At 41.7% G+C, this 126,492-nt stretch overlaps 5 protein-coding genes across 7 annotated transcripts; 3 read left to right on the forward strand and 2 right to left on the reverse strand.

Annotated features, from left to right (window-relative positions):
* Positions 1–919: 919 nt before the first annotated feature.
* Positions 920–51,194, forward strand: GRM2 (glutamate metabotropic receptor 2). Its single transcript, XM_088134782.1, has 5 exons — positions 920–1,390; positions 35,936–36,773; positions 38,302–39,368; positions 48,296–48,470; positions 51,121–51,194. The coding sequence occupies exons 1-5, from the start codon at positions 920–922 to the stop codon at positions 51,192–51,194; spliced, it is 2,625 nt and encodes an 874-aa protein (XP_087990908.1).
* Positions 12,210–12,557, reverse strand: IQCF6 (IQ motif containing F6). Its single transcript, XM_025165224.2, has one exon. The coding sequence runs from the start codon at positions 12,534–12,536 to the stop codon at positions 12,210–12,212; it is 327 nt and encodes a 108-aa protein (XP_025020992.2). The 5' UTR covers positions 12,537–12,557.
* A 4,511-nt stretch (positions 51,195–55,705) lies between the features above and the next one.
* Positions 55,706–77,585, reverse strand: RRP9 (ribosomal RNA processing 9, U3 small nucleolar RNA binding protein). Of its 2 annotated transcripts, XM_007425886.4 has the most exons (15): positions 77,201–77,585; positions 76,379–76,461; positions 75,883–75,983; positions 74,263–74,330; positions 73,230–73,271; positions 71,073–71,199; positions 67,949–68,073; positions 67,200–67,292; positions 66,259–66,359; positions 65,505–65,639; positions 64,029–64,091; positions 63,796–63,941; positions 62,533–62,612; positions 61,532–61,605; positions 55,706–60,793 (listed from the first exon to the last, which is right to left on the reverse strand). In XM_007425886.4, the coding sequence occupies exons 1-15, from the start codon at positions 77,285–77,287 to the stop codon at positions 60,688–60,690; spliced, it is 1,431 nt and encodes a 476-aa protein (XP_007425948.1). In that variant the 5' UTR covers positions 77,288–77,585; the 3' UTR covers positions 55,706–60,687. The 2 variants fall into 2 exon arrangements, 1 of the variants encoding a protein (XP_007425948.1); XR_015794845.1 differs by lacking the exon at positions 55,706–60,793 and having other exon boundaries at positions 61,548–61,605; positions 63,796–63,936.
* A 135-nt stretch (positions 77,586–77,720) lies between these two features.
* PARP3 (poly(ADP-ribose) polymerase family member 3) lies at positions 77,721–101,611 on the forward strand. 2 transcript variants are annotated; one of them, XM_007425887.4, is made up of 11 exons: positions 77,721–78,325; positions 80,596–80,823; positions 81,655–81,780; positions 90,427–90,618; positions 91,095–91,230; positions 91,632–91,858; positions 93,339–93,506; positions 93,724–93,810; positions 97,001–97,178; positions 100,680–100,826; positions 100,923–101,611. In XM_007425887.4, the coding sequence occupies exons 2-11, from the start codon at positions 80,623–80,625 to the stop codon at positions 101,090–101,092; spliced, it is 1,632 nt and encodes a 543-aa protein (XP_007425949.1). In that variant the 5' UTR covers positions 77,721–78,325; positions 80,596–80,622; the 3' UTR covers positions 101,093–101,611. The 2 variants fall into 2 exon arrangements, with proteins under 2 accessions (XP_007425949.1, XP_007425950.1); XM_007425888.4 differs by having other exon boundaries at positions 77,721–78,296; positions 100,923–101,506.
* Positions 101,612–121,439: 19,828 nt separating this feature from the next.
* Positions 121,440–122,971, forward strand: GPR62 (G protein-coupled receptor 62). The gene has a single exon (XM_007425898.2). The coding sequence runs from the start codon at positions 121,516–121,518 to the stop codon at positions 122,734–122,736; it is 1,221 nt and encodes a 406-aa protein (XP_007425960.2). The 5' UTR covers positions 121,440–121,515; the 3' UTR covers positions 122,737–122,971.
* The last annotated feature ends 3,521 nt before the right edge of the window (positions 122,972–126,492 follow it).

The raw sequence follows: 126,492 nt of genomic DNA on the forward strand, positions 1-126,492 counted from the left end.
CAAACAGGGAGGCTGTAGGAACAGCCCGGGTCGGAAATTATGGACTCCAGCAGTTTTCTGCAGCTGGGCACTTCCCAGATGGACTGGACTGCACCAGTTCTGGATAGCATTATTTTTGGGTTGATGGTAATGACAGTCCAGTGCATCTGAAGGGCACTACAAGATGACCCTAGATCCTCATTGTGGTCTGAGGAACATATTCCCCATGACTTTGCTCTGAATGCTGAAAAAGGAGATTCCGGTTCATCCTAAGTGAATACAATTTTCTTTGCCAGAGAGTCTTTAAGAAATTGCTGTGGAGGCAGCAGGAGGCCATGCTGATGTCCAAATGACGGCACGTATGTCACGACACCATTGTGCAACTGATCCTATTATGATGTAATGATGTAACATCTGACACAACTATGGAAATCAGGTCATTTGCCTCCCCATTGCCTCTTCTGTTTATTCCCATGTATGGAGTGACTGGTTTAGAGATTCCCCAGTGGAAGTAGTAATATTGGTAGCCACATGGCTTCTCCTAAAACCCCCGATCCAGAACAGAAAGCACTTGTCCTAATGTAACTGATGATCCACTACCACCTTCTTCTTCTCTTTCTCTCTCTCTCTCTCTCTCTCTCCTCCTGCAGGCATTGGGCATTTCATTCTCAAAAGCCCCCAACCAAGAAGCAGCAGCCGGAGCAACAACCAAGGATGTTTCCATTAAAGCTCCTCTGAGGCTGCCATCTCCTGGGGAGAGGGGTACAATTGACCCCTACAATTGAATCAAAGGTGGTCTCTTTCCTCAATGCCTGCTCGCACTCTTGCACTCTGTGGGCTCAGCTGCCCAGAGCAAATGAAAGACCATCTAATACCTTTGTATTGACTGGATTATCCTAGTGGTTCAGAGAGGTATTTGCTGCCTTCCTGGAGCAACACAATGGTATTCTTGGCTACCTTATGGATTTTGCTGGTTTATCCTGTTACGTGCTATGCCAGTAGTCAGAATCCAAGCTATAATGTGGCAACCAAGAAGGAGATCAGCTTGGAAGGAGACTTAGTTATTGGAGGCCTGTTCCCAGTTCATGAGAAAGGTGGCCCTGCGGAGGATTGTGGCAAAATCAATGAACATCGTGGCATCCAGCGTCTCGAGGCTATGCTGTTTGCCCTAGATGAGATCAACAAGAACCACCATATTCTACCAGGCATTACCCTCGGGGCACACATCCTGGACACCTGCTCCAAAGACACCTATGCCCTGGAGCAATCACTGGATTTTGTCCGTGCCTCCCTCACCAGAGTGGATGGCTCTGAGCACATCTGCCCTGATGGGTCCTATGCCATCCATGACGATGTACCTACGGCCATCACAGGTGTCATTGGGGGTTCCTACAGTGATGTCTCAATCCAGGTACAAGGGACAAAAAAAGAGAGAGACAGCTGGTGGGGATGTTGGTGCCTAGAACCAAGAGACATTATGTTTGGGACCTTGTAATAAGGTGCTGAGGAATAAAAAGCTAAATGCAAAAGAAGGGAATTGGGCTTGAGGGGTTGAGCACTGGGTAAAGGGCTTAGAAGATTGATGTTGACTTTATGGACATAGGAAAATAGGAAAAAAGACATTAAATGGGACTGGCATGGTATGAGGAGGATAACTTTACTCTGAATCTAGTCTTGACCTGTACCCCATATAGGTACACCAGGGCTAGAGAATCTATAGTTCCCAAATGTTACTCTACTACAAACTTTTAGCAGTTCCATCCCAGCCAGTTTGGTCAATACTGAGGGATGTTGGAAGTTTAGTACAGCAACATCTGAAGAGCTGCACGTTGCCCATGTCTAATTTATGGGTTGTTATAAGGATTGCAGAATCATAATAGGTGAAGTGCTGTGAAAGTTGCAGTTCTTAAGGTATATCATTTCATTTCTTGATTTTAATTCATAATCAATACTCAGGAAATAAAACTATTACATATAATGGAACTCAGAAAGATGCCATTCACTCACCCCTCTTAATTAGAGACTGGACAAGTTTTAATCTCTTTTTCCTTAAAGACTAAGAATGCATTACTGTATATTTACTTCAGACCAAGTAATATGGGACTCAGTGGGATCTACGTCTGAATAAATATGTATGGGTTTATACTGTATATATTCTATGCACATCCCTTTTTAATGAGAGGAACTTATTCTCTCATTCTTTGATTAAACATAAGACTGAGTAGAATTCTTTCACAAGTCATAATGAGGGTAAAATAAGTACAGTAATAGCCATGATTTTAAGGTTGATGTCTGATGTTGAAAGATTATTGCTTTGCCTTATACATCCATAAAATAAACTCAGTTCCTTCCTTCCAGGTCAAAAAAGTATCTATAGATGAAAATTTGATCTATAGATCTAAATTATTAGCCCCAGGGCTTCTCATCCCTCACATTTATAATGGGAATTGGCCGCCTAAGGATTCTAAACCTTTTCCGTACTATCAAAAAAGAGAAACTTGAGGAAAGGAGAAAAAGGAGAAATGAAATAGACTTCTACCTGAAATGGAATTTTAACATCATGTGTTTGTAACAGATAAATGAATACCTTAGACATGGTAAGAACACAGAGGTTACCTTGAGGGAGAAGAGAAGTTGGTCATTAGGAACAATGGTATAAAACTTTGGAGATTTCAGCTGAGGCTTCCTAGCAGTTTTTGAATATCCTGGCAGTATTCCCTGTAGTGGAGGGAATGTAATAATCACGTTGATTTAAATATCTGTTCAGGAACATGAAGACTATCTTGAAAGCCAGCCTGATTTCCACCTCTTTTTTAGGGCTCATCCCTTTCCACAAAAGCGCTCTCTGATTTTAAGCTTGTTGATGTAAAGACCATATCCCATAGCATTCATATGACAGAGTAATTAGCTGCTGCTCTTGAAAAGCCCTAAGGATGTATTAATGCTATAATTAATGTAAATTAATATATCATTATCATGTACAGAGCCCATTGCCAAAAGAGAAAGAGAATACTGAGTGTCACTAACTAACTCATTTACCAAGGGAGGAAGTGCCTGTCGCCAGGGCTTTGCTCTTAGATTTCTGACCCACTTCCCCCAAAGCAGGACATGGATGGATGGATGGAAGGAAGGAAGGAAGGAAGGAAGGAAGGAAGGAAGGAAGGAAGGAAGGAAGGGCAGGTTTCTTCAAACCAAGCCTGCAGTATTCCAAGGTGGACTCTTATTCAGCACAACTTCTGGCTGAGGAGAGCTTGTTGTAGCTACACTGGCACTAAAGAGTTCTCTCCTGCCCAGATCCTTCTATTGAGCTCCATGGCCTTACACTATGTTTGCCTCAGTCTCCAGTTTGGCCTCAATTCCAGGGACCCAAAAGTCACAGGATTCCTCCAAAGACACTTGAAGCCACTGCCACTTGTCACTTAATTTCAGCAAATCTATTCTGCAGACATGCCAGGACAAACCTTCTCCTTCATTGCCTAGTCTAATGATACCAGGGCTCTAGAGAATTAGCCTTTGGTGCCTGGAACTTAACAAACAAGAGGAAATTGTGGCAGGAGGGTTATATTTAGGAGAAGCAGCAGGCAAGCCCAAAACAAATTCTCACACTGTTTTTTAAATAGATGTTTACACACTGGCTTTCCTTCATAGACATATATTATGTGCCACAGCAGGAGATCCTGCTGGCAAAACAACGCAACCACAGCTAGGGTTGGCCACTGAGTTGTGATTCTGAGTTGGGTTGGACTCTTGGAAACAAAATTTGGCAATGCCTTCTCGGGTCACACCTGTCCCAGCCCTGTTTTCATTTAGAAAGAATCACATGACTGGTCAACCATTTCCTGGTCCTTCAAACTGAGAAAAGCAGAAGATGCTACCCCAACCCTAGGTGTGCCTCCTCTCTTGAGACTCCATTCTCAATCCAGCCATTTGCCACCCTCTGGCCTTATCATGTAAGTTGTTGAAGATTAGAATGAATTTCCAAGACAGAGAAAATAATCCTCTTTTTAAAGGGTTCTGGATAGGGTGGTTTACGTTTAGAGCAAGTAAAAAAAGAAAGCCACGTGATGGGAAAATGGGGAAATTTAGAGGCTCCTCTCAATCCTAGGTTTCTTCCCTTGACCCCCCTCTTCATTTTCCAGGACCAGACACCCCTACGAGCTAGCAGCATAATTAGCCTACTCTATTCTATGACTAGGGAATGAATGCAGAAGAAACAAGTTCATGCAGAGTGAAATATTAACAGAAGACCGCCCTACTTTTTTTAAGGCCCCCTACTTTACACTACCCCTCCCGTGAGGAACTTCCTCTCTCCCTTAAGACCTCCCAGGGAACTGGAAGAGGCTCCCCACCTATCCTCTCACAAGATGGGTACTCTCCCAGAGAACAGATGGCAGTCAATACTCTTCCAACATCCAAAACAGGATGGGCCATCTCCTTCCTTTGAGGCCCCCAAAGAATGTGCCCCCAGAAGTTGAAGAGGTGCAACTCAAAGAATTCTGCTTGCCTGGCCCAGCTCTGCTGTTCTCAGCATCTGCTTAACTTGCCACCTCTGGGGAGTTTGGAAACTGCAGCCCTTTACAAAAAGGGGCATTCCTGTTCCTCTCCTTGCTAAATGTCCCAGCGGCTCTGCTTCTCCTCTGCCCCAAAGAGCAAATAGAGCTGACAGACACCAGCTTGTTCTGGATAAAGAGGCCATGGAAGAAATAAAGCCAATTGTCTCCCCCATGCCTCCTTGCATCTCACTTTAACCCAGCTGCTGTCAGTAGACAAAGAATGCAAGACGCAATCCAGAACGATAAAAAGCAAAATATGATAGATGGCCATTTTCATCAAGGAATCTTCTGCTAAACTGACAAACCAAAAGTTGGGCAAACACAACGAAGGGGAAGCAGTTACATAAAGTGAAAGAGCTATAGATGGCAAGGTAATTAGGAAGCTTATTAAAAGAGTAAGCAGATCAATTAGCGAAGATGGCTGTGCCTCTCTGCGGAGCTGTGGTGGCAACACAAAAGACATTTATTAATAACTCTGGGTGCTTCTCACTAGCTGCTTTCCCCTGTGCTTTGTGCCCCCTCCAGGCTGGAAGGAGCCAGAGGGCTTTCTGTCTCCAGTTCTCTCCTGTCAGTCCCCCAGGGTTGGCAGAGAAAGCAACAGATTTGATCCCACTGAGGCACTTTTTGTCCAAAGCAGGCAGTGAATTAGCACCTTCCCCACCTCTCTATTCTTCTTTGCTCTCCCAAGATGTTTCTGCAAAGGCCCTTTGAAAAGAAAAAGGATCATCCTACAACTAGCATGTTTTTGTGAAGTTGCATGTACACCCATGCCTACGGGTACGCCTCTCTGGTATCTTCTTTTGTCTGCTTTATGCCAGGCTGCAGCTAATTTAATGAAGCAGCTGGACCCCACACAAGCCTTCAAGCAAGCAGCCAATCTTGTTTCATTCTTCTGAGAATAAATAAATGAAAGGATCTTCATTTGCAGTCAAAAGAGAAAAAAATGATCAGCTTCATAGTAATTGTGCAAGAGACCCTTAGAGAGAAGTGGGGAGCTGACTAGCAAGTAACAGAAAACAAACACTGAATTCCACAAAAGAGGAAGAGAAACTGCTGAAGTTTATTTCCTCCAGCTCCTTGAGCATTCAGGGACAAGTTGAAAACAAAAGTAGACCCTTGGAGCCTCTGCAGCCCAAACCAAGAGCTCAGCATAACATTAAAAAAAAAAAAAAGTATAACCAAGGAGGTCAACAGATCTGGCAGCCACCACTATTTGAGGCTTGTTCTCCTGCTTTCAACACCGAGAGCCTCAGTAAGCCTTCTAGCATGTGGGTAGTCTCTGGCCCCTTCCTTCCCTTTAAAGAAGGCTTTCCAGCATGAGGAACCCCATCTCTTCTTTGCCTGAGCAGTGAGCTGAGTCCCAGCCAGGCAGCCTAGCAGGGTGGGGGAGTTTGTTTATATATGCCTGGTAAGGATCACCCAGCAAGGGGATTCTCTGTAAGCTTCCCTTTATCACCCCCCTCAACCTTGTTCTCCACCCACCCCTTCTTCAGAGCGGCCTTTATGTTCAGCAGGCACTAAATCTGCAGAGACTCATACTCTGCTGCTGTGCCTTACTCACAAGGAGGCTGGTGTTTCCTGTTCACCGCTGTAATATTTTTTGTCAACGGCTCTGCTTCAATTGTGATCTCTAGAGAGAGACCCTAGGCTGTCCTAATTCAGTGGAAGAGCACATGGGCAGAATCTCCTAAGTTTGATCTAGGTATCTCTGGTCGCCACTTGATCTTTTCCTTTGATGTGAAAGACTATCTGGCTGGGATTCCAGTCAAATCACCTAATTTCATATACAGTGGAACAATCCCGACTTTCTTAGAAGCGTAGAGTTTCTTTTGTTTAGACATCAGAGGGATGCCCCATTTCCACTTCTTAACATCACCCCCCAAGAGAAATATTCTGAGAGCTGTCCAGTGGTAAAGCGTTGTTTTAGATCTGAGTCCATCTATGTGAGAAACTGTCTTGGGTTTGTAGGCTAGTTGCCTCTTGATTATTGAAAAAAATGTCCTCCAAGTCTGGTTAAAAAGAACCTAGGTGACTTATGAAATTTAAGTCAATATTTAAAAATGGCATGGCAGAAAAATTAAAACAGAAGTAAACGGTTCAAAACATAAAGAATAATCAATAAGGACTTCTGGTTGAGAGCCATGGCAAGCTGGACGTCCCTTTTGCAGCAGAACAGCATTACGACAAGATCAGCAGCTGGAATCAGGATCCGGGTGACTGAAATTCTCTCTGGAGTAAGGAGAGATCTTTGAGATGGCCCACTTGTACTCCGCACAACCACTCCTTGTGAGTAGACCACAAGAACCAATGTTTTCAGCTGGCTTATAAGTTGAGTGGCTGGGAGTTGAGGGAGGAATCATTTATGCTCGCAGTCATGAACGCAGCTTTTTTAAGGACATAAAGCTCGACTGAGCCTCATCTCTTAATCACTTTGGATTTTTTTTTATTGCTTTGGAAATATTAAGACCCTTCAGAACAGCAAGTATTATTTGCAGCCACTGGGTGAGTTGCCTTCTCCTTGGAGAAAGAATTTTTAAATACAATTTTAAAGATTTGGAAAAAAAATACTTTTTAGATTAAACAGCAAAAGGGTGCTTAGAATATGGATTTTGGAAAGTTAACAATGGATTAAGGGCCCAGACAGAATTGCAATTATAATTTTAAATTAATTAGAAGAATTCCTTCCATGGGAAACTGTGATTGTTTGGGTTTCTTTAAATGAAAACAAGATAGGATGGGACTTTGAAGGTTAGACACTAGAGGAGATAGAGATAACAAGTTGAACAAATAATGGAGCAAAATATTCTAACAGTTTTTTGATGGATATTTTTGAAAAATGTTCTTTGAAATTATCTGATATGATGGAGCATCAAGGAAGTTGCAGAAGAAGAATAAGCTATTCTGGATAAGTTTGAAATTAATTTGAATGTGGATATAAATGTGACAAGCAACAAGAAGGATATGGAAAAAGATGTGTTGGACATACAAACAAAATTGGTTGATGTTTCATTGCCTAAAGGAGATATACAATTACAAAACTAGAATGGAGTTATAGATAAGGATGTATTAAGAGATCTATTCAAATTCTGAAGGATGTTTTGAGAAGTGACCAAAAAAAAAGGATAAACTTTTCTTACAGGATGTACAAAAGAGATCTGTTAAAGTTTTGAAAGATTATTTGAGAAAGGCCAAAAATGGTGACAAGAAACCAAGCTCTGGGACTTTATTTGAAGGGGTTAAAAATCAAGATTGTTAAAAGTAGGGGGAAGGAATACAGGGTTGGCTTATTTGATCAAGATTAAGATAAACAATTAGTTATATCTGGTAACCCTTACTGGACTTTTGCTGATAAGGAACAAATGGCAAAGCTTTTGGATTTTGTTTTTAGTTAAGAGACGAGATATGGGGTGAAAAGAGTATATGTCGTACCTTAAGAGATGGTGATACATTACTAAAATTGTTTGTACTTGCTGTGATGAAGGGGAAGTTACTTCTTTTTTCTTTTCTTTTTTTTTATTATTATATTTTTGTAGTTTGCTTTAGTTTTTATTCTTTCTATTTGTAATCTTTAATAAAATTATTTGGAAAAAAAAGAATAATCAACAAGACAGCACTGAGCAAAAATTAACACCCCAGGCAGATAAACTTCCAGCTAGTGCCCAAAATTCATCAGGTTTGTGCCAGATGAGTCATCCTGGGGAAAGATTCAAAAGCATGTGGTAAAAATAAGGCTACCATATCTGGGCTGCAAAATACAACTATTAGACAGTGGCAAAGAGAAATGGAAAATCTGAACATCCAGGGATCATCCAGATTTGTGCAGTCCAGATGTGATAGCACTGATAATTACAGTGTTTTTAGGAAACTTGAAAAGAAAGCTGGTGGTTCCTTTTATTTTAGGCTACAGATGAATCCCCAGAGGAAGGCAGATTGATGTCAATTATTGTGGCTTAATAACTTTTGTGACATTGATTACAAGATGTGGGCTGAGAATATGTACTTTTGACTTTTTTCTCCTTTAGTGATATGGGGACATGATCTCTGTTACTTGTGCCTCACATCTAAAGTCTAGAAGACTGGGACATGGTGTGTGTGTGTGTGTTACATTAGTTCTGAGCAAGCTAACAAAGAGTAGTGTGTTTGTACATTATGCTAAGTCATAATCTTAGAATGATGTGCTTATCCCCCAACACTTAGTGTTATGTGCAAATCAGGCTACTATATTTATTCAAGAAACTGTATTAATAAAAACTTGGCTTAATGCAAACTAATTGGGCCATTTGAATTTATTAAACAAGCCATGGTTAAAAAGCCTTGCAACTGTATGTGTCAACCAGGCCAAAATTTACAATTGTCTTCACAGTCTGTAGAAGGTGATTAGCAAGCTTGTTATGGAACTATTGCAGTTGAGATACAGTTCCTATTTTTTTCCTTTTCCCCCCTTTAAACTGTGTCTGGAAATGGGCCTACTGAAAAAAATGAGGCCCTGATTGATCTGGCACACCCACTATAGAAAAATACCAAGTTGCTTCTGATCTGCTTCTCAGTGTTTCCACAATGACTATATATAAATTAGCCTTTCCGATGTTCAAGGTTCAGTGAAGTCAGTGCTAACTTAGTTGCTCAGATATGGAAACTACAGTAGCACAGGTACTAATTTGTCTTTTACCTGCTGATTTCACTAACCAGGCTGAGCCGTGCCCATGACTTTGCTTGTTAATTAAAGGCACTGTGAGAAAAATGAATCTTTGGGTGAAAAAGACAAGTTTTTAAAGACCTCAGATGAATGGGATCGCCTTAATAAGATTGAAACATAAAGGCATGTGAAAGCATTCTTGAAGCTGATGTGAACCAGGCCGGTTGTAAACTCCTTATCACAAACATTCCCATAACAACCTAGGCATCTGCCCTGAGGGAGGGTGCCTTCTTCCTGGCATTTGGCACCTTGAACTAATTTGTGTCTTCTTCTCTGTGACACTATTGTTTTACTAGCAGTTAACAGATAACAGAGGGGCAGAGAGTAACTTGAGAACTATTGCCTATTTAGGTATGCCTGCATCATCATATGAATATGTATGAGTATACGTTCTTTTTCCCTTCCCCTTCTTGTAGAACTGTATAAATATCAGAACATCCATTTTGCCTGTAGGGGAGTGCCTCCCACTAACTTCTGGTGGGGTCCCCTTCCAGTACGTACTGCTCAATAAGCACTGCAGTGAAGCCTTGATTATTCTGCATTTGTGTCCTGAATTTTGATCCCACAGAAACTGGTGTCAGAAGTTTGATCCCACAGCACCATTAGAGGAAAGTATGTTGAAATTGACTCCCCACTTCTCCAAGCAGTAAGGAGATCAAGGGTGACTTCTGGGCTTCTGGTATAGGAGAGATAATAGGGGCAGGATGGCAATCTTAAAATATACAAATGTCCAAATAAATGGAAACAACTGCATATATGTTGCTAAACATTCACTACTTAACTTCAGATTTCAAGGGAGAAATACCCTGGAACCAAGAGACTTCTATCTTTCAGCTCACAACTTTCTATGTTTCTGTGTCTTCCCATCTCTCTCTTTTTTTAATATAATAATTCTTATTGAAGATTTTAATTATCATAGTAAAAGGAAATGCAAACTAAACTCAGAAAAAAAAAGAAATAAAGAATAAAGAGTGCAAGGAAAAAAAGAAAAAGAAGAAAGTAAGATAAAGAAAAAGAAAAAAATATTGAAAAACTTCCAGCCTTCATCACAAGTATAAACAAATTGAGTAATTCTTCACACCCTATAAGGTTACAAACAAATATCTCTTCTTCTCATATCCCAGCCCTCTTTTTTTTATTCATTCAATCATGTTCAATTCTCGGAGACTGCCTGGACAAGTCCCTGCAGTTTTCTTGGCAAGGTTTTTCAGAAGTGGTTTGCCATTGTCTCCTTCCTAGGGCTAAGAGAAAGTGACTGGCCCAAAGTCACCCAGCTGGCTTTGTGCCTAGGCAGGACTAGAACAGATATCTCTTCTTCCAATAACCTAGCCATTATCTATATGCAAATTCATAAATCATGAACTTTTCAATCCTGGTGTCAGCAAAAAGTCTGTAAAGTTTTGCCACAGCTTTATGTCTTATTTTAACCTTGGTCAGACATACCAACTTTATATTCCTTCCTTTGAGTTCTAACCATCTTGATTCTTAGTTCATTCAGATGTTGTCGTAAGGTTTGATCTCTGTTCAGTGTTTCTTTTTTCCGTTCCAAAGTCTTCTTTGAGACTTTAATAAACCTCTTTTGTAAATCCCATGAAAAGTCATTATCCAGGTCATTCTCTTGGTTTGTCATTTGTATTTCCACTTTAGTTTTTAAAGCTTTAACCAACTTTTTTTGTGTATCCAGTAAAAAGTCCTTATCCAGGTCATTCTCATGGCTTGTCATTTGTATTTCCACCTCAGCTGCCTTCTCTACCTTGTAATTCACACTTTTTATTATCCAGTATTTCTGATCCTAGTATTTCTACATCAAGCAGAATTTGTTTTTCATCTGTCATTCCTTTGTTAACACCTTTTGGACATAATGTATCCATAGAAGTATCATTGTTGATATAGTGGCTACTACTCGCCAACCCCATTCTTCAAAAACCTTCTAAAGTATTTCAAATGTCAAAACATTTTGTGTCATTTTGAAAATCCCAATACTGATCAAGAACAAAAGGCAAATCTACACTTTTTTTTCCTTTGCCTGGAATCTTTGGTCCCCTCTAGTATCCAATTTCTGAAATCATAAAGTCTCAAATCTCTCTTATGACTTAAGATAGACAAAGCAATTTAGTTCCCACAAAAGATATAATTATTTCCAAAACCTTATAGTAAAAGTCTTAATATTCTAAACTTGCCTGGACCCTTAATTCATTTGTAACTTTCTTGGATCAAAGTCTTATTTAGCTTTTTGCCATTTATTTCCAATTCTTTCAATTCTTAAGCTTACAGTTAATTTTTCTTTTGTTCAAGAAAGTTATCAGGTGGCTTTTCAAACTTGTCTTTCTGAAGACTTCTAATAGCTTTAAGATAGTTAAATAGGCAATTTCTGAAAGTGATTAGAAAGTGAGGCTAGTGAACTCAGTGTCCTTTAAAAGGCTCCGCCATGGTTGTGAGCATGGTGGCAGATCCCTTCATCTCCTGGTGCTCAAACCTGCAGGAGACCACTGTCCTGCACTCTCCTCAAAAAGAGCCGCTGTTCGGAGCACATGTAGATGACCTCCTGTCCTTTCCTTACATAGAGAGGTTCTGTAGAACTGATCTACTCGCCAGTTCTTTGGTCTTTGCCATGGTTGTCATCTCCGCTGTTTTGGAGATGAGTTAGCTCACCATGCCTCCCGCAGAAGTCCTCACATTCAAAATCTGTGTGTCTCCCCATCTCAAGCTGCTTTCACAAGCATACAGTACATACAAACTCTGGCTTTCCATTCAAAACATTCCAAAGAAATTTTGGTACTAAAAAACATGTTCTAACAATCAGTTCCTATAAACAGACATCAGACAAGACTTTTTTTTTTTTTGGTTTGTTTCATTCCAGAGACTGAGACTGGTCTTTGCTTCCTAGTTACCTTGCTCAGAACATAAATGTGTTTATTTATTTATTTATTTACTGAAGCTGCATTCTACAGACACTTTTCTCCCTTCCTCCTGAGTTCTCTTTACTCAACAACAATGTCAACATTCAAATCTATGCCATCGTAAGCCAAGCTGCTGAGCGAATAGGAGCTGAACTCCCGCTGATAAATGAAATGCCGCCAGTTATTCTGAATGACTTGGGCTGCCTTTTGACATTTCTTGTACTGGGTTTTCATAAGCCACATCCTAAACTTTGACTGCAAGAGGACGGTCGACTTCTCAGGCCAAACGTACATCAGCAGGGCCCTTACCCTCCTCTCCTCTTTCAGCTGATAGGCCCGTTGGCGCCACCACCTCTGGATTCCCAATGCGCAGAGGGTGGCAAAGAGCAGAGTACGGCGGACCAGCATGCCCCGCCACCATGTTTGGATGAAGAGGGTCATCTGAGAAGAGGAAACAGTTAACAGGGTGTCACTAGTACATAGTCAAAAGCAGAAGAAAAGCACCTTCTTCAGAGAGTAGTACCAAGTAGCCAAGGGTTCCGTTTGATTGTTTGTATCAGCTATGCAAGATTCAAGACACAAAAGACTGAAACTGGAAATTAAAAATATGGTTGTTCCAGGTAGTTACACACATGGACAGCCCCTCGTGTGAATTGTTGATCTCATGTGATTTCAGCCATTTTAACATTTTAATTTAATTGGGGAATTCACAGGGGCTACCAATCCTTGTTCTGGCCTCTCTTTACCCCAGATTGAAGGCTAAGCCAATTCTCACTCAAAACAAGGCTTCTAATTGTTTGTTATCCTTCCTGGATTCATTCTGGAACAAGCCTTTCAACAAAATCTCCCTGGTGCCATTCTAAAGATTTTCTCTTTTGCCAACATTATAGAGGGATAACAGATGTAATGTGCCTGGAATTTATGTGCAATACACACACACCTTCGTGGTTGTTATATTAACTTTTTTGAACATACTCTGGGGACATCTCTATGTCGGGCTATGATGGGGATTCTGTTTTCAGTCATTAAGTTTGGAGATATTAAGTTAATCACACTTTTTAAATGGTTTGCTTGTCCCTGGCTTTGATTCATTCTAGTGTTTATTGGTGCATTGCTTTTTAATTTGATGAGCTAGCTCGAAAGAGTTTTGTAAGTTTGGATTGTGGCAGAAATATTCTATGAAAACACTGATCGGCTTGCACTAATTTCAAATTAGTGATCACTGCAAAAGGTACTGGAAAAAAAATAGTAAGATCTTCACCGAAATCTATTCCACAGCTATATTGGGAAAGCTTTGTGCAGGATTCTAGAAATCATACTTAATATCTGGAAAAGGAAATAAGAAATAAGAATGTATTTATGAATTTATACACTGTTTCAGTCAACTAATTCTAAGCAATATGTAAGAGTATCAGCTGAAGCCAATGCAGCGATAAAAGACACAGTATATGTACAATAAAAACCAATATGATATGTCATTACAGTTAAAAGTTACAATTAATAACCACAATATTCCTGGCATCAGGAACTGCACAACACTCAAATCCCAAAAACTGCTTGGATCAGCAAAGTTTTTACAAGCTTCCAGAAAGCTCTAAGAGTGGAAGCTCCACTTGCCTTGTGGGACAAGCTGATCCAGAGAAGGACAGTTCCCCAAAAGAATGCCTGTTTTCAGGTCCCCTCCATCACACCTCTGAAAAGATGGGACCTTCAGCAGGTATTCTATTATCATTATGGTTGGTCACACAGTCAGCCAGATGTTTAGACCAGATTTGGCATTTTTATCCACCTATCAAGTCCTTCCCAAGGCCCTGGGATAGGCAGATCTTGTTTGATGGTGTTAAAGGTATTGTCCCCTATTGTGGGGGAGATGGGTGGCGGCGAAGTCCAATAAAATAAATAAATAGATAGATAGATAGATAGATAGATAGATAGATAGATAGATAGATAGATAGATAGATAGTTGCAGGATATAAATTGTTCCAAGTAAAGCTGTCTTTTGCAATTGACTGATGGTGATTTTGTCAAATGCTGATGGTGTTCAAGTGGTGTTCCAGATGTTTTGGGATTGCACCCAAGGCACCTATTACTATTGGTACTATCTTTGCTTTCTTTTGCCACAGTTGTTCTACTTCTATTTGCAGGTCTTCGTATTTCGTAATTTTCTCCAGTTCTTTTTCTTCTATTCTGCTGTCTCCAGGTATTGCAGTGTCCACTATCCAGATTTTTTTCACCTTTCTGATCAACAATTCTTAAGTCTGGGGTGTTGTGTGGCAGGTGCTTGTCTGTTTGAATTCTAAAGTCCCAGAGCACTTTAGCTTCTCCATTTTCTATTACTTTATCTGTTTTGTGGTCCCACCAGTTCTTGCTTGCAGGCAAATGGTCTTTCTTGCAGATATTCCAATGCACTATTCTTGCTACTTTGTTGTGCCGTTGTTGTAGTCAGTCTGTGCGATCTTCTTGCAAATTATTGTTGTCATTATTATGCTTAGTCTTGAAGAGATCCTGGCTGTCAGCAGCACAGGGTGATAACCGGCAACTTGAATTCACTTGAAAGCATATGAACCACCAATGCAGCTGGCTCCTGCAACAACCAACTGAAGTTTCTGAGTCATCTTCAAGGGGACCCCCATGTAAAGCATGTGCATGGTTAAACTACAAGCTAGAGCAATGGCCAGCAGTTTAAACAAATGCATGGAAGATAAAACTACAGGCAGGACAATTAGGACTGGCAGCTCTGTCATTAAGCGAGGTAGTTGCTAAGTGGGAAATCACATGACTGTGCTTTCCTTTTCCCCACTCCCCCACCCTTTGGAATGCTCATCCCAGCATGGTATAATTAGCAAGAAGGAATTAATATTTGTATTTGCTTTCATTGGAGAGGAAGGGATTACAAGAGAGTAGACAGGCACACAATGGGGAATACACATCGAAAGGAACATGATGGCGCCAGCAGCCCTGAGAACGCTACACAAATAGCTGGTGTATTCCCCACTGTGTGCCTGCTTACTCTCTTGTAATCCCTTCCTCTCCAATTTCTCTGCTCTGCAAAGGAGGTGGGGGAGAAAAACAACAGATCAGGTATAGAACAATGTATACTGACTGTAATGGCGATCATGTGACTGAGGGATGCTGCAAAGGTTGTAAATGCCAGCAATGGTCATAAAGTTATTTTTTCAGCCCGTTGTAACTTCAAACAGTCTCTGAATGAGGCAGTTAGTAAATGAGGTCTACCTGTATTAAAGGCTTGTAGTCACAATGGCAACACACTGCCTTCAGAGTCAGAAAAATACCTCTTCCAGTACCAATTGCTAGGGATCCTGATGGAAGAGTGCTTTTGCCCTCTAATCTTGTTAGGGGCACCTGCATAAATTTAGGGTTGACCACAGTAAGAAGAGAATGCTGACTTCCTTAGGCTTTTGGTGTAACATATCAGGGTGGTTAAATTCTTTTTGTGATGCTAAGTCAGTTCTGTCTTTCACTCTCTGCCAATCTTAATGACATCTAAAATCTGTCTCTTGCCATGTTTCAGGCAGTGTCAGGAGCAGATCCTCAGCGGTGTATCAAGGATTGTTTCTCTTGCAGCTTTTCAGATGATTCAAGTAAAACCAAGCCTAGATATTGGTAGCCTAAGATTATTGTCTGCAGAGACATGAAATTTGAAACCAATAAACTGGGGGGGCTCTTTGGGGCTGTTAGACCACAAGTTCCAAGATCTATTAGGATCATTTCTCCAATGCATGGGGCACAGATTCACACACACAATTCAGAAACTGACTGGTGTTTTGTGATCAGATCTGCTCTTGATTAAATGCCCACTTTATGAGATTGAAGAGGATGCACTTGAAATACTCTTTAGCATCCAGATAAATTTGTTTACGCACATGAAAATATAACATTCTTCTCTGACACAGACGCTACAGTTTTTCTTAATGGATAGTCAAATAGCAAAGTTGATCTTCTCAAAATTGGCAACATCTAATGCCTGACCTGTACCTCCAATGTCTTTTTTGAGGAATCCTCTGCAGGGCGTCGTGGGGGTGGCGGGGGTGGCGGGGGTGGCGGGGGTTCTTCTTTTAAGCAGGGGCATGCCTTCTGCAAAGAGAAGAGACAGTGAAGTATCAATTAATCTACAAAAGATTCAGAAGGGTCAGAAAGAGTACACTGAGAAACATTGAGTCCCATGCTACAAAAAACACGTAATGACTTATCAATAGGTATCAAATTGTATTTTTTGGATACCTCAAAAGGTTGATGCTTGACTGATGAATAAAAGGGTGGTAACGAAGCAACTGGCCAGTCCAGCCTTTCCCAGCCTAGATGGACTTCAATTCCCATAATTTCCAATGCTGCCTGGAAATCTCAAGAATTGCGCATCAACACATCTGGAGACATCTAGTTAGGAAGTGCTGGATGGGGATGGACAGGTTCCATTCTAGATTCAGGTCTGTGCATTTCAGATCTATGTGGCTGTGACTGCTAAGCAGTGAATGAAACACACAATTGCAATTGCACCAGTGTCCTCTCTTTGTGTGCTTCAGCACTGAATACTGGCAATCAAAACTTAGTCTGGGCCTAGACTCTCTAATTCAAATTAAGTAGTAGGTGTAGCCAAATGTGATCGCTTAGACTCAATTCTACTTTCAGAGAAAAGTGATTTTCAACTCCCCAAAGAGCATGCTTACTCACATACTGGTTTTAGATATAGATTAGAATGTCCTTCATTTGGGCAAATGGAGGCTAACAATTGATTCTACTAGCAGGGAACAAAAGCTAAACTGGGCATTTCAAGGCTGTTTACATAAAGATGCCATATATCAACCTCTTTCCATTAAAAAGAGAACAGATATCAAATATCACTATTTCAGAAAAGTTTCCAGAGGGATGGCCATGCTAGTCTGTAGCTGCAAAAGTATATATGTTTTCTTACACGTTAAAAACAAACCATTTTATTACTGTATAGCCTTAGCTTTCATGGGCTGCAGCCCATTTCATCAGACTGTAATCCAGAACAGCTAATAGAATTATAAAATTGTTAGCTTTCAAGGTGCCAAAATGTCTCGTTTTTACTTTCAAAACTAATATGGAATGGCACAATTCCCAAGAGTCAGGTGACTTGGAAAAATCTAATGTGTATGCCATTCAGAACCCATCTGCTCTATAACATGAAAATATTTTACTCCATTTCTTTTGGAAGAACTATTGATCGTAGTTCCTAACACCACACCTGGAAATCTAAAGTTTATTTATTACCAGCTCACCTGAAAATGTAAGAAACTCAGTGGTAATCATTAGATTTGCCTTTTCTCCTTCCTTGCTGTCATTCTACAGGCAGCACTAGAAGATTTGGCTGATGCTTCTTCTGGGAGAAGAGAGCTCCATCCGCAGTTCCAGACCTGTCTTGTTCCAGAGAACATGGAGGCTCATGGACTCCATCAAAGACTCCCTAATCTCAGCAGATCTCTAACTTAACCTTTTCTCCTCTCTTCTCCCATCTGTTCTTTCCCACAAGTCTTATGTGAATTCACTGTCTGGAGATACCTTGGAGGACATCTGCATTGGCTGGAGTTGAGCCAATGGGCTGGCTTCCAGCAGCATGCCAATATATCCTCTTGTCTCACCACTGCTCTTCCCCAAGGAGATGTTGTCCAACACTCACAGCTGCCAGAGATGTAATTGCTCCTCCAAGGAGCCAAACAGCCCAGGCTTTGGAGGGGATAGAAACTGGAAATGCCATGGCCCAGTCTTTCCGCTCTTCTTCACTCCACCACAAGATTTCCCTTTCCAAAGCCCCCCCAGACTTTCACTTCCTAGAAATCCCCAGGAAAGATTCTGATATCCTAGTTCAGGCCCATAAGAGTGACTGACCACCCAGGGAGGTAAAGAACATGGCAAAACCCATTCTGGGACTCCCCAACTAGATCAAACTGTAGAAGAGGCCAATAAATGATGCCATTTTTCATCACCTCTCCTGTTCTTCAGAGGTGTCTTCTCTGAACCTCCACCACAGAGGACCTGGCAGCAGTCACAGGGAGAAAAGATGGACATCCAAGCAACTTAAGGATCACATAGTCTCCATCACTTATTGCACACAATTCAGGCATCTTTTTTCAAGAGCAGTCAAATGAGGAGCTGTCCCTGGTCAATGAAGACCAACAGCCAGTCCCTAAATCCACTGAGATCTTCACAACTTCCCACAACTTCTCAGGAAAATTTGCAAAACCCTAGGCCAAAGAACCCTAATGGATCTGCAGTCAGAAGAGGTGTTCCCAATGGCTAACAATCCAGCCTCATATCTCCCCTTCCCTCAGACATTCAGCAAAGTCCTTGAGAATGGGTAACCTCTTGGTAGGTGAGGGGTGGGTCCTCCCTGACCACTAACCTCTATACCTTTCCTCAAGTTGTCTTAAGTTTTCTCAACCTCTCCAGTGGATGGCCCATCGCAGCACTGGTTTTGGGGCCACAGTTACTGAAGATGGGGAAGATACCTCCAACACTCAGAGGCTATGAAAATGGAGACCCTGCAATTAGAGCCCTAGCCACAGGGGCATCCCTCACTACCTAAGCCTTTGCCAGGGTTTCTGTCCTCGGGGCCAAAGTGCTAGCTTAGTTCATCCCTTGGAACAGAGAAAACTCGGGCACAGAATGGACAAACTAGCCAAGGCACTTTCAAAGCAAATGCTAGTCTGGACTGTGCCAAGAAGCAGGGTGGTCAGCACAGCCACTAGGAGACAACTGGCATCAATCACTTTTTCAACTTGCAAGGGATCGAGCAATCAAACCAAGATGAGAGATCCTCAGGTTCATATTCCATATTGCTCATAACCTGAAGTGTTGATTGTTCATGAGGATTGCTAATTTAGTGTGCGTGTGTGTGTGTGGGGGGGTTATGTTTGTTTTGCAGTGGACCTGCAACCACTGTGGTTATGATAGTTAGCCCTCTGTCACTGAGGATGGCAGGGTTGGGTGGCTGGTAAGGCACTCACTAATGCCCTGGTCTACCATGAAGCCCTGGGAGCATCTGGAGTCTTGGCTGCTGCAGACAAGGCTGGAGGACACATGGGAAGCAGGGCCATCTCTGGAGCTAAGAATTGCCTTGGAGCCCTGGGAGTCAGCAGCCCTGGATTCTGAATGGGGCTTGTGCCTGGAGCTGTGGTTGAGGCCAGAGGCATCCCACTGTGTGCTGGGGTTGACAGGACCAGCACTAGCAATGTGGCTGGAGCTGTGAGTCTGGTAGAGCCTGTAGAGCCACCAGAGCTGCCAGAATTAATGGAGCCGGCAACGCCTTCGAAGCTGGCAGTGAGAAGAAGGTGCTGTGGACTGTTGGGTATTTAGGACCTGCTGTGAAATGGCAGACATGGTGGGCATCTGTTCCTTGCTACATCCCCAGATGTTTAACATGTGAGGGCATGATTGGCCTGAGATCCATGGACTGGAAGGGTCCCAGGTGGCTGATGGTTGTTGTGTGGTGCCTGGCAACACCAGGGGAGGTGCTGTTTTATTCTAGGGCCTCTTGCTAACTTGGAGGCCATTGGTAGCCCTGACTCCTGGCCCTCCTTTTTGGGCTCCAGAGTTGCCTGGTTGGGACCCTTCTCTGAGTTCTAGAGGGTGGTGTCACCTCAGCTCTTCTGATCATTCAGAACTCTGATGTTCCTCACTTATGGGTGTGTGGGTTCCTGGTGGGGCTTTGAGGTGATTGAGTGCTTGTTCAGTTGTAACAGGGGAGGGGGATTGGGGGCATTGGTTTGTGAATGTATGATGTGAGTGGGAGAGGTTGGTGAATATGTGCCTTGGCCTAGGAGGAGGGAATAAGGAGGGGAGCAGGGTGGGGGAAGCTGAGAGGGCAAGCAGGAACATCAGGATGGTGATGGGCAGAGCTAAGTCTGGTAGGAACCCACAGTGCGCCACACTGCTTGAAAATGGTCCCACTGTCTGGCACTCAGTTTCCACCCTCAGTGCCTGGTTATTAGATCCTCAGTGGCCCTGAGCTCCAGCCATGCTTTTGACAAGGTTGGTTTGTAATAAGGCTGCCCTCATTCATGACCTTATCATGGATGAGGGCACCAACCTGGCATGTCTAACTAAGACCTGGCTGGGCTCAGACATTTTCAGGTTTTACATAAACTGAGACTACATGGGAAGATTGGATGAGGTGGCTGTTGTCATCTGTGAGTCTTTGAAGGCTCTTAGAGGCTCTGCTCTGCAGGTAATTGGATGTGAGGCACTTTGATTAAAGTTGGGTTCTAGGGAACAGTTGGGATTGCTATGGGTGTACTGCCATCCCTGCTGCCCATTATCATTCCTACCTGAACTGCTGGATTCCACCACTGGGCTGGGAATAGAGTCCCTGAGGCTGTTGGTGGTTGGGAAATTCAATTTGCTTTCGGGTGGCTTTAAGTCCAGGGCAGCTCAGGAATTTGTGGCTTCTATGGCAACCACAGACCTGCCTCAAGTCAGTGGTAGGCTGATCTATATTGGTGGCTGCTCATTAGATCTGTGGTTTTTGTCTCAGGGCAGTGATATGATCAGGTAGTGGAGGACATTAACATCAGTCCATTGCTCTCGACAAATCACTCCTGATTGCTTTCTGGCTCACTGGTGTTACCCTCCCCAGGTGACTGTTCTACCCAATGAGCTTCCAGAGGGAGCTGGGGATTTCCCTGAGGGTCTGATGGACAGTTTGGCCAAGAGTCACTGTCTGAATGAATGGGTGGCTGAGCCTTGGATCATATTGCCGTTATGAGGCCTCTCCCTGTGCACTGATCCCAGAGTGATCCTTGGTTCACTGAGGAGGTCTGGGAGATGAAACACAATAAGAAATGCCTGGAGTGCCATTAAAAGAAGACTCAGAGTGAGACTAATCAAACATGCATAGGAACCCATATTAACATCAATATTTCTCCAACTTATTGCATCTGCCAATAGCTATCCAACAGCCCTATTTAGAGTGACCCAGTTCCTGCTGGGCAGGGATGGGCCACAGAACCATCTACAGAGACACTGTGAGGAATATTTTGGCTATCTGGCAGATAAAGTTGCTCAAATCCACTGGGGTTAGACTGCAACTGGGCAGGTCCAGCCAGGGTGGCTGGGACCTATTCTTGTGGTGTGATCTGGGATGAGTTTGAGTCAGTGACTTGAGGAAATGGACAGGATTGTCTGCACTGTTAGCTTGACCACCAGTTTGTTGAACCCAGGTCCCGCCTGGGTTGTTAAGGCAGCCAGGGAGATATCCTATAGATGGATCCATGCTGTGGTGTCAGCCTCTTTGAGGGAAGGGGTGGTGCACCCCCTCCTCAAGAGGTCATCCTTGGACCCAACAATCTTCAAAAACTATCACCTGTCTCCATCATTCTGTTTTTATGGTGGTTGGACTGTGGTTGCAGAGAACCCTGGAGGAAGCAGATTATCTAGACCTATTTCAGTTTCAGTTCAGTGCTGGCTTCAGTACGGAAACAGCCTTGGTTATGTTTGTTGATGACCCATGGCAGAGCCAGGATGAAGAGGGTGCATCCATCCTTGTGCTTCTTGATCTCTCACCAGTTTTCAATACTGTTGACCACAGTGGCCCTCTGGACCAGCTGTTGGGGTTGTGAATTGAGGGAGTACCCTCTTATGGTGATTCTCTTCTTTCCTTGTGGCTGTTTCTAGCTGGTGATGGCAGGAGGAAAGAGGTTGCTCCCTAGGCCCCTCCTTTGTGAGATGCCACAGGGCTTGACGTTCTCTCCTTCCTGTTTTAACATATATATGAAATCACTAGGTGAGGTCATCTGGTGGTTTGGGGTTATCAGTAAGCTGATACCCATTTCTTTTTCTTGACCACAGGCTGGCCAAGTGAGGCTGTCAAAATTCTGTCCCAGTGCCTGGAGGTTATGCGGACCTGGATGGGGAGAAGCTAACTCCAACTCAATCCTACCAAGACCAAATGGCTGTTATGGGCTGTAAGAGTAACTTTAAGGAACAGGAAGAAGAACTGCGACCAAGACAGTGGTTGGGGATATTAGGGCCACCTAGATCCAGGGTTGTTCCATCTCTTATCTTGGATAGGGTAGCGTTTCCCCATTCAAAAGTAGTACACAATCTGGGTGGTCTTCTTGGACTCAGCTCCTGCTCAAAGAGTCTGTGGCAGCTGTGGCAAAGAAGCCTTTGTACAGCTCCAACTAGTGTGCCAGTTGCACCCCTTCCTGAGCCTGGAGTCCCTTCAGACAGTTACTCACCCTAGCCCTCATGTATTAGACAGCTGCAATGCACTCTACCTGGGGCTTCCCTTGAAGGCCACTTGGAAGCTTCACTGGTCCATAATGCAGTGAGCAGACATAGCCAAAGACAATTCTGCTTCAGAAGCTGCACTGGTTGCCAATATGCTTCTGAGTGTGATTCAAGGTACTGGTTATCACCTGTAAAGCCATGCATGGTACAGGACTAGGTTATTTGAGAGACCACCTATCTCCCATGGTTTCTGCCTAGCCAGCACATGCCCTCAGAGTTGGTAGGCTCCAGGTCCCTTTGATTAAACAGTGTCATAAATCAGGACCCAGGAAGCACACCTTATCTGTTGCAGTGCCTGCCCTCTGTTATGATGTCCCCCAAGTGGCTCCACCCTGATGACATTCTGGATAGCCTTAAAAACCTGGCTGTTCTCTCAGGCCTTGGGTTAGAGTGGATGGAGCCCCTTGTTGGATGTGTCTTGGACATATTTTTGTGTCAAATGGACAGATTCCCATCATGTTTACCTATTTCGTATTGTGTTTTTATCTTGTTTTGTTATGTTGCAAGCTGCCCAAAGTTGGTCTGTAATCGGGTGGTGCCCAAATCTAAATAAATAAATAAATAAATACTGAACAGGAATGACATTCTACTGGAGCTAGGAAACTGCCATATCAAATATTATAGCCCACCTCAGATCCCAGGGAAAACATACTGTATATGTCCCCTTCTAGATGACCTGCTGATCCAATCCTGATCCACCATACAAGGAAAGAAGGACATCCAAACCATGATGTAGACCCTCAAGGACCTGGGTTTCTTAATAAAAGCAAGAGCATTCTTCAACCATATGGGCATTGATTTGTGGCCTTCTCACCAGATCAGGTTCATCATAATTGCAACCTCAGGTTATAGAAGATGTACTGCCTAGGACAAATAGCCCAGGAAGTCTGGATGGGGAAGGCCAAAGGAGCATAAACCCCCTGGGACTACAGCATAACAAGCTTTGAACAAGTTCCAAAAACATGTCCTCCTTTTAACAGACAATGTGATCATCAACACCCATATCAGGAAAAAGGGAGGCAGCAGATCAAGGCAGCCAAGGTGGCAAAAAAATTCTGTTAGCTGGGCTGAGGAAAATGTGCCATCTCGTACAGGAAAACAGGAATCCACAATATGGTAGTGGATTGGCTGAGCCACAAAGACCTCGGTCCTAGTGAAGGGATTCTCAAATTTAAACAAATTCAGGATGCCAGTGATGGACCACTTAGCAAACTCACCAACCAACTTGCATGATTTTTTTTTTAGAATCACCCAGCATGGCTGACTGGGAAAGGATAATTTGACTGACAAGTGCTCCCAGTGGGGTTAAAACTGCCTCTCTCCTGCATCAGTACTAATTGGTTTAACGGATTCACACAATAAGTTGTCCCCACTTTTGACCCAGGTATTTTGATGAATCTAGCCAAAATTTAGTTGCCTAAAAAGGATATATGCTGTGATAAAAGTTGAGATGGATAAGTGTTTTGGTCAACTCCAGAAGGGATCTCTCCTACTAGAAATACAGATTCAAAGAACAATCTGCTAGCAATCTATTCCATCATAGATAAGATTCGCACTGCATTAAACCAAAACATTACTTGGCTTTGGCTTAATGAGTCATGTAAGCCATTTTTACACCTACACTAAATCATTATAGTTTGTAAACCAGGTTTTGGATTAACACATTGCAACTATCCATCCAATTATGGTTAGATCAACAATAATTAAAACAAAGGTAGATAATCTTTGAAGAATAAGGGGTCATAATTAAACCTCCTAACCTTCATGAGGGTTCAAAGAGGTCTTCTGGTGATGTTGCAGTATCTCTAGAAGAAGCAGAACTAATTTGAGAGCTCAGCAAGAATGGTATCTAAATGTCCATATTTCACTTACTTTAATTTGTTTCCACACACTTGCCATTTTTTTCAGAAAAAAGTGCAGGTTTCGATTAGAAAGGATTTAGTCTGAACTGTTGAAGTTATCTTAAAATAGCAGCACCAAGTTGCCTTGTAACCTATGATGTCATAATGCACACAGTGAGCTCTCCACTCCAACTGTTACTAGGCTAGTTAAGAATGAATCTCGGTGAACTAGAATTGCTTCTAGAGCTAATTCTTTGTTGGGATTGCAGTTCCCAGAGTCTACAGTCAATGTGACCTTGGGTAACTGGTTGGGGAGAACTGGATTTGAAGGTTATTGTTGCAGCAAGCAGAAGTGTCCATGGAGGGGTGTAAGGATGACAGTGGTGAAGTGCATGACAAGGTAATCATGAAACTGCTGTGACATGTATTTGCATTGGATGTCATGACATAGGTATGCAATCATGGCATTTTCATGATTACCTCATCAGGGTTTGCTGTGGAAGCCTCTAGCAACTAGAACAATCATCAAACAAATTGCAGGTTATGGAAAGGAATGAAATCTCTGTGTGGCTCTGGGCACACATGACTCTGGTTTTTTTTTTTTTTCCTGTCACATCCACGGTCAGCTCCTCTTGTGTCTTGCATGACACGAGCGTCCTTCTCTTGCTGATCTTCAGTCATGAGTCCCAAGGCAGCTGTAGCCACAGCAGCATCTCTCTCTCCACATCCGATGGGGGAGTCATGTGTTGGCTCATAGCAATCCTGGGAGTTGCAGAAATAACAAAATAACCTATTTAAGGAAGGGCAACACAACCTGAATTAAGATGCTAAATGGCCAAGAAATAATGACCAATGTAGCAGTGGAGTGGAGAGCATTAAAAAAAGAGAAAGATGAAAGGGAGGTAGCATTACAAAGGAGGACGTGACTGGAACCATGAACTGGACCACTCCACGCAGCAGCAGTTTGTTGCAGGCCGTGGTAGTCCATTCCAACAGCAAACTCTCTCTTCTGTGCAGCAAATCTTCTGAAGCCAGAAGAGCACTTTCTGCATACAAGAGGGAAAGATAGCATGGAAAACCCAAAATATGCAGAAAAAAAAGCCAATATTAAAAATAAAGCCCCCAATAATAACAAAATAGGCCAAGAAGGGCCTGTTCAGTTATTCCAGAACATTGGGGCAGGGAGGGTTATGTGAAATGCTACAGCCAAATACAGTGTTCGCAATCCCAACATATCTAGAGAGCAGCAGGTTGGAGTAGTCAGCTCTGCCTTCCTTTTTTCACTTACAATGAAGAAATTTACTCCAGAAGAAAAAATACCTCCACCAGTTTTCATGGCACATGCATGCTCCAGAGTCACCTTAACCCACTAGCTCAGTGTTGTCCAGACTTGGCCACTTTAAGATGAGTGGACTTCAACTCCCAGAATTCCCCACCCAGCATGGCTGGCTGGGGAATTCTGGGAGTTGAAGTCCACTCATCTTAAAGTGGCCAAGTCTGGACAACACTGCACTAGCTAAAGAATTAGCTCTAAAAGCAATTCTAGATTTATTCTTACTAGCCTAGTGACAGTGGGAGCGGGGAGCTGGTTCCAGACTTCATTTCATATCATTGTTTCCATATGCCTTGGAAGACATAAGAAACCAATGCTGAAATGAAGGAGATTTTCATTTTTTGTAACATGTAGCATAGGTAGTATAATGAAATTTTAAAAAAGAATCAAAATCTGGATCATGGGAGGATGGAGGGGAAAAACAGTCTGGATTAAGGAGCTGAAGCCCAGATCAATTTGGTGGATTGAGCAAGAGAATCCAGTCTGAGCCTACAGATAGCAATCGTTACATTAAAGGGCATATGACAGCCAAAATGGTGTAGTGGTGCTGGACTAGGAGTGGGGAATCCCAGATTCCAGTCCTTCCTTAGGCCAAGAAGGCAGCTAGGTGATCTTGGCCTAATCACTCCCTCTCAGCGTCAAGCCAGCTGAAAAGCAAAACCCTTGGTCACATCATGCATTGAGGAACTTTGTTACAATACAAAACAAGAGGAGGAGAAGGAGGAGGAGGAGGAGGAGGAGAAAACAGAAATAATGTCAAAATATAGCAATTCAGTCTAATGATTAAGGTGTTGGACTGGAAAAACTCAGGGTCGAGTTTCCATGTGACTATGTAGTTCCCTGCATTGCTATTTCTCAGCCCAGCCCAATCCACAGGTTTGTTGCTGTGGAGGTAAAATGAGGGATATTCCCATGTACTTGATAGTAACTAAAACTACATATAAAAATAATTATATTGATCATTTGGAAAGCAATGTTACTAATAAACCTCCAGGCACTCATCAGTAAAGTAACTACTATACTAGGATAAAACCCATGATTTTGATTCTGGCCACAAAAGAGAAAACGGGATTTTCTGGTAACCTGAAATTCTGTACTGTACAGTAGAACAATCAAATTGATCTTTTCCAATTTCTGCTCCTGAGTTCACTGTTTTTCCATTAAGCCATGTATCCACAGACCTCTAACCTGAGATAATATTCTTTGGACCTGAGGCTCCATAAGAGCTATATTAGTGTTTAAAAACTAAAATGCTTTGCTTCATTTTGAAATGAGCCACTACAGTTCTCTTCTCTGTCAGCCAGAAAAAGATAGCTGAAGAACAAATAAGACAATTGGCTCCCTCCCCAGGCATTTACCTGATCTGTGTTTTCTACGAATGAAAGCTACGAATGTCTAGCAAATAACATAAGATGATTAAATATAACTAACTGGCAGCTAGTATTCTTTTTAGAGTTTCATTTCCATGTCAACCAAACTGTCCATTTACTTTCCCCAAACTGTTACAGAGATTATTTTGACCTCCATATTTTTGCATTCTTGCAGAAGCACTAAGTGGTCCAGAGTTCCACATGGAGACTTAACAAAATTTTCACTTTGCAGGCTTTACCAATGACATAAAATTCAAAATGATTTTAAAAATCAGGCCTGATAAAGATGAAGGAATCATAGCTGTTCGTTTCTACATATTTGGATAAACATGAGGATTTTGCAGAGTTAGCCAGATTTGATCTGCCACGATCTGACCAGCAGATGTCAACATTTCTCAGTTAATGTCTAGTGGTCATCCAGGTTCTTGCAGACCATATCTGACAATCCCTAGTTTTAGGTAAAATTCCATAATGTCGAGTGTGCAATGTCATTGAAAGGTGGTTTGTAGCCTTGGGTCTTTACTTGCAGTTAGAGAATGTAGTTTTCTGCTTCTAATTAATTGTTATGTTAATTATGCAGTAAGGTTTTGACACATTCCAAGCTGTGAAGTGTGTGCTGGCTCTCCACTCCACAGAGTCTATCAGAAATGAAGATTTTTCTCTAGCCTGCCTCTTTTGTAGTCAGTATTTTTAACAACCTCATTAGTGGGGATTTTTCCTCTTTGAAGAAAACAAGCCTTACTGCAGAGCATCTGGAGCAAATGGAGAGTCAGAGCTACAGGTCGCAGGGATACCATCTGCAACAGCTCTGTAGCACATTGTAACTGATGCTAGCAAATATTTTACTGCTCTTGGTTTTCTCCTCTTCTGGTGGGCTCCTAAATCAGGTGGAAAGTCAATGATTTAAGCTTTCTTCAATGCTGCATAATGGGTTGGAACCAAATGTAGTTATATTGTGAGTAAACCTGTTGCAATCAACAGGACTAATCTTAGTTACATCAATTCCAGTTAAATTACTCCAAGTACAATCAGTGCTGCAGTTCTACACCTACTTTCCTGATTCAATGGGACTTACTTCTGAGTAGACATACAGAATTGTTGGTTGATCAGATGCAATTTGCGGAGCATTTGAAGGGCCTGGTAGAAAACTGGTAGAATATATGGAAGCTCTTTGATGGAAAGAAATTGTCTGATTTGGAAGTAGAATTGGACTCAATCCACATGTCATGCCAAACTATGATTTGTTTAATCACTGTTATGGAATAAGTCATCTTGCTGGGTTCATAAAACATGCCAAGCACAGGCCATAGCAGGCAAGGTCAGCTCACACATCAAGCTTAGCCAAATCCAAACAAACAATATTATGCCAGAGTTAACCCAGTATGACTTTCTCATAAGCAATTATATGGCAGAGCAAGCTAAATATTTAAAAAATAATGCTATAATCCAAAGGCTCCAAAGCTTTGGACCTTATATGTATACTTTATTTGTTAGATTTATATCCCACCTTTTGTTCAGGAATTCAAGGGAGCGTACATAGTGCTCCCTCTCCAATTTTCCCCCACAACTACCACCTTGTGAAATAAGTTGGGCTGAGTGAGAATGACTGACCAAGAGTCAGCCAGGGACCTTCTGGGCCTGAGGGTGGACTAGAACCCGTGTCTCCCTGGGGCCAGTCAACACCTTCACCAAGTAACCACAGTGGCTGTCTTATGTATTTATATCTATCAGAAAGTCGCTCAACATTCCCTAGAATTTACTTCTAAACAACCATCAGCTAAATGGAGTCAGGAATAGATGTACGTTGGCCATTTACTTCAGATTTTATGATGACTTGCAGTGATTTGCCAGGATCTTAGATACTATAGGAGTCTTTCCCAACAATGCTTGAAGATGCCAACTTATGGTTGCAACCATGGGCTCTTACTTTCCAGAATGCTGTTATTCTAGCCACAGCATCTCTTCTGCTCCTGGCTCTACTTACACCCTGCTTCTGCAGGAATGAAACAGGGACTCCAAGGCAGGAGAGGGCAAGCACAGCTGATATGAGAAGCAATCAGCAAATTGTGCCAATAGTTGAGTATCTTCCATTTACATGTCCTGTGAAAACACAGATTACCTTCTTAGATGCACTTATGTCTATTTGCCTTCTGCAGTTAAGATTAGTTAAGCTTTCAGAGAGGATTATTGGAAGGATCTCCAACAGTAAAGGAACAGTAGGAGTTTGATTTGGCAAGCCCATTCAACTCTAGTTTTAGAGCTTCTTCCTAACCTGGAAGAATTGCAGGATCTGGCTATCTGCTAATTGTTGTTATGGCTGAAATGTTCCAAACTCCATTTTTCACCTTTCTATGGAGTCATAGTTTTTTTTGAGCCACAATCTGCTTTTTCCCCACATCATCTGGGGTAGCAGAAAGATAGGAGGCATTGTGCTGTGCTCCTCCAAGGCAGGGGTTTATACTGGGATGACTTTGGAAGGATAAGAGCATGCCATTAATCTATGAAACATTGCAGCATAACAATTTGGAGGATGACTTCAGATCACCAGAGAAATAATGTCAGTGAAAAGCATGACTGAGAGCAAACGATTTCATCTCCTCACTATTAATGCCTTAGAAGGCCTTAGATCTCCTGCTGAACAACTTGTTTCAGAGCAAGCTTTATTGCATTCTGGCTGACAGCTTTGAGCTAGAAGAAACTGGAGAATTTTGAAGGAAGAAACATCCCAAGGCTTTGAAAGTGGAAGTACTATCTTATATTGACCATGGGGTGACCTTCCTTTGCCTAAATTGCATCCATGCCCTAGTTACAGTTGGCATTCTAAGAAGATTGTCCTTGAGTAGTTTTATTTTAAGAGAATTTTTTTCTGTAAACTTCTATTTTGTTGCAAACTGCTGTCTTCAGGCAATTTCCTGCAAAAGTGAAGGATATTTGTATCAATGATAGGTGAAAGAACTAGAGAGACAATCCACTGAATGATTTATGTATACATTCATTATGAGTGCACATACAGTTTTAGTTAGAAATATGCCGAGTTGTGAGACAATCAGTACTGAAGAAAAAGGATGTCACAATACAAGGCAGCTAAACCAGATAGACTTGTTATTTTGCCAGCCCCAATTATAAAGAGTTTGTAACATGCACCTACAAATAATTTGTGTGCGGTTCGTTGAATATGACAGCTCCTAGTTTGTTTTTCTATAACTTTAATGGCATAGGTAGACATTTATATGCAATTAATTTAGCTTAGTTGCATATAAATCTCTACCTATGCCATTAAAGAATCAGAGATAAGTCAGAACATCTGATGGAATCCTGTATCAGAATTTTATGAAGCTGCCACTTAATTCAACATTTCATCCTGCCATTTTTAAAGAAAATATATATCTACCCAATCTCTTGTTGAGGTCAGCAGCAAAATACTTACTTTCACTGATCTGATCAAATTTAAAATCCAGAAGATAAATCAGGGGTGGGGTGGGGATCTAAAATTTCATCAAAGCAAATTCCGTTTATCCATATAAAAGTGCCAGAAACTAATAATAATTAAATCATCCCCACTAAATGCTCTTAATTTTGATCATTTAGGCCAGCCTTCCTCAACCTGACATTCTTTGGATGTGCTGCCAAGTGCAATTTTCAGACAATCTCTGCACATCTGGGTGGCACCAGGTTGGACAAGATTGATTTAAGGCATTATTTTTCCACCACCAGTGGCTGTATTTTACATGATTCTGAAATGAAATAGAATATGTTTCAGTATCATCTAATAGCATAACTAATCGTATATAGTTATACTACTATAATAGTAGTATTACTGTATATATTTTTTTTAAATCCCCTCTCACCCCTATAGGTGGTACGTGTCTTCCTCAATCTCGGGTCCTCTACCAGAGGCCTGGGAGTTTGAGGGTTCTGTGCATATCTTAGCTGTTCCTAGCACTGCACTCTTATGGACAGAGAGCTCTGATGTTCCTGGGAACTGTTGGAGCCATTCTCCCAGCTCAGGAGTCACAGACCCAAGTGCTCCTTCCACCACTGGGATCACTTTGGCCTTTACTTTCCACATCCTCTCTAGTTCCTCCTTCAGGCCCTGGTACTTCTCCAGCTTCTCATACTCCTTCTTCCTGATGTTGCTATCACTTGGGACCACTACATCTATCACCATCGCTGTCTTCTGGTCCTGGTACCACAATGTCTGGTTGATTAGCAGTACCTGCCTGTCCATCTGGATCTGGAGGTCCAACAGGATCTTAGCCCTGCTATTCTCCATGACCTTCTGTGGAATCTTCCATCTGGATTTGGGAGGGTCTAGCCCATACACTGCGCAGATGTTCCTGTACACAATGCCAGCTACTTGGTTGTACCGTTCAGTGTATTCTGTTCCTGCCTGCATCTTACACCCTGCCACTATGTGTTGGACTGTCTCTGAGGCCTCTCTGCACAGTCTGCACCTTGGGTCCTGTCTAGTGTGGTAGACCCCTGCTTTTATGGATTTGGTTCTTAGTGTCTGTCCTTATGCTGCTATGATCAGTGCCTCAGTGCTGTCTTTTAGTCCAGCTTTTCCAGCCACTGGTAGGATTTCCCAGTGTCAGCCACCTCAGCTTTCTCTTGATGGTACATCCCATGCAGGGTCTTGTCTTGCCATGGCACTTCCTGCTTGAACTTCCTCCCATTTCTACTGCTGCCTCAGACATTCTCTCAGCAGCTCATCTTTGGGTGCCATCTTACTGATGTACTCCTGGATGATCTGGGTTTCATCCAGGACAGTGGCTTTGACACTCACCAGACCCCACTCACCCTCTTTCCAGGTGGTGTACAGTCTCTGGGTGTTGGACTTGGGATGGAAACCTCTGTACATTGTGAGGAGCTTCTGGGCCTTCGCATTGGCAGCCTCCATGTCCTCCTTTGGCCAGCTCACTATACAGGCAGGGTATCTGATGACTGGCAAGGCATACAGAATTATGGCATGGATCTTGTTCTTCCCATTGAGCTGGCTCTTCAGGACCTGTCTTATCCTTTGGTGGTACTTGGTTGTTGCTGTCTTCCTTGCCTCCTCATTGTGGTTCCCATGTGACTGTGAGATACCAAACTACTTGTAGCTGGTCTCTATGTCTGCTATGTGGCCCACTGGTAGTTCCACCCCATCAGTCTTAACTACCTTCCCTCTCTTTACTACCATCCAGCCACATTCTCCAGTCCGAATGACATCCCAATGTCCTTACTGTAGATCCATGTCAAGTGGATCAGCGAGTTGATGTCTCATTCACTCTTAGCATACAGCTTGATGTCATCCATGCAGAGGAAGTGGCTGATGGTAGCTCCACTCTTGAACTTGTATCCATATCCAGTCCTTGTGATTATCTGGCTAGGCAGGTTCAAGCCTATGCAGAACATCAGCAGGGACAGTGCATCATCTTGGTATATGCCACACTTGATGGCCACTTGTGCGAGCTTTCTTGAATTGACTTCCAGTGTTGTCTTCCACAGTCCCATTGAGTTCTTGAGGAAGGACCTTAGGGTCTTGTTGACTTTGTATAGCACCAGGCATTCACAGATCCATGTGTGTGGCATTGAGTTGTAGACTTTCCTATAGTCAATCCAGGCTGTGCTCAGATTGGCCTGTCTAGACCTTGAGTCTCAGGCAACTGCTCTATCTAAGAGCAACTGGTGTTTTGAGCCTCTGGTGTTGTTCCTAATGCCCTTCTAAGCTGTGCTCATGTACTGAGTATATAATCCTGTAGCTTGGCGGCTAGGATGCCTGATAGGACTTTCCATGTTGTGGGGAGGCAGGTTATTGGCCATTAGTTGGATGGTACTGTTCCCTTGGCGGGGGGGGGGGGGTGGTCTTTCATGATCAGTACTGTCCTTCCTTGTGTTAGCCAGTCTGGGTGGGGGCCTGCTGCTAGCAGCTGGTTTATCTGTGCTGCTAGGTGTTCATGCCCTGCTGTTAGTTTCTTTAGCCACTAGGTGTGGGTCATGTCTGGGCCAGATGCTGTCCAGTTCTTCATGTTCTTGACCCGCTGTTGGATGTCTGCTATTGTGATGGTGACTGGTTCCTGTTCTGGGAGATTGCTATGGTCTGCTCTCAGGTCCTGCAGCCACTTGGCACTGGTGTTATGTGTCTTCTCTTTCTCCCATATGCTTTTCCAGTACTATTCAGTTTCTGCTGTTGGTGGCTCTGCTGTTACTGTGTTGTTGCACTGCAGTTGGGAGTACACCTTGGATGCTTCTTTGGAGAACAGGGCATTTATCTTCTTGGCCTCTGCTTCTCTAGTGTATCTCCTTAGCCTGGTAGCCAGTGCTGTGAGCCTTTGTTTACCGGTCTCTAGGGCTTCAAATAGAATCAGGACCTTGTATTTTTTCAGTAGCTGAGTCTTATCCTTAATCTCCACATCCTTCTGTAGTTCCAGCAGCTGACTAACTTCTCTCCGAGTTGCTTTGATCTTAGCCTCCAACCTCATTTTCCAGGAGGGGTATGTACTGCTGTTCTTCTTGATCATGTAGCCAAGCATCTCAGGATTACAGCAGCTGTAGCATATACTAATTCATTGGTTTGAGTTATGATGGTAGTAGGGATTGTTGTGAGGGCTGTATGGGCATCTTCTAGCATACTATCTGATGGTACTTCTCCACTGAACCTTGGTAATTGGTCTTGAGGGTTGACTGTAGCTAGTTTATCTATGATCTTATGCTTTATATCAGCTGCTGTGCTCTGTAATGGAAGGTGTGGCAGTGAGATTCCAGTTTCAGGTGTTGGCTGCATGTCTAGGTATTCTTCTAGGTCTTCTTGAGTCCAGGATGTAATGTGTAGTTGGTCTATCTCAAGTTGAGAGAGCAGCTTCCTCTTCACTATGTTGAAGCATTGGGTAACTAGCTGTTTCTCAGTGTGGATGTAGATCTTCTATTCATCCATAGCTCCCTCATACATTTTATATATCCCCTCTCATTAGGTCTACTGCTGTAGTAGCATTCCATCAATTCCAGGTTCTCTTGTCTCATCCATGTATGGTTTGTTCCAGTAGCCCACTTATCATCAGATTGTCCTGAATCCCCAACATCTGGTGTGGACCTTGTTAATCCGGGTGATATCAGAGCTGGCACAACTCTCTTACTTCGTGTCACTCTCATATTTGAGGTAGGCAGGTGAAGTATTAGGGGGTCTTTGCCCAAGGACCTCTACTGGTAAGGTAGGTACCAGCTGGGATTCAAACCCTGGTCTCCCACATCAAAGGGCGGTGCTCTAACCACTATGCTAGCCAGCCTCTCTATATAACACACACACACACACACACACACACACACAATATTATACTATATTATAGTATATAGTATACTGTGGTAGCTCCCTGTCAACAAAATCTCTGAATGAAGTATTTGGCATAGAGTTTAGTTTCCTTTGAATTTAGCCTTCATGATCATGAGTAAATTTTGAAACTGTGGTCACCTCCAGACTGGCCCTTTGTGAAAGATCAAAAGCAGCTCCAGAGCAGCATGAGAAATGAATCAATCTATTCCTGGCTTCTCTGCAGAGTATACAAAATTGGAGCCAAACTGCTCATCTTGAAGTACTGTACTTTCTTGGAGAGCTTCTGGGAATCTATTCACCACTGGTGGTTACTCACAGTTTACCTCCTGTCTCCTTTTCCTTGCCATAATGTTGTTTTCTATATTTCAGGATCAGCAGAGAAAAGAATTGTAGGGCAGCCTCACAACGCTTTGGCAGATTAGGTAGAGGAAATGGGGGGATCTGTTATGTTGTGGAAGTCCCCAAAATATGTAATGTCTCCTGGGAGTCAGATACCAACCAAAGCACTGTTATAAACCTTCTTTTGCCTGGAGAACTCATCTACTCTCCTCCATCTCTTTAAATATATTTTTGTTGTTCAGTCGTTAAGTCGTGTCCAACTCTTCGTGACCCCATGAACCATATTGCGCCAGGCCTTCCTGTCCTTCACTGCCTCCCTGAGTTTGCTCAGTTTCATGCTCATTGCTTCAGTGATGCTATCTAACCATCTCATCCTCTGCCGTCCTCTTCTCCTTTTGCCTTCAATCTTTCCCAGCATCAGGGTCTTTTCCAAAGACTCCTTTCTTCGCATTAGGTGACCAAAGTATCTGAGCTTGAGCTTCATTATCAGTCCTTCCAATGAGCAATCAGGGTTGATTTCCTTTAAGATTGACTGGTTTGACCTCCTAGCAGTCCAGGGGACTCTTAAGAGTCTTCTCCAGCACCACAGTTCAAAGGCATCAATTCTTCGGCGTTCAGCCTTCTTTATGGTCCAGCTCTCACAGCCATACATTACTACTGGAAAAACCATAGCTTTGACGATGCATAAATATATTTAAAGATGATTAAAAATCAAGTGAATTTTAGATCACTTGCTATTTAGAGAAAACATAGACATTAAGACTATGTGTTATGCTATGGGTAAACTATGATGCATAATGTCTTGTTTGTTTTTATTTCCCATCCTGTAAACATACAACTTCATAAGTAAACATGGTTCTCTCCAGTCGTGAAGGCATGAGCAGCTTCTGAAGGCAGAACGATGATCAGAATTATGACATGAAATTCTGATGTCTACCAAAGTGCATACAGAGTAGAAGCTAGGGTTTGGGGTACATTTTGAAAATACACATGATCTGCAGGGAATTGCAAAACAATTATAAGAAACATTATTTGGTAAATTCAGAGTAAGCCTTCCTAAGCATCTTTACCATATGTAGTTGCAATGTCTGAACTGAACCTTAAGTTACAATTGTTCAAATCAGGGCCTACAGAAGGTATAATCCCCAAACAGGACAGGAAAAAATGTTAGTTCCTCCTCCACCACCTTTAAAAAACAGCAGGACACTATTCTAGTGGGTTATACTTAAATGGTAATGTTTTCCACTCTGGGGTGGGCAGAATAATGCTGTTCCTCTTTGCACATTCAACTTCTCCAATTACTCACCAAGAATCTTCCCTCTCTTCCTTGATCTTTTTCTCTGCAGGTGGCTAATCTCTTGCGGCTGTTCCAGATCCCTCAGATCAGCTATGCTTCCACCAGTGCCAAGCTGAGTGACAAGTCTCGCTATGATTACTTTGCTCGCACTGTCCCACCGGACTTCTACCAGGCCAAAGCTATGTCTGAGATCCTGCGGTTCTTCAACTGGACCTATGTCTCCACAGTGGCCTCTGAAGGTGACTATGGAGAAACAGGCATTGAAGCTTTTGAACAACAAGCTCGGGCCCGCAACATCTGCATTGCCACTTCTGAGAAAGTGGGACGCTCTATGAACAAGAAGACTTTTGACGGGGTGATTAAGGCACTGATGCAAAAACCCAGTGCAAGGGTGGTAGTGCTATTCACACGAAGTGAAGATGCTCGAGAGCTATTAGCAGCTGCTCAGAGGATCAATGTGTCCTTCACATGGGTGGCCAGTGATGGTTGGGGGGCTCTCGAGAGTGTAGTGGCTGGCAGTGAGCCGATAGCTGATGGAGCTATCACTATTGAACTGGCATCCTACCCAGTACAGGAATTTGCTGTGTACTTCCAAAACCTCAATCCCTACAACAACAGCAGAAACCCATGGTTCCAGGAGTTCTGGGAACACAAGTTCCAGTGTAGTTTCCACAACCAGAACTGCAGCCACTTCTCCCTGAAGACAGGGCAGTTTGAGCAGGAATCCAAGATCATGTTCGTGGTCAATGCAGTCTACGCGATGGCCCATGCTCTTCATAACATGCATCAAGCACTGTGCCCCAACGCCAGCAGGCTCTGTGATTCCATGAAGCCGGTGAATGGTAAGAGGTTCTACAAGGAGTTCATGCTCAACGTGACTTTTGATGGTAAGCCAAAAGAATGGTTTAATGTGTAGACCTGTTGGGGGAGGTGTGATGGAGAGCAAACACATAAGGACTGGGGCATGGGGAACAGGACTGGAGCCTCAGGCTGAGATGAACAGTGCGATCTCAGGGCCACATCCCAACTGATGGCAGGAATATCCTGAAAGGTAGAGTTTTCTATATGAGCACAAGCTGTCTGGAGTTGTGGTCATCCAGAAATTTTCCTGTGTAAATTGCTGTAATGTTATTGATGGGAAAAATCCTTCACTGATTGAATTTTGCCATCAAGTCAGAAGAGTCTCTCTCCTCTTCTCCTGGGCATGACAGCTACTGGTTTAGTATAAATTAAACAAAAACTGTAGTTTCCTCAGGCCAGGAGATTTGACTGCCTAGAATTTGACTTTCCATAAGTCCTGCTTGCATCTCACAGTGAAAGTAAGATAGCTACACACATCAATCCCCATTTAAGAGAGTTTCACAATGTTATTGCAATCCAGCTACAAGGCTCCCCCATCTGTACCCAGCTAAGTTCACACTTTCATTTGATTTTGCTTTCCTATGTCTTCACCCATGAGTGCCACAGCACTGGAATAATAAAGTTTTCATGTTAGCACAAGTGATGCCAATATAGCATATGGTGGGGCTCTGCAAAGAGTTCAGAAGGGGTGCTTCACAAAAATCTCAGTGTAATGAAAGCAACCCTCCTCAAAGCATTTAAGCCAGTGTTTTTCAAACTTGGCAACTTTAAGATGTGTGGACTTCAACTTCCAGAATTCCATGCTGGCTGGGGAATTCTGGGAATTAAAGTCCACACATCTTAAAGTTCCCAAGTTTGAAAAATACTGATTTAAGCAGCCATGTCTTCTAGAAAGCTTGGGTGGCTACTTGAAAGGCTGTTTCTTCCCTGTGTGTGCAGGACATACAAAATGGCTTCACTGACAATCCCCAGAAATGTTGTCTGTGTATACACCCACCAAAAACTGGGGAGACAGCATATGGAGCAACAAGCCTTCCAGAGGATGTGTCTGCTTGAGTGTTTCAAGGAGGGGGGCTTTGCTTGTACTAACACGTTTTGAAAAGCACCACTTCAGAATGCCTGGCATAGTTCTAATATACAGCTTTTTGGAAACATTGAAAGATTATTGGTTATGTTCTGGCTGCTCTGCAGTGATTCTAAAGATAGCCTTCCCCAACTTTACGCCTTTCAGATATTTTGGACATCAGCTCCCATAATTACCCATGTCTAATTTAGTTCTTAAGATTTCTGCACAAATTATATTGCTGTCAACTTGTTGAGGATACACAAGTAAATTATGGACATTGGGGGTGATAAGCTTCTCTCTGTACAAAAAAGACCCATGTAAAACATTTTATGTCCATATAAAAATGTCAATGAGTAGAACTTCTCTGTTTAAATGACAAAAGTATAAGAGAACCAGTTGGAAAAATCAGTTTCCCTGTGGACAGCCCAATTTGGTAATTGTGTCGTTTTTCTTTCCCTTGAATCCAATTTTACAAATCCATTTCACAGCTCCATTTCGACCATCACTAGACACCAAAAGTATGGTTCGATTTGACCAATGTGGAGATGGAATTGGTCGTTACAATATCTTCAACTACCAGAGAGCCAATGGGAGATACCGCTATCAGAAGGTAGGCTACTGGGCAGAAGGACTCATTCTGGACACCAACCTCATTCCATGGGTGAAGACCTCAATTCCTGTTTCCCAGTGCAGTGACCCCTGCAAGAAGAATGAAATGAAGAGCATGCAACCAGGAGACATGTGTTGTTGGATATGCATCCCATGCCAGCCATATGAATTTCTGCTGGATGAATTCACTTGCAGAGACTGTGGCCTCGGTTATTGGCCCAATAGGACATTAAATGGATGCTATGAACTACCCCAAGAGTATATTCACTGGAAGGATGTCTGGGCTATTGGTCCAGTCACAATTTCTTGCCTTGGTTTCATGTCCACTCTGTTTGTTTTGGGGGTGTTTGTTAAGAACAATGACACTCCCATTGTGAAGGCATCTGGCCGAGAACTATGTTACATCCTACTGACTGGAGTGTTGATGTGCTACAGCATGACATTTATCTTCATTGCCAAGCCTTCCACTGTGGTCTGTACTCTGCGGCGCCTAGGGTTGGGCACCTCCTTTGCTGTCTGCTACTCTGCCCTCTTGACCAAGACAAACCGTATTGCCCGGATCTTCAGTGGGGTCAAAGAAGGCGTGCAGCGCCCACGGTTCATAAGCCCCACCTCACAAGTCGTCATCTGCATGGCTCTTATTTCATGCCAGCTCGTTATTGTCGTCATCTGGCTCATGGTGGAGACTCCAGGCACACGAAAGGAGACTGAGCCTGACAAAAGGTATATCGTCACCCTCAAATGCAACAACCGAGACTCCAGTATGCTAATTTCACTCACCTACAATGTCCTCTTGATCGTCTTGTGTACCGTCTATGCCTTCAAGACCAGGAAATGTCCAGAAAACTTCAACGAGGCCAAGTTCATTGGATTCACCATGTATACCACATGCATCATTTGGCTAGCCTTCCTGCCCATTTTCTATGTTACCTCCAGCGATTACCGCGTAAGTTAGCTCTTACTGGGAATAAGATAAAACTTATCTTAGCATGTGGCAGGCAGCTTCAGAGAAGCTTTTCCAGCCTGGTGCCCTTCAGTCCAGATGTCTTAGGATACAGTTCCCACTGATGAAGGTGTTGGACTAGGAGGGGGAAGACCCACATTCTAGTCCATTCTTAGGTACAGAAGATCACTGGTGACTTTGGGCCAGTTATTCTTTTTCAACCAAAGCTCCTCCCTCTAAAGGTGGCTTTTATGGGGAAAAGTAGGAGGAGGGAGTGCTATGGATGCCACTTGGAGCTCCTGAATTAAAGGTGGCATATAAATTTAATAAACTCAGAGACTGCTAATTGTTCCATAAATAATCTTTTTTGATTTGGCACATGTCAACTTTTATCCCTCCCCCTTGATACTAGGAAATTTTAGTAAATCTATTCAAGTAACAACTAACAGGCCCATTCATTCATTCATTCATTCATTCATTCCACAGCTGGCATCAACAAGAAAATAAAGAAGGCAGAAAGGGTAAATAGTAAACTTCAAGTTGAAGATGCTAAGAACTTTAGCTGCAAGGCTTATTTGTGAGCAAACATTCCAAGATCTTGGACATGGGAAAGAGCATTGCTGCATAATGTAGTGCTACAGTATCTAAAGTGTGACAGGAATCTTCTGTGTTAATTCTGTTGCTAACTAATTGCAGAAAAACGATGCTGCAGCATTTCAGGGCTTGAGTGGGCAAACAGCACAGGTCTTTGATTACGTATCTGTGTTATAGGTTTGCTCAGGACACAAATATTCCAGCAGTCATGAACAGCAGCTTTCCCTTATTGGTCTACTTCTAGGAATTTCTGGAACAGTAATTGACAAAGAATGTCACACAATATCCCCAATTTAGCTGTCTCTGTAATAGCCATAAGCTGTTCTTTACCCTATCAGATTAAAAGAGTCATGCATTCTTCTTTCTTCCCATTTGGGAAACACTTTTTCCCAATAGAAAGAATACATAAAGCTCCCTGGGGTTTCTCCACACTTGATACTAAAGTGTAATTCAGTTTCTGGAATACACTTAGACAATAAGAGCTCAGAAGGGGGTGGAAGGAATCTGTGGCTCTTCATTATTAAGGTCATAAGAATTATCTAAAAAGTGTCAATGGTACTTGTGTAATTGTAGCCTGAATAGCACCTAACATTGCAACAAGAGCAAGAACAACCACAACAACCACAAAAATAGAGCTATTTATTCATCAGTGTGTTGCACTTTCAGGAGCAAAATAGGTGCTAGGCCCCTGGTTGCTCAGGCCAAAAAGTAGCAGAGATTGTTTTTAGGGGGATCAGATCCTGAAATCATAAGCCCTACTTTGGCTAACAAGCTATGAGAGCTGGAAATCTGGGAGATACTGTTCCAACATATTTGGAAGACCCCAGGTTGGAGAAGACTGATTTAAAAGCTGATTTACTACTTGATATAGCTCAGACTTGGACCAGCTCTGAATGGGAGTTGTAACCCAGATGCTTCCTGGGAAAGCAGTCTTACTTCCCAACAAAATGCAGTTGCCGGAATCATAACAAACAGCTGATAACCTTAAGATGGCAACAAAGAGTGAAGGCATATGGATCTTACAAATAACTTCATTCCTGTTCCAAACTGTTGATCTTGGAAAGACCCTTAGAGTCAGTCTACATAATCATTCTTCTATGAAGTTGCTGTTTTCAATTATTTAGGTCTATTGAACTAGTCTTCTGAATTTTCCATGTCTAGATAGAAATGTGGCCTAAACTTTATGCTTTCCTCTTGTGCAGTGCACAGGCTGTGGGAAAGGGACACAACACATGGACACAACAACCTTCAGGTGTTAATTCCAAGGACTCTGTGTCACACTGTGTCTCAATATTCCATGTGAGGATAAAATGCCATGTCTTCTGCAGATGGTAGACCTGGCCAACCTGATTGGGCTTGGAAGCTAAGCAGAAGTGTGCCTGGTTAGTGCTTGGATGGGAAACCACAAGGGAATTTCAGGTCTGTAGGCTAGACTCAGAATTTGAAAAATCATCCTATAAGAAGGTAATGGCAAACTACTGAATTGCTGTGAAGAAAACAGCAGGAATATTTCCATGGAGCCCCAGGAGCTGAGCTTGCCTCGACAGTACATTTGTCTTTAAAAAACTGGTCATCTGAATTCAACGTCTGTAGTCCAACTAATCGCATTCTGAAAAATTGTTGGAAATTGGATCAGAAAAAATTGGTAGTGAGAGGCAATTGCAACTTGGTCTCATCAGAGAGTATCCAGTGATTTGTCCAACAAACCAGAACACAGTGAAGTGATTCATGTGCAGAAAAGCATATGAATTGACTCTAGATACCATAAATATTTCTACCCACCTTGCAAATTTTACAGTCCACATCTAGAATCCTATGCCAAGCACAAACCTAAGGCACTGAATATAGTGAGGTACAATTAAAAAAAAAATGAACAAGCTTTTGCTTCACCCACAGTTTAGGGGTCTCAGATGAATGTACAATCTTAGCAGTGGGACAAAATGAATTCCCCACATCCCTGTATATTAATATTATAGCCCTGGCCAGAGAAACGATTGCCAGGGCTATAATTGACAGGGCAATCGGAACTCCTCCTGGAGTGGACACCTGGCTCGCTCCCAACCTCTCCCAGTTCAGGCATCCAGTCATAGCAACATCCTGGCATTGTTAGGTGGAAAAGCACAGTTGCTAGCATATCACCAGGAGGAGTTTGGAAAGCAACTAAGGTTTCTCATCCTAGCAAGCACAGAAACACGGGTTAATGCTAGCAATTTATTCTCTGCCTCTCTCTTATGAAGAGGATATCATTTAGGTGTTGACATGAAGGGGTGAGACAAGGCACTCAACTGATTGGTTGGCAAACAGGAACCGCTTGACTGACAATTCTCTTGGCTCAGTCATTGGCCTGAAGGGTGTGCTAATGGGCTGGTAGTCCTCTGGGAGTGCTAAACACACAGATACGTAAACATGCCTGTGCTCATAGCATCCTGGTGTCTGAACAGAACTGAAAGTAGACAAAACAGCTAGGATCAAAGTTGGGTATATTTGAAATTAGATTCAGAAGGGCTGAGAGATGGAAAAGCTGGCTACTTAGAAAAGCCCCTTGTGTTCTTGGAGGGGGAGATATAAGAAAAGATCTTTCATTTTAAAGGCATTACTCTTATAACAAAAATACAGTAATTCAACTAATGTGGGAACTATGGGCCTACACTGTTTTCGTAGTTATGCAATTGCATAAGAAGAACCTCACAGTTTTGATCAGAAATAGCAGATTCTCATCATGTTCAAGAATCTGACAGTAGCACAAATTATCTGTAATTGAGTAATTAGAAACTGGGAAATAATTACTTTTTGGACCTTAAGGCAATTTCAGAAATAAGCATTTCTAGACCTCACCCTCTATTACCCCAGTCTCTTTGAACCCTATGCTTCTTTCATTAGAGAAACAGCAACCCCTTGTGCCCATCGAAAAAATGTTAACACTTTACAGGTGTTCCTTTTTTAATATCTGAGAGTTCTGGAACTGAAAACAGAGCTGCCAAGAGTGCAGGAAACTTAAGGACCCCTTTCTGGGAGATGCTTCTGCATGACATAGAGATCACAACCTGCTTGCTAGACATGGAGCCAGATTGTTGTTGAAATGTTTTCTCAGTGCTTCTTCCTGTTGGTTTCATACTGGAAATCTTTAAACACTTTGTTTAAGAAGTGTGAGATGCTTAAAAAAGAATTCCCATAGAATGAAGGCGTTTTCTGGTTGTGTTACTCTTGTTTTAACTGGGCAACTGGCAGAGATCTTGCAAGCTTGTTCGTGGGCATTAACTACATGAAATTAACATGTGCTCATTCAGATTAAACACCATCTAAGCTTCTTAAGAGTGGATCATTTAATTCCACATAATGCTTGAGAAGGGGTGGGTGTACTGTCTGCTCATAGATGGTCCCCTAATTCATCTGGCTTCCTCTGCTAATTGGAGTTGCAGATTCTTGGATCAGAAACTACAATCCTCAAGTCACTAAAAGTTTTCAGTTAACAACCCACTGTGTTTGTGGGAGGGTTTGATGCTGGGAGAAACTTTGCAGAAGATGGGTTTATTAGTAAATTCTAGTTTACTAAAGACTAAGCATGTGTTATTTCAGTAAGAGTCTGTGAGAGCCTTATTAAAAAGGCAAAGAGATCTCTCTCTCTTTGTTGCTGGTTGTATTTTTGTAGCTCAGATGCGGTCACCCTGATATATGCATTTTTATATGTTACCCAGAACTATTAGAATGGGTGGCATATGTAGGCATGTATGAATAAATAAAATAAATGACACTTGAAAAACTGCTGCTGCTTTAAGGGGTCAATTCGTTGATGTGACTCTTAAAGCAGCTGCATCTTTTTTTCAGGTTTATGAGGAAGCCTGAAAAAAAGTCTCACTGCTTTAACAAAGATTGAGAGGTGCTGTTTTTGTGCTGTCCAGATGATCCTTCCTAATCATTTTTGAAGCATGCAGAGTCCTGCTATTTAGGAATCTCAAGCAGCAAAGCTTCCCCGGAAGTCATCACAGATAGAGACTTTTCCTGCATGAAATGGGAGATCTTCAGATTGGGGTTTCATCTGGCTAATGTAGAAATCAGGCTAGCAGCTTAACAGAAGTTCTTAATCCTGCTCTACAGTTCAGTTTTAGACAAGCTGAAGCTGTGGGCTGCTCGTGTGGAGTCAGGGCTATTATAGTACTAATAGTATGGGAACTGCATTTGCAGTTATGACAGCACTACACAATCCCACAAACTGCAACGATGTGGAAGAATTGTTGTTGCTGTAAGGATTTATTACAGGATCTTGTGGTTGTTATTGTGTAGCTGGAGACGCAAGTGCTCCTGTCACTCCACATAGCATATTGAAGCAGCTCAGGAACAGAACCTGTTGGGAGATAACATTATTACATCTCTTCTTCACACATGGATGTGAACATACATCTTTAGGACGGTCTTCAAATGAAGCATCTGAAGGTAGAACTTGCCCAGTCACTTCATCCTGGCCAAGAAGGCTGGCTAAGGAACGTCTCTCATAAGACGTGGGAAGAAGGGTGCTTGGAAACAAGCCTTGGCAGCAGCCCCCGCAGTCTGGTATAGCTTGGCCCCTGCCCCCACATTAGGATGGTCATTTCCAGCTAACCTTCCAGAAGGCTGCTCTGAAAGAGGCGAGAATGATGTTGTTGAGAGCCAGCTTGGTGTCGTGGTTAAAGGCACTGGACGAGGAGCAGGGTGACATGAGTTCTAGCCTTCCTTTAGGCACGGAAGCAGCTGGGAGACTCTGAGCCAGTCACTCACTCAGCCCTAGACTGGGAAGTTGAAAACATCTTGGAAGAAGGTCCTGGCAACCACTCTGGAAAATGTTTCCAAGGAAACTGCATGGATCTGTTTTGATACATTTTGATGGCTTTTAATTGTTAGAATGTAAGCTGCCTAAAATCTGTGGAGGGTGTGGAATATAAAGGTAAGCACGTACATAAACAAATATGAAAAAATAAACTTTACTTGAAGAGGAACTGGGTTTAACACTTGTTATAGACTGGATTCACGTATCATTCTAAAGCCATAGTTTATTTTAATCATGGGTTGCTCAATAAGTCACAGTTGCTGGTAGTAATGCACTAGGATGAATGATAAACCAGAATCTGCAACTCACAGGGGCTGGACTGTGCGCTGAAACAAAAGTAGGGCTCCCATAAGAGGCCTGCAAAAATCCTTTGTTGCCATCTGGTGGCCATTCAGATGGCTGCAGCTCAGATACAAGGAGAGCTAGGCAGAAACCACACAAACCTGACACGGCTTAGTACAGAGTATGAAGACAGCCGCAGAATCAGAAAGTTTGGAACATGTTCAGGATGGAATTAAACCAAAATTCAAATAGCTGGTGCTGGGAAATAAATCTTCCTTAAGTTTCTGGCTTCCTGAACAAGTTTGGACTTCTATGAGACAAACAGGAGAAATTCCTAGAATAAATTAGAGGATGAGAAATACCAATAGGATGATTTAATCTGTCAAAGGCAAGATTGCTCCTGATTGGACTTTCTTTTTCCTCCATGACTTTAGATTGGCCTGTTTGTAAATTACAAATTTGTTACTTGACTATTGAGATAGCCTGTAGGTAGGAAGCTGTCTCCATATTTCCAGAGTTCCCACAATATTTCCTCATGTGAAGATAACTCATAGTTGTTATTGTTTGGTTACAGCAGAAGATACATACTGTAGGTACTAACTTTAAATGAAGTATAGATGAGTAACTAGCAGGATTTACAAGTATAAAGGTCATTGGGGCTGAGTTCTTTTTCTCAATAATACATCCGTTTCATGTTGTTGAAACGGGCTTTCCTTTCTACCTCCTAATTGGTAAAGCTATTGTGAAAATGCATTAATTCATTATTGACTGAAGAAGTTATGTGCATTCCTGAAGTCAGCTGGATCTCCTGAGCCTCTCTCATAATATTTTTCGCTTCATATTTCACACTCAGTTGCATAAAATCCATTTATATGTTGTGGGAGTTGACTTCTGACAGTATGGCAAATGCATTGATTGAGTGCAAAAAAGGGTTATTTAATTTCTGAGATGATGAAGGTTTTGTTTCCTTAGTAAGCCAAGGCCAAGGGCAATCAACATCCAGTCTCTTTCACCACATTGTATAAATCTGTGCTAGTCTTTCTTGCACTCTAACCACCCACTTCTCTTCATGTATTTTTATGCATTCATTCTGACATTTAAGCAGCAACCTTCCAATAGCTTAATTCTTCCAACCTTAAATCAGATTAAAATTGGACTGCTAAACTGGGGCACCATATTGGTCAAGCTCAGGGAAAATTCTGGATAGCTGTGGGCCACTCTTAATATCTGGCTGGGCAAGGGCTTCCACAGGCAGGAAAACAATGTAAAATATGCACAGCTAAATTATGCACATGGGCAGCACTGGATGTTCTACTTTCCCCTGAATTTTGTGAAAAGGGTTGTTGTATTTCTTAATTTTTAAATTTGTGTTAAGCTTCTTATTGAGTTTCCATGTATCTCTATCGACTGCTGTTGGAGAAGACACTGGATCCCAAAAGCCATATGCAGCTTTGAAGAAGGCTTAGTGTGTTACAGAGTAATCTGACAATAGAAATAGTAACAGGGAGATTCTATGGTGGAATATCCATCACTTCCATCAACGGTCAGCTTGCAAAGGTCAGGGTGGAAGGCACAGGGTGCTCTTTTTCTTCTCCCCCCTCCCACCAATTCCACTGATCACACTAGGAGGGAATTAACTCTGCCTGCACCAATATTCAGGGCTATTTGGGGATGTAGGGGGGGGATTAGGAAGAGTCCTGTGTCACTTTCCCAGAATGCCACATTTCCACTCTCAGCACTGATGGGAACTCCTGCTAATCTGTCTCTTGCAATTCTGGAGGTTTCCAGCATCTTGCCCACAAGGACTCACTCCCTACCAGCAAAGGAGCACCTCCACTCCCTCCAGGAACTCCTTCAGCCTCTTTCTCAGGAGGCCCAGAATCCCTCTCTTAATTGACTCCTCTACAAGGCTCCTTAGCCATGTCTGCAGCAAATCTACTCTTCCTTAAGAAAAGAAAAGGCAATAACAAATTTGGAACCTGCTTTTCTTTTGTGCAAACATAGGGCTATCCCAATGTGGCTATCCATCCAGTCCCAAAACTTCCCCCAAATATCATAAGGCCCACATGCCTATGATCCAGCTTGCCCTCATGCAAGTGGACCTAAATGCCTTTGGAGATGCAAGACAGCTCAATTCCTTGGTCAGCGAGTGAGGCAGGGTGAGGGTGGGTAGCCTTTCCTTCACTTGGAAAACAAAGGGCAGGAGCAACACACAAACCAGCATGTTGTATCCAACTGTGAAGTGGAAGGACAGAGAAAGAGGGGGAAATAAACACCTTTTCTTGGGGATGGCCAAGATCTGGAGTTTAATTTGTAAGTCTGCTCTGTAGCAGAAGTGTTGGGGGCACCAGTAGTGTATCCCATAGGGAAAGCAGACTCTTCCCATCAGGAAGGCACAATTGATGGGTAGGTATTATTGTTCTTATGAATGGGCTCCATATGATTAAAATGATAATTAGACCCATCTTGTCCTCTGTATGTTGAGCATGGTCACCAGAGAAAGGGAGTCTTGTGTAATGTGCGGTCCTCCAAAGGGCCAGGATCTATGCATTACCAAGGACAGCTGTATCATTTGGGGCAGGACCAACAATTCAGCCCTCCTGGACCTCTTTAATTGCTTGGAGCTCACCTATGGGATTAATGAGACCACTAGTCTGGTCTCAGTGTTTAGATGACTAGTGACATGTGGCTCTTGCCCATATGTTTGAAAAGCCACTTTTAAAGTGGATTCTTCAAGTGTTCGTGTAACCAGACAAAAACAAGAAAATGTTTGAGCCCTTGAGGGAAGAACAGGGCTGGCCCTGGAGAATTCATTGCTGATCAGACTGGAGCCAGACTGCCTGAGGACAGTACCAGACTTTGCACAGGTCCACAATAGCCAGCACCAAACTGTGGATGGGTTCAGGAATGTTGAGGGGTTAAAGAGTACTTTCAGCTCAGCCCCACCCCTGCAACTCCAAACAATGCAAAACAGAAAACCACCCCAAGTGACCATTTTTGGCTTATCCCTGGGGGTGGGGAAGGGATACAAGGATGTTGGTGGGCTATAGGTGTCCTTCAGGCTGCCCGAAGATTATCATGTTTTTGTTAATGTTGGGATCATGCTTTACATGAATATTTCTTTACAAACTGGAACAGTGGCCCGTTACACATGAATACTTAAAGTGCCTGTGAATCCATCCCTGTCTTTCACTTCCTTGCTTCATGCTTCAGGTTGCTGGACTGGTTTGCTTCTTTCTTTTTTCCTCTACAGGTTCAGACCACGACAATGTGTATCTCAGTTAGCCTAAGCGGCACAGTGGTCCTTGGCTGCCTCTTTACCCCCAAGCTGCACGTCATTCTCTTTCAGCCCCAGAAGAACGTAGCCAGCCATCGGGTTTCCACCAATCGATTCAGCGTGACAGCTGCAAGCTCCAGCCACTCGCATGGTGAGCAATAGGCGGTCCTTATAAGCACTGGTCACCACCTTATGTCCATCCACAGTGTGACTGACAGCAAAGATCCCCCTGACTCGGCGTATTCAGTGGATAAGTTTGTCTAAGCAGCGATTTATTCTGACCATTGTGCGGCTGAATTGTCTTTGATCAGGAGCTTTAGCCTACCATGTCTTAAACATCATCAACAGTTGATGTAGGTGCACTAGGTGATGTTAGCATAGGTCAAGGTGCACCACTCTGAAAAGCAGCAAATGTTCCCAGGAAATTATGAAAATAACTGCTGATAGCTGTCAGTCAATTTTGTCATCCTTGGCCACATTTACACATAATGCAAAAGTATAAACCTAGCAGGTTGAAGACAAACTGCAGTATTCATCCTTCTCCTCTGGAGCACAAATGTTTTTCTTTTCATTTCTGACTAACCCCTGCTGGTCTTGACCTCTGATGAACTGAGGCTTAAGTGTGCTTGGTGAAAACATGCCAACTTTAAATCAGAATTCAGAAAGCTGACCTGTTTTCACCAACTGCAGTTAAGATTAATCAAAGTTTTGGATTTGAGCATAATGCAAAACACAAAGTAAAGTGGAAGTTTCCAGTTTCCCCCCATTGATTGTGGTGGAGACAAGGTGAGCATTTGTGCAGCTGAGGTGTATGCCAGCTCAAATAGACAATATAACAACAACAACAGTATCAACCAATGTTGCTAAGGAAGCTTAACAGCCTTCCCTGAAGTTTAAGAGCCTTCCCTCCACAAAGTAGGCTCCTGACAACTCTCTCTTTGCATTTCAAGAATTAATATACTATATGTTTTAAATTAATTAAAAGTAAAACCACCATAGAACAAGACTGAAAAGAAGAAGGCTTTGCTTTCCCCTTAATCAAAACCAAAAGCCAAGCTCCTTGACATCAACTAATGGTGTTAATTTTGTGTCATCATCTTGTTCTCTCTTGAGCCGCTATTCTTGGCTCTTCTCTGAATGTGAAATCACGTCATGAGATTTCACAGAGCAATTGGTCTATGAAAATAGTCAGCCAAAGAAGAAACTACACAGAGATGAGAACTAGTTATTTTGTCACAGAGTTAGTCTTCTTTAGCCTACCATGTCTTAAACATCATCAACAGTTGATGTAGGTGCAATGGGCAATGTTAGCATAGGCCAAGGTGCACCACTCTGAAAAGTAAATAATGTTCCTGGGAAATTATGAAAATAACTGCTGATAGCTGTCAGTCAATTTTGTCATCCTTGGCCACATTTACACATAAAGCAAAAGTATAAACCTAGCAGGTTGAAGACAAGCTGTAGTACTCATCCTTCTGCATAAAATGTAGAACCATCTTTGTAAGCCATTTGAATTCAGGGATGCAGGCCATTTATTTTCCTGTGGTATCTACAATAACCTATTTTCCCAGTAAATATATCCTGGCAAAACAGTTCAATCAAGACTCTTTGCAGAGATAGAATGACAATATAAGGAGAGAGTATCAATAGCCTACATTGTGGGGAAACTGAATCTCTTTGTCGGGAAACACTCCCAGCACACTTTCTTAACAATACTTGGTTGACACTATTGTTATTGTTATTACTTTGTCTATTCATCCAATTTTTATCACAGCCTTTAGACTGGATATTTGGGGTTCTAACCAAAAGCCTAGGAACCATGGAGGTATCATTGTAACATGGAGGAAATTCCGAGCAAGGTGGTTTTTTGCAAAGTCAGTGTTGCCAAGTCCAGTCAATTAAAACTTCCAAATATTTGGAGAATCCCTTTGTTAAGGTTCCAGGAGCTCTGATTCCTACTGGTATTAGGGTTGACTTTTTTTCCCAAAGCCTTTCAGTTACAATTTGCAAATCCCATATTTTGTTACTTTTCCCATATGTGTTTTGTCAGTTCAACTATTGGCTGATATTGCTACATCTATGAATCACACCTTTTTCTGTTCAATAATAATAATGTCTGGTGTGATTATGTTTCCAGTGTCTATGGTTTGCATGTTAAATTCCTACAATTATTAGTTCATTTGGTGTTTGCAGTTTTCAGGATGCTCTCCTGTCTTCTCCAACAGCATCTCATCATCTTGGTGCTGCTGGGGTTCTCTTTTCCATTGCCACCCATCTCCATGAGAAAGCCCCATCACCCAATCAGGCTTTTAAACGTAAGAATTGGTTGGCTAGATTAGATCATTGCAGGCACCTCAGCTGCATGGAAAAGCTGAAGCAGGGCAGGGTGTCAGGCTGATTCTAGAGGTCCTCGAGGGCAGAGACACCACAATACTCCAGATGTCATTTTAGAAATCAAACTAGAGGAACAGGTCAATATGTAAGAAAATGTACTGTGTAAAATTTCTAGCTTTTTTGAAAATAGTGATAAATGAAATGACCATCTCCCTCCCTATTTTAAACTATTTCAGTTTATATGCCTTGTTGGACAGATTTCTCCAAAGATACACTTTTTTTTAATCTATCCTTTTTCTATTATGCACATTTCGGCAATTTTCCTGGGTGTAATGTGTTTTCATTTGAACCGTTTGCCTACCATGCACTTGGGTGGTTTGTGAATGGTGATGTTTGAGACATAGTTATTATGTATGGGATTCTTAACTACTGTCCTTTGAAATCTTTTCCCAAACTGTGTCTTACAGGGTCAACTTCTCAATACGTCCCAACAGTGTGCAATGGCCGTGAAGTAGTGGACTCTACCACCTCATCCTTGTGAACACTTGTGGTCGGTGCCCATGACTGTTTGTAGCCATTGTGCTCACCTCCTACAAACAAATGCCCTTTTTTGTTTCTCACTGGGCCTTTTGTTTCCTTAGAAAACAACAACAGCATCAAGTTCATCTGTTGGACAAGCTTTTCCAAGGCATAGGAATAGGGACACAAGAAATGAGACAAAACCTTTATCCTCAAAGACAAACTGCAGCTCAGAAAAGCAGGAGTATTTCAGCACAGGTGGAAGGGTAAAATGATCAAGTGGCTCCATATCATAGTATATACAGTATATATAGGACTGGATAAAATGTTCTACTTGGGCTACAAGACAGTATTCTGAACCAACAATTTCTGTTTGTATTAATCTTCCTCTTCCTTTCTGTTAGACTTCAAACTATGAAGAAACCAAGGAAAACTTGGCACAGTGCAAGAGGTGGAACAGAATCTTCTCACTTTTTAAAACCTGGTGATTCACACCTCTTAATTGAAATGAACCAACTCGTTATATTCTTCTGTTTGTTTTACAAACTTAGCACTCAAGTTATCAAGCTTCCTTTGATAAACAAACTTAGGGCATAATCTAAGCAGGAAAGTAAATGCACAACTGGAATTTAATACCACAAAGTAGGCCAAGCCAGGAAGAAAGGCACTGAAATTGTGTTATTTTAATAACAATACAGAAGTTGCACACTGAAAACTTCTTTGCTGGTTGGGTAATACTATTGGCAATAACAGCAGAATAAGCAAAGAACTAGTTGTGTAAACCAGTAAAAAGATGCCTGAAAACTACCATGGTGATTCAGGTCTGTAGACACTGATTCAGAGGGGATTCTGATCTCCAGACTTTACTCTGTTGTAGGAAGAGAAAGAAGACCTTGAAAGGTGATCTTGTTACTTGAATTATATGGTAGTTAAATATTGGGAGATGTAGTGCCAATATAAACCCAACAGTTTCTTTGTGTCCTAATAGTTCACAGGGATTCAGTTATGGGAAAAAGTAGGATCTTATCTTAAGCTAGCAAGAATTTATCTAAGCTGCTTAGTGAGAGAAAAACACTGGACAGAATGCCACTACACCCAGATGGAAAGAGACTGGGGAAGAACACCCATCCATCAAGGAAAACGTTTCTTCTGCTTGCCTTTGATGCTGACGTTTCACGAAAACTGTTGCCTGGCTTCTGGCCTGATGCTATTCCACAGCTATCTGCTACTGCTAAATTTCCTTGCTCTCAGAACAGAAGGGCAATCTTTTCTGCTGGTTCCTTAAGGGATGCATAAAGCTTCTGGCAAAGAGTATGACGGAGCTTCAGTGGTTGCTCTGGGCCAGGAACAGATCTAGCAAAAAAGTGAACCTCCTTTTTACGAAGACTCTTGAACCCTTATCTACATGTAGCCTGTTCTCAGCAACAACTCCATTATAGCACACTTATTTCTTCTTTTAAGCTACCTGTGTTGCCAGTGAGCTAAAGTAGTTAATAGCACACTTTTCTCCATGGAAAAGCCTGCCCAACCTCCACCTGTCTTCTGTGCTTCCTTCACTTTATCCCTGCTTGTAAAGTTGCCTTTTCAAATCTGCAGATGCATCAAGGGACAATATTATGTGGGATAGTGAGAAACAGGGCACTCCAGTCCCAATGTCACAAGGAGGATCTGCCAGGCCTGACTCTAACAGTCTGAAAGAGCAACTGGGCCACCAAACACCACCACAAGCTCTTCCTAACTATAAGGGGGAAAGTTCACCTCTGGAAGGTTCTATTCGTCTCTGAGCAAATTTATCTACTTTAGAAATGCTGCTGAAGGTTTGAAGGGAAACCCTTTATGCCTAAGTATATACGGTGCTGAATATTTTGGTGCAGACCATTTCATCAGTTACAACTTACGCCAAGAGCCATCTGTGACTGGCTGTTGAGTTGGCATAGTATGTTAGGCTAAAAATATCTTTTGCTAATTTATGCCTTGGTGTCTTCTACAAACCCAATCGATTAGACAGTTCTGTTAACATGGTATATTGGTATATTCATGCAAGCAGAGCCATGATTTCTTCTAAGCTGCTATGGCTGGCTGCACAGTTAATAGACACATTTAACACCATATTGCCTATGTGAGGCACTAAACCCTTCATCATGGCTCTTGAAACCTTCTAAAACCTCACTGCCAATGGCAGGAAAAGCTTCAAGCTATTCCAAAGTGGGGGCGGGGGGGGGCTGAGGCGAAACCTCTTGAACAAACTTTCATGGAGACCAGCACAAAGGAAAAAGCAGCTGTTTGTAAGTGATGTGTTGGTTTGAGTGAGAAAACAAGGAAGCCTTTGTGCAGGCAGCTGTTTACAGGAAAGAAATCTCAACTGTGAAAAAAGGGGTGAGGCGGGCTGCGGATGGTCTTCAGTACATCTGGCAAAACTGCAATGCAAACTAGACTCTTTGCTACATTGGGGGAAAAACAGCATGTGCTCATCCAGATTTTGAGGACCCCTTGGTCACCTGGAAGAGTTTCCTAAACCTTCCAGAGTGGAAAAAGACAGCATGATTAGAAACTGGAGCAAGATTTAAGCATTTCTTCCACATCCTATGGAAATCTAGCACTTGTGCTTTGAAAAGGATAAGTTAATTTGTGGCTCTTCTGAGCAAGCTTTGGGATTGTGCCAAATCCAAATGAAACCACAATGGCAGCAGAGTTTTCCACATTTCTCCTGGGCAAGAGTAAATCAGAAGCTTCTGCCCCCTCAGTATTTGTCACTGACTGTAGTTTCAACCTGGGCCTCCTTAATAAGAAAGGCAGCCTGATTTAAATATCACAGTGTTTGCTCTGTTTTAAGATATTTAATCTCATCCTAAAGTAACACAAAAGAAACTACTTCTCACTTTGTGTGCTTTGGTGGTTTTATTACACACCTCTGTTAATTCTGATGCTCGACAATCATTTGGGATGGAGCTTCTGTTTGTGAGAGGTTTGAACATCATTTCCTGGCAGCTGAAGAAAACGAAATCTCTTGTATTTTTCTATCTTACTAAAAAAAAAAAAAAGCTATTATGTCAGCATGTTCTTAAATTTGTTCAGGACAAAAGAGTAAAGAATATCAAAGGACTGGGGAAATGTTCCGAGGACTTAAATGTTAAAAGCACAATTTTATTTCTCTAAAGCAATTCTGTTTATAAAACTTATTGTATACCACAAGGCTTCTAGAACCAGTAGCAATGATTAACGTAGGCCTTATTCTTGGTTTGGAACAAGCAGTTCTCCCTGCAGCTCAGGGGTGGAGTGGGGTAGGGAGGTAGAACTACCTCACGACCAGGAAGACGAACTTTTCCAATATCATTTTAAAAAGCGTGTACTTTGGAATCTTAAACTGATTTAAAAGCTGAACTGTTTCCCATTTCTCAAATGTTCCCCACATGAGCTTCCTGTGGGGATCCATCAAAAGAATGACTACAAAGATGTTAAAAACAGGTTCTTGGGTATCTAAAGGTATTTGCAGATTGAAGTGTTTTTCTGTGTATCAATGTCAGTGTTTGAACCAGGCAATGCGGGGATGATGAAATACCATTGTTGGGGTTTGGGGGCAAAATAATATTGTTGCAATGCCACTTCTTCTTTGATCAGCTACACGCGTAGTATGCCAATACTAGATTTCCTCTGCAAGTCAGTGATGTTGTGAGGCATCTCTAATATCACAGGGATCTGCTTCACTTGCCAGTCACAGTGATGGCAACATACCTGAACTTTGGTAGGTACCGCACAGCATGATGTAATAAAAGCAGATATTTCCCCCTCTTTGAAAGAATTGGATTGGCAATGGGTGCTCCATTAGTGCCTCAGTGCTCTTCTTTCTGACTCGGTGGGAGGTTGTCAGGGTTGTCTTCTCCAGCTGGAAGCAAACTGTGCAGGCAACTCCAACATCACAGAATCACCAAAGCAGTCATGAAGGTGTGGCAGAAATAAAATGCTGGATATGCGGTTTTCAAAACTGAGCAAAAGAGAAACCAGTTCAAGGAAAACATATGGAATGGAAAATTGTGTGTGTATGTGTGTATTTGCACACACACATTTTTATATATATATATATATATAAATAAATGTTTAATATGGAAAGTTAGCCTGCTTAGGACAGGGAAACTCCAGCTAATTCTGAACTACATCTTCCACTGTTCCTCTCTGACTGAAGCTGCTGCAAATTGTAGTTCAGGAATGTCCAAAGGCCATAGGCTCTAACCCGCCAGTGCAATTTAGTTCCAAAGGAGAGACCCAGACAGCAACCCTACTCTGGAGCAAACTGGAGCAAGTTCAGAGGAGAGTTGCCAAGTTGGTGGCTGGTCTGGAAACCAACCTTAGGAAAAATAATTAAAGGTTCTGGGTAGAGAGTAAGGAAGATGACTTTGACAGAGATAGGCCAGATCTATTACCAAAGCAACAAGGAGATAAAACATGGTTTAAGTCCAAAACCAGAGGTATGTGCCAGCAACTCAGGCAGATGCCTCCCTAATTCACATGAGTATTGGGGGGAGGGGGTTGTGATAAAACACAGACTTGCAAGATTCTGTTACTATAGCCAATAAAAATAAAAGTAGTTTGGGCCTCCTAGTGGAGTTGATTTCTTGGTTTGGTCTACATAGTGGGGCTGACAATCTGGTAATATTTACCTTACAGCAAAGCTAACTGAGGGTAGATAGCTGTCTTCAAATATCTGAAGAGTTGTCACATAGAAGAGGGAGTGCTCATTCCCTCTTGTCAGAGGGCAGAAGCAGAACCAGTGGAATAAACTACAAAGGAAGTAGGTTCAGGCTAAATACTGGGAGGAACTACCTGATGGTGCCACCTGTTAGCCAGTGGAACAGTCTGCCAAATGAAGTGGTGAGTTCTCTTTCCCTGAAGATGAAACCGAAGCTGGATGGTCATCTGTCAGAGGTGTTGTAGGGCATTCTGTTCTGAACAGAGTTGGACTAGATGACATCTGAGGTTCCTTTCAACCAGGCCATTCTATAATATCAATCCACTTACATGAAATCATTGCAAGAAACATCAGCAGAAGTTGTTACACAAGCAATATAGCTGCAGCTTATAAGGTCAGCTCTTCTAGAATTGGGTTACTTCCTTGTTTCTCAATGGATGACAATATTGTATTAATAATCACCAACATTTCCCTTAGCATGACCTCTAACCAGTCATGTTAAAACTATTGATTAGAATTAGAAGCCTCTATGATTATGAAAGAAAAAGACCATCATTAGGATAGCAGTTTCTTGAATGATTAATTAGCCTGGGGAAAATTGATACCGAGGAATCCAAAGGAACGTTTCATCTGAGTCATAATCAGTGCAGCAGTTCAGTGCTGTTGCTTTGTCACCAATGGGCAACCATTTAAGTTATGTTTCCTGGCCTTTTAAAGTCAAGTCTCTCTCATACTGAGCTTGACTCCCAGGGACTACATGGACATATCCATGTTAGTTTGTTGGCTTGCCATTGCCTTCTTTTGGGATATTGTCTCCATTTCCCAATCTAGTCTATGGCTCTGGGTTATCTTGATGGTCTCCCATCCAAAAGCTAATCAGGTCTGACAGCTTAGCTTTTTCAAGGTCAGCCAAGGTTGGCTAAGTGCTACACTTGCTGTGACTATGGACTTGTGCTTTTAATTGTAGACCAAAACATTCATTATTATGATGGACAACCTAAAAATTACTAAATTAAGTGAACATTTTTCATATTTCTCTCTATGCTAGGAAAAATGTTTTTCCTAGATTTGGAGAATATCGTACTTGTTAAACACACGCGAAAGAAGGCAGTAAAACCAAACCAATCACAGATGACATGGAAACCTGAATGGAAAATTCTAAATCTAGTAATTGGAACAGCAACTCCAACTGTGACATTTACCTGCAGAATTGACAAGATAAATGCCCTAGCCCGGGGGGAGAAAAAAATGGCTATTAACATCCCTTAGCATCATAGCATGATTCAACTAGATATTATAATCCAAAGGATGAAGCCTGTAGTTTTAGCAAATACAGACAGTAGAATAGCTTTAACTGTGTACCACAAATCTCAGTTTGGAAGTTTCAGAATGTAGCTGGAGGATTCCTACCTTTCCACCACTTATAATTCTCTATTTCAGCTGAATGCTATTTTGTACTAAGCAAAAGGGAGCAAAATGTGCCAGAAAAGCCTAAGCGCTAAGACCTCTATGGCAGCCAGGGAAAGTCTGGGCCTTCTGGAATATAGTTGCTTATTATTACTTGTATAGGTAAAATGCAGAAGAAGAAAACTGTGAATTTAGACATTTAGGAATTTTCATATATACATATATACATATATATATTGCTAAAGTAGACATTTCTGATAAAATATACAAATCTGAAACTATGCCATACACACCACTCACTTCTGCGGTTTATCACATTTTAATTTCTCCCTTCCACAGGGGAGATATATCCATGGGTGCCCTGCTCCATTTTCTATATTCATAACTACCTTGCAAATTAGTTTAAGCTCAGAGACTGAGATTGGCTCAGGGTAACTAGTTGACATCTAGGTCAACAGGTGCAAGTGGTCCCTGATGATAGTCCCTGATGATAGATATCCCTGATGATATCTCTCAGCTTCCCCAATCTGGCACCCTTCAGATGCATTGGACTACGTTCACCGTCATCCCCACCACCGGGGGCAATTTAGGCTTGCTAAAGATGGGACTGCAGTCAACACATGTGAATGGGGTCAATAATTATAGGGACATGTTCTAGCCAAAGGACAGAAATATTTGCAGAATACGGGAATGATAGGAGTGAGAAAATGCTCCTATACAAAACAATGACGACAAAAGAGAATGTGAATATTATCTGAATTTTAAAAAGTGTTATTGTGATGTATATTGTTTTTAAAAAAGCAGAATTTAAAGTAGACTTTTGGTGATCAGGTTTGTGATTTTTTTTTGGAATTTATGTAAATAAAGTGCTTTTTTATTATTGAAGTCTTGGGCAATGATAAATTCTTACATAGATAAGGTTACCAGACCTCCAGCAAAGGAGGACATGCGCTCCTTTTTGTCCCCATGTCCTCCATCCAGCAGGCGTAGCCTTAAAATCAAATATTGTGCGGCTTTTTGAGTCTCTCTTCCGGAGCAGCTTTTCTACCCAGTGCAGCAGTCCCTAATAAGTGCTAACTGCAAGTTAACAAGCTCTGCTCTATGACCTTAATTAGCTGATTAGTACCCACTCAGCAGCTTGCCTGCTGCCTTAAACTGACAAGCCCATCCTCACAGAAGAGGATATATGTAGCTCAAGGTTGAACTGTGCAGTCCTTGGTTGTTTCCTTGCAGAGGTGTCATTGCCCGGCTAGGTTACATCTTCAGTGCTAGAAGGGAGTGGGGTTTGCTCTCTGTTTATATACAGTAGCTTGCCCTGTCAGTGTCGGAGGGGGTGTTTTTTTTTCTTGGTAGTTCCTTGATTAGGCTGTTTACTGCTTGTTTGCCTGGTGTTAATCCCTGTTTATCTGAGTGTTGACTGCTGGCGAGGAGGTGTTCTGATCTTTTTGTTTCCTTTTCATTGTCTCTTTTGAATCATGTGTACATGTTTATCTCTATATGCCTGTTGATGGCTGACTTGTCTGAATACCAAACTTCCAGGAATTCCCTTGTGTTTTTGGATTTATTTTGGTCTAGGATGCTCAGAGTTTCCCAGTTGAAACTATGATTATGTCTGTCCATGTGTTGTGAAATTAAGGAGTTTTGTGTCTTCTGACTGCTAGTTGGTGTTCATGGATATGCTCTGCTAGCCTTCTGCCTGTCTGTCCTACATAGTGGCTGCTACAGTCCTTACACCGAATGTTGTAGATGACCTGTTTTTTCTTCTTAGGCTACTGGTCTTTTGGTTTACTTAAGTTTTGGTGGACTTTAGTTGGTTTGTGGGCTACGGTGATACTGTGTGGTTGTAATAGTTTGTTGGATGTTTCTAAGATGTTTTTGATGTATGGTAGCGTTATCCTTTTCATAGCTTGGGTTGGTTGTGATGTAATGGGTTGAGTGGTCAGGCACTTTTTGATAAAGTTGCACGGGTATCCATTTTGTTGGAAGATGTTGTATAGGCAATACATTTCCTTTTTCTGGTGTTCTGGGTTGGTGCAGTGTGTTTGTACTCATCTGAATAATGTTCTTACACAGCTCCTCTTGTGGGAGGTTGGATTGTTACTTTGGTAATAGAGCACTTGGTTAGTGTGGGTTGTTTTTCAATAGACCTGCATTTCTAATTTGCTGTTGTTTCTTCTGCTGATGAGGATATCCAGGAAGAGTAGTGTGTTGGTTTTCTTCTTCCCTTGTGAATTTTACTCCTTTGAAGATGTTGTTGATTGTTTCATGTGTCTTCTCCATGTGACTATGACTACCATCTTTTCCCAAAATTAAATGAATATCTCTGTGGGCATATGCTTGACTCAAATCAAGAGGCAAAAAGGTGGTTAGGACTGGTTGACAAGACACAGTGTGTGGTTTTAAGAAGCTTGTCCATTGTCAGCTAATGGTAGTAATTGTGGGAGAAGTCAATATGGGTAACAAAACAACTCCTTTCTAGGATTATTATCCTTTCATTGATTAAAATATTCCTGTTGTTGTTGTTCAGTCGTTAAGTCGTGTCCGACACTTCGTGACCCCATGAACCATATTGCGCCAGGCCTTCCTGTCCTTCACTGCCTCCCTGAGTTTCCTCAGTTTGCTCAGTTTCATGCTCAAAAATATTCCTATTTAACCTAAATTATGAGGTGGAGAGGCATTACTTTTTATTCAACCTTGGAAAACAAAGATATGAAGGCAAATTAAACAGCAACTGAAAAATCAGGGTTTTTTCTGGGAAAAAGGGGGCAGAATCCAGCAACATCAAGCTTATAGACAGATGCCCACAAAAGGAAGCAATTATTTCAATTACTAAGTGTGCATAGTGAGAAAAAACCATGGGTACAGTTGTGAATGGCTTATTCAATTCTACACGTGTTACCATCAGAACACATTTTTCTCACTTCAGGGCTATAATCCTGTATATACCTACTCAGGAAAACAAGCCCTACTGAACTTTTTTTTTTTCCTTCCCATAAAATGCATATAATTGTATTGCTAATTCCCAAGTGGAGAATAACAGATTATAAACCATGATTGCCAGAGTAGGTTTGAGTTACCAAAGATTTCAGAGCTTGAAATAAATGTCTTACTTGATTCAAGGACTGAGAAACTCTGAGCCTGTACAAAATGGTTGAGGTAACACAGAATGCTAATCCAAGACCAAGCAAGCCATTTTATGGCTTAGCACAAAATGTAAATTTTTTCACAGTTTCCAGAAGAGCATTATGAGAGCGAGAGACTAAGCAGGACAGAATGGCAGAGAAGAGAAAACGTGACCTACAATACAGTGAAATAAAAATGAAAAAGTCAAAGTGACCTCTAGAATTCTAGAAACACAAAAGATAGCTTTAATATAAAGGGTAATTCATTAAATGTCTGCAATACTACTTGCAGAAAGAAAGCATTACGAGCCTTCAGCCGATTTCTGTGAATTGCCTGCTGTGGTCTTCTTGAGTGGGATAATGCAGATGCTATTCTTGGCCTCTTTAATCCTCCACCAACGACCCAACCTGAAACACAACCCAGAAAAAATAAAGTATCTGCTTATGAAACATTCCCTTAGTAGCCTTGAATAGGAAGCTCTACAAAAGGGCTGAAGGAAACGTTTCGCCATTTCTATATGCTACTAGTTATACTGCAAAATGTACACATTTCAGAAAAAAAGAAAACAAAAATAAAACTGCAACTGGATGAACAGCAAGACACTGACAAGGCTGGGATTAAGCCACTAGCACAAGGGCAGTTCTTTTCTTTCAGGTGCTTTCACAGCAGGGTTTTTACATCTCAACCCAGAAATCTAGAGAAGGCACTGAATTTCACACCTCTTACTATTCTGTTCTGAATGAAAGCTCAGAGTTTTGCTTTGAGCCTTGCAACCAGACACCCAGGCTTATCTGAAGTTTGGTATTAATGCATGGGAGAGTTACTCTCATGATCAGCCGAGTCAGGGTACTAAAGCCGAGAATGTGGCCTCTCGGTGCCTTGTCCAACCCTCTCCCTGCTAGGGTGGGGACGTAAATCCCCACTTGGGAGTTCATCAACATTGGGTACAAAATCACCTGCCAGTGCAACTTCCAGGAATTCAACCAAAAGATTTCATAAGCAAGCCCAGTCTCAACACAGTACTGATGTTTTCTAGAATGTTTGGGGGAACAGACTAGGACACTTTTTAAAAGCACACATTTGCCTTGAATCTGGCACAGAATGTGCGCAATTTGCCAATGTGAATGGAAACCATGTGGACATACCTGTGTTCCTGTCCAATTCCAGCAACTAGGAAGTTTCCAGAATTTGCAAATTTCAAGCTATTAACAAAACCAATCTGAAAAAGACCAAGATTAAATATTTAAATATTTGAAATCAGGTAATTGTTTCCCCCCGCTATGCTGGCTGGGAAGTTTGCAAGTCCTAATGCATCTGTAGGGGCCCAGACTGGAGAAGACTGATATCTGCCATTTCTGCCACATTAATTGTTAATCTTTAAGATGGTACAAGTCTTTGTCTTCTACTTGGATAGCAAGAGATTTTCACTTTGAAACCATAGGAAGTCAGTTGACTATATGGATTACAGTTATGAGTTGCTGGAAAATTGAAAAAGGGATCCACGTGAAGTGGAAGATTATGGATGAGCAAACTTTTCATCCCTTTGGGCTACAGTAATGAAGCCTCCTGCTCCATCCTACTCTCCAGATGCTGGGAAGCTCCTTCCCCAGGGCGAGACCACACTATGCGGCAACCTGCCAATCAGCTGATAGTGCTTAGAAGGCAAAAGCCACTGATGGTCTGCAGACAAAGGGGGACCCTGTTTTCCATATCAATGTAAGCGCACGTGACTGCACAAAAGGAATTTTTGGAATCTAACTGTTGGGTTATGCTGCAATATGTATAAGCTTCCATGAATTGCTAAGGAGGGAGAACTCAGGTACACACAACTAATCATTAAAGTAGATTCCTACAATGTTCAAAACATTTCATCTACGCTCTGGAACCTTTGAACTCCTCAGCAAGAATGCTGGAACAGTTAAACCTGTGATGCAAGGAACAGGCTAAGAGAGAAGCATGACCAAAACTACCAAAGTGAGTCCTGCATCAAGCTCCCAGGTTCACTCCGTCAGCAACAATTCCATAGTATTGTTTCCTCTTGCTCTACCTGTTCTTTAGATTTAAACTAGATTAATGTGAATCTCAAGCTAGAAAAGGCACACTTTAAATAGGAAGTTAAGCCCACTCCCCAAAGCACTTTCCTCACCAAGGGAATCTCCAAGAGGACCTCCAACTTCCGGAATCCTTCTCCACATTTCCACAACTTTACACTGCCACTGTGGGAACCTGCCAAAAACAGAGCATATAACGGTTTTAAAATGTCCACGTTCAGTCTGAAGGCTTTAAGAAATCTAGTTCAGTGACGTTTTTCTAGTTCTTCAGTGATGCTCTTTAAGAACCTAATGCTAGAGATTAATGGATAAACCCCAATGTAACTTTTATCCTTCCTGAATTAAGATTATTATTATTACTGTTACCATTATTTACTTATCCTGATGTACTAAAAAGAATAAACATATGAGGAATGTTAGTATACAGTATACTATATACAAATAAACAGCATGTAATTCTAAAAGGTGTAGCAGCTACCAATTATCCTAGCTGAAAAGCAAGCAGTCTGATGCTTCTTAGCCGGACACCTCGCACACTCAGCTGATCTGAACCACTGAGATTTCATTTCAGACCATCACTCTAGCCACGGACCACACTTCTGTGAAGTGGGTATGGCACAGGCCAAAACCATACTTTATTAACAGAAATTACATACAGTTAATAATATCTTTATTTATTTAATTTTATTACCTCCCATACATTTAATAATTTTCTCTTTCTATTAGTTCAAGAATTACAACTCAGTAATTTTTGGAGGCAATCTTGTGGTTACTCCGGGGGCTGTGGGAAGTTGCAAGAACTGCTGGTTCTGAGTCTGTGCTTCCTTGGATCTCCTGTTTAATAGGAATAACCTACTGACCCAAGTTTATAAATCCAAACATTTATCTAAAACAGCTATTATCCTCTGACATCAAGACAAAGACATCAGAACTCCAGAGCTAATGGAATCCAAAGGAGAGATTTGGGATGCCAAGTGTACCCAGAGACACGTCCTGACATCAGAAAACCTGAATCAGAAGTTTCCTAAATGCAAAGCTAAAGCGTAGGTCAGCGAAGTCCTCTAGAAATCATTTACAAATATCTTGGAATGCCCTCAACTGATTGCTGTGAAGCAGAAGATAGCTTTGAAAAATATGATAACAGGACTATCTTGTACAATGCCTACTCAGAAGTAAGCTCCACTATAATTAGCAAGATGCACTTCAAAGTACTTATACACAAGATTTTGCCTAGAACTGTATAAAGGATTTTAGGTCGAGATGCTGACCCAGTCTTTGCTAATGCCAGGGGAAAGAACTCCACCCAGCTTCCTAGCCCCAAAGGCAGCATGAAAATCAAGGCAAATGTCTCATGGCACCTGTAGCTGTGAGGTCACTGTTCAGTAAAGCAGCAACTGAAGAAATCCAGAATGGCTGTTCCAGGCCCTGCGTGCCATGAGAACCGTGGGCTTGCTTCACTATTGTTAGTGGTTTCTTTTTGGAGAGACCCCAGAGGGCAACTGACCTTAGAAACAAAATCACAATCATTACACACCACACAGGAATCACTTGATTTTGCTTTTACTGAGTTACAGTTTCAGAGTGTGCTCACCCATCATCTGCACCAGACACCATGTGCTCCTCATTGATGAGCTGGATGCAGTCAATTGAACCCCTAATGCGAAGGAGAAAACCACAGTCACACTACTAAATAAGCAACACAAAGACTCCAGGCTACTAGCAATCAATCTAGATTGTGTGCTTAAGCACATTTTTTCATAATGAAAGACATGAACACATGGGGTTTTTTTTATAGGTTTGTACCACAAACTTGACTTCATTGCGGTTAGTTTGACCTTTCCCTTAAATGACGATCTCTAACTGCTATTTCTTATACAATATTTAGTAATGATCAGCAACATCTGACATATTTAAGATTACATAAACATTTCTAATGCCTCTACTAATCTATATTTACCACATTGCATGGTAGCTGCTGTCTGCTAGCATTGAGCCCAACCACAGCTTCCCATTTCATGTTTCCTGTCTACTAGCTGTTTGCCTTGTCCCATGATACGTTTGGGGTTACCTTCAGCAAGCTTAACTTTTGCACTGCTTTTCTAACTTTTCAAGTTCTTAATTTTTTATCATTTTATTTTCCTATAAGCATCCTTATCAGTGTTAGTAATTTATGGGGTACTTCATTCTTGTTCATCATCCTCTAGTGCCCTTCATAACTGTATTGCAAAACACTGTGCTGCTAATTTTTACAAACAAGCAAGCCTCAGATATTGGGCAGGGCTGTGCATACTTCAAACATGATTCAGAGGAGATTCTTCAGCACATACAGGAGCCTAAAAAAACTTTCACACAAGCTTGAAAAAAGTTGCAGCTGCTTTAAAGAGTTGTGCTCACATGTGTTTCAAAGCACTTCAGCACTCTCATTTTTGAAGCATGCACAGCCCTGGAAAAGTTTTAAAAAGTGAATTTCATACTTGCAAAGAGATGGAATACTGTTTTTGTGCTGAGAAATATAAAGTTTATGTTTCGCTGGAATGGCAATTTCATGTACACCAAGTGACTCACATTCACATAGCAGGTCAAGAATCACATGGATTAGAGAAACTGTAGATCTATGTTGGAAAAGGTTCAGCTCACAAAACAGTGTTTTCCTAACCGTGCTATTTCCTCTTCTAGTTCTAGTACTTGCTTTATCTCACTTTATATCAGATCTCACCTCATTCCTGTAATTCCCTCAACCTTCTCAAGTACCTTGGGTGGAGATATAAGAGGACTGCAGCACAAAGGTATAAATTCATCCAGTTCAGGAGAGGATTAAAAGTGATGCAAGAAATTCTTTGAAAGATCTAAAGATAATCTGACCAATTAAATGAGGACTACAGCTGATCACAGCCTAATTTCAAAGAGCCATCCATCAATGCATTTAGCTTTTGATAATAATAGAGACGCAACAAAGCACAGCATGGTAGCTCATTATTTCTCTATAATGTGCTACATAGAGATTTCCATTCCTGACAAAATACACTTTGTAAAAGAAGCCTAAACAGGGGATGATTCTCACACTTACTGGTGCCCATAAAACACAAGCTGGGATTCCTCAGGGATTTTCCAGATTCTGACAGTGCCATCTCTCCCTCCTGATGTGACACAGCACTCCCGGCTCAGGCTATCTAGGCCTGTGATCGCATCTTGATGACCAAACCTTGGGAGAAAAGAGCAAGATTCAGTTACGGACTGTCTATGCTTGAGAATTCAGTATTTCAGCTGGATACATTGCAGGCTACTTCACTGTGTAGGTGTTGACATATTCAGCAAATCCTGGCCCTCTAAATGGTCACATTGAATAAAAGGACGGGGGGAGGGAGAGTTCTGTTCCTTTAAAAGCTTCATAACAAGATGTTGGTACAGGCTCCTTCATTTATCATTGCTTCACGTTGATGGGGACCTATAGATTCTCGTCAACATAATTTGGGGCACCTTTCTCCAAGGTGATCACCTCGTTCCATTGGGACAGTAACTCCATGAATTTCCAGCCAGAAATCCCCACATTGGCTAGAGGTTCTGAGATTTGGAGGGCTTCAGTTTGGGGAAGTCTGGTCTGGAATACTGCTACTACCATGTTAGGGAAAAAAAAACCTGCAGTGAGTTAACAGAGTTCTTCTGTAAAAAGGAATCACCACATCAATGTGTTAATGAGGCCAGCATCCACTTGGCCTCCTGATAAGTTGTCTCTGACCTTCATGGTACATAGTTTTCACAGATCAGAAACACGCCATGTGTGTACCACGAATTCTGCATGTTTGCCAAAAAAATTTCCTTACAAAGTTTCAACATATGCATTCTCTGCCACGTTCCATACTTTGACTGAACGGTCATGGGAGGTGCTGTACAACTGGTGAGTGCCCTTGCGGAAAGACAGGCCCTGAAAGGGAAACAGCATGAAAAGAGGAAGAGATGGAATGAGATGGGCACAAGGGCAGGCAGAATTAATCCTGAATTTCTCTACCACATCTAATCCACTTGTCCCAGAGGGAAATGTGGATTACTCTATTAGAGAGCAAACAAGAGATACAAAGTACAGGTGGAATAAGCTGCCATGCACACTTGTTTATTAAAACAAGATACAAAATAATAATAATAATAATAATAATAATAATAATAATAATAATAATAAAAACTAGCTGACTGTGAGGCCAACAATCTTTTTGTTACATTGTACCCATTATCCTTTAAGATAAGGTTTTTGTGTTCAGATATTTGTTTGCACAATTACCTTGTTTTATTATTATTATCTAACAAACACTAGATAAAAGATCATATAACACTTTAAGCATTTCTGCTATGTGTTCATTTTGCAATTCCTTAAGAATCCTGAAATGCATCATAGCAAAGATATTAATGGGGGGGGAGGAGAGGGATGCAAATTTTTGCACTGATGCATTTCACAGTGATTCCTCATATTTAAAAAATATTTTTATTTTGCTTTCCTATGATACAGGCAATTTATAGAAGAACAAAATAGATTAAAAAATAATATTAATGTAGAAAAATAAATGCAGCAAAAAGGATTCAAATTTTGAGATGGCTGATTGAGGAGTGCAAGTTGTTTCTATAAAGCCATTCTTCAGATTGTTGTAACAATTTTTCAACTGTTAAATTCTTTTTTAAAGACATACTAGTAGCATCCATAAAAACTCTCACCTATATCCTGACTGTACTTTATCTAAAAATATGAATACCTCTAGTGGTTGTGGTCACTTACCGACACAGTATCACGATGGCCTGTGAACTTGTACAGGTGTCTGCAGTTTGCAGCTTCCCAGATCATAATGAGTTTGTTCCTGTCACCTGTAGCCTAGAAGTGACAAAGGAAGACCCTTCTCAGTCCTCTCCTCTTCAATCACATTACACATACATTCTGTCTAGTAATAATGACCGACTGTTACTGAAACTCAGGTGCCTCAGCCTTCTGGACATACTTATTTTAATGCCTTAATGTTTTGCTTACAGTAACATGATTCAAATACCTCATTCTTGATTTGCTTTCTGGTTCTATTTTATTTATTAAATTTATATGCAGCCCATCTCCCCCAGAGGGTGACTCTGGGCGGCTACTTTGCTCTGAGAAAGGGAGCGCAGCTGGGATTAAGCAGTAAAACTGCATGGAGCAAAAAGGGGGATTGTATGTCTATGTGAATAAGGACAAAGAGGCTCCTATTATATGTATTGATTAGATTCAGGGAAATTTCCTCAAGATACACAGATCCCACAGTGCTGAACAGGGTGAACGTACAACTCAGATCAACAATTAGTTGATAAAGGAAGATCAGTAACTCTCTTAAAGAGGGATCTCTCTACTGTACTAAAAGATCACCACTTTGGTGGACTACCAGAAACAATTTTTGCAATACAGAGGGGAAAATAAACTGCAGAAGTATCTGCCAACTCTGCTAGAACTGTGAGGAGTTGCTTTCTCTTCCTCAGAATGGGAGAAGAAAAGATTCTTCTTACCAGGAATTTGCCATCTGATGAGATGGCCATTGAGATGATGTGCGCAGTATGCCCAACATGGCTGTCTTCTGTCCCCTTTTTTCCTCCGTGAATCACATGGAGCTTTTTTCCACTCTCAACATCCCCTTTAACAGAAAGATGCTCAAGTCAGTTTTCAAACGTCTGAATTCTTTTTTGACACTTCAAGGTAAGCTAGAGCTCTGAAAATTATTTTAGTAAAATCCATAATTTGAGAACAATTAATCTTCCATCATGAGTCAACTGCTTAAAAAAACATAAGTGTCTCAGAAACTGTACTTCCAATGCAAACATATCGATATAAGGAAAGGGACTTAAATATAATGTTAAGTCAGTCAGTTCCTGCTCACTGTCCAGTCCCAAATTAATCTATTGATAAAACAATTACAGTGGTACCTCGGTTCATGAACTTAATTCATTCCGCGACTCTGGTCGCGACCCGAATCAAATTTTCCCATAAGGTTCAATGTAAATATGATTAATCCATTCTGACCCCTCCGAATTTGGTCGCCAACCGATTTTGGTCGCGACCCGAATCAAATTTTCCCATAAGGTTCAATGTAAATATGATTAATCTGTTCTGACCCCTCCGAATTTGGTCGCCAACCGATTTTGGTTGCGACCCGAATCAAATTTTCCCATAAGGTTCAATGTAATTACGGTTAATCCGTTCTGAACCATATGTTTTTTTTTTTTAAACCACAAAAATATGACACAAAGTACAGTACGAAGAGAGAGAATGCTAACCTTGCTCGACGCAACTTCTGGTGTGGAGGACAGGAAGGCGGGTGGGGAGGCGGTTATTGCTTGGAGGGAGAGTCCCCCTCCCTACAGGAAGCCCCGACCACGTGTCAGAGCAGGGAAAATGGCCACGGATCCTGTTCGTCACCCAATGCGGAGTTTGTGAACGGAAGCAAAATTTTGCGAATGGAGCTGTTCGTGACCCGAATTGGTCGTGAACAGAAGCGTTCGTGACCCGAGGTACCACTGTACTTCTGCCAATTCCACATTCCCAGTAACTTTTGCTGAACCTTGCTGTTCACAACACCAAGATCTACTAAAGAATTAAATTTTACAAAAGGGATCCAAGTGGAGGCCAAGCTAATCACTTCACAGAAGCCAACCTAACTTCAGTAACTCATAAACAGAGCTGGCTTGATGCAATGCTCTGCAATCTACACCCAGAGAGATAACTCAGTTTTCAGGAGTTTCTGGAAGACCAGGACATTTAGGGGCCAACCTAATTTCTAAAGGGAAGCTGTTCAATAAAGTAAGTGCTTCTATTGAGAAGCAGCACCTCCAAGCCACACCTCCCCTCCATTATTATTACTCCCATCTTTAGGCAGGGGTGGGAAAAAAGACATCCCACCCACACAGTGGCATGTATCACTTTCCTTAACCAGATTTATCAACTAGAAGAGGCAAGAGTCACATTCACAAGTTATGGACCTCATCTCTTCACACACTCTGACCACTTATTCAAGATCTACAAAATGAAGAGATTCTAAAACAATGGGTCAAGAATTTGCCAAAATTACCTCCCTGTGATCTGCCCCAAGTCTATAGTACAATTTGTGGCAGATCTCATCAACATTGCCCCCAAAGAAGTATGCAAATTTATTTGCAGCAGGCCACTAACCATTCCAGCCTCCTCCTTCCCACATCTTGGCATGAAAGAACAATGACAGCCTATTATATGCAGACGCAATAGAGACTGAAAAATAAATCCTCTTCTGAAAGATAAGAGTTCAAATAGGTTCTACTCTATATACAGTCTTTATTTATCCCAAGTGTAACCTGCAACAATGTATTGCCGAAGGCTTTCACGGCCGGCATACGATGGCTGGTGTGGGTCTTCCGGGCTGTGTGGCCGCGGTCTTGAAGTTTTGTTTCTTAACGTTTCGCCAGCACCTGTGACCGGTATCTTCAGAGTGCAGGAGCACAGACAGGAGCAGTTCTCTCTGTGCCCAGGGTGATGTGACCCTTTTTGTGGGTATTTATAGAGATCTGAGTGGGGGAAGGAAGGGGGGAGATTGGGGGTGTGTGGGTGGGGTTGGGTTACTGAGTGGCTGCTTGTTTTGGTGTCAGCATCTGTGTGTATCTTCCTGGGGATTAGGCAGGGTTTTTTTCTGTTGAATTGTTAACGAGGGGCTGCTGGGGGTGATTAGCAAGTTCATTGTGTGAACTGTTCACATGTCCTGGTGGTTGAGCTGAGTTCGTTGACCTTTTGCAGGCTGTATTTTTCAGGATTGGTAGCCAGGTTTTGTTGATTTTTAGACTCTCCTCTTTTTTATTGAAGCTATGCTGGTCTTTGTGAATCTCAATGGCTTCCCGGTATAGCCTGGTATAGTGGCTGTTGGTGTTGTCCAGTATCTCTGTGTTTTCAAATAGGATTTTGTGTCCAGTGTGCTTGAGAGCATGTTCAGCTACTGCAGATTTTTCTGGTTGCTGTAGTCTGCAGTGTCTTTCATGTTCTTTTATCCTGGTATGGATGCTGCGTTTTGTGGTCCCGATGTATACTTGCCCGCAACTGCATGGTATGCGGTATACTCCTGCGGCGGCAAAAGACAAAAGGGACCCCCTCATCGCCGCAGGAGTATACCGCATACAACAACCCAAACAAAACTTCAAGACCGCGGCCACACAGCCCGGAAGACCCACACCAGCCATCGTACCCTGCAACAGTTAGGTTGCAGCCTTCTACCATCTCTCTCCCTGGCAGTGATTATTAAATGTCTGCTCCCATGCCAAATTTCTACAGATAAAGTGGTAAGATTGATTACAAAGAACAAGACAAGAAATATCAAAATAAAGTAGGTTGGTAATACATAAATGGAAAGGAGCATATCAAGAATAATGCAGATATAAAGATGTGCTGATCACAATACTTGGCCATCAGTGCTAAGAGCTGGCCCTCCATTACTCCAAGCTGCACAAGAAAAAAAGGGCACTTAGCCATTTAGTTCAGGTGATGTATATTTGATCCTTCAAGCCTGCTACCTTTCTAGAAAAAAGTCATAAAGTTTATAATGCTCATACACTTTCTTTCATGCCTCTTCTTTCGTTTACTTGATCATTGTCTTCTTTTGCAGAAAATAAGACTTACATTTGATGATAGAACAGTCTTTGGCTGCAGAGAAAACAAACTTGTCATCTGGTGAGATGACTAGGCAGGTGATGGGCAGCTGGTGACCTCGTAGTACCTTGATGTCAGATCTGTCTGGAGGCTGCAACTATTCAGAGAATATCAATTAGATCAGCACCCAGATCCTGGGTATGGAGGAACCAGAGGAACATCTGAAAGGCTCCTGTGAGGACTATTCAAGCATGTCAGATAAAGTCACTTGAATTTGACTGTGCAACTCCTATGGAGGGTATAGATGCACAATCCCATGTGTTTGAGCCTGTTGGTCCTGAGGAAGTGGACAGGGTCCTTAGGAATGTAAGCATGGGCCACCTGTGTATTAGATCCATGTTCCTCTTGGCTGGTGAAGGCCTTCTGGGAGACAATGTGTGGTTGGGTCAAGGCAGTAGTAAATTCATCCTTGTTTGAGGGGAATGCTCCCTCCTGCACTGAAGGAGGTAGTGGTCTGCCCCCTCCTCAAAAATCCATTGCTGGACACAATGATATCAGACATTTTTTGTCTGGACTCCAATTTTTCCTTTTTAGCTTGTGAGAAGATTATTGGACTGCAGCTTCAGAGGAAATGGGTTATCTCATGTGATGGAATGGAATTATGAAGGCCAAGCTCAGGGAGACAAACATTTTCTTAGCTCACCAGAACCGCGTGGGAGGAACAAGAGGATGAGACTGGCACCTCCCTGAGGAATTCACACTGTTATGGCTGGAGGACTTTGGGAAATGGGGTTTTAGTCTGGGAAGATTGATGTCAGGCCTAGCCCAAGGAACTCCAAGAGACAATGCCAATTCAGTCCAGCTATGTTTATTAGCTACAACCTCTAGCAAGAATCTTCCCAGACTAAAACCCCAGTTCCCAAAGTCCTCCAGCCACAACAGTGTGAATTCCTCAGGGAGGTGCCAGTCTCATCCTCTTGTTCCTCCCACGTGGTTCTGGCGAGCTAAGAAAATGTTTGTCTCCCTGAGCTTGGCCTTCATAATTCCATTCCATCACATCTCAACCTTTGAAGTCTGGTTTCAGAACTGGACATTGTAATGAGGTGGCATGCAGTGCACTTGAGGATGATCTCTGGTGGGATCTGGATAGTGGTGGTGCATCTGTTCTGCCTCTTCTTTCTCTCTCTGTGGGCTTTACTACTATCAATCATGGTACCCTTCTGGACTAGCTCAGGATTGGAGGGGGAATGGGGGCGTGATATTGCAGTGGTTTTCCTTCCTCTAGAGTGGATTCCAGTTGGTGCTAGTGAGGGGAGAGGCCCAGTCTGTTTTGCAGTGTTCCTCAGGACTCTACTCTCCATTCATATTTAATATATACATAAAGCTACTAGGTGAGCTCACCCACCAACACAGTGTTAGGTATCAACTGTGTGCCCCTGAAAATTACTCAGAAATTGCAACTGATCCAGAATGTGCTGGTGTGAGTAGTTTTGGGCACACCATGGTATGCAGCACTATTCTGGGGACAACATCATGTGCTGCTATTCTGAGAGCTGAAACAGCTCCTAGGAGCTTCTGGAAGCAATTCAAGGTGGTAGTTATCACCTAAAGCATGGCATAGGGCCACATTATCTGTAGGACCATCTCTCTTCTATTATTTCACTCTGTCCCACAAGATCCAACAGGCATGCTCTGTGTTCCTTCTATCAAATAATGCCATCTGATGGGACCTAAGAGATGCACCTTCTCTGTTGTGGCCCCTGTCCTGTGGAACAGCAGAACTTTCAAAATCTGGATGGCTCTTACCTTGCCAGGCATTGAAGACTTAACGTGGCACTGAAGACTTAGTTTTTCCCTCAGGGATTGTGCCAGGGAATTAGGTGAGCTCATCTTTAAAAAGGTTTACTAGGTAGGCATGTGAATAGCCTCAGGCACAATGTGCTTTTAGTTTTTTGCTTTTGTTTGTTGCTTTTAATTCAATGTTAGCTGCCCAGAATGGTATTGCATAATTCTGTCCCTAGGGAAAGGAGAACATTTAAAAGCCAGCAAAAATCCCACAACAATCTCAAATAATAAAAGGCTCCATATCGGATGCGCTGGAAGTCACACTTCATGTACTTCGAGGAAAAGAGAAATAGGTGCTTTGCAATTCTGCATAACTGTGCTGTAAAAAAAATTTCTACTTACACTATTGGCAATTTGTCGCTGCAATTTTCCTTTCTGTTCAAGCTATGGGGGACAAATAAAATAGAATTAGACTGACCCTTGCTTCCTACTTCAGATTATAAACAGTTTTAAAATACATAAAGTAGGAAAAAGTATATGGGTCACATTCTTATACCCACAGATAGCTAAATACGCGTTAGAGTTAACTGAATTTCTTTTAAAAATAACATTAAATTCTTCTATATGGATTTCAAAACTGATCACAATCTCCTCTTAGCTTTGACAAGAGAATCAGTGAGTAAGTGCCAATCTCTATGAAATACTCACATTTAAGAACTTCAAATCACAGTCCTACAAGACTGACACTGAGAGTATGTGACTCATAGTTATCTGGCTGACTGAAAGGTAAGTAGCTGAAAGGAAGCAAGGCAGGAACCGGTTCCAGAGAATCAGATGCGAAAAGCCCATGAAAAAGGTCACTTCCCCACAATTAGTCAGCTTTTTTCATCTTAGAACATTAGTTCAGACTGAATAAAAAGATGATTGTGGATGCAAAAAGAAATCACACTAGAAGTTATCAGATTACAGATGTCAGAGAAGTTCACTGTATCCTTAAACAAAGACTGAATTGCAAGAAAGGGTGTTTAATTCACAAGAGGAAGCAAACTCTCTGCATATCACCTTGACTGTACAATTGCCCTGTCACACCATTGACTTCATGTCTAAAAGCCCTCACAGATACTCTTTCCTTTTTGCCACTTAAAAGTGGATCATGGCCAAACAAACAGGCATGCTTATGTTTTGCTTATTATTAATTTCTTTCTTTGCGTAGGAGAGCAATAGTGATTTATAAAAGACTTATCCACACTCTACTAGAATTGAGCCTTGCCAGGCCTGCAGCATGGAAAGCAGTTAATTCCACTACTCTCTAGTGACAAGACACCATTCACTTCATGGGGAAGGTGGGGCTGTTTAAGCTTTCTAATACCCAATCCAGGAAAGCCAGAGGCACCAATCAATTCCTTTTCAGTCTACTACATCATGCCCTACTCACCACATCTTCCTTCAGTCGCCCAGCAACCAGGTCTTTCTCAAAAGCCTCTTGTTCAGCCTTTTCTTCCTCTGCCCAAGGCAAAAATCATATACACTTAGATGTGCTTACTTAACCATAGAAACCAATCTGAAATCAATTTCAAATCCTGAAGATCCTTCAGTAAAACAAATGCCCAGAGCCAACCATTTACCTAGTAGGATGAGGGTTTTCCCCCCCAAAGTGCTTTGCTATCTCTAATAAGTGAAATCATCTTCTAAAGCACTGAGAAATTGGTTTAAAAGACACAGATTAAATTTCCCACTTCATAAATTTAGGCAAACTCTAATACCTTCTCTACACAAAGGAATAGATTTTTTTAATTTCCACACACTTCTCACGATGAATTCCCAGTCATCTTTGTTGAAGTTTTCTAACAAATAGCTGAAAGGTTAAATAATCAAATAAAAGTTCACAATAGGCTACCAGGCTAAAAAATGTACCATTAATTACATATAGGAAAACAACAGACTTCAACTCAACCCTGCAAGACCCTGGCAAGAGACACTGCCAATCTTGGCAACAGATTTCAACCCAACCCTGGCAAGAGTGGCTTTGGGTCTTGGGGCCACCAGGATCTTGGAATTTACCACCTTTAGTTCTGGATGGAGTGGCATTGCCCCAGACAGACCCAGTGCACAATCTGGGGCTCCTTCTGGACTCACGGCTCCTGCTCAATGAGCAGGGGGTAGTCATGGCTAGGAGGACCTTTGCACAATTTCAGATTGTCACCAGTTGTACCCATTCCTGGACCTGGAGGCCCTACGCTCAGTCACTCATGCCCTGGTCACCTCCTGTATGGATTACTGTAATGTGCTGTACATACGGCTGCCCTTAAAGAGCATCCAGAAGCTTCAGCTAATGCAAAATGCAGTGGCATATGGAGTTACATACACACCTACATCAGTGCAAGTTACACCTCTGCTCCGTGAACTGCATCGGCTACCAGTTTGCTTCTGGTTTCAATTCAAGGTGCTGGAGATGACCTATAAAGTCCTACATGGCATGCGGCCAGGGTGTTTGACGGACTGCCTCAACCCAATTTCATTTACCCATCCCATCAGATCCAGCAGAAGGGGCATGTTGCGGGTCCCACCTACAAAGGAATATCATCTGACCGGACCCAGGAGAACGTTTTCTGCTGCAGTGCCCATCTTTTGGAACATCCTCCCCCTGGAGGTGAGATTGGTCCTGACCCTGTTGGCCTTCTGGAAGAGCGTGAAGACATGGCTTTGCCATCTGGCCTGGGGATCTGGTGATGTTGGTGGAGAACCTGCTAAGTGGTTGTACTTTTAGGAAAATGAATGGTGCTCTCCCACCGATTATGTTTTTATGGTTTTAATAGTTTTATTGTTTTTGATGTTTTTAATTATTTTTGCAGTTATTTTTTGGTTGATGTTTATTGTTTTCCGGATTTTTAACTTTGTAAGCCACCCAGAATCACGGTAATGAGATGGGCAGCTATATAAATTTAACAGATAGATAGATGGATAGACAGACTGGTTTCAGTCATTTCATATATTAAGAATTTTAATCTGATTGTTTAACAGTCCAATTAAATCAAATCTAGCTTCTCCTTCTCACCTTGTTGGCGAAGCTGTTCCAAATATACCTTTGCTAATCTCAGTTTCTTCTCTTGTGGCGTCTCTTCAATTTCTTCTTCTGCTTCATTGTTCTTTGCTGGGCTACAGATGGAAAAGAAACAACTTACACAGAAGTACTTTGTATCACCTGAACAATTATCCATCAGCAAGAGAAAATGTCTTTCCAATCCCCTCAAAGAGAATAGTTCAGCCAATTGTGCCAATTCCTAATGCAAATTTGTGAAACCTTGTTCAGTGTTACATTCTATGAGATTCCTGAAGTACAGACCTTTGAGGCCATTAAGGAAATGCCACAAAGGACTGTACTTCAGGAATCCCACAACCTGTTATATCACCAGGAAGTCTCATAGCACAATTCTCTCATCATCTGCTTCAGGCAACTATCTCCATAGGAAATTCCTATACAAATTCCTAATTTTTATGACATAATCTTCCTAACTAGAGAAGAACGCCAAAGCAGTTTGGCATATCCTTACACATCTGGTTCAGAATCACTGGAGATCTCTTCATTCAACTTGGAGCCAGCTTTCTGCCAAGCTTTTTCTTCGCCAGCTGGGACCTGGGAAATAAAACACTTACTTTAGATCAAAACTGCAAATCTGATGAAATAAATGATAATGCCTTCACTCAGATGTTGAACAGCTAGAGGAGCAAGAACAAAAGCTAATAAAGCCTAAGTAACTGGACAGATAGAAAATGTTTTACCCAAACAAATTTTACCATTAAAATAGAGCGTTCAGCATGCTACCTTTCTTAGGTGTGGAAGCTACGTGGGAGCATGTTTGGTTAGAAACTGGATGGGAAACCACCAGAAAATCCCGGGACTATAATTTAAAAGAAATTGAGAAAACAATAGCAAACCACTTCTGCAGGAAGGAAGCTACATGGATGTGTCCATAAAGTCACCAAGAATTAAGCCTGATTTGAAGGGGACTTTACTTTTCTTACTTGTGTATGAATAAAATTAAGGTTTAAAATTGATTTTGAGATAACAGAACATAACCCCCTTGGAACCCCTTTACTTGGAAGATGTACCACGTGTCTCCTAAAATTTAAGACTGAAATTCAAATACCAATTTATTAGGGGCCAAGCATCACAATCTAATAATTTACTTCTGTGTAAATTCTGCTAGCTACCCTTCTTTTTCTAACCCCTCGAACACAAGAACAGAAATAGGACAATTCTGACCGCTCTGAAACGAGCGTGCTCGGAGTTCGTTTCGCAAGCCCTCGGGCAAAGCTTCGCCCCCCTTCATTCGTTCGCCCAGCTGCCTTCTCTCCCAGTTCCCCGCACCGACCTTTCGCCTTTTGCGCCCGGGCGCCGTGGCCGAAGCAGAAGCGCCTCGCTGCCTTTGCGGTCTCCTTTTCGGACCCGCGGCCGCCATGCTACCCAAGACACCTCAGCTTCTCCGGCGAACATGTGGCTCCCCGAGCCAACCCCCGACGCCTTCCCATTGGGCGAAACCGCTTCCGGCCTTCCCCATTGGCAGACGTTCTTCCAGGAAGGCCTTCTGCCTCTTCCCTCTCGTTGGTTCGAAGGGATGGAGCTGGTTTACTTCCGAGGCGGCGCTGGGAGGGTGCCCGGGGGCGCTTCGAGCGCGCTGGGTGGGAAAGTCAGAGCCGCTGAGGTTGAAGACCGAGTGGAGAGAGGCAGCCCCGGCTCGAGGGCGGATTATGCCGCATAAGGAGAGGAGCGAGGACTGGTGGATGCAGAAGCCCCAGAAGCGACCGGGGGGGGGGGCGGGGGAGGGTTGTGGCTATTTCTTTATTAGCTTGCCCACAAAAGTGCGCAGGATAACTACATCTGCGCCACATGAAGCAGAAAAGGCGTTCTCGGACGTCGGCTACTTCGCGAATAGTTTTCCCGCTTGCCCTGACTAAAAGGGAACTTCGTGCCTGAAGGTCCCTGGGCGCTTCCTGGATGTATAATAAAACGAGAATAAGCCCAGATTTCACGAATGCTCATGACCGGCGCTCTTTCTCTGCGTTAAACCGAGTTGAGCTCAGCAAAGGAGCCGGGAGGTGGATGCCGCCCGCATCGAGGGCCTCCCTCCGCAGCGGGTCTCCCCTTTCGGCGGTTTCGCGGCGGGACCCCTCCCGCGTCCTGTTCTTCGGCGGACAGCAGAGCGGGGGGCGGGGCGGGGCGGGGCGGGTCTGGCCCGTCCTTCCCTCCCTTGCCGCCGGGCCGGGCTGGCACTTTCCCCGGAGGGGCACGTTGCTGTTGCTGCGCCGTCGTCAAGGGCTGAAGTCACCGGCCGGGAGGGGAGGGGCGCGAAGCAGCGGCACTCCCTGACGGCCTCCGGCTTGTCCCGACTTGTTTTGCTGCCTGCCCGGTACCAGCGTTTGGCTCCTGCGGCGGGACCTCCGGGCGACGAGGAGAATCCCTTCTCCCCGGTGAGTCTGCTGCTCCAGGCAAGGAGAAGGTGACTGCGCTTTGGCTTTCTTTTGATGGCTTGTATCCAAAGGACGAATCCGTGAAAGCTGAAAAACAGCTGTTCTGTTCTTCTGGGGTGGACCGGTGAAGCCTGATAGGAGTCCCCATACGGCGGGTCTTGGTGCTGCTTCTCCCCATGGTATTGGAGGACAGAGCAGAGAGGACTCCTGCTAGCCCTGAAAGGCTCAGAGGCCCCTGGGGCAGCTTTTAGACGAAGCGCACTTCAATCCAGTTTATAAATAATTACTTAGCTGGTCGTCTCTGACAGCCTTGTCATCTTCTCCAGCAGATGTGGTGCAACTCCCATCCTCCTTGGCCAGGAGAAGCATAGTGGCAGAGAATCATGGCAGTTAAGAGTTAATCCACAGAGGATACCCTCTGTAGAAAAAGGCTCTGAAACAACCTAGCATGAAAATATGTAAATTAGGAAGTGGCTGCCTTTTATTTTGCTTCTCCCAATCCTGCAGACTTTTGATGTACATCATTAATATCAGTATATATGAGCAAGTGGATAGTAAAATAAGTGCGTTGCTGTAGACGTATTTGCCATTGATGACTGACTTTGGAGAGAGAATTTCTTTGCCGTGGAGATTTCCCCACTTAGAAGCCAATGTACAGAGCTCTTAAGTTGTATTTTTCCTTGAAGACCAACTGGCACATGATTATTGCTTGCTTGCTTGCTTGCTTGCTTGCTTGCTTGCTTGCTTGCTTGCTTGCTTATTTATTTATTTATTTATTTATTTATTTATTTATTATCAAACTTGTATGCCGCCCATCTCCCCCAACGGGTTACTTTCACAAGAGTCCTGGGTGCTTTCTGTGCATGGAATGTGCCAGGAGAATATATATTCCATATACTTTTATGAAAGGTGGTGTGCATTCTTTCATGTGTTTAGGCACACACATTAATTATTTTTGTGCCACTCCATTGCTGGCACACTCTATAGCAGTGTTTCTCAACCTTAGCAGCTTTAAGCTGTGTGTACTTCAACTCCCAGAATTCCCCAGCCAGCACGGGAGTTGAAGTCCACATAGCTTAAAGATGTTAAAGTTGAGAAACACTGCTCTATAGAAAAGTATTGGGCCATTCAGGGCTGACCTTTCTTGTCTGGTCATTTCAACATCTTGTAGCTCGGAAATGTTTATATTTTGGTTTCTTCCTTGAGACCCGTGTGCTTTGTCATCCTTTTCAAAACCTACATGTTGCTTCAATCATTTTAGGATCCTTCCTTTTCTTCCATTTCATCATATTATCAGCCACCCCCTCTCCTTTTTAATTTTTTTGTACAGCATTGAAATGAGCAGGTGGCTCCCCTATTTGGAGAATCCCTTTCCTACAACCATCCTATCTCTAGGAAGCCTGATGTGGTTTTTAAGCACATCACATTTACACTTTCAGCTTAAACTCTCATTATTTTCTGTTTCTCAGTAAGTTACAGAACTGTATGTGCAATTGTTATAATTGCAAAAAAGAAGAAAAAGATAAAAGGAAATTTGAATCAGAATGCTGTGCAAGCCAAGTCAGAAGGCGTATCTGAGCTGCTACTGACATGGCGGTGGCTTCTACGGACTGCTGGGTGCTGCTTAGCACCAATCTCAAAGCAACTTGAGCTATAAAAGCAGTGGCTCTGAAAAATCAGCGGTTCTTCCAAGTTTTATTGAGATGTTGACAAAGTAGTTGCCAAAGGGCTTGGCATCATTTCTACTACTTTTTTTAATCTATCAACCAACCAGCAGAGCGATTGCTTTCCTGTAAACCAAATTTTCAGACCTGTCTTTGTCCTGGAATTTTGTGTTTACTATGCTACCAACATAATTTTTTAGCCAGCAGGGCTTCCTTTCCCCATTTAATCAAACAATTAAGTCCTTCTTCTTTTAAGATTTATGGCTTTACATACATGGAACTGAAAGTGAGTGTGGTATAGTGGTTGAAATGCTGGACTAGGAGTGGGGAGACCCAGCTTCTAGTCCTCCCTTGATTAGGCATGGAAGCTAACGGGGTGACTTTGGGCCAGTCACTCTCTTTAAGCCCCAGATTGGGGAGTGGGAAAAAAAATCTATTGACCAGCCCTCACTGGACCAGCATGGTAGGAGCAGAATAGTAGATTATGGTCCATAACCTTCAAAGAAGAGGGCTTAATCCTACAGTGATTGATTTGAGCTGATAATAATGATGATGCAAGGAATTGATTTGTTTGTTGGGGCAATGTTCACAGAACTCTGAGGAAGTGAATCTGAATATCAGTTTTTTTTTTTCAGGTAACAGTTAAGATCGGTTCAAGAACCATGCCTCCAAAGCGTAAAGCGCCTGCCCAAACCCGGGCTGCCATCAAGGGCAAGAAGATTAAAGAGGAACCAGAGCTGAAACCTGAACCAGAGGAAGACAGTTTCCTTTCTACCATGGCAGCACTGAAGGCAGCTCCCAAGGAGAAGTCCAAGGCCAGAATTGATTCTGCCTGTCAACTGAGTCATGCGGACAGTGCCGAGGTGAGAGTGAAGAGTTTGGGCCAAATGATCACCTGTGTCTAGCCTTCCTTGCAGCCGGGGTAGGAAACATAGTGCCTTCCAGATGTTTTGGATTATAGTTCCCATAAGTGGGCTAAGTTGGTTAGGAATGCTAGGAGTTGTGGTCCCAATACATTTGGAGGAAAAATAGGAATCTGCACGGACCCCGCTTCTGTGGGCTTTCTTTGTAGAGTACAGAATATGCCTTTTCTTTGCATGTCTAATTATTCAAATCACATAGAGTCCATCTAGGAAGAGGAAAAATTGCTTGGCCAAAAATCTGTTTTGTCCATGGTGGAATCTCATTAGCTAATAGGTCTTTCTTGGCAGAGGGCTGCATCTTATTCAAATCAAATCTTTATGACAGTCATAGACTAGCATACTGCATCATATTCCATTTGTCAGAATGTTCTCTGCCAGACCAAGCCAAATGCAAATCTTGTTAGCTGAAGCTGCCTCTCTGGGAGTAGAGTGGGATGTAAGGCAAATTCCAGCCTGTATGCATGTCTGTCGTAGGTCCTGGGCTCCATTACTCGCTGAACAAATAAAATGCAGGATACTTCTTGGCACAGTTCCCAAAAACGTATTAGGAGCTTTGCCTGCCTTGTGCTCCTGATGCTGTGTCATTATTCCCTCCCCATTATTTAAATGCAGGTACAGTTTGAAATATAAGGATGATCACCTTCTGAACAGGTAAAGGCCCAAAATCAAAACAAAACTGCAATTTGGCAGAAGTGCAGAGCATTGTGGATGTTTTGGAAGAGGCATATTCATATTCCCTGTGTGCCATTGCTTCCTCTTTTATGACTTTAGATTTACCAAGACTATGACTGTATGCTGAACCAAACCAACATTGGCAATAACAATAACAAGTTCTACATCATCCAGCTAATAGAGCAAAATGGGAACTACAGCTGTTGGAACCGCTGGGGCCGTGTGGTAAGTTTCTTGATCACAATGTGTCTGTATTAACAGAAGGATCTATACCTTGTTTCTTAACAGTTCAGAGGTTTGGTGGGGGATGTAGTAGACAGCTTCTTCCTGAGATGGCTTTTACATTATTAGCCCCAGTTATGACCAATGATTCCTAGTCACAGAACAAGGCATACTGTTACTAAAACCTCAATCATAAAATATACCTTAGTTCAACAACTGTGTTTCCCAAGTGACAGTTTGCTTTGCTGAATGTAGTAATTGCTGCTATGTGAATATCAAAAAAGGAAAGCATGTCCTTGTAGCTCCTCAATTCACATCAGATTTCCTCCAGCACCTTGACCAAAGTAGACATGCAATCTTATCTCCAGGTGGACAGCTCTTAGCATTATAAGTCAAAAGATATTACATAACAATTTGATCTTCCCTTCCTTAATGGGTTCTCTGTTTCAAAGTGAACAGAAAAAGAAGTGCTGAGGAGACATGGGAGGATTACAAGGGAAAGATTGATGATGCTTTTCCCCTGTAAAATCTGCTGAACAATAAAAACCTCGTCTGGAAGGACCAGCATGGTCAGAGATTTCAGGTAGTATGCATAAGCTTGGTTATTATTCAGAAGATTTCATTTCGGAGAAGCAAAATCAAATAAGTATTTGCTCTTTATGTTGTTTTCCTGTGAAAAATCAAAATCAAACATGTTAGTTGCCTATCAAAATAGCAGGTATGAGTTTGCAGCAAACAAGTCAATATAGAGAATAATAATTAGCTAATGCTTTTGATAGTGCATGCTCTACCGCAGCACATGTACATACATCTTATATTGATTGCATCTTTTTTACAGTTAAACCTTAGTTCGAAACTTAAAACAGAACATAGTTCAAAAATATTTTAATTAAACTTAAAATATTTCTAGCTGTTACTAAGTTCAGTGGTTTCCCAGGAATGTTCTGTTTCTCAAGCAATCATTTCATGGCTCCTAGACAAGAAACAATCATCTTGGAAGCTGTAGGATATTCTCATTTCACAAATTATTGGTCTAACCTAAAGCAATGTTGATTATAACAGATAAAAAAACAGAGCCAGTAAGCTAAAATTCAATCTAGACAAGATAGAGATACATAACAGTGGTTTGCTTTAGCTGTTGTTTATTAAATAAGTTGGTGGCCTGGTTCATGCATAACACTTAAGTTGGTTTATAACTCCCTCACCATACTCACATTTTTGGCTTAGTGTGATGTGTGATCCATGCTGCTGTTTATGAGTGCTTAATTGGTCTTACTAAGTAAGTAGTGTTTAACACTGTTCTTGAAGGGGATCCACTCCCTCCAGGACCAGAAATTTAGCATGGAGATGCTCTGGAACAGATAACTCAGTGGCTCAAATTGCTGTACATACATGGGCAGAAATAGCAGCCCTGCAATTGTTATTGACTATTTGGTGAGTTCCTCTTTGGATTGTTATAGTGGTATCAGTCTTTGAAAATATGTGAGAAGCTTCAGTTTATTCAAAACAGGGTACCTAGATGGGCTTGGCCAATACAATCTATAGCAGTCCTTTGTCATCCATGCTGGCTGACAGTCAATTTCTAGGTCCAGTTCAAATTTAACTGTAAAATCTCTAACTCATTTCCTGAAAGAGCATCTCTTTGCTGAGAAGCCCTGGTTGGAGTCCTGTGATTCATTCATTGGGATCCATAATTAGATGTGTGAATAGAACTAAGCCCATGAAGCATTCATAGAGATGAGTTCTTCCAATCTGAAAGGGCAAGTGAAGTTATTGTTAATTACATGCTCTGAGGGAAAGACTGCATCTCTGAGCTTTCTGGCCTCACAGGAAAAAGTGAAGAAAAGGAAGAAACTATTCTTCTAATAGGAACCAAGCAAAAGACAACCATGGGCATTTCCCATAGCCTCATTAATATGCATACCTCACATCCTTGGGTCAGAAGAAAAATATGCTAGTGTAAGTTATGCTGTCCCGACAGCTGAGCTCTATTCTGCTTTGGTGACAAGACTTTTGATTAATGTTGTGTTTAATGCAGGACAAGTTAAGTCAGTGGTTGGTAGATTTCTCCTCCTACCCGATATTACCTGACCTGTCAATGTGAAAAACAACCACCGCTTGATGTTCTTAATATGTTGTGGGGTCGGTTTGGGTAATTATGGGCAGGTGCCTGGGAGTGAAGGCTTTAGCCACCCTTCAAATTGACTGACAGGTCTTGGAAGTTATCTGTTCAATGGCCTGTCACTCAGGCTATTCCTGAACATGGGTCTAGCATTCTTCTGGAAAACCACTAAGCCCAAGTCCAGAAGTAGCCCAAATGAAAAGGTCAATCAAGTGAACAAAGAGTGTTGGGTGGAGTGAGGTGGAACATACCATGCTCTACCAACCTATCAATTTGAATACAAGTTTAGTTATTTTCCAGCAGGTTGCTAGACATATGTTCAGAAATAGACTGAGTGACAGATGACCTGTGCATTAAAGGGATTGTGAGGAGCACTGGGCTATCTTCCACTTCACCCTGCACCCCTCCACTGCACCTGTGACCTATCACTAAAAAAGGAAACAAACAGAACTCTTGTCAGTTTCACCCAGCTCCCATACATCCCAAGTCAGTGGTCTTAAGGGAGTGGCAGTGAGTTGTTCCAGCTAGCACCATACGGGAGTAGCTTATGCAGCAGAAAGTACAGCTACATGAGAACTCTCTTCAGAAGAAGCAATGGAAAACCTGACAGCAACATACAGCTTGTAAAACCTGATTCTCTTTCCCAATCTACAGTAAATGGACTTAGTCCTAGTCTTTTTATTGTCTAGCATTCTTTCAAAAGACCAATAACCACATGTTTAAAAGGTATATTTTTAAAACCTGTGCATATGAAAAGCTTGTGTAAAGCTTATAGTATTATGCAGGCAGATGCATCTGTGGAAGCCGGGTGTCTGATCTCTGTGATAATCCATGCCAAAATAGCACCCAACAGATGGGAAGGGGTGTGCTTGCTGCAGCCTAACGTGGCCCATAGGAGGTGGCAGTTCTGACCATGTCATCACCAACATTGTCAATGAAGCCTCATGGGTCATTCTTATGAACTTCTGGTGGAAGAGCAGGGACAACACTATTGTAAAGCTAGAATAGCTAAAAAGGAATGTTGGCTGACCTCATGACAAGGTGGGGATGAAACACAGGTGATGCCAGGAGGCTATCTCCTCTGAAAACAGTTAGCAAGGCATCTTTGTGCCTCAGTTAATGGGATATGAGGATAATCCCTAAGAGTCTTCCAGTTGGGGGAAAGGAAAGCAGAGGTATAACCAAAGGCAGCTGCAGAGTTCTGACAGAAGAAGTACAATTGAGCGAGAGATTTCAGAGCAAGGACCAGAAAAGCTCTGACAGTCAGTCAACAGTGAAACCCAGAAAGATGAGAAGGACACCACAGACCATCTCCTTAGACCCAGCCCATAAAAAGGTTTTTGAACCGTACATCATTCCAAATACTGGACTTGGCCTTTGCCTGATGCTACTGTCTTGCCAGAATTTCCCCACATAAGTTCTCTGTAAGCCCTGTGGCTTGGTTACTTGTGCTTTTATCATGGTACTGAAGACAGCAAAATTTTTCATGTCCCTGCACTGATCACCTATCTACTGATAGCTTAATTGAGTTGGAAGCCCTTTGCATTTTAATTCACAGGAGGATCTTGTGTTCAGATTGTTCCTGTTTGACTTGTTCTCTGGAAGCCATCTCACCTGACCTCTTGGAGAGGCTCAGATTATGCAGCTCATTTAGGCCTGCAGATCCAAGATTCTGATTTTTTTTCCTAACTCATTCTCAGATTGCAGCTAGTGGCTGGCAATTGTCTACTTCTCTTCCAAAGTTCAAGTTATGTAAGGCTTTAATTTCCCAGAATAGTTTGTCATACCTTGGCAGAGACTCTCTGCTTGAAAAACAGAGTTGTATTGCTATCAGCGTTGATTGCAATATGCCCCTTCTCTTTTCCTTTTGTGAATTTGAAAGAGAAAAAAGGACATATTGTGACCGGTGCTGATTGGAACAGGTCTTTTTCTGCTTTATTTGCTTCCCAAGAGACTCTTCCTCTGGCCAGCCCACTCTCTTGCACTCAGCTTGGCCTCTCTCTATAAATCAGCAGAAGAAGCTGTCGGCAGTTGTGATATGCCATCTGCAATTTGGTGGACAGCAGAGCATTTTTTTTCCAGATACCTATGCAATATCTTGTGAAAAGCGTTCTAACCCAAAGGCACTTCGGTTAATCTGCGGAAAAGGGCATCTTGCACTTAACACTGGAATATAGTTAAAAGTCATTTCCCGGGTTATTTCCTGAGCATTGCAGTTACTTTTTGCTCAGTCATAATATTCTCAAAATGCTCTTCTCCCCCATAAATCCTTAGAGATTTATTTTCAGATTGCTGTTGATTAAAGAATGGTGACTCAGTTGGAAGAAGTTGTAAATAACATTCCTGGAAGAGATGGGTTATAAATCTCCACGTGGTGCTCTCAGTGTATTGCCTGCCACTTTCCCCCCCAATCAGCAACTATTTTACATGGGGGGGGCACATTTTGATATGAGTGACAGGTGATGGTCAACATTTCAACCACTCTTCCCTAACATTGCTTGCCAGCAAGTTCTTAGTTTTGCTTCAGTTTTTTCCTCTTTACCTTCCCAGTTGGCAGTGGGGTGGCATCAGTGGGCATCCTTTATGGTGTTGGCATCCGTGTGCTTTGAGATGCTGATACTTATTGTATCTTCTGTAAACTGATCTTGGGATCCTTTGAGAGATGTTGCAAATGTTTTAGTGACCATTAGTGTCAAGCCCTTTGTAAATTAAAAATTATGTTTTTAATTTACATAATGTAGTGCTTATTGCAATTGCCCCCATCCATGTATTCCAAAAAGATAATATGAAACTTTAAAAAATTTAACAAGAGTTACTGTTTTGACTCAAGATAGTCTAGTTATAATGAATGCAGTTTAATTTGCATCACTCTGTGACTTGTTTGTATATCTTCTCATGTGCTGTATTTTGTATATTTTTGTTCTCTGTGTCCATCGAGTACAAATGTTGGTTTTATACCAGGCTGTTCTCAGTTGTGGTATGTGTTTGTCATGTTCAAAAGTAAACTTTCTTATCAGATCTGCCAGCTGTACAGTAAAAAAAAAGGTCAGCTCTTATGAATCAGACATCTAGCTATCTTGGCTAAATGCATGACTGTTTAAACCTGATACAACCTGTAGACAAGAATGATATGGAGGGGCACATCATAATAATAATAATTTATATTAATTTATTGAACTTGTATGTGCCCAGCTCTCATTGACTCTGGGCAGCTCACAACAAATAAGAAATTACAGTGAAATCAATAAAGCATAAAAGATAAAGAAAAAAGATGGCAAGTGCAATGAAGCAAGGGTTTCACTTTCCCTCACTAAAGGCCTAGGTGAAGAGCCAGGTCTTCACAGCTCTTCTAAACAACAGCAGAGTGAGGGCCATCTGGATCTCAGGGGGAAACCTCATTCCAGAGGGCAGGTGCTCACTACAGAGAAGGCGTGTTTCTGGGGTCCTGATAGATGACATTGTTTAATGTTACAGCAGTCCCTCGATAACCAGGCCCTATGCCATATAGGGCTTTATAGGTAACAACCAGTACCTGGAATTGCATCCTTAAGCTTAGTCTTCAAGGGCAACCCCATGGAGACCATGTTGCAGTAGTCAAGCCGTGAGGTGACTAGTGCATAAGTCACCGTCTGAAAGGCCCCCAGTCTAGGAAGGGGTGCAACAGGTGCACCAGATGGAGTTCTACAAAGGCCTTCCTGGCCACAGCTGACTCCTGTTCTTCAAGCAGGAGCTGCGAGCCCAGGAAGACGGCCAGATTGTGTACCAATCTTGAAGGGGGAAGTGCTACCCCATCCATGGTCAAAGTTGGAATATCCCCAGATCTGAGTGACCCAAACACCCACAGCCACTCACTCTTGGCAAGATTGAGTTGGAGGATTGAGTCCCATCTACTGGCACAAGGCAAATTATAATGGCTGTAGTCCTGGATTTAATGCTAGTCTCTAGTCTATTCACTGAATAAAGGCAAACTGTGTTTTACTATTGAAGTTAGATGAGTTTATTTATTTATTTATTTATTTATTTATTTATTTATCAGACTTATCCCCACCCATCTCCCCCCAATGGGGGACTCTGGGCAGTTTACAACAAATTAAAACAAATAAATACATAATTAAAATTTATAAAAAGAAAAACACATTTACACAAAACGGAAGGGAAAGAAAAAATCCAAGAGGCCAATGGAAGCAACACCAGGCCTCTAGGGAGCTAGCCAACCCCATTTCTGATGACCTCGCCCCAGGCCAGATGGCAGAGTCAGGTCTTCAAATCCCTCCTAAAGGCCGGAAGTGAGGGGGCCTGTCTCACCTCCGAGGGCAAGATGTTCCAAAGAGCAGGGGCTACAGCAGAGAAGGCCCGCCTTCTGGACCCCATAGTCGGAGTCCTTTTGCCGAGGGGGTCTGGAGCATGCCCTCTCTGTGAGATCGGGTGGGACGGGTTGAAATCGTGGGGGTGAGGCGGTCCCTCAGGTAGCCTGGCCCCATGCCATGTAGGGCTTTAAAGGTGATAACCAACACCTTGAATTGGACCCAGAAGCAAACCGGTACCAATGCAGGTCACAGAGCAAAGGTGTTATATGAGTCCTTCTTTGGACCCCAAAAATAGCTTGCGTGGCTGCATTCTGGACCAGCTGAAGCTTCCGGATACTCTTCAAGGGTAGCCCCATGTAGAACGCATTGCAGTAGTCTACATTGAGTTTTGGCTTTCAAGATGATGAAATTAGTGCACAACATAATTTGTGGAAATCCTATCTAGACCCTACAAAGGAGTTTTTGGAAACTGGTTTATTAGTCTGAGAAGAACTTTAATCTGAACTGAAAGAGGGATGGGAATACTGTAACAACATCTGTATTAGCAATAAAGAAGAACCAAAGTAAGAGATCACGTATATTCTTTATATATGATCTCTTATTTTGGCTCTTCTTTGATTGCTGGGAGAGATGCTGGGTAACCAAAATGAGGCTTTGAATAAAATTAAAAACTACTTTTAAAGTCAGTACTGTATTGGAAGAAATATAGGGTGTTGAAGAGTATCCAGTTTGAGAGAACTCATTCTTTACAGGATAAAAACAGACAGCAGCATCAAATACCTAGATCCTAAACACAGCTTTAACTTAGAACATCAATAAAGCACACTTTAGTTGCACCTGGAATAGTGTACATAAAAACTAAATAGATATAGCTGATTACTGCATATGCAAATGCTGAAATTCTCAAAGCCTAATACAAACATAATTTATTCATTTTTTATTGAAATTTATATTGAAATGTATATGGTTCTAGAGGTTTTATCACAAGCCTGCTAGGAAGATACTACAAATCGGTGGGATATTTTTTCTTCCTTGTGCCATTGGAAGTCCCAGGCAAAAGAAGCAATATAGAATTAAAGTCTTGCTGCTGGGCACCCAACTAATATTTTATGGCAATCATAAGATGTTAAAAAAAGACAGAAAAGCTACCAAAGACTGCCCTTAATATGCCAACTCAGAATGGATAGTTACTGTAAGAGAAATGGGCATGGGATTCCCATCCTCAAATGCTGTGGAGGTATCCAAATGATTAGTGTATGAGTTTTCAGACATGTATTAATAAGGATCTAAAATAAATTTTCATTTTCAAAGCATACTACATATTTTACATTTAATATTTGCCAAAATATCAGGAGAATTGTGAACACTAAGTGCTCTGATTTGATTGGGGAAGAGAGAAGAGCAATAGGAAAGAAAAGTTTTCCTGTTACCATGGTCTGTTATGGGAAGGTAGTTGGACCAAGATCAGCAGACTAGGTGGCCAGGAGATGGATTTCCTTCAGAGCTGACCTTCAGCATTGCTTGTTATGTATGTGATAGACTGGTTGATTGCTTTCCTTTTATAGATGGAATGTGTCTGTACAGATTATTTGCTTTTATGCTTTCTTTCCTTATTTCCTGTATTGTTAGTTTTTCTTTAAATATTGGCTCATGTTTGAAAATTCTTCAGTCTGGGATTCTTGAAATATTCTCCCATTTTCTAAATTCCTGAGGTTACCAAATTGCTTGGTTTCATGTTTTGAAAGGAGCTTCATGCTTGGGAGTTAGCAGGTCAAATTTTCACCAGGACTTCATGGCACCAGAAAATTTGGAAAAGATTCAGTTGTGATAGTTATTGTGAACAGACTGAAATATTTTGCTGAGTTAGCTCATAAAAGTAAGGTTTGTGATATGCCTTAGTACATTGAAATTTATGTGACATTTAGTGAAGAGGAAGATGGGATAGTGAAAAAGTCAGCACTGAATTGGAGAGGGTGAATGAACCCGAAGTGAAGGCCAGCCTTCAAATGTTGAGGCTAGAAAAACTATCAAGTAAGCCTAGTTTAATTCTATAAGATTAATTCTTATTGTGATTAAAGTTCAGGTGTATTCAAAGCTGGGAAATAATGTAAGAGCTGGCAGATGAAGCAATCATATTACAATTGAATTTTTAAAAATCAGCAAATATTGGAAACACTTTCCTGACAACTTAAGGCTAACAAATGTTCTGTGATTTTCCAGGGAGAAATAGGACAAAGTAAACTCAGCAGCTTTCCATCCTTGGAAGCTGCCATGAAGGATTTTGAGAAGAAATTTCGAGAGAAGACAAAGAATAATTGGGCTGATCGGGAGAACTTTATAGCTCATGATGGCAAGTATACCCTCATTGAAGTACAACATGAAGATAAAGAGGAACAAGAGGTAACAATAAAGGTGAGTGTTCAAAGGATATATTTTAAGCAGTATACATTAGGTCAGTAAGTGGATCTGGAACAGGTAGATTTCTGAATGATTTGCTGTTAATAATGAATTGAGATCAGAATCTTTGCTTAATGATAGAAAGAACAATCAGTTCAGCAATATTTTCTCAGGACACCTGCAGGTTTCTAAAGTATGTGTAAGTTTGAGTACCTATGTGTGAAATGGAGGAAGAATAAAGTCCTCTGATAACTTGAGACAGGGTTGATGGAGTGAAGGAGAAACAATGTGACTTTGAACAATCCAATGTTGTGCATATTTACTCAGAAAAAAATTCCTGTGATTATTATTCTGAAGAAAACATGTATTGTATTGTATTGTATTGTATTGTATTGTATTGTATTGTATTGTGCATTTAAGACTAAATGCTGCCCTATTAAAGGAACTGAACTATGTGAATTCAGACCCAAACTATTCTTCCTGTCTTCAAGGTAGACGCTGTAGATGGAGTAAAATCATTTAAACAAAAGATACTGCCTTGCACTTTGGACAAGCAAACCCAGGATCTTGTGTCACTCATATTCAGCAATGACATGTTTAAAGAAGCCATGCAGACCATGAATATAGGTAAATGGTGGAGGGGGCACTTCTCTGCAGCATGAAAGAAAAGCATCATATTCTCTTATCTTGTTTCCTCTCGGTATCATCTACAATCCAATTGTGCATGCAGTTAACTGAGAAATTCTTCAGAGTGGTTTTATCTTTGGTTGGGCTGGTATCCAGCCAAGTCAATTAGAATTAGGAAGCTTGGGGTTTAAAGTTTAAGATTTGTCCCTTGGCTTTCTTCACAAATGAGGACCAACTTGTAAATCACTGATAGTGCTCAGTGTGAAAAGCTAAAGGACAGAAGTTTGAATTGGAGTAGCTGATGGCATTTCAATCCAGGTGGCTTTAGCCACTGACTTGTAACTATCCTGGAAGTGTTAGACTGATCAGTATGAATATTTCTCGTGTCTGTTCCTTGCCAGATGTGAAGAAGATGCCACTGGGGAAGCTGAGCAAACAGCAGATTGCCAAAGGCTTTGAAGCTTTGGAAGATGTTGAAGAAGCCTTACAGAAACAGCGACCTTCCCAGAAGCAGCTGGAAGAACTTTCATCTCGCTTTTATACTGTCATTCCCCACAACTTTGGCCGTACTCGGCCTCCATCCATCAACACACAGGAACTTGTCCAAGCTAAGAAGGATATGCTTCTGGTGAGGAGTTCTGAGAAAGGGACCAATCTTCACAGTTAAAACATGATAAATCTTCATTAGGGAAAATTCTGTCCAAATTTTGTGTGGCTAAGCTATGATACTAACTGCATTGATGACATGTCTTCAGTTTTGCATTATCTTCATTAACCTGTCCTGGCAGCCGTTGGTTGGTTTGGGATGCCCAAGCTGCCTGACAAAATCAGAGAAATGGGGACAGTGACAAATGTGTTTCTTTGTGGCTGTCAGTTTAAAACATTATACCCTGGAATTATGCTTTAAAAACCAGGTGGCCAATCCATGGCCCATGTTCAGTACCTGAACTCCTTTGTGATTGCCCTCAGGTTCCTCTAAAATCACACAGCTGAAATTCATTGTAACACTGCAATAAGGATGGTATGATTTTCTGATAGAAAATTAAGTAAAGCAAGCATAATTAACACTCTGATAAGACATTGAATACCAACTTAAGCACTCCCAAACTGAGAGAAAAAAGGTGACATCTGGTCCTGTCTTCTCCAAGGCCAGCATCTCATCACCACCATGCTTCTGTGGCTCTCGATTGTGAAAAAAATTAACATTTTTTAAAAGGTGGCTCCTAGCTACAGAAGGTTGTGCATTTCTGCTTTAAAGGATAAGAATTCAATCATTCTGTGATAACAGCCCTAGTATTTCATAATCTTCTATCTCATGCTCCATAGCCTCTTTTTGTTCATATTAGCACTAAAATTTTAAAGGGAAATTACAGTAAGTCGAATAAGATGAGTGCTTTCTAGCAATTGTCCATGGGCATCTAGGTCAGTGGCAATAAAATAGCTTGACATGATCTATAATCAAACAATTTTAGAGAAAGATACTGTATCACTTGAAGTTTATAGAAACACAAAACAAAAGTTAGCAACCTAAACAAAAAGGGCAACTGAGCTCTTGCACTTCTTAGGGATAAAACTATAGCTCCAAGTCTCCAGCTAGGATGTTTAATTAATGAAACTTTCTGCCATGAAGTTATAGATTATATATCTATACCTCCATAGTATAAAGCCAATGTGATATGTGAGTTAAGGAGTTTGACTAGGACCAAGAGACCCAAGTTGAAGTCCATTCTCAGCCATAGAAGTTCACTAACTCTTAGCCTAGCCTATCTGACAGGTAGATTGTGCTGAGGAAAAATTGGAGGAAGGAGTGCTAAACACTTGAGGAAACATGGGATATAAATCTAATGACTAAAACATAATTTGGAATAAATAAAAAGAAGGTGGTTGTTCTTTTCAAGCCAGCGGGTGCATAAATTCAACCAGTTCAATGGATTGCTGGTAACACATTCCTAAATGTGTTTATTTCAAATAATTGCCCTCTTAATTTCAGTGGGGCTGGCTGTTCTAGAAATGGATGTAGGATAGCAGTCCAAATGTCAAATTACTGCCTCCATGTGCATCTCATCCCCATCCCAGTGTTCATGCTGACTGGTTTACTTTATTGGTAGGTTCTAGCAGATATTGAACTGGCCCAGAGTCTACAAGCCCAAAAGAAGGAGGAGGAGGAAGAGGAAGAGAAGGAAATGGTGAAAGAAGTTCTGCATCCACTGGACAAGGACTATGGGCTTTTGAAGTGTGAGCTCACCTTGGTGGACCCATCATCTGAGATCTATAAGGTAAGATGGCTCTATAAACTGCTTCTTATTTGCTGTAACTATGAGATAGGGCACCAAATTGCTGAGACTGGGCAGTACAGGACCACTGTGAATCAAGGGCAACATATGTGATGGTCTGTTCCACAGCTAACAATGCTGGTTAACGAACTCTCCTGTTTATCTCAGTTCTTTAATGTTCACTTCCTTCCTTTGTTTCTCTTTCCCTCTACCCTACCAGCTGATTGCAACCTATGTGGAGAAGACAGGTTCCACTTACCTAAAACTTCGTATCATGAATATTTGGAAGGTGAACAGAGAAAGTGAGGTAAAGTCAAAGGGCAGTATCTCTTTCCCTGGTCTGTTCCATTCATTGAATCTGAAAACTAGCAGTTTGGCTGAGATTTGTTTCTACCTTAAGACTGTGTTCCCAGTGCATATAAAAGTTATGTTTACACTATACTGTAGTCTATTAAGTGTGCAATAGCTTTATGTCTAAAAAACAATGTACATACCTTAATTAAAACATTTCTTAAGGTGGTAGGGGTTATTCCAACACATCTGAAGGATGCAAGGTTGGGGAAGACTGCCCATAGGAACATACAATCAGAATCGATACCTTGAAATTAAGTTCTTAGGCCATTTTCCTTTGGTTCTGGCAACTCTGATTCAGGGCATGTGCCAGCTGAGGCAGAAGTATTTTTGAGATATCAAAAGAATGGTTGAGATCAAAAGTCCAGCTGTGGACCCAATACAGGGCTGTTTATTTCCACCTGTAGGAAAAGAAGCTGATGAAGCAGGAATAGGGTAGAGAAATCATTATGTCAATATAGGTCAGGTACTTTCCAAAGCCATCAAGGGAATGTTCAAATACCCTTTGAGTTAGAAAGGTGGGATGAAAAAGCCTAGAATTAAATGTTGAAGGATAGGCTTATATAAAGGCTTTGGCTTCTGTGCACATCTTATTTGCATGTATGGTTTCATTCATGTCCAATAAAGACATGAATCTTACCTAGTCATGTCTGTGAGCCTTTTGCTGAGTAAGCCAAGTCTTGAATTAGCCTCAAAAGTTGAGATTTACCACCATGATTGGTGTGAAGCCTAATACCATCCATACAGATCACCCCAAGTAAATGAATCCCACAAATATACATGTGGAATGAATGGCTCAATATGACTCCTAAAAAAAGAGCTGGTCTATAAGCTGGAACAGTCAGCCTTGTTTCTGGCCAGCCCTACCCCCGAGACATTTGTAGGGGGGAAGGGGATGATAAAATCCCCCTCCCTCCCCATTAAAACACCAAGACTTCAAAGGACTATAGATCTACCTCAGAGATATTGTGGCTTTGGTTCCAGACCACTGCAATAAAGTGAATATCGCAATAAAGCGACTCACATGAATTTTTTGGTTTCCCAGTGCATATAAAAGTTATGTTTACAGTATACTGTGGTCTATTACAGTGGGGCAAAAAAGTATTTAGTCAGCCACCAATTGTGCAAGTTCTCCCACTTAAAAAGATGAGAGAGGCCTGTAATTTTCATCATAGGTATACCTCAACTATGAGAGACAAAATGGGGGGAAAAATCCAGAAAAATCACATTGTCTGATTTTTAAAGAATTTATTTGCAAATCATGGTGGAAAATAAGTATTTGGTCAATATCAAAAGTTCATCTCAATACTTTGTTATATATCCTTTGTTGGCAATGACAGAGGTCAAACGTTTTCTGTAAGTCTTCACAAGGTTTTCACACACTGTTGCTGGTATTTTGGCCCATTCCTCCATGCAGATCTCCTCTAGAGCAGTGATGTTCTGAGGCTGTCGCCGGGCAACACAGACTTTCAACTCCCTCCAAAGGTTTTCCATGGGGTTGAGATCTGGAGACTGGCTAGGCCACTCCAGGACCTTGAAATGCTTCTTACGAAGCCACTCCTTCGTTGCCCGGGCGGTGTGTTTGGGATCATTGTCATGCTGAAAGACCCAGCCACGTTTCATCTTCAGTGCCCTTGCTGATGGAAGGAGGTGTTCACTCAAAATCTCACGATACATGGCCCCATTCATTCTTTCCTTTACACGGATCAGTTGTCCTGGTCCCTTTGCAGAAAAACAGCCCCAAAGCATGAGGTTTCCACCCCCATGCTTCACAGTAGGTATGGTGTTCTTTGGATGCAACTCAGCATTCTCTCTCTTCCAAACATGACGAGTTGAGTTTAGACCAAAACATTCTACTTTGGTTTCATCTGACCATATGACATTCTCCCAATCCTCTTCTGGATCATCCAAATGCTCTCTAGCAAACTTCAGACGGGCCCGGACATGTACTGGCTTAAGCAGGGGGACACGTCTGGCACTGCAGGATTTGAGTCCCTGGCAGCATAGTGTGTTACTGATGGTAGCCTTTGTTACTTTGGTCCCAGCTCTCTGCAGGTCATTCACTAGGTCCCCCCGTGTGGTTCTGGGATTTTTGCTCACCGTTCTTGTGATCATTTTGACCCCACGGGGTGAGATCTTGCGTGGAGCCCCAGATCGAGGGAGATTATCAGTGGTCTTATATGTCTTCCATTTTCTAATTATTGCTCCCACAGTTGACTTCTTCACACCAAGCTGCTTGCCTATTGCAGATTCAGTCTTCCCAGCCTGGTGCAGGTCTACAATTTTGTTTCTGGTGTCCTTCGACAGCTCTTTGCTCTTGGCCATAGTGGAGTTTGGAGTGTGACTGTTTGAGGTTGTGGACAGGTGTCTTTTATACTGATAACAAGGTCAAACAGGGGCCATTACTACAGGTAACGAGTGGAGGACAGAGGAGCCTCTTAAAGAAGTAGTTACAGGTCTGTGAGAGCCAGACATCTTGCTTGTTTGTAGGTGACCAAATACTTATTTTCCACCATGATTTGCAAATAAATTCTTTAAAAATCAGACAATGTGATTTTCTGGATTTTTCCCCCCATTTTGTCTCTCATAGTTGAGGTATACCTATGATGAAAATTACAGGCCTCTCTCATCTTTTTAAGTGGGAGAACTTGCACAATTGGTGGCTGACTAAATACTTTTTTGCCCCACTGTAAGTGTGCAATAGCATTATGTCTAAAAAACCAATGTACATATCTTAATTAAAACATTTCTTAAAATAAGACAACAATGAAGTTTGCCACTCTTCCTTTCACGAAAGATTTCTCTGTAGCACGTGATGCTGTTTGATAAATGTAATATCTGCAAAGTACAATAAAACGAACTGCAATAAAGCAAGGTATATCTGTAAATGTATCCTTTGGCAAAGTAAAAACAAGGCCAGTGACTAACTAGGAGTCTTGTTTTTGTTCTTTTTTTCTTAAAGGCATGGGGGGGGGCAGTGGCAGAAAACTCTATATGTACATTGGTGCAGACGAGTCCATAGTTCAGCAACATGGCATAGGAAGTCCATGCTCAGCTTTCCACCTTTCCTGTACACAAATATGACTTGTAATCTGTAAGGAACAAAAACATTACTTGCTCGGTCTTCTGTTTCACCTCCTAAACAGAGCCATCGTTTTAAGGCTCACGACCACTTGGGAAATCGGCGTCTGCTCTGGCATGGGACCAACATAGCTGTCGTTGCTGCCATCCTGAAGAGTGGCCTGCGCATCATGCCCCATTCTGGTGGCCGTGTTGGCAAGGGAATTTACTTTGCTTCTGAGAACAGTAAATCAGCAGGCTATGGTGAGACCATGTTCAGCTCTCCTTGACTGGCAAGAATTTGCCTCTGTATTATTCTACCATTTGCTGCTCTTCCACTGTTAGCAAGCTCTCACTACTGCTCCTGTATCCTAAGAATAATAAGGGAATGGGTGACAAGACAGCCAGTTTGGTGTACTAGTTAAGGTGCTGGCCTAGAAACCAGGAGACCTTGAATTCTAGCCTCCTTTAGGCATGAAAGCCACCTGGGTGATTTTAGGCCAGTCACTCTCTCTCAGCCCAGCCCACCTCACGTTGTTCTGGGGAAAATAGAAGGCAGGAATATTAGGTATGTTCACCACCTTGAGTTGAATATATATGTGGGCCAGTCTCTCTCTTCTCTCTCTCTCTCTCTCTCTCTCTCTCTCCGGGCAATAATAATAATAATAATAATTTCTCTCTTTTCCAGTTATAGATATCATATCTGTGTTGAAATGCTTAAAAAACATATATTTGTTTTACCTGTGTGTGTGTGTGTGTGTGTGTGTGTGTGTATGTGTATCTTTGAGTCAGCCTTGACTCCTGGCAATTGCCTGGACAAATCCCTGCAGTTTTCACAGCAAGATTTCAGAAGTGGTTTGCCATTGCCTGCTTCCTAGGGCTAAGAAAGAATGACTGATCCAAAGTCACCCAGCTGGGTTTATATTTAATTTTTTTTTAATAGTAATTTTACTAAAAATTATAATTACAACAATAATAAACTAATACAAACTAAAAAAAAAGAAAAGCATAAAAAGAAAAAATAGAAAGTACAGAAAAGAAAAAAAGTAGAAAAGAATAGAAAAGAAAGAAAAAATAAGAATATAGTAAAAAAAAGAAAAGAAATATATAAAGAAATTACTTCCCCCTTCATCACAAGAAGTATAAACAATTTTAGTAACCTATCATCTTCTCTTAAAGTACAAATGACCTCTTCTTCCCTATAGATCTCTTATCTATAAACAAATCCTTAAAACCTTGTCATTTCAGTCCTGATCAGCAAAAGTCCATTAAGGGTTACCAGAGATAACAGCATATCTATTTTAACTTTGACCAAATAAACCAACTTCATATTCCTTCCTTTTACTTTTAATAATCTTGATCTTTAGTCACTTCAAATAATGTCCTAAAACTTGATTTTTTTTTTTCATTTTTTTCTTTGTCCCTTCTCACAAAATTCTTCAAAGATTTAACAAGCCTCTTTTGTAAATCCAATACAGGAAAATTATCCAGGTCACTTTCTTGGTTTGTTATTTGTATATCCCTTTTAATTATTAGGACATCAGCTGGTTTCTTTTGTATGTCTAGTGTAGCATCGTTTTCCATATCATTCTTGTAGCCTGTCATTTTTAAATCCACCTTCAGATCAGTCTCAGTCTTGTCCAGTAAAACTTGTTCCTCTTCCATAACATCTTGTAAACACAGTCTATTTATAGAGGCAGATACACTTAAAATTAACTTCTGGGTCCATTGTTCAAAAATATCCTTCAATAGGTCCAAAGTTAAAATATTTTGCTCCATTCTGCATTAGTAAGTCAAATTTAAGTTTTCTTCTCCTTTCATTGTAATTTTTAGTTCCTTCTAATTCCCTCTAGTGTCCAATCTTCAAGGTCCCATCCTATCCTTCCCTCAATAGAGGTGGAGGCCTCAGACACAAATTGTCTCCCATTTTTCATGCTGCTCTTTCATCAGGCCCCAGGGAAGATTAAGACCACTTCACAAGTTCACCAGGGAGGCAGCACTTGACGGCTCACTTGGGGATGAGTGAGGGATTAGGAGTAAGACATCCACATCCCAAAGACTCTACTAATCACATCTCCTATTGTCCCTTCAATGAACCCATCATGTTAGTGAGAAATGCAGCCACCCTGGAAGACATTTATGGGGTCCCCCCCAACCAACTTTCTAGACTGAAGAAGCTGCTTGGACAAGCAGCGAAATGTATCAAACCAAAAGAAAAGAAGTCCAGTTGCCATGACTCAACCTCCAGATAATTCCACTTGGATGACTGAGAATCTTCATCAACATAGTCCCATCCTATCTTTTTCAAGTTCAAAACAAGCATTTTCCCATGTGAAGTGTTCTTATAATTCCAAAATCTTATTTCAAATCCATCTGGACCCTTTGTTCATTTGTAACCTTCCAAAATCGAAGTACTAATCACCCTTTTGCTATTTATTCCAGAAAAAAAAATTAAGTCCTTAAACTTATATTTAAAACTTCTTTCGCTAAGGACTGAAAGAAACTCACCCTATGTTTTCAGACTGGTCAATCCAAAGATTCCTAATAGCTGACAATCAGTTAACAAGCAATTTCCAAATGATTAGAAAAGCAAGTATGCAAATCTAGTGTCCTTTTAAAGGCACCAACCTGGTTTGAGCAAGATAGCTATTCCCTCGTCTCCCAGAACTCTAAGCCTGCCAGAGATTGCTACATTGTGGTTTCCTCACAAGGAGCAACTCTAGGGAGCATTTGTGGGCACTCTCAAGTCCTTTCCTTGTCTGGAGAGGAATTATGAAGAGCTGGTCTACTTGCCAGCTCTTCATTCTGCTGCAGTCATTGGCTCCACTTTTAGCAGAACCATCTTCAGTACATCATTTCTTCCCTGGAAGTCCTAGCTGGGTTCATATCTCAGGTGGGACTAGAACTCATGATCTCCCTGTTTTCAGCCTTGTGCCTGAACGCTATAGCCCAAAATTCAGGGTCAAAATAGCTCAATTTCATTGGTATGATTTCAGTTGTTTTAGGGAAGGATGTAGGTTTTTAGAATGCAAATGGGAAACCTCTGGTTATCATTCCCAGCCTGCTTGGGGAGAGGAGGAATCATTCTGCTGGAAAACTGGCTATTTCACTACCAGGTTTTGATGGCAGCGGGGTGGGGTTGGGCCATGGTTTGCCTAATTCTGACCTACACCATGAGATTAATATAGCTCAGCAAACCATGCTCTCCATCCCATGGGGCATCATGTTCCTCAAAATGGCATTTTCCCAAAGCAGGTAAAGCTGTCTTCTAAGGAACCTGCACTTGAAAGTACCTCCCCCTGGAGATATCTTTATGTACTGATTGGGAAAACTGCACCATTTAGTAAACAGGAAGAGTGCAGGGCAGACAAGACAGCTGTTCAAGAACCAACGCTTCATCCCCTTACTACTTATACTACACCCACCCACCTCTTTCCCAAGTGGGAGAAGGTCAAGGTGGATAATATGTTCTCCCTAGGAGGCTGAATTTGAAGTAGGTATGCATAGCATTTGGGCGGGTCAAGGACTATATGTGAAATGTATCAGTGTAGAGCAAAGAAGTGGGGTATCCAACTGAAAACCTTAAACATTATCTAACATAAATGAATGTACTGTATTTGAAGGACCTTTGGCTGCAGGAATTTCTGCTTGCAACCCCAGAATACAGTGAAGAACCTAGTACAATTTCAGTACTGTATGAAATGGTGGTAGAAAGCTCCCTGTCGGTTTCTAATGAAATGAGCATCTCCCTTTCTCTCTTTGCAGTGGGTACCACCTCCAACCGGGTGGGAATCATGTTCCTGAATGAAGTGGCCCTAGGCAAGGAATATTGCATCACTCGAGATGACAGTTCATTGTGCAAACCCCCAGCTGGTTACGATAGTGTCCTGGCTTGTGGCTGCACTGAACCTGGTAAGTTTAAAGACTTGTAGTTTGATAATTTGCAGCCTGATTAGCTTGTGCTAATCCTCTCAATTTCTTAATTTGCATTTGCTTTCATGTTCCCAGACCCTGCACATGATAAAGAGCTCATCCTGGATGGGAAAAAAGTGCTGATAGCACAAGGAAATCCCATTGTTTTGACTAAGTACCAGAACTCCCACTTCAGTCAGAGTGAGTATCTGATCTACCAGGAGAGTCAATGTCTCATCCGCTACCTGGTCCAGCTCCATTTTTGAGGCTTTTCTTGGGCTGTCTTTTCCTGCTGGACTCCACCCAGTTGCTGGCCCTCATCTTTCCAGTGCCGAACAAATATATGTGTTGCTGTCTTAAGTACCTGGAGTTGGGCAGTCATATTCCCCAGTTCTCCATCCAGGGTTCATTCAGTAATCCTGGGTCCTAGTTCTGCAGAGAAGAGAATGATGTGACTCTACCTTATTTTGAACAGTATGCTGGCTTTCATAAAGCAGATTAGGACTTTGTTGATGTCCAGCAAACCAAAGATGAAGTTATGGCCAGACTGCTGCTGTAAAGAATATTGTGTCAAGGGCTAATGACTTTTGGAAACATTTTGGATCTGCATAGTCTGAAAATTAAAAAAAAAAACATGATTAATTTGAACCAGTGTCACTCTTCTGTGTTTCCTTCTGCAGAGGTACATCTCCCTCTTGCTACTTAGATTTCATTTGCTAAACTGATCCAGTAGAAATTAAGAGCCAGGATGGCTAAGCAAGCTTTCCGTGAAGGACAAGGTTGGGTTAAATCTCCATTTCTCCAACGTTATGTTACAGACATATACATTCTCCTGAACCAGTTTTCCTTTTGTCCTGGGTAGTCCAATAGATTTTGCATGATGTTATATAGCCTACAATACTACATAACTGCAGTCCTCTTATTGTAGATGCCCTAAGAAAAATGGCTTCATACATTAGTAAAGGCTTCACTCACTATCTTCTCCTTCATTTATAAGTTCAGGAATTGGTGCTTAAGGGCAAACATAAGAGTGACCACTAGATCAGTCAAGAGGGAAGAAGAAAAGAAGTGCAAACTGAGATTAAAAGTTGGCAGAAAATGTGAAACTGTAGGCTTTGGCATAGTCCTATCTATTGTCATTCAATCTGCCATCCCTGAATAAGGCCATCACTGTTCTCACCAATGTGTGAACAGAATGGAGGAGGATCATCTTGATTATTTCTGTTTGGAGAAATAGCATGTAGTTTATTTTATTTTTTAATTATACATTTGAATGGTTTCCTTTTTCCTTTTTTTTTCCTTGCAAAATCCTGTTTAGAGTTGTTATACAACCTTCTCTCTACACTACAAAGCTTTACTTGTGGTGCAGAAATTTGAGAGAAATGGGCACTAAAGGGGTGTGCAAGGACAGTGACAGATGCCTAATACTACTTGTTGTCAGTCAACTTTTCCAAATCTTCTCCCCTGCTGATGCGTTGGGACTGCTGCTCCCAGAATTCGCAGACACCATGGCCGTGGCTAGAGATGTTGATTGCATATTTTAAGAGCTGAAAGCACCAGACTGGAAAAGCTATCTTTTGTCTTCAAATTTTTGTCTCTTCCCTTAGTTCTGCTAACTGGAAATACAAGATGACAGTAGGAGAAAAATCAGTAGGACACACACTTAGCTTGAGTAAGATAGTATAACCGTTATAGCATTTTTCCGAATCTCTTTATGGATGAATACATTTTATTTCTGCAAGTGACACAGTTTCTCCTTATCTAATCTATATATTTATAGTTCTTATCTCCATAGTATCACTGTATCTTTCATGTATCTACAGGGAGAAGTAACAGTTGTAGGTTTGCAGTATGTGTATGTTGGGAGAGAAGGAGAAAGGAAATATTTAACCTCTGCATTCTCCTTACCTAGAAGAAAATAAAATACTTTTTACTTTAGAAGGTCATTTTTATTTCTGTGACTAGCTGTGTTAAGAACTGCTGAGTGAAATCTTAGCCTCTAAGGAAGATTTTGTTTAATGAGGAGTAGTCAAGGCTGATAGAAGGGAGTAGTTTGTAGATGTACAAAGTGTGTTGTGTTGTAAGGAGGTAAGTATTGGTCCATAGAGCTCAATATAGTATTGCCTAGTCTAATGAGCAGTTGCTCACCTAGATCTTATCCAGAAGTCATGTTTAAATCAGCAATACTGAAGTCTAAAAATGGAAACATATTTATAGATAAAGCAACTGTTCTAACAACTAAACTTTCTCTGTACAACATCACCAGAAAGCCTTAAGTGCCTACCTACTCAGCAGGTGGAAATACACATCACAGCTATCAAAAAGAAATAGCATTAATCTTTATATGGTACCATCCAAGCGGTTACAAAGGACAGAAACTAAATTCCATGAGATTTTCACATGTTTCACCCATTAGTGTATTAGGCACTATTATCAGTTCAGGCATAGATGTCACAGAAGTCAGGGCTAAAATTAGTGCAGTATCTCACTAGCTGCCCTCATCGGTACCATGCCAAAGAACAATACTGCTCTTTGTTCTTTTGCAACAAGTTGTCTCTGACAACAAGTGGTCTTGCCATCCATTGTTCCCTCACTTGTCAGTCAAGCCTGCATGCTCCTAAACCAAAACAAACCAGCCACATGGAGAGATCTGCCACCCCACAGCCTTTCCATTTGAGCATGATTTCTATTTTAAAACCAACGCACAATTTCTCCACACCATCTTCACCATCTGCAGATCTCAAATACATCCATCTTTTGTTTATGCTCTTTATGACTCTGAAGCTTTGCAGACAGTATCTTTCCATATTCATTGCTAAGTCTGTGCTAACCAATAGTTGAGCATGGAGAACTGCAGCCGACCTGTCTTCTCTGTTTGTTTACAACTGGTCAGTCCCTGAGTTACTGCCCCCACAGGTGCCAGTGCTCTGTAAGTTATCAAGCAGCCCGTTCCCTTTTACAGAGGCATGAAGAACTTTTTAGCATTTGCACACACACACATACACATAGTCCATGCGTTTTCCCACATGTATTTATATACATTTGTCTAGTGGATTGCAAAATATTCCTCCTGGTAGAGGTAATAGAAGAGAAAGACTGACTTTTGAAACTATTAAAGAGCATACTGAGTAGTCTCAAAAAGTGCTAGTCAGGAGTGGAAAAATAGGAAGCAGACACATCCAGAAACACAGGATGAATTATTTGGAACGTGAGTTCCTTCTTTTTTGGAAGCAACGGAGAGAAAATGTGAAGACGTTTTCTGAAGGTTGCAAGGAATCAAATATCTTGGAAATGTAAATTGCATTAATGTTTGTTTGTAGATATTCTATGACAGAGGAAATTCATGCAGCCCAAGAAGCAGGGAAGAATCAGTATCTGGAAATGCTCATCACAATCTGAGATTGGCATTTGCCTCTACTAGCCAATAAACCTAATAAAGTTCCATTCCTGGATGGCTTAATCCTCCTTACCTTTAGTCCACAGCTATAGCTGTAAATATCAGCTCCTGGCAAACGTATGTTTGGGATCATGTTTGGGTGTCAAAAATGTGACAGGTGTACATATTCTGAGGTGGAAAATGTACTGAGTGAATCATTAGCAATGTGCCCTATCCACTTGGTGTAAAGGTTGTGTTTCTTTTTTTTCTTTTTGTAGAATTTAAAATATTTTAAATTTGTAAAATATTTAACAAACATTTAGTCAGCATGTGGTTGATGTTAAACTTTCAGTCTGTTGGGGCATTTATTGACTTTCTGTGGTCTTGCTTTTATGATTGTCCTCTTCAATCGGTGTATGCAATATACTAAAAAAGAGAGAGTAGGTACTGCTAAAGTTAGTAAAACCAAAGTTAATAGGAATGCAAAAAAGACCATCTCCACAGTGAGAGCATTAGGATAAATACAGTATCTAAGAGTATCAAATCACATTCTTTTCCTGCCAATAAGTTTTGGTATAAAATGGTTGGATTCGTGCAAAATGAAAATGTGATTTGTATGGCTTAGCATGTTACCATATATGAACCCAGTCCAAACTACCAGTGGTTTGTAAACTCTTTTATGAGAATGCAAAGTGTGAGTCCAGCCACTGTTGCTTAAACAGCAAACCTTAATTAAAATAAGCCATGGACTAGTGGGATGTATAAACCCAATTAATACTGAATTACAACTTTTGACCTTTGGTTAAAAGAATAACCTGAATTTAAATAGCAAAATAAGTGGGAATATCCGTTCTGAATGTCATCATATGTTAAATGGCAAGGTTTCCCTGCAATAAACAATGAGGTAGAAGCCCTATTCTTTCTCAGACATTGCCTTTTTGTTTGCTTTAGGAAAATCCGGCTGTTTAATTGCATGTGTAATTTACAGCATGAGCTGTTCAAGTGCATATATATTGCCATGTGAACTTCTTTTTTCCCAATGCCAATTTAAAAACCAATCTATGATCTGGACTTATGTGGAAATGGAATAGGAGGCTTGTTTTGAGTATCAGATTGTGATTTGAGGGATATATGACCACAAACCTAGTTTCTTCATTCTACACATGTTTCCACTTCCTGAGCTACCCCTATTCTATGGTGATTGGCTACCTGGCTCTGATTGCTAGATCTCAGGGATCTAATAAACCAAGTAGATCCCCCAACATCAAGTGTGTTCCTTTTTGCATTAAGTTTTCAATGTTTAGGCCTATGACTTATTTTCCAACGTGGAGCTCAAACTTAATAATGCCTATCTTTCTTTGGTTTATCAATTGCATACACTCTCTGTTTTCCTAAATAAACAAACAAAAAATGAAAGTGACAGTAATGATACTTTGGCCTGTCTTGGGCCCATGGTTCAGGAATGGAGGGCAAGCCCTGACAAAACACAATAATATAAATGTATTAGAGAACTAGTTCCTTTCCTCATTTCTGAATTGGACTACTATCCACTAGTCCTTGCTTAGCTGGAAGAAGACGATATCAGCATAAATGTGCTGCTCTTACTACCACCATCTTTGTCCTGCCTGTTCTGGTTTACCACCCAAATGGTGGTGTCTTCAATTATGATGTAAAGAGCAAGTAAAGGAAGGGAACTGGTGGATTTGCCTGGTGTTTTTGCCCTTCCTTCCCACTGAATGTTTCCAACCAGTGGGAGAGGATCCGCTAATCACACTCCTTTGTGTGGACTGGGGTTGGGGAGGAGGTGAGTTTTGACAGAAGGGCACGTTTAGCTATCTGTCACAATGCACTCCTCTCTCCCTCCCTCTCTCTCTCCCTCCCTCCCTCCCTCTCTCAGATTTATATAGCCACCCATCTCACAAATGTGACTCTGGGCAGCGTACAATAGAAATAACAATAAAACATACCTTAAATAGCCTTTAAAAACAATAAAACATACATATAATAAGACCATGGGAGAGCGTGTGTTTTGTATAAACTTGTTTAAAAGACACCTCTAATTGTTGGCTTCTGGTGGGGGCTGCATGGTGTAACAAGGGAGAGAATTATGCAGCTCCCAGCTTCAGTATTGGTGAGCTATTAGTTGGGCTTCTTTGGAACATGTATTTTTATTGCTAAACTCATGTTCAAAAGGAACCCAACAAACACCTAATTAGCACTGGGAGGAGGGGGCCTAGTGAAGCAGCCAATTGCAGGTCTCCAAGTCACGGATTGGCTCTGAGATCTGGCAAGTACAAGTGAGAGCCTGGTTTGAAAGGGCCAGAGTCTTCCCCTGCTCAAACCAGAATGGCCTTGGAGGAGAGTCATTGCCCAGGAACTGGTGGGCAGGGAACATGCCTGCACCCACTTAAAGCAGCCAGCAGTTGAGTGCCATGTCGCTTGATGGCACCACCACTAAAATGGTCAGGGAAGTGTGCGAGGTTGTACTCATGTTTGAACTGAAGCAGGTTGTTGGCTGCTTAAGGTGAAAACACTGTTTTAATAGCAGAAGAGTGATGGGCAAGTTAAGGCTGTTTCAGATATAGGTTAAGGACAAAATGAAGGCAATGGCATACAAACAAGGCAGAAAAATGAGATTTTTGCAGCATGGCTGTCCCATGGTTAAGTGTAAGTGGGAAAGGCCCTTTGTTGTCAATGCTCAGCAGCAATACAGGGTATTACTTACAGTGCCCAAAAAGTTTCAAATGCATTTCTGGCTTCTGAAAATGATCAAATAGCAAATTCTGGATATGTGCAATTGCAAAAGTCAAAAATCCCTGGCAAATACTTCAAGGAGGAAGTTGCAGTCTCCGCTTCTCTTCTCCTTTCAAAGGCCTAGACTCCACTAAATGAGATGTGCATGGAGGAAGAAATGCACCTGTGGCTGCAGCTTTCTAACTTGAGCTTCATCGTTATTTCCAATTTCTTTTGGAGCATATTGTATCTACAAATGAATGCTGACTTATCTCTCCAGGGGTGCAAATTTGGAACCATCATACAATTACAGTCGTTCCTTTGGACTTAGCTGTCTCCTCCACATACATATTCTCCCTGCTTCTTTTTGTTTTCATTGGGACATAGCTGCTAAAGAAAGTACGACGACTTTGATGGAAACTACTCAAACAATGAGTATGGCCAGCAGAAGGTTTTATCCTCTATAAACTTCATGCATATTGATGTGCTGTGTTCAGGAAGAGCAATGAATGTTAAATCAATGTAAGACACTTTTTAAAAAGTGCTAAAATAAACTGTTAAGTATAATGGCTAAATAGTCCAATGAGTTTGTGGCTGTGTACTGCCAGCTAAGAGGAGCCTTTCCAATCAGAACACCTGGACTCAACCCCCTGTTGTCAGTGCTCTTGGAAAGAAACACGGCAGGGAGTGCCATCTGTTTTCTTTGAACCACTTTTTCACCAAGTGCTGTGCAAACATTTAATTAATTAAGCAAACATAAAGGTCTGGGAACGCACCTTCTTACATGCAAATAAGCGATAAGAGAAAAGAGAGGTAAGGCAGAGCCAGTGAAGACAACCCATTTGAAGACCACGCTTATCACTACCTCATGTTACAAGGAAATTGAAAGCTTTAGAAATAGCCAGAGCTGAATCAATATTTGGGGGAGGGGGGAGGAGCTGCAAATAGCTGTTACAGATAATTTTATTTTTGGTTTCTGTTGATGGGAGATTAAATGCTACATTAGAACAGATAAGAGACCACCAAGATTAGTTCTACATCAAAGATGCACAGAGTTCCAAGGCCCCACCAAAGGCATGGATGCAGCTCTTAAAGCCCCTCCAAAGGTTGTCAACCAATTGTAATTTTAATCTGACAGAAGGAAACTATTAAAAACATAGGAAGTAATCACATCAACTGTATTAATTCAAATTTATGTACATTTTAATTCAATCACCTTTATGTTTTGTCCTGACCCTGATCATACACACACTGTATATACCTATACCTATTCTTATTTCTATATCTACACACATGTGCATGGAAATACTCTATTTGGACTTGTTTGTGCAGGATCACACTCCACCTGATAATGCAAAAGATAACACTTAATGGTCTTATTTATAGTTGGCCAAAGAAAAACAAGGAGATATGATTCATCTGAAAACCAGAATTACTTAATATCACAGTTTCTAAATTAACCATGATCAGCCCCTACATTTTTGAAAGGAGAAGCATTTGGATTCAAATCTATCTGGATGAGATAAATATTTGTCTAGGTGCATTTATATTGTTGGGATTATTCAGTGCTCTGGGGAAGGTGCTTTCATTTTTTGATCCCTACAAAAGCTGCCATTATTCAGCTTAATTGGAAAACAGTCTAAGGTTGTTTAATTATTTCATGATCACCACACTGTGCCCCAGATTTGTATCTGTGCAATGTTGGTACTAGGTACCTAATTATATGCAAATAGAAAAACTGGTACAATATACCTAATTCATCATATTAAGAGTATCATCTCTCGCTTTCAAAAAGAACAAGTACATTTCAACTACTGATGGTTAAGAATTCAGCCTGTGTTTGGGCTGTATCACTTTAGACTTCAGGAGTAGACTTACACATGTCCTTGATTTTATTTTTGTTTAAAAATAAAATCCCAGCCAAACCAGAAAAACCTCCAAAACTTCCAAATATAAAACTAGCCCATCATAGAAAAAGGCTTTTAGCCACATTTTCTCCTTGACAGGAGACTGCAGCAAATCTTTGATATTTATTTTACTTTAGCAGAAGGCTAAGGGAAAGAAGATGTGATGGAAGCATATCAAATTGTCTAAGGAATGAATTAGTGGCATTTTCTCTCTCTATCATAACACTGGAATCCAGGATCATCCAGTGAACTTAAGTGATGGGAAATTCAGGACAAAGAAGCTTTTCTTGTCATACTGTTCATGTATACTAAGGGATTTACTACTGACATGATGACAGTTACTATCAACTTAGACAGTTTTAAATGGGATTTAGACAAACTCATTAAGAAGTATTGACAGCTGCTAGTTCTGGTGATGCTTTTCTGCTGACCAAGATTTATATAACAGTAGCTGGAAAATAATAATGGGAGAGAACTATTGTCTCTATGTCCTGCTTTGGGCTTCCCAGAGGCATCTAGCTGGCCACTATGAAGAAGCAGGATAATGGATTTAATAGGCCCTTGACATGATCCAGATGGGAACAGTGCTGCATGGCTAGTGGGATGCTAGTAGGACCCAGACATAACATGTAATCAGTATCTGGGCTGATCTTTGTAGTGAGAATCATTACGTAATATCATAGAATGGAAGGGATAGAAGATCATCCCTTTGGGTTCAGCTACCTCAACCCTCAACAGTAAACAGGAATCTACTATTACAGCATCTCCAACAGATGGCCATCTGGGTTACATGTGCTGATTTATGTATTAACTGATAACTGTTTTTGATATGCCAAGCTGGTAGCTCTGTGTTCTTGCACAAATATAGGGAGTAGGGATGGAAATTTGCCTCAGGTTTGAGCCAGTATGGCATAGACTGACTGGGAGAGTCTATATGAGTTGATGCGGTTTACAGATTACATTATCCCATGATTTGTTTTAACTGTCATTTTTTGACAAGTCCTCATGGACTGATTTGTACATAATGCTAATTTCCCACCTTTCTATGGCTCTTAGAATACTCCAGAATGGGCTGGGCCAACACTTTTAGCCTTTTTTCAGGAGACATGTTAAGGGTAAAATAAGTGCCTTACATCTTGTAAAGGTTGAAGGACCCATTTCATCTTATTAAACCCTTCTGAAAATATCCAAACACTGAGCTGGTTTTTCCTGTCTGGGGAGGATGCTAACTAGCAAAATGGATTCCTTAATGCTTGATTTTATCCTGCAATCCTTCACCAAATGTTGGCCTATCCACTTGGTGGTGCCATGATATCACCAGACATCCTCAGTAGCCCCCGGAGTCCCCTCCACATTTTAAAGGATTTTAGTTCCTGGGCATAAAAAGTTGTATACTATTGCCATTAGCCATGGCTTACAAATGACAATAGTTGCATTCACACAGTGCAGTGACCCAGTCCGAAATAAACCTAAAAACAGCCGTCACACACTAAGCCATAAAGCATGGGTGGTTGGCCTCATACAACACAATAAATAAACCTAAAATAAAATAAAACCACGGTCTGGTTTAGTGCAATATGTGAACTTGGTCTTTAGTAGAACTAGCACTATAAACCATATTCAAGATTCCTAGCCAGAACTGTCCTACCTGGATGACCATTCTGTTACCAACAACAGCAGATCACCTGCATCTTACAGCTACCAAAGAGAGATTGTTTGTCCATGATATTTGGTATTCCATTTCTATTTCCTATTATCACTTCTTTGGATAAAAGAAAGTGTTTCCCAGGTTTCACTCACCTCTAAATCATCAATGGGAAAAGAGTCAAGGAAACTGCATTTAAACTGCCTTAGGCATTGTGTTTTGTAAAGCAATGTGTACACAGTCTGTGCCCTGCGTCATCCTAAGTGAAAGTGCCACTATTTGTGGGTCACACAGAGAGAGTTATAACTCTCCTCTGAAGTGTACACATGATTAATGAAGAATAAGTACCATTTATGTTCTTCCCTTGTTGTTCATTTCACTGGACCATGGATACAGGAGCCTGTAAATCAGGGCTCAATTTCTGCTACGGTTGTGTAAATGACATAGATGCTTTTAACCAGGAATTAGAGAAATGCGTGAGATGCAGCGGTGCTTAAGGCTGGTCCTGCCGTGAGGCCAGAGTGAACCCCTTTTCTCAGGAGGACAAGCAAGGGCTAGGTAGAGGACTGCCCCCACCTCTCCCCTCCAAGAAAGAAAGGGCCTGCGTGTTGCTGGGGCTTCCAGTCACTACTGCCTCAGAGGAAACACACGACTGCTTTATTGGCTGAGCTTTAAACTTTAGGTAGCATTTTTTGCCACTGCAGCAAAGTAACTGGCAGTGGTCCAAGAGCTCTGGGGATTTGGGGCCAGAGATGCTAAGAAAGGTACCTGAATCAAAATGGTGCAACTGCTTCTCAGACCATGGCTTTGGAATACAAAATTCCTTGAAGAGCTGTCAGGTCCATTCCCCAGGAAGAGGAGATCTCCAGCATTTGCTGTTTCGCCTTGACTTCCATGTGCCTCGAGCTGGCCCCAGTGGCACCTCGTCATCATGATTTTCTAGAATTCCCAATTTACAGGCTGAAAGCTAGTGAACACCACTGTCTGGAAGCCACAGCAGGAGATAACTGTAGCCTTTAAGCTGAGGTTATTCAGCTTCCTGAAAGCATCTGATTGACTACTCTGGGATATTAAGATGCTAATTCAGCTGGTCCCATATTCTGATCCAACAAGTCTCCAAGTAGGACAAGTAGAGTTGTTTCGTGCAATGCAATGTAGGAAAGCACCACCCAAGACCCAAGATTGTTTTGATTATATGTTCTCTGGTTAGAGGAACACAAGCCCTGTTTTGTTCATGAATGAAGATTATGTGGATGATTTGTAACTTAAAACAGCCTTGGATAATTCTCAGTTGACTGCAGAAATCCAGAAATACTGTTCAGGCCAAACCTTTTGAGCTGATGAGCACATGCTACAACATGGCTGCCATGGGGGATCTATCCTCTTGGAAACCATGAATTTACCAGAATGTTGCTGTCATCCCCTCTAGTCCTTCTCCTTGCAGTATGATCCCTAACACCCATGCTTGCCTTTGTCCTTTTTTCTGGGCAGGTCCATAAGAAGCACTGAGATGCAGCTGCCTTTTCTTTTGATTTACTAGAATAGCTTATGAGACTCAGTTGGGGCCAATGTGAGTTGAACACCAAGATATCTAGAAGGCAACAGATGGTCTGGTCCTGCTGTACGCCATCCAGGATGGTAAATGAAAGAAAAAGCTATCAGTTATTTAATGTATGTATTAATTGATGGACATGGATACATATGTCAAGTTTTCCATCGAAGTCAAAGTAAGATAAAAAGTACATTCATGATTTCCAATGCCAACTGGTTTTTTTTTTTTTAGAATGGTTGAGTAGAAGTCCTGCATTTGGTAATACTGTACAGACCCTAGGGAGCTGACAAAGAGTGCCACCAATTTGCTTTTCTACCACCAACACCCCATGAGGAAAAAAATCCACAGCTTTTGCATTCATTTCCTACTAAATGGAACATCCAGACCCAATTATCTTGCTTGCAGAGCCGAGAATTGTGCCCTCAGACTCCATCCCTTCTTGCAGAATCAGGATCAAGCAACCTGCACTGTGCATCAGTGTAGGAGGTGCTTAGGACCCAGTAGACTTCTCTCTGTGAATGATAGACAGTGCTTAAAAAGGCCACGCAGAGCCCAGATGTGACAGCCTGTGCCATCCACAGTGAAGGAACAACCAGCAACTGCTACTGCAGCAGTCACAGCAGCAGCCACTCCTCCCGGCTCTGTTCCAGGTGTAGAGAATCTAACAGTGTCATTAGGAGTATGCAACACCTTCCCAGAGATGTGCATCTTCACCAACCTGTCTTTAAGGTGTAACTGCTTCTCCTACAGCAGGAAAGAACTTTGATTCCACAAACAAAGCTGGTCATTGCAAACGGTAGGACAACAGTCCTTGCTCCCTTAAAAGTGCTAGTACTAACCCAGAGATTTCACCAGTGTGCTACCCAGGAAAAAGAACCCCATGGAATACGAACATTTGACAAAGCGATCTGAAATGTCACTCAGGTGGCAGGCTGAAGTGGCTATAGGCCATGCCAGGCAGTTATGAAGATCTCACTGATCAGGAGGAAACCAAATCTGGCATTACTGCTGATCACAAAAGAACCTGATGGTGGACTGGAGTTTGGTAAGCTACTTCTTCATGGGATGTTCTGGGAAGGAAGTAGATTGAAAATTGTTGATGTTTCCAGGTTAGGCTTTTATGGTGAAATATCTCACCCTAATTCACCCTAATTTTCACCTTATTCATAGAACTGTGAATGTACCTAGATCACAAAGCTTTCCAGTGTAACCTACTATCTATTGTCTTAGCTGCCTTCCCCCACTTCTTAGTAATATGTAAAGAGAGAAGATAGTTGCAACCCCCCCTTGGATTGATATGAAGCTGTCAGCTTGGAAGCACCCTGAGCTGGAAGTGTTGGGTTCATCAGAAGCTTTTTTTAAGTGAAGAGAAAGTATAATACAACCTTTTTATTTCAGATGGGGCTTTAGGCCTCTTCTCTTTTACATTTTCCCATTTTAATTCTAGGATGTCCTAGGGTGCTGAATTCCAGAAAGGACAGAAGTATTTATAAATGTGCTTTTGTATAAGGCACGAGTGAGTCTATTAGAACACTCACCTCTGTTAAAGAAGGAAAAGTTTGAACTGAAGGGAGTGTCAAGAAGAGCTATGAAAATGAAGGTGGTGATAAAGAATTCATCTCATCATGGGAGAGACTTGAAAAAATGCCTGGGTCTGGTTAGCCCAGTTTTAAAAAAAAGCTACGGTTAATAAAGTAAAGGGGGAGATAATTCTTATATGTTTATGTGCCAGATCTATTGCCTGTCAGCTGCTCAGGCATACTAAAAGGAAAGTTTTAAGGAACAATACTCTAAAACAACTGCAGTGAACAACTGTATGAAAAGGATCTATACTACTTTTCAAACAACTGGAATAAAATTGTGGAACTATTTTTTTACAGAAACCAAAATAAATCCTCCTTTGTTTCAGACCTCCTACAATTTTTCTCTTCTACATTCTTGGTGAAGAGCTGGTCCCTCTTCTCCCTCCATGTGTTTTAAACTTAATGGTATTTTGGATCTCTGGATTTGTGTCAGGAACCTTTGTTTTATGGCCACCATAGGTAGAGATACTGACAGGGCTTCTGAACTGACTCTCAGTTGCTGTAACTCCCTTCCATGGCTGTTTGTCAGCAAACAGAAGGAAGGAAAGTAGATAGGTAGGTAGGGGTAAGGGAGTGCAGGAAGGTGATCAGAAGAAATGTGAATGTAATTGAGGAAAGTTTCCAATACAGTTCATTTGCCACTAGAAAGGCAAGTTGCTTTTTTTATTTAAGTTTTAAAATCACAACTGAACATGGATTGCCTCTTCAGAATATGATGAATACATCCCCTCCCCGAGCCCCAGCCTCTGGATCTTTGCATTTTCTTCTTAATAGCTTCATTTGGATGAATATATCCCAGTGGTGGGACCTAGACTGAAGTTTAATACTCTTTTCTGTCTCCCCTTATACATGATGCTACCATGCCCGAATGAGTCACAATTGAAAACTTCTAAGAAGGCTGTTATAGGAAGACAATTGGGCTCTCAAGAAATTCATTCCCAGGAGAACACTGGGTATAACAGACTGCAAAGATCAGGATTCACATTATTTTGAATTGATGTGAAGCAGTTGCTCTAGGTGGGAGGTTAAAAAGAGGACTTGATCATTCTGCCTTTAACTTCCAGTTCTGTCTACAGTCAAAAAGCAAACATCCAAAGCAGGGGAGGGGCAGATGTGCAGTGAGGTAGCAGTTTAACTTTTGGTAACTTTTGGTCAACGGTAGTGACCACCCTGGTGCAGGGAATCAAGACCCTGGAATTAGTTCCATGTTGTGTCCATGTATAATGCCTGGTAGGAGGCCAGGGGGATATATTGTAAGTCAATCAAGTTTTGAATAGAGTCCTTGACTTCATGGAAATGTCAATGCAGGGTTTTTGGCAACAGTATGAAAATGGTTCGCCCCTGCCTTTTTCAAGAATGTTATTGGTTTCCTCCTCAATAGCCTCCAATGCTATCTTTTGCAATTCTATTCATTTTTCATATACCTCCCCACCCCCACCCCAAAATGTTTGATTTCGGCTTTGTTTCCATTTCTACTTGTTAAGCTAGCTTGAAACTTTATTACCAAGGACCAAGAAGATGACAGAAAGGGATGGTACTGAAAGAACTCCAAATGTCACAGGCCCAAACCGCTGTTGGGTCTTGGAAGGGAGCTGCTGAAGCTGTCTGGTGGTTGCTCCGAATGAAATAATAAGCCCATATAACCAGGGCTTATTTCAACCAGTGCAGAGCAACTCAGTCTAAAGAGGAATTTTCTGACTAGGTTGTTCAGAACTGTGGATGGGAAGACATAGAGGAGCCTCCTCATAACTTTAGTAGGAATCATCCCAGAACAGACTGTCCATCCTGTTTTCACCCTTCTCTGCATATGTGTAGGAACGCATGAGTACGTTGTATGCCTTTAAAAGTAAGCAAAAGGGAGCAGTCATGCCACCATAAGTGAAATGCTCTTAGAGGTATGCTAGTGTATATACAAGCCAGTGATTTTCTCTCTAGGAGACAGAAGGAGACAAGGAAGCCTTATGTATACACATACATTCATAGAAATACATTTCTATACATAAGGCTTTCTAGTCTTTTTCCTAGAAAGAAGATCATTGGCTTGTAAATATACTAGCATTCCTATAAGAGCACTGTAATTAAACTCATTCACATGTTTGTGCGTCGGTGGGGGTATATGTACGTGACCTCACTGACTGACATAAAATTGGCCGTGATTTCAGGCATTATGATTCTTTTCAGGCCAAAGTGGTCTGTTGAATCTTAGGGGACGATTTTATGAGATAAGGCAAAATCCCAGATGAGCCCTTCCAGTATGTATATTTTAGCTTTACAAAACCTTAGAGAGGGGTTAATCCTTTTTCTGAAGTGATGCTTACCAGTTTAAAGTCACCCTGCCCATGTCTAATAGCTGGACCCCATGGAGACAGCCTGGATCATTCACACAATTGCCTTGAAGTACCCCTTTCCCTTCAGCAGAGCTTAAGCAGCCTCTCCGTTTGCCAGAATGCTGAGAACCAAGAAGCAGATGGGTAGAAGCTGAAGAGCAAGTAGGGCTCCCAGAGTGAATTGTTTAAATCCAGGGTAAGATCTTCCTTAAGGCCCATTTGCAATCCTACATCATGCAGGGGATGTAGTGAAGAGGACGCCCTTCTCTGCTTTCATTGCATCAATGCAACAGAGGCTGGTGACACTTTCCATACTATGTTCCATATTGCATCTCCATCAAGATGGTGGAGAAGGGGGGGCCAGAACAGACAGAGGCAATTATGAGCAATTTTCTATATCCTTTGGAGACAAAGTCAACGGGACTTGGTCTCCAGGTTTGGGGCAGGTCATTGGAAGGTCACTTGTAAAACTGCTTGTCCTGTTCACATGAGTTATTTTCAACTTCAACATCTCAAGGATATGGACAGTGTGAGACCCACCACTATTGCTCAAATCTTGCCCTTCTCGCTGATTAAATCAGCCAAGTCAGGCCTGGCCCCATTGTCACAGGGTTTGATTAATGCCTCTTTGGGTGAGGGAAGTGTTCCCATTGGCTTAAAGGAAGCAGTTGAATTATATTTATTGAAAAAGCTGCATCTGGACCTATAAGATCTATGCAATGAAAGGCTAGTCTCTTTCATTCCTGGAAAAGTGATCAAGGAGGTGGTAACCCTCAAGTCTAGTTATATGTGGATGGAACTAATTATCTGGCTACATTTCAATCAGAGTACCTAGAACATGGTACTGGGATTGTTTGGTTACCTTTGGTGATGACCTACAACTAGATTATAGGAGTGCAACCCTGCTATTTCTCCTGACCCTTTTGGCAGGTTTTTGATACTGTCAACTATTGTATTCTTCTGGACCATCTGGTGGATTGGGCCTTGGAGGTACTGTTTTCCAGCAGTTCTGGACCTTCCTGTCAGCACGCATCCCAAAGGTGAGCTCAGGGTCTACTGTTTGAAACCTAGGTTGTTCTGTGTTAGAGTTTTAATTTGTCCCCTACATTGTTTAACATGTATATGAATCTGCTGCGGGAGGTCATTTTAGGATTGAGAATGGGGTGTCATCAGTAACTAATGACACCTAGCTCTATTGCTCCTAATTAAACCTTGAACATTGTTTGAATCTGTTAATGGGCTGCACAAGGGAAAATAACCTGAAATTCAGACAAACAAGGAGAAAGCGAGACTCAAAGAAGAATCCTATTTTAGATGGGATTGCTCTCTTCTAGAAAGAGCGAGTTCATGGGTTGGAAATGTTCCTTGACTCCCAGCTGTCACTAGACTTGCAAATGATAGCTGTGATGAGTAATTGTTTACATAACTATAGTTAGTGCACCAATTACAACTCTTCCAGAGCTGGTCAGACTTAGTGGCAGTTATCACACCTTGCCTACATCTTTTCTTGTCTCCTGCAAGGTGTTTTATGTCCTTGAAAACTGTCCAGAAATTGCAGTTTGTGCACTTGTAGAAAGTATAGAGATCACATGATGCCTGTACTAAGAGATCTGCTATGGTTGCCAGTTGCCTACTGGGCACAACTTAAGGTTGACTGTTAAAGCTGGGATCAACACTCCCACTATTGTGAGTGCCCTGTTACTTAGAGCATCAGGAAAGGTCCTTTTGAAGCTCCCCTGACAACAGAGATTCATTGCACCCCCACTCATGTGGGAGAGGGCCTTCTCCTGTATGGCCCCCAGTTTTTCTGCAAGGTGGAGCATATGTCCACCCTTCTTCTTGCATTTAGGGAAACAGCGAAAACCCATTTCTTTCAATAAGCTTTTAATTCATATTTGAATTGAATTTGATTTTAATGATACCGATATTAAATTTATCTTGATTTTAATTATATTGCTTTTATTCTTGTTTTATACTTTGTATTTTTAACTGCTGAAAGCTACTTGAGTATCAGCTATATAGAAAGGCAGAATGCAAATTTAATAAATAATATTATGAAGCATCCTGAATATGTTAGTACATAGCATATGTAGAACAACATTATGTTGCTTTGCAAGGTAGTTTCTGGATTAGATATCTTAACTTGCCTAAAATAATATTGAACATGGTTGGAATAAAACTGGGCTTTGGTTGTGCTTGTACCAATTTGGCCCCAAAGTGCCAAAACTGATATTGACTCTCCTTACTATTAGAAGAGAAAGGGATATAACCTTGGCTGGTAGCCTAGTCCACACCGTCCCTATCCTAATAAAAAGTGTTATGTGGAAGTCTTGCTTGACCAAAGCCAGGAAGGGCAGTGAATATCTATGATCTGACATGAGCATGGCGTATGGAAGATTGGCCTTGGGACAGAAGAGGAGTAAATGGTAAAGAGCATGAATTAACAAGTGAAATGAAAGACAGAAAGAATAGACATTCTCGTGGCTATGATAAAGTATAAGACTATTCATCCATGCAAATGGTAAAGGAATGAATGTAAACCTGAAAGCATGATTGATATTATGATGAAAGATTGACAGCATTACTGAAGGATATAAGGATGATGAGAGGTTCTGAATATGGGACACACAATTTTGGGTGGTGTCAAGAGTAGAACTTTGGAAAAATAGACTTGGAAAAAAGAAAAGCAGTGAACAAAATGACAGTGAAAGGAGAACAATTGCAGGAACGGAAAAAAAATATTGAAGACAAATTGGGAAGGCACAGGTTTAAATTAATCCTCTACCTTGGAAGCTCACTAAGTGCTTTGGGGCCAGTCATTATCTTTTCGTTCAGTTTATCTAACAGGGTGATCATTGTATGAAAAATTGAAGGAGAACATGCTATGAACACTGCCTTGAACTCCAGAAGACACTGTTCTTCCCCTTGAAACCACAAAAGAAGCGATGGGAGCATATATGCCAGTTTAGTTTTCTCCTGGCTCCCAGATGGGAGGAGAGTTCTTTAATCCTTTATTAGGAATGAAATTTGCCAGATAATCCAGCAAAGTTCCTCTGAATCTTACCATTGCAGACTCCACCCTCCACCTGAAAAACCTGTTCACCTGCAAACCTGAAGTTTGTACCTCCAAACATGGGGGTGGGGGGACTGTGTGGGAATCAGACTAGGTTAGCATCTGCACAAAAGAACCTGATCAAAATAGAAAACGTTTACGTAGAACATAAATAAACTGAAAAGAAAGTTCTGTTTAAGAGATTGCCAGGATCAGAGCGAACTAGAACCTTTTTAAGACAGTCTCATTGATTGAAAAAAGAAACTTTCCTAGTTAACTAGTTAGAGAAGAAGAATGAGGCTGTGGCCCTGTGGTGTTCCTCAAGGACTTTTCTTGCTAAATCCAAGCCACGTTTGCAGAGAAAATGATAAATGATAATCACCCAAATGCCTTTGTTCTTCTTTTTTGCTGATGTCCTCAAGGCTGCTGTTTAGAGTTTATTTTGGAATAATGTATTTATTTGGTGATGTGCTCAGGGCAAGTGACATGTGCTCATTGGGCCTTTAAGTATGCAATTGCAATACGCTGTTCCTTCCTTTTTAGCACATAAATACCAAATACCACCATGCAACATTTGGAGTTTTTTGTCCCTAAAAGAGCAATGCTGCTGCTGCCTCAAGTGGAGCAGTGTTTCTGGTTTTTTAAAAGGCCAGATTTTGACGTGGACAGTGATGGATGGCATGGCAAGTCTCTCACAGGTCACCACAGAGTCAACGATCAATGCAAAGGGCACCACTATATCCTCCTAATATAGCTATATGCATTTTAGGGAAATACACTTATTATTTCGCTATGGAGGTCATGCTTCAAAGGAAAGCCTTTTTAGAAATTAATTTTCGAAACCATTCCTGATTGCTGCCATTGATGTTTCCAGGTAATTTTTCCCATCATTTTTAAAGCTATCATTATAGTATTATAGTGTTATAACATTATATTTCATGCATATATATGACCAGCATTTTAGCACTAATTAAAAGATCAATTTAAAAATGAGCAGTAATACAGTGAAGCTAATTGAAGAGTTATAGCAACTTCAGAAAGGTCCTTGTCTGAAATGAACTTTCTTATTCACTAGAGCTATGTTACACTCACTGGTGTAGAACACAAATAAAGTGCCCTATTCTTGTTACTGTAGGAAATCAATTAGAATTTTTCTTGTAGTTACAGCAGAAAAGTGGCAAAAATGAGTCCTAGGGGCTACCCTTGACTTTGCTAATAGTAGCTTGTGTTGCCTGTGTTTATCCTGGGAAGGACATAGAGCTGAAATTCAACTTTGAACTCCTGAAAAAACTACAGATGGATTTTGAATTTCATTAGATATTTCCTACAGATTGGTTTCTTATTTAGTCATGTGGGCTAGAAGCTTGTTTTTAAAATGAAATAAAGCATCCAGTGCTACATTTGCTGTATAGTTTTCTATACTAATTCAGAATGTCAATATATATAGCTGGCTGAGGACAGCAAATAGTAATCTGGGAATAAATTACTGAACACAGTGAGTAGAACTTCTTAGCAGTCATGCGTCTTATTACACAGTAAGTGTCTGAAAAGAATGGTTTTTGTTGCCTCAATTATCATTGATCAGAAAGGAGAAAGTCACAGCTGATGCAGTAATTATAGTAACAAATAGCCTAGTGCTTCAATAATAGAGGGAAATTGTTGGGCCCTAACAGAAATCCATAATCCACATTTTCTAATTACCTTCTTTTAGCTAACTTCCTAAAGGAGAACTAAGGGATCTGTCCCTTCGGCACTACCTTACTGTTTTCTATGGCTGAGGTAATCTAACAGTTGCTGTGGTGCAATATTGAAGCAAATAAACCACATTTAACTATTTCACATGATGGCTTGGTCACACAAGTTACTCACAAAGAACTGGTTCAACACAATAGACTAAACCACAAACTATCCATCATTCAGCCTAATGTGTAGTGAAAACCTAGCCTCTGTATTATATGGATGGGTGTGGTTTTCTTAGCAAGAGTACAGAAATGGTTCAGCCCGTCAAGGTAGACGAAGTCAGGAAATAGACTGTGCATGAAGTATTGGAACTCTATTGTTATAGGGTATAATGACGGGATTATGAAAGCCAGACAAAGATGTTCATTCTTGCCTTTTATACTTGAAGAGAATCAAGGTGGGGGCAATCTTGAGTTTTTTCCTCACCCCTTCCTGTCTATCTGGGCTAACGTGAAGTTTACATGACAGTTGTTGAATTCCTCTTTCAAAGCCACATCTGTTTACCTCTACAGTGGTTTCCATTGCCTTCTGTGAGGATGTTTCTCATCTTCCCAGTCTGTAGCCTATTAGAGCCTCTGTGTGGTGGAATCAACATATCTCCCTGAAGGCAATGAAATTCCATTTCATTCTAACTTATTATTTTGTTACTAATTGTTTTTCTCTTTTCTCTTTTCAGGAATTGAGAGATACCAAAAAAAGAGACATGCACCCTAGGCACCCCCTGGCACTTCTTGTTGTTAAAGCCCAAGTGGCCTAGAAATAGACTTCCTAGGAATGATGGTAAACAGAACTAGGATTAACTCTACACATGGACTTGATGCCTTTGGAGTATCCCAGTTCCAGGAGGCCATTGGTGTTTTCTTCATGGTTATGCTGAGTGTCATTGCCTTGGTTGCCAACACAGCAGTCCTGGTTGTTATTCTCAAAACACCTCTACTGAGAAAGTTCATCTTTGTCTGCCATCTTTGCTTTGTAGATCTGTTGTCAGCCATTTTCATCATGCCACTGGGGATTATCTCCAGTTCCACATGTTTCAACAGAATTTTGTATAGCATTGCTGAATGTCAGACACTGATCTTCTTGAATGTTTGTTTCATTAGTGCTTCCATTCTCACCATCTCTGTTATCAGCATTGAACGTTACTACTACATTGTCCACCCCATGAGATATGAAGTTAAGATGACTACTGGGCTGGCCATTACTGTTGTGGTTTTCATCTGGATTAAGTCTATGCTGGTTGCTGCTCTGGCACTAGTAGGCTGGCCCCAAGACAATGGTGCTAGCAGTGCCAGTAAATGTACTGTCAATTGGAGTCCTGGAGCCCACAAGAAGATTTTTGTGATAATCTTCAGCATTCTCTGCTTCATACTGCCTACTTTAATTATCTTTGCAGTATATGGTAGCATCTACAAAGTGGCCCGCATTGCATCCTTGCAACACATTCCTGTCCCATCCTGGACAGCTGCACCCAGACAAAGGTCAGAGTCTATTCACAGCCAAGTTACCATCATCACTACCAGGAATATGCCTCCTAGACTGTCTCCTGAACGATTTTTTGGTGGGAATAAAGCAGCCCTGACCTTGGTGCTGATTGTAGGCCAGTTTCTCTGCTGCTGGCTTCCATTTTTCTCCTTCCACCTCCACTGCTCCTTTAACTCTGCCTCTTCAGTCCCTGATTCTATTGAAATAGTTGTGACTTGGCTAGCTTATTCTTCCTTCGCGATCAACCCTTTCTTCTATGGATTGCTAAACCGCCAAATCAGGGAAGAGCTGGCCAAGATGGGACGACACTGCCTCAGCAAGCCTCTGAACCAGGACTTTTGTATCTCCAGCCCAGAAGGTTCTATCCATGAGAATTTCCTCCAGTTCCTCCAGAGGACTAGTTGCACAATAGAGACCCATTCCAGCTATGTTAATTCCAGCCCCAGGAACACGTTGGACCAGACTGCTATGGGATTCAGAATCCCAGGACAAATCCCAGAAGAAACCAACTGAGGAAAGAATACTGTGCTGTGTTTTTGTAATTTCCATATTTCTTTCCTTCTGGCTTTGCATTTATCTTCGTCTCCACTGAAAATATTGAATGAGCTTTCTTTATGAGAAGGATTGTCAGCTGAGCAATGGCTTTCTCTTAAGTGTAAGTGGAAATGTGACTATATGAGTTATCAGCATCACTTCTTTTTCTAGTGGCTAGCAAGAGTAAGTGATGACTCAGAGGCAGTTGTACTAATAAGCAGTTGTACTGAACTCACTAGGATAGTTCTGTGCAGAGACCTGACACCTTAACAATCCCTGGAGAGACTCCAGGGAAATATTGTGTGTATTGGGGGGGGGGCTGTCAGAAAACCCTCCAAAGTGCTTTCTTAAAATACAGCTAACCCCAAGTCAGCACCAGTAGTGGTCTTCCTTCCTATTCATGTAGTGGAATGGGCAGATTTAGTTTCATAGTAGGTAGCTTGCTTGGTTTGTATACTTAAGGCAAAGACGTTTTTTCCTTAAGAAAATAATATGTGCCCCAGTGCTGTAGAACAGAATTGCCCAGTCTTCGAAAATATAGGCCAGTGGTAAACTGCTTTGATTTCTTCAGTATGACAAAGGGGAGAAGACAGACTTTTGGAAATTATTATGGTCAATGACACTAGATAAAGCAACCATTCTTACTCCCATAGTTGAAGAAGAAAGGGAAAATTGTAATTTCCTGTAATTCAGTACTGTGCAGAGAAGATTCTGATCTTGGGGGGAATTCAGACGAAGAGTAAGATGATGTTCTCTGAATCATATTCAGCATATAAGAACTACTGTCTGTTCCCTGTGCAAGAATAACTTGGGAAAAGTCCTAACGCAGAGGTTTATAATAAAAAGGCAGAATCCATTACATTTGTGATGGCCCTTGAACTTTTCAAAGTGTACAAAAGTTCTGTGTCAATTCTATTTTTTTCTTCATTCAGGACTAATCCTGAAAAAAAGTGAAATGACAACCTTGAAAAAAGGATCTCTTGAGAATTAATCCCATTTCTCTTGAGAAACTGTGTCACAAATCCAAACTGTCATCCTATATCCTAAATTTTCCACTTCCTCTCCAAATCTCAGGTTAATCTAGATCCCTTGAATGATGTAGGGAGGCAGCAATCCTCATAGGGCAGAGGAAGACTGGTTCCCTTCAATTATCATGTTGGTCATTTCAAATAGGCAACTATTAGTATTCTTAGGTTTGTGTGGGTGACAGGTGGTAACTGCCACTTTCCATGGTCTTGGAAGGAAGGAAGGAAGGAAGGAAGGAAGGAAGGAAGGAAAAAGAAGGGAGGGAGGAAGGAAGGAAAAAGAAGGGAGGGAGGGAGGAAGGAAGGAAAAAGAAGGGAGGGAGGGAGGGAGGGAGGAAGGAAGGAAGGAAGGAAGAAAGGGAGGGAGGGAGGGAGGGAGGGAGGGAGGAAGGAAGGAAGGAAGGAAGGAAGGAAGGAAGGAAGGAAGGAAGGAAGGAAGGAAGGAAGGAAGGAAGGAAGGAAGGAAGGAAGGATGGATATTGTGGATCTTGGTCACTCAGTGAGATTCCAAAGAGTGCCAAGAGGTACTAATTCTGTGTTTCTGCATCTCTTAGTGGATCTGAGAAAGTACAGTTGAAATAGACACAAAGTTGGCACTGATGAAATGGCCCATAGGAGCAGGTTAGATGGTACACTCCCTTTGTGCCCAAAGGCATTCCAAGTGAGTGGGCTTTAATCTGAGATGAAAGCACCAGAGCCAGCCTTAGGCTAAGGGGGTGCCTGAATCATTCTGAAAATGTAAATCTTTGCACTGGCAGGAGGTGGCGCCATCAGTCAACATGGCCGAGGGGCATCATGTACCCTTGAGCTGGCCCTGGAAAATACCCCCTTGATTGGTTTGATGTGACAAATGCAAGTGGTTAGATCAAGATGGAGAGTTGTTAGGTCGGACTTGCTCATATACAGTATACTGAGTTTCATTTGCTTCAGGGGCACGTGCTTAGAAGCCTGAGAAAAACAAAGGTGCTACTTAATAGAAATAACAATTGAGTCATACTGATTTTCTGCTTACCTGCCTCAGTAAAAGACTAAGGTTGTAATCTTATACACAGTTTCTGTTTGGAGGTAAGGCCCACTGAATTTAACAGGACTTTCTTATTTAGAAACCTGCAGTACAGCTGTAGGCAGATGACTGTGGTAAAAAGTTAACAAGTTTACCTAAAGCAAAAGCCTGCATAGAATTTAATACTTTTGAATCATTACTAACAATTATGACGTGTGTCTTAACAATTCTTTGTTAATACAAGCAACACCTGGAGAGATTTCTGAGCAGATTCTTTTTGGTTTCTCTGTCTCTGAAGAAGCCCAGTCCCTTTGATTTAGCAAGGGTGGGCAGCACGCAGAAGCAGACTTTTGAGTATAAAGTTGACGTGAATGCAGAATCGTGACTCTAATGGGAACCTCCAGCCACATCACTGATATTCATTCAAACTGTGCTGACCTGTTTGATGCCTCTTTTGGTGTCCCTAGGGATAGACATCCTTACCAGGGCATCAGTGGTAGCATGCCAGTTGCTCATAATTGGCTCTGATCCTGCTCCAGTGTTCCACTGTGGTCCTTTCCAGTCATGGGGTGAACTTAGAGGTGATGAGACTAAATGGAGTAAATAAATCTCCCAGTACTCATTGAGACTAGCATCATCATAAGAAGTAGATTTGGAAGGGCAAATCAGTGGAGCTGGTGCTGCCCAGAAGCAGGATTAAGAATAAGGAAGGGCACCAGATCAGGACTGGAGTTCACCTTCTGCAATCTCCTCTGTGCTTGCCTCCTTCATACCTGGCTTAACAGCCCATCTGTGAGCCAAGTACCTTAGGAGTGCCTCTTCTCCTGCTTTCCCTGTGTGTGTCCCAAATACCTTGTTCCCTTGGACATAGAAAAGCATAATGGATATACTGTAAACAGCTGTGGAGGATATTCTTGGATACTCCAATTTTTTAAGAAACTGGCTCAATCCTAGGCCTAGGATTCTGTCTACACTGGGTCAGATGATCTCCCTTTCTTAGAACTTTAATTGGCAGCAACTTTTCTAAGATATTTTCCATTCTATTTTAGCAGGTCCTTTTAATCTGGAGAGGGTGGGGATTGAACTTGGGCCTGTCTTCGTACACAGTGGGTGTTCTGTCACAACCAGTAGAGTCCTGTCTCTTCTTTGATCTCACTGTAGTTTCAGTGGTAGCTGCAAAACAATTGTCGTTGGAGGAGTCCAAGAGTCTGAAAAAGCAGCTTTGGTAGCTGCATCGAAACAAAAAGAGTGGTTGTAAGAGCAGTAGTATGAGTGGTGAAAGGTCCTCTACATGGGCTCTTAGCATGCAGAAAGTACAGAAAGAAAAGTTGTCTCTTCCTTCTCCAAAGCCATTCAAGAGTGGACTGATTCTGCTTTATCTCATTTCAAAACAGCATTGTTTTAGAAGGGGGGCACCCACAAAGAAAATCTACCCAAGGATATGGGAATGGAGGGCATTTTTTTTTAATCCTGCAAGAGTTTTTTCTTTTCTTTTCTTAGTTAGATCTAGCCACCATAGTAGATGTTCAGTGAGAAAATCCTTTATATGTCTTTTGAAGGGTAACTCCAAAAAGCATGTGGGCCATTCTGCCTTTATTATCTGGAAGGGTATTCTCTGTATAGAAGTAGCACCCTGGATTTATCGGGGGCAGGGCAGCAGGTCCCTTGATGACATCCACAAACCCCATTTCCTCTTTTTCTCCCTTA

This window comes from Python bivittatus, unplaced genomic scaffold, assembly GCF_059951505.1.
Source record: "Python bivittatus isolate LINGU-HERP-01145 unplaced genomic scaffold, Pbiv_v1 ctg000080_np1212, whole genome shotgun sequence".
NCBI lineage: Eukaryota > Metazoa > Chordata > Lepidosauria > Squamata > Pythonidae > Python > Python bivittatus.

Excerpts from the sequence above, each read along its gene's own strand:
- IQCF6 (XM_025165224.2), bottom strand. The coding sequence starts at position 12,536 with ATGCTGGTCCGCCGTACTCTGCTCTTTGCCACCCTCTGCGCATTGGGA.
- GPR62 (XM_007425898.2), top strand. The coding sequence starts at position 121,516 with ATGATGGTAAACAGAACTAGGATTAACTCTACACATGGACTTGATGCC.
- RRP9 (XM_007425886.4), bottom strand. The coding sequence starts at position 77,287 with ATGGCGGCCGCGGGTCCGAAAAGGAGACCGCAAAGGCAGCGAGGCGCT. Across the intron at positions 71,200-73,229 it reads AGCGACAAATTGCCAATAGT|TTGCAGCCTCCAGACAGATC; the intron begins GTAAGTAGAAAT and ends TTCTCTGAATAG. Across the intron at positions 61,606-62,532 it reads TCCTCTTGGAGATTCCCTTG|ATTGGTTTTGTTAATAGCTT; the intron begins GTGAGGAAAGTG and ends GGTCTTTTTCAG.
- GRM2 (XM_088134782.1), top strand. The coding sequence starts at position 920 with ATGGTATTCTTGGCTACCTTATGGATTTTGCTGGTTTATCCTGTTACG. Across the intron at positions 1,391-35,935 it reads ACAGTGATGTCTCAATCCAG|GTGGCTAATCTCTTGCGGCT; the intron begins GTACAAGGGACA and ends TTTTCTCTGCAG. Across the intron at positions 39,369-48,295 it reads TTACCTCCAGCGATTACCGC|GTTCAGACCACGACAATGTG; the intron begins GTAAGTTAGCTC and ends TTTCCTCTACAG.
- PARP3 (XM_007425887.4), top strand. The coding sequence starts at position 80,623 with ATGCCTCCAAAGCGTAAAGCGCCTGCCCAAACCCGGGCTGCCATCAAG. Across the intron at positions 93,507-93,723 it reads CATCATCTGAGATCTATAAG|CTGATTGCAACCTATGTGGA; the intron begins GTAAGATGGCTC and ends CTACCCTACCAG. Across the intron at positions 93,811-97,000 it reads AGGTGAACAGAGAAAGTGAG|AGCCATCGTTTTAAGGCTCA; the intron begins GTAAAGTCAAAG and ends CCTCCTAAACAG.